We start from the raw sequence: 139,537 nt of genomic DNA, 5'->3' as shown, positions 1-139,537 counted from the left end.
CTGCTGTGCCAGCTCAGCTGGTCATTAGTTGGTACCACTGAGGCCAGGTTGCCCTGTGGGGCTGTGCTCTGCATTTAACGTGCCAGGCTGGTGCAGATGTGCTGCCACAACCATGTGTGGGCTCAGCCCAGGCCTCGCCATGGTCAAGCACCTGCATCCCTGCCTGTTTGCTCGGCAGGGGCTTGGCTCCATCTGATGCTGTCCTTTCTGCAGCACTGCCTGCCCCGGGGCAGCAGGAGCTGCGGAGACCCATGCGGGCAGCAGGTCTGGGCCAGGATGGTGCTGGTGCTGTCCTGCCCGTGCCAGGCCCGAGGGGCTTGAGCTGCCCCTGTGGGGCCTGGTGTGTTGGGGGGGTCTCTGGGGCAAGTGCGGTGAGGGTAGGAGTCGGGTAACTATTGCCAATGGGATGAGGTCTGTCGCCGAGTGCGGTTGTCTGTTTAATGTCCGCGCGTCGCTCTGGCCATGCCAAGCACGTAGCTGCTCTTCTGGGCTGGGGCTGGCTGCCATCAGCCCCTGCGGCCCCGCCACGGCAGAGCCCCAAGCCCAGCGTGAGGGATGGGGGCTGCGTGCCTCCCATCGGCCGCCCGAGCTGGGGACGGAGAGGAGCTGTGAGAGAAAGAGGAGCTGAACAGGAGCCCTTGGCCTTGTCCATGCTGTTGGGGCTGCAGCCCTGCCCTCCTCCATGGGATGAGCTGTGGTTCAGCCAGGCTTTTGCCCCCTGTTCACTTGCTTCCAGGCCCAGCATGGCAACGGCAACCCCTGAGGGGTTTCTACCAGTGGCTGTGTCTGGTACTGCACAGCTCAGGCCTGGCATGTGGGCGAATGAGCTCCAGGATTTCCATGTCCTGGGAGGTGGAGATCCTGCCTCTTGCAGGACCTGGAAGCCCCTTTTTCTCTACTAGATGCAGGCTAAAAGTCAAGTGGAAGATGGGTGCTGACTCTTGCAGGAACAGCACATGTTCGCTACATGCTTTGCCCTGTCTCTGCAGCTGAAGGCTGGCATGGGCCCAGGCACAGCGGGCCGTAACCCACCCGGGGCATGGGTCCCATGCTCTCCAAGGGCATCATGACCCAGGGGCCAGAGAGAAGCACTTACGTCACACGGTTATTCCTGGGTCCTGCACCATGGCGCTCAGCTCCTGTTGGGAAAGGAGGTGGGACAAGCACATCAGGCATCATTCAGTGCTCCCACAGGAGCAGGGCAAGTTGCAGATGGGGAGGCTGCTGCCCAGATTGGAGGCTCTGTTGGCCACAGCAGTGACCTAGAAGGCAGGCTGATGCAAGCTGGCCAAAGCCCCAGGAGCCAACTACTGCCCAGGAGCCAACCACTGCCCAGCCGCAATTGCTCTGCCCTTCCAAGTCACCTTCTAGCAGAGCATCCTGCGGGACCTGCTGAGCAGCAGCTAACAGCTCTTGACATAGCCCTGGCTGGGAGGTAAGGGACTGGGGAGCAGCCGAGCAGCGCCAGGGCTTGGTGGCAAACATCTCAACAAGGCCTCACCACCACGTGCCCTGAAGCACAATACAAAGCTATGGGAAAGGCTTTGCAAAGCCTAGGGGAGCAGCCCCAGCCTCCCACAGACCCAGGATCAGGCATTTGATGTCCCTTGGGCTATGTGCTCCCCACTGGAGCTCTTCCCAGCCCACTTTGCACGTCATCCCACAGCTACAGGGCTGAGGGAACTAATTCCTATTGCCTCCTGTACATTCCTAACTTTGCTCAAAAGCAAACCAAACCACAGGATTTGATACAAGAGCCTAGCACTGTCCTGACACCACAGAGGGGACAGATTAAGGGCAAAAAAAAAAACAAAAAAAAAAACTCCACATCCCCAGGCTTGCCTTGCAAAAGCCTCTCCTTGTGCAGATCAGAGGGACCATGGCCATCATCCAAAGCTTGGTGACCCATAGCAGGGAGAGCAGCCTGTTGCTGCCTCTCCAGGCCTCTCTGGAGAAGGGTTGGAGCCTACCGGCTTTGTACTGCATGGCTGCCTTGGGGTATCGAAATTCATGCCCACCCTCCTTCTTCCTTCAAGCGCAATCCAAGCCCAGCAGACCACCAGCCCTGCCTATGGCTCTTTAACACCTCTCTCCTGTTCCTCAGCACCACAGGTTGCTGTCAGCTGGGGCAGACTGCAACCCTGTGTGCACTGTACAAGTCTTGGGTTTGCTGCTTTCCAGGATCCCCCTGCTACATCCTCCAGCTGAGCAGCACCTACGAGCAAAACATGTCCCACCGCTGCGCCATGCTGCTGAGGCCACAGACATGAGCAGAGCTGCATCAGTGGTGAGATTCCTCTGCCTTCAGCACCCAAGCTGGGCAGGGGTGAGTGCTGTTGGGACCACTGAGGGGAAGCCCGGGGGTGATTGCTGTCAGAAAGGGATGGGAGGAAGCCCAGCCCCTAAGAGCTCAATGCCAGCAGAGAAGGGAGGGTGTGAGGCACACCGCATGTTCTCCCCTGAGAAACAGCAGAAACCTCTAGCCAAAAGGAGTCCAAACCCCCCCCCCAGCCCAGGCATCAGGAAGTAAAGGGAGAAATGGTAAATGCAGCAGGTTCCTCTTTTCTTTCTTAGTCTATGTATAAATAGGGGCCTTTCCTCTTGCCTCTCCCACGCCTCAGCTCATGGTCCCACCATGACTCTGTCCCACTCTGTATCATCTCCATGCCAGGGACTGCTGGCACATGCAGTACCTGGTCTGTAGGGCTCAGCAAACCGCACAGTGCCAGCCCTGGGGAAGTCCCTGGCTCTGAAACATGCTGTGGTTTTTAATCAGACCATTTGCTTCCTTTTTCCTCTGAGCAAGTTGTCGTGCAAGCCCTGGTGCTCGTTTTGTCACCTCTCTCCAAGACAGCCCAGTGGGGGCTAGCTCTTGGGGCTGCTCAATATGGCCAGCTCTGGCAGGGAGCGGGTCCGCACACCGGACTCCACCCAACCTCCATCCAAAAAACCAAAGGCCAAGCAGGAAAGACACTGCTTCCTGAAGGCAGTGCACAAAGCAGATTCCTCTTGCAGGTTGTGATATCCAAGGCCAGGTGACCTGCGTGCTCATGAGAGCTGTCCTGGAGCTCTCTAGCACCCACAGAAAGGCAATCGTTTGGGAAGGCCCAGAGCAGCACTGCTTCAGGCCTGCCCGTGGATGGAGATACCTGGTGCTGGCATTCATGTGTGCTGGGAACCCACCAGCTCTGGCCAGAGTGGGCTGTTCTCCTCTCTGAGCATGGCCAGCACTGGACTCCTCCAGGTGGTGGAAGAACAACTAGAAAACCGCCAGGTTGCTTGCACAGTTTCCTAGACTTTAAGGCAAGAAAGGATCCTAGAGACACCTTTCTCGTCCTGTACATTGCTGGCCATGTTAAGCCAGAGAACTTCAGCACAGCAAAAGCTTCAAGGCCACTAAGCTGCATGTGGAGGCAGAGAACCACCAGCCAAAGGGGCAAGGAAAAGTGATTTCAACGGACATGCCTAAAAGCAAGAGACTCTCAGGTCTCCTCCACACAGATCAGGCTGGAAAAATTTCTTCTGTCTTTCAAAACAGCTTTGACCTGAGCAGACAGCAAGACCTGTGTGAAGGCCTAAAATGGGCTGTGCTGGAACAGGACAGGAGTTCAGCAAGGTCTCATCTCACTACAAGCACTGAAAGCAACAGTGGCTTTGCCCCAACACAGCATCATGCTTAAGAGCTGTCCATAAGGGAAAACATATCTCTTGCCCGAGGGTCTGGGAGCAGCAGGTCTGCCCCTGGGTCTCTACTTCATCTCCCAAGCAAGTCAGTGATCTGCCTTTTTTCTGGAGTGAGGATACTGGCAGGGTGGAAACTGTAATGGTGACAGTGGCCACCCTCAACTGGGGTGGACTGAATTGTGAGTCCCTCCAGAAGAAACCATGTCTCTTTAGACCCATCTTGTGCCCTGATAAGCCGTATGAGCATTACGGAGAGTGCACATAAAACAAAGACTTTCCTGGGGAAAATAAAGGACAGACTACTTAAGGCAGGGGCCTTGCACAGCCCTTGAGATATCCCCTAGGTACCCACTACTAAGCACAGAAGGAGCTATCACCTCCCTGCTGCCCTGAACACTGGGAAAGAGCCCACAGCCTCTGCCAGCCTGAGGAGTCTTGCAGATAAAAGGCCCGTCTGTCTAGAAGGATATAATCATTCTTTTGCCACTGCCTGAGACATCAAAAAAGGGGAAGAGAAAATGCAATTGAGAATAAAAGGAAGTAGAAATGGGGGGAGGCAGAACAGAAAGGCTGGGCAAAACAGAACAGGTCCCAAACTGCAGACATGCAGACCCTGAGCCATCAGCTCCAATGTAAGCCTTGGCTTGTCTGTTCCTGCTGTACAGGTCACACCACTGGGCTCGGGCTGGTTCATCTGTTTGGCAGTACCAAACACACCAAGACTTGGTGATGCTGTGCCATAAACTTTCAAGCCCCTCCAACCCAGAGGACTCCACAAGGACAAGGAAGAGTAGCAACCTACCTGCTGCCCCATGTCCTCTGCTCCAGGCTGCTTCCTGCTGGTGTAGTTGCTTCCCAACTCATCAGCTTGTGATCCTTCTTGTAGAATCAGGCTCCCGTGAATATCTGACACTTCGTCTGCTGACCCCAGTCCAGCCCCCTCCTGGTAGATGCTGGCTCTCTGCCCTCCTTCCTCCACAGGCTCTCCTGGGGTGCTGGCACTTGACCCTCCCAGTGCCTGATGGGCCACATGCTTCCTTTGGCAACTAGCGCTCCCAAGAGCAGTGTCAACATCCTGCAGTGAGCCTGCCTTCCCAGGCCCCTTGCCATCCGGTCTATTGTTGCGAGTATCTGATTTGGCTGGTGTGTTTGGAGCTGGGGCATTTGAGTAACTTTGCTCCGTGCCTTTGCTGCTCTGTGCACCCTTCTGGATGGCTCCGTTCTTCAGGCCATCCATGGGGACAGTCCCATTGCGAGCACTCTCCTGATGCAGCTGTTCATTGCTGTGCTCTAACTCCTCTGTGCTTGGCTCCTTGCTGCCATCAGGCAGGGGAGCATCCTGTTGGTCATGGAAAGTGGATTTCTTCCCAATGTGTGTGACACGAAACCTAGAAGGGGGGGCGGTCAGGTAAAAATCTCTTCTCTCCTCTCTCCCACCAATATTTCCAGCTGGCCCGTTCATCCAACCTCCGATTCCCTCTCTTTAACATGGACCAATGCTGATCTTGAACCTTTGGGACCCATTGTACATCACTGACCATACCTTTCCAGGGTCTGGTAATTTCCTCTGCTATGTTATCAGCCACCTTTTCAACGTGTTGACTGTGACTGCTAATCCACATCTTTCTTTTTATAAGCACATGTGAATTTTTCAAGTATATGTGAATGCTGCCACTGTACTCCAAACCCCTTTTGCTCCTACACTTCACAGGCCATTGGCCTTCGAGCCCCTTCAGGCTGAACCAGCTTCAGCCCTCCCCTGACCACCAGCTTTGGCTCTGCTCTCCCATCCCAGAGTCCTGTTCCCATTGACCTGAACCCATTTTGCTTTCATTTTGGCACAGCCTCTGAAGAAAGCACAACAAATAGGAAGTGATGCAAAGAGAAGGATGCAAAGTCTAGTTCAGACACTGGCTGGTGCAGGCCCCAACAGTCTAAGTCCCCCTAGCAATGAAACGGGTCACATCTCTTGGAAACACTCTGAGATGCAGCTTGGCCAAATAGGACCATGTACAGAAACTCAGCTGTAAATTCAGCAGGTGAAAAGCAAATCAGCTGAGCCTGGGAAGGAAGGAAGGGATGGTCATGTGGAACCACATGGACATTATGTCCAGTGACTGGCTGCTGTAAGTAGAAAAAGAACCAGAGTTTTCAACAGTCTGTACAGGCTGAGTAAAGCCAGGCAGGGCCAGGGTTTTGGCAGGACACATTGCATTTAGGTAGAGACACCAAAAGCCAGGAGAAGTCGTTTAGCTAAAATCTGCCAGAGCACATCTTGTGCACATTCCCTTGGAGTGACAGGTGGTATCTAAGAGGTTCACCAAGGCTCTGTGATGTACCACTAAACCAGCCTGTGTCCTGAGCTCAGAGCTCAGGAATAGAAAGGAGAGCTACTGCAGAAGTTGGTCTGGCACCCACAAAGGATGCATTTATAATCTGCGGTGATCGCAATATTGCATTTGGGAAGAAGAGAGAAGTTAGAGAATTACCATAACTTTGGGAGCTGGGAGGGGTATGTGTAGGCAACATGAGTGCAGTCTAAATTGCAAGTGAGCTTGTTGTGACTAACCATGATTATTCTTCATAAGCAATGCAAGCCACTGCTGGATCAGCACACAGGAAATCTCTTCTATGGTGAGCTAGTGTCCACCAGCCAGAGAATACTGATCCCCCAGCAGAAAATTCATCCTGATGCAATGTCTGATTCATTCAGCAACTGGTTCTAGCTGCACTTGAGTCACACATGGAGAAGCTACAGAAGGCACTGGCTCTGCTGAGGTTGAGCTGTGATTCAGTGTCTGGGCAAAATACTATTTCAGCAGCAATTTTTAAGCACTGCTGGGGTTGAGAGAACAAGACTCAAATGTTAAGTGAATGGTAATATGACTGATGAAGAAGGAAGCTGAGAAGAAGGCTCAAGAAAGAACAGATCCCTGAGGAGATGCTAGAGATTACTGAGTAAAGGAGATCACCACCAGACAGCACTGGGCTGCATAAACAAACCCAGAAGTGGAACAAAGAAAGAGGAACAAATGGATAAGCCAGCAAGTAGAGGATGGCAACAAGGAATGTGACTTCAGGAAGATGTTCAGGTTACTTGGTCACTGGAAGAAGTTCTTAAACCCTCAAAGCTGGAATCACTACCTCAAAAATAGGGGAGCACCAGAGGAAGAGCAGGTCCTAAGCAGATGGCCAGAATACTGGATGGCCAAAACCATGAAATAATGTTGCCAAGGTAAACAATACTGACTCCTCAGCACTACAGTCAGAACTGCTGCTCATAATTAAAAAGGTCAAAGAGAGAACTGCTCCAGCTCTGGATGATGTACCCACAGGATCGCTTGGGTCAGGCCAAGCAGCAGCAAATATGACCTTTTAGGCAATAGCACTGTGATTTGAGAAGATCAAAGAATGTTCCCGTCTCAAAGGGAGACTGGGAAGAGGTACAAATGACAGGATCATTTTTTGGTAATGCCTTTGAGCAATGCCAGCCTGAAAGATCCGGGAAAGGATTCAAAGGAGCAGGGAGGATTCAGGCTGGAAGGGGCACGTGACATAAAGTAACAGACCTCAGGATCACGATGAGAAAGGCAGGAGAGTTTTGGTTATCTGCCTAGTCAGTATCACTAAGGCTTTTGATACAATAGGACATGACACACTGTGGCTGAGGAAGCTCAGGATAAGATCTCCATCAGATGCAGATGGCTTCATGGATAAGCTATGTAACTAACAGAGCGGGCAGCATAGCAGCAGGAACAGTCCTGGAGCAGTCTGCAGACAGGAATGGTGTGAGATAAGGGAAGACTCCTCTGATGTGGCTGTTCAATAGCATTGTAGAGATGGCAAAGACAAAAGCATTGGAAAGTTACAGGGAAAGCCCTAAGATAGTAAATTATTCAATAATTTGTAAATTATCCAATAATTAGAGGCTACAAAAGATATAACCCTAATTACCTTAGAATTATAGAATAATTTAGGTTGGAAAGGCCCTCAGGAGGTCTCCAGTCCAAGCCTTTGCTCAAAGCTGGGTCAGTTTCAAAACTCAGTCAGGTTGCTCAGAGTCTTCTTCAGTTTGGTTTTAGAACTCTCCAAGGATGGAGATCTCTCCTCTCCTCTGGGCCTTGTCCCAGGGCTGCACCACTCTCAGGGTGAAATCCTTAATATCCTATCTGGATTTCTCTTGTTTCAACTTGCGATCATTAACTCTTGTCCTTGCACTGTGCATCTCTGAGAAAGACTCGGAAATTTCCTCGAACCCTTCAAGTAGTTGTAGAGAGAAATTACACACTCCCTTAGTCTTCTCTTCTCCACAGTAAACAAACCCCATTCCCTCAGCAGCTCCTCATATGTCACGTACTCCAGCACCCTGACTATTCTGGTGGCCCTCCACTGAGTTCACTCCTTTCCACATGAGGTTTCTTCAGCTATGAGCTAGAGACTACCAGCTGGGGACCAGACCCAGTCACTAAGCTGCATGTAATAGGCAAGGGGACTGGACTCTCTACTATATCCAAGACAGAAGTGAAAGCTCAAAACAGAGAGGTATAAGACCTGAGGATTGCAACAAAAGAGGTTCGTTAAAGGAGCTCTTGTATGTAGGATCAGTCATGAATCAAGACAGTTCATGTGATCAGAGTATTCATAGGAAATTAGGCACATCAAGGGCACTCCCAGAAAATTTATCAAAGATCAGAAAGAACATGTGGCCAGCTTGGAAGCAGGAATCAGAATTTGGAGGTAATTTTGTACCTCATGGTCGCAAAGGCCCCATAGGAGCAAGACGTCATAGAACAGAGATTCAGCAAGCAGAAGCATTCAAAATATAACCTCAGAGAAACATAATAACTGTCCTCTGGAGAAGGCTGACGTGACACGGGATCTTTACACGGAAAACAAGTGAAAATTAAGATGTGAGAGAAGATGTGTTTAGGAAAGGAGGCTGTCTTCTCCAGGCACTCAGACGTGACTGAAAGGAGATTGAGAAGAGCATGGATGAAGGACACAGTAGCAGAGGGAACTGGGCATCAGCCAGGGAATGAGATTAACCATGAATAAGCAAGTGTGCAGAGATGTGGCTTACCAACCACGAAACCTTAAACCGAGGACAGCTGACAACAGTGAGCAAAGAGGCAGAAGCTGTCAGTCTCCAGGAAAGTGCAATTTCAGCTGGAGTTCAGCATGGGGAGGTCCTGCAGGTCTCCTCCCTTTAACAGGTTCCCATAAAGCTCCCAATTCACCTCTCTTCTGACTCCTAGAACTCCTAGTTCTGATGGTGGAAACACCTACAACCCCCAAAAGTTTGCTCTGCCCAGTCTGGCTCAATATTACTATGAAAAGACTGTCTCTCTGGACTACAATATGCAGCTTCATCAAAACTTAGCTGAATGAAGACCCTCTGCATGCACTGAGCACAGCAGAGTTGTGTCCTGTCTGGGTGGCCATCAGGAATCAGCAGTTCCTTGTCACTCTACCATGATCACCATGGCAGTGGGGAGCTGACACCCGGCACACCTTGCTAAAGGACGTTGTGCACTCTAAATGTTTATGCTGGGGAAAGAGGCAACCTGGGCAAGATTGTGGAAGAAAAATGTGTTCAAGGCTACTAACTACACAAAGGCCACAGATAGCTCAAAAAGTCCCTTGAGCTGAGAACAGTTGGAGATCGGGAGAGTATCTGTGGAAAGTATCAGATATGTTCTCCTATTCTTACATTCCTCCCATAGCATCCATTTACAGCCATCATTAGAGGCAGAGTCCCGGAGGACTATAGCCACACTTTTCTTCTGATGGTGGTGGCTGGTAATCTGCACATCGCACCTGCTGTCACCTCCTCTCCCTCCTAACAAGACCCCTGAAGCCTGGGGTCACTGCCCTTGCCTGGCAAGAAGAGCTCTACTCGCATGTGGCTGGGGCAGCAGGCTTTGAACAGATGTGTATTTGAGGCCCAGCACTGAGTCAGCAGGACAACCCAGGCCCAAGTCACCTTCTTTGGGAAAAGGGGGGAGAAGAAGGGGGTGTCATTAGTGCAAGGCACTGGCACAGCATGGCCTACTTCATTTCTGCACTGACTCAGTGGCAGGAGCTGTACTGCAGACATTTTGAGGGGCAGGAGGCACCTGGACCCTCAGGACTCTCAATTGCTAAGCTACTGTGACACCTAAACGGGAAAAAGCAAGAAGGTACCTGGTGTGGGCACGTGGGAAAAGGGAAAGAAATAGGGGGCAGGGAAGACTCTCTGTTACACTTGCTCAGCCAGAGCAGATGAGTGATGTCTGGCAAGGCTCATTTAAGTACCTGCCCACTGAGAAGACAGTGGTCTCTCCAGGATGCATCCTGCCTTTGCCATCCTTGGACCTCCCTTGCCGATGCAGTGGGGGCTTCTTCCTCTTGCTGCAGTGGATGCAGGGGGCCTGCGTGGAGCCCAGGTGCACCGTATGGTGATGTGGTGGTCCCCCATCTTGGCTGTTACGGTGGGGACAAAGGCTGCAATGGGAAAAGGACATGGCAGGTCATGTCACCTGGAGGAGTCTTCCTTACCTTGGTGCAGCCTCAGTGCAGCCAGCCCTGAGAAGCAGCAGCTCTGGAGGGGACCTCCTGTTAGGACAGGGGTGAGGGATGTTACAACTGACATGTAGTAAAGCATAGCAAACCCCGTGGACCGGGGGATTATGACTGCTTGTTAGGAAGATGCTCTGTAACAAACGATTGAGATGGAAAGGGGCTGGCTGAAGAGTCTCAAGACCAAGGTGGTACCAAAGACTGCTTCTCCTTCATTCTGCAAGTGACACAGCCTGGTTTACGCTTCCCTCACCTGGGTACTGGCACTGGGACATCCCCTTCATTGTCCCCCAGCATCTCCTTGAGGGCCTCCGCATTTGCTGAAGAGAGAGGAAAAAGGGAATGTGTCAGCCAAAGCAGTCAGCTGCCAGGAAGTCTCCAAGCCAGCCCTAGAAAATGCTCACCTTCATTTTGGATGATGCATCTTACAATCTTCTCCACAGTGTCCTCGTTCAGCTCCTCCTCTTCATCTGAAAGGAGAAAACATGGCACTGAGGGCTGGGATTCACTACCTCACCACCTCCCCCCACAGAACAACTATGAGTACCCTGGGTGTACAGATGGAGAGGTCAGAGAAGCCCTGCTTTCCCAATTGTTCCCAGGAAGCATCTGAGGTACACCAGAGCTCTGACCCTGGAAAAGAAATGGCTAAAAGGACAACTATGTGCACATGGAGCAGGGGGCTATATTTTTCCTCCACCACTGCAGCTAGGGAACATCAAATGAAATGAATAGGTAGCAGGTTTGAAACAAGTAGAAAGAGGTGGTTCTTCATGGGCACAGAAAAGCTGTGGAATTCCTTGCTGCAGGATGTTGTGGATGTTAAAAGTTTACCTGTGTCCAAGGGTAAGTGGGATATGTTTGTGGAAGAGAAATGCACTGGGGGCTGTTAAATACATGGAAACCATCTCTGACAGAGGAAGTCACAGAGCTACATAGTGATAGAGAATTAAAAGAGTATTCTGGGGAAATATCAGTAAATGTCTGCTCTGTTCTTGTATCCCTGGACACCTGCTTTTGGACACTGTTGGAGACAGGAGACTTGGCTGGATGGACCTTCAGTTCAGCTTGTGAGGCTGGACATATATTCTCATAAGTAGGCCAGAGCTCAGGTCTGGCAGAACACCTCCCTGGAGAGCACAATTCTGGGGCTGCCACTGCACTTCTTGATGTCCCCAGAGACATTTCCCCAGGCTGTGGAGTCTCCAGTGGGCAAAGCCAATTCTGGAAAGTTTGAATATTGTCTCTGTGTAATGCCAAGTCATTAAATCTGGAGAACTGTACCAAACTCTGCCTGGAAGCTCCTCACTGCTTCTACAAAGACTCTGAGAGAGCCACGTTTCCCTCCTACGCACAGTAAGTCCCAGTGTGAGGTGCTAACCCTCCTAAGCCCTGCTGATGGGACAGAGGTGTCAGTGGAGTTTTGTAACACCATTTGGCCATTTTTAGTTAAGTAAACAGCCTGAGAAATGTATCTTCCCCATTTCAGCAGAGACTAAAGAAATCAGCAAATGACAGACCTTGCTAGGACCAAGCCGTGGCTTGCACTCATGCTCAGTGCTGCCCTGAGTTCCAAACTGCATTCCCAGGGAGCCACTTACGGTGGCCTCAGGTAAACAAAAACCCTTTGGAAGTCCCTTTCCAGCATGGGGCACAGATCCCTAGAAAACAACCCTCTTCCTCCCAGAGAGTCTCTGGGTCTGCATGAAACACAACAGAACTAGAAGAGCACATGATTGATAACAAACACCCAAGAGCCTATTACTGGACCTCATAACACAAAAGGGACAGAGGGACAGCTTGTACCTTGGCTGGGGCATTTTTGCTCTGAGGGCACATGGGTAATAACTCAGATGCTAGAAATTCATCAGAGATTCTGGTTCTTACTCAGAATTATCACTTTACGATAATGCCACTCCAGGAACTGCCACATGCTGACTTCCCACCCTCCCTGACACTACCAGCCTTCATGAGCCTGCTACCACCGCAAAGTCAACAAGTCAGAGGGCTCTCTGGGCCCTACACTCCTGAGCATTGCCTCTCTGCCAACATAAGAATGGCCCTAGAGGGCTGGGCTGAAGGTCGGACTGCCCACCAAGAACTTCTTTTAACAGTGGCCAAACATCAAGGCCTAGAGAGTAAGAACAAGGCAAATATACAATGATGCTGACCCCAGTACTCTCCTAGGAGGTGGACCAGCATAAAACTGGTGCTAGAGGCTGAGCATGGTCTAAGGGGCTCTCTCCCTTTTGAGGCTGGGGTATGGCTAACAAAAGCCTGTCCCATCCTTCTATCTCGTTAGCTCTTGTATGTCATGGCATGTCACAGCTTGGCCATGAAAGAGACCCAAGTCCCAGGGCAAAAACAATGGTGGTGGGAATGGCAGCCAAAAAATGAAATGGGATGAAGTGGTAAAATTGCTATGGCTGGCATTCATGCAGCATTTGGTGTGAGTGGGTCGCAGATACCCTGTGGAAATCAGATGCAGAAGCCCCTAACACCATGTGAAGTCCCATTCTCCCAAGCTGGGGCCAAGTCCACGCAGCTGGGACAGGGCACGGTGCTCAGGCAGCATTTTCACTCTTCCCACCCCACTGGCTGCATGCAACCTTCATGCTCATGCAGGGAATGTAGTGCTGCTCTCACCATTTCATTCCTTTCCCAACCCACTAGTACATGATGGGTAACTCTTCCCTCCTCCAGATCACTTCCGAGAACCATATTTAAGGAGCACCACAGCACCAGAGCCCCCCCTGCCCCGCCGAGTCCTCATCTCCCAGTACTCACTGGCCTGCAGCTCTGTCAGCACATCTTTGTTATCTGGGTCGAGCTCATCACGGAAAGTCCGGCACCGATAGCCCTTCTTCTTCAGGACATGGCAGATCAGGAAACCGACCAGCCCCATGATGAAGAAGACCAGGACAAGGAGGAAGACCATAGACAGGCTGTGCTGGGGGTCTGACTCCCCATCATCGGTGCTGTTCTGGTCTGACATGCGGATCTAGGAGAAGGGGGAGGGCAGCTCAGAGACCCTGGTACTCACCCCCCCGCCAGTCTCCCTGCTCTCATCCTCCTGGCCCCCTGCCCTCCCCCTGCCATTGGCACAGCCCTGGCCCCAGGCCCTCACTTGGAAAGAGCCTGCTCCCAGCTAGGGATGAGCTGGCAAGGGCTCATCTCCTGCTCCACAAGGGCTGGCCTGGCAGGGAGCCCTGCCAGCCCCCGCACACTCAGGGGCAGCACGGAGGAGAAGGCAGGCTGGACACGGCGCAGCGCAGTTTCCCAAGGACACCTCCACCCCACACACACACGGCAAGAGGCATCCCAAGGGCAGCAGCAGCAGCCATGCAGGCCTGCCCAGCCACCCGGCCCTGAGCTGCTCCATGTCTCTCTCCGCTGCAGGCTCCTTTCCAAGGGCACAGGTCCCCCAGCTTCCCCCCAGCTCTGCAGCGCTCAGCATCACCGCCTCGCCCTTGTTGGAGGATGAACGCCCGCAGCCAGCGCTCTCACGGCACTGCACCAGCCCGCTCCCCCCGCATCCCTCACTACTCACAGCCGCCACGGAGGGCCTCAGCCGGCAAAGGCAAAGGCAGGGTGGGCAGGGAGCCACAGCAGCCGGGCTTGCGAAGGGCTGAGCCAGCCGGCTGCTCCCGCATTGTCTGCCTTCCCCCGGGCGCCCCGCAGAACCGAGCTCCCTCCCTCTGCCGCTGCCTGCCCTGCTGGGTCTCTGCGTGGATCTCAAGGGCCTCCCCGGCTCCCCGCCCCGGGCATGTCCTGGGAGCTCCGGGGGCTGGCCGCCTGCTCGCTGGCTCCGCTCCTCGGCGCAGGCAGGGTCTCTCCGGCCGTCCCTGGTTACTGCTACACGGGCACCGCTGTGCTGGAGAGCAACGCACACTGCCGCTGTGGCGGGTACCTTGAGCCTCCGGCGCTCTGCAGAGCTCTCCTCTTCACCTTCACCTGTCTCCTAGCAACCCAGCATCCTTGCTGCAGGGTACCACTTTGAGCATCCTTCTGCTGTCCCAGCTCCTGGCCTCTTCTCTTCCTCAGGAAGGAGCAAACGAGCCACGCTGCTCTGCCTTCCTAGGCAGCCTACTGCTGTCTGCTAGCAGAAGCATCTGCCTGTCCTGATCCGAGAATATCTCTCTGAAAGTGCTTCAGTGGATGAAGGTGCAGAGAGAAGCTCAGGGAAATGCCAGCAGCTGCAGCAAGGGCTAAACAACAGTGTCGCTCAGTGAAGATGTGCTGGCAAACCGCTCACTGTCCCAGGGCAGATAACATTGCCAGAATGCAAGTCGGCCCTGACTCCCCCGGTACGTTCCTTTCCAAAGCATTTGTCGATTTTTAGAGCAAGAACAGTGGTGAGGGGAGGCAAAGGGGTGGAAATGGGTCTCAGCAAGAACAGGACTGTTCCTGCATTGGTGTGTGCAAGGCACAGTGGGGCATGCAGGAGGAGAGGCGTGCATTTATCTGCACTAACAGGTTCATGATCATGGCACCAAAGAGTCAGGGAGATCATGGAAAAGGAGCCTCAAAAGATCACACAGCCCAACACCCTGCTCAGAGGCAGGTAAGCCAACTTTCTCTCTCTCATGCCTGAAAAAAGTTTGTCTAAACCACTCTTCAAAACCTCCATCAGTGGTAGTCCCAATACCTTCTTTTCCATCTTTTCCACATCATCTTCACTTTGAGAGACTTCACCAAAATCTCCTTTGCTACTGCACATTAAGCCTGCTTCTCTTGGTCCTACCTACAGTGGCCAGTCATCCACCCAGACCTCAAAAAGTATATGCAACCCTTGAAATACTTGGTGACATCATATCTCCCATCACATCTTTACTGAACTATCTATATAAACATTCATATGTGGGAATTGCCCCACTAAGTCCGTGTGATGCCCAATTAATTCTTAAGTCTTACCACGTATCAAGATTCTATGTTTATTCCCCTCCTTCTTGCCTGAGCTCAAAGGCAGCTAAGTTGCTCAGCATACCCATATCCCATGCAGGTACCTGTGCATATGATATAAAAACGTGTACGGACACAAGTGTTCAAACATCTCATCAGTTGTCAGACTGGACACAGTAGCGGCCTCACAAACTAGCTGCACCCCAACCACAGCACAGACTGCTGCGGTGTAGCTGCTTTGTTGTCATTGCCTGGGCTCTCTTCAGCTGGGCTTCATGCCAGAGCTGCGTGTGGAGACCACCCCACAGGGCTGGCCCCACTCCTTACTCTTTTTGGCAGGGTGCTAGCCCTCACTCCCCTGCCCTGCTTCCAAAAGTGACCCTCTGCCACCATTCACTGCTGCAATGGGAGGCCAAATTCAGAGGATCATTGAAGGTGAACTGTTCCTGCCCTTGGATCCTTAGGGATCCCACAGACAGCAGCCCCCTCACCGTGGCGTTTGATATGGGTAAGAAGCTATCGGGAACACAACCAAAGCCAGGAGGGCAGAAATAACACAAGTGCTGAACCTCCTACATCCCTACGTCCCAAAGCCCCTCACAGCTGAACTGGCCCATGTGGGTGGAAACACAGGTGAGCAAAGGGAAGTGTTGGCATATATCTGTGTTTATCTACTGCTGAGGCAACGACAACCCTTCCAGGCTTTCAGACTAGATGCTCCTTGTAGCCAGATATGTGATGATGAGAGCCCTCATTCCTATCCAAAAGCGGCCAGGGGATTCATGGTAGTAACACTCAGGAGCCCAGGACTCTCCTTCAACCCCATGACTTCACCAGGTTACAGCGCATCATATGTGCCATTCTTCTGTCTGTTATCCTGGCAGGAAGACAGGCTGTAGCCATAAAATAGTCCTAATATGAAAAGAAAAGACCGCGGGCAGTGGGAGACTTTTTTGGCCTGTTCCTGCCACGTGTTGCTGGTGACACAGGATAGGAGAAGTCTCCTGACCCCAGTCTGTTGAGCTGCCACAGACTACAACATCATGTGAGTCTCTGCTGATCAAGATCTTAAAAGCATGCAGTCCTTGCCATTGCATCTTTGAAGAGACAGTGGGCCAGAGACCTTGCAGTTCTGACTTTCTCCTAAGTCCCAGGGTAACGTAGTCATGGTGAGCTTTTTTCTCATTTGTTCTCATGCCCACGCTGTCCTTTAGAATAAATCATTCTTTTTCCTCTCTGGTGTTTCCGCCCACCCAATGTATTTCTGCATGGCAATCCTATCCCCTTTCAGCCTTCAGTTTTGCCAGGCTAAACAAGCCCAGTTCTTTTAACCTCTTCCCCCAAGAAAAGATTTCCATTTTCCCACTGTCTCAGCTATCTAAGCATTTCCAGAACCAAGGAGGCGCATGATGGGGAGAAGGAGGAAGGCACAGCAGCCTGTCCTAGGACAAATCCTGGCCCTGCATGGGGTGAAGGAGGTTGAACCAGGACAAGGAATGAGCTCCTTAGCTCCATTATCCCAGTTGATTGCCTTCCTCCTCTTCCTCCTGAGACAGGCACCTATCTCTCAGCGCACAGAACAAGCCCCCTCTGGACCCCTCATGCAGGGAACTCCATCCTGTTTCCACTACGCCAGGCCTCAGAGTCCTTCAGCCTGGGGCTGCTTATTCTTTGTGCCACTGCTGAATCTCATTAATATCCTTATGGCCAGGCCAAAGAGGAGCCTTGTCCTATGCAGCCCTTCCTGGACCTTAGAGGTGAAAGCTGTAATAGCAAAAAAAAAAAAAAAAAAAAAGGCAGTGGCTCTTCTCTGCCCTGAGACTGACCAGCATGGTACAGCTTGAACTCATGCAGCTCAGCTCTCCTTCCAAAGTAGTGTAGCCTTGTCCATCCTGTCCATTGGGAACAGTCCCGGGATGGGGCTAACCCCCAAACTACGCCAGGGAGGTACTAACAACGGTATGAGCTGGATGATTACAGGATGCCTCTTGGAGCAGGTCTGGCCCTGTTTAGTTCCCCCTGTACACGTAGCCAGAAACCAGGCTGCAGAGAAGGGGCCGGTTGGTCCCAGAGGCACTGGGCACTCTGCACCCATCGGGGGTGATGAGGAGGGTCTTGAGCCACACTGGCTGCAGAGCATTGTACTGGGCACTTGGGAATAGAGAGCAGCACAAATCATGAAGGAAAGACTCGGTGCCACCGGTCGCAGCATGTCTGTAGTCTGCTTTAGCTTGGATTTGTGTCCTTTCTCTCCCTACTCCTTCCCCCCTACCCCTGCAACAGCCTCAGCTCCTTCCACACATCCTGTGTGACCCCAGTAGCCAAGGCAGAGCATAAGCTGAGACAGTGCTGGAGCCAACAGCAATTCAGCAACAGCTCCGGGGCAGGCAGCTGCCTGTTTGCTGCCTGCCTGCCTGCTGCACTCACCTCCGAGATCCCCCTGCCTTTCCTCCCCAGGTCACTCACGGGGGCTGTCCTGGCAGATGCACATACAAATCCTGGAGGAACCTCAGGATCTTTGAGGCTTCTGTCCCTCTTGTGAAACTGCCCAGAAGCAATTTCAAATGTAAAATTTCAAGCTATCAGGTTTAAAAGTTACTGTGGAGGGAGGGAGGGAGGGAGATGGAGCAACCGAGCACCCAGCAGACAGAGAGCACGATCCACATGCATCGTCCCCTCGGGTGAACAGCTCCCCAGAGAGTCACTGCTCCATCGCTTCACACAGCAAACCATCCCGCAAGCTGCAGTCCCAATTTATTGCCATATTACTGCTTTTCTGCTCTTTCACCGTGACTTCTCCACAGTGACTATAATACACGTCATACCACAAACAATGCTAATGCACCCATTTTGTGGATCATCTGTTTTGGCTGTATTGATTGTCCACGTGGCAGTTAACAAAACAGGGCAGATTTCTAGGCTCTGAAGCTCCTGCAGACATGCTCCTTTTGGGGTCTCTACCATGATGCTCAGCATGGAAATTGTCATTATTTCTGTGCAAATTCTATACCTAAATTGCATCTCCTCAAACATTACTCTGAATCTTAAAACCATTTAAGACTCTCAAATGTGCCCAGCAAGTTAATGGCCTTTAAAACGCAATGTATTTTAGCTATTTGAGCACAAAGAGTATCTAAAAATATCCTTCTCCTATGATTTCTTTGCAGTGCTCCAATACCTGTCAAAATGCCCTGAACAGTTACCGATTTTCAGAAAGTGAATTCAGCTAGCAAAGTCTTTGTGCAAGCAAAATGGGCTCAAGAAAGGAATGCATTTCTTACCTATTTGCTCCTTTCCCATAGCCAGGCGGGTCTGCGGCTCAGCCGTGCCGTTCGCATAGCTCTACGAACCCGTGGGGATGTTATCTGGTCGCTGCACCTTTCTGATCTGCAAACAGCCCGTCATGCTGAGTGATCAGCCATCGGTGAGACGTCAGCTGGAGTGGAAACCCAGGCGGGGAGCACAGCGCCGCTGACTTGAATCAGTTGTTGTTACATCCTTGTTGCTTAGATCTGGCCCATTAAAGTCCATTTATTTGACCTGGGGGTACGCTAGGCTCCCGGGCCCCGAAACGCACACTGTGTCTGGTGCGTGCCAGTACCACCTGCACGAGGCCTGCTGTCACACGCAGCCCCAAGCGGCACAGGGGAAAGAGCAGGTCCCGAGCCAAAGAGAGCCCCCGGGGGTGAAACACTGCAAGAAGCAAATCAATAGTGCTAACCGTTGTCACAGATGGAGCACAGCTCCCAGCTCATGTAGGATGCTTTTAAATCTCTCCTCCCCGCCATGGGCAGGCTGGTTTTTGGCTTTCTCCTCCAGGATCCCACCTGGCTCTCACCTGCTTGGGCCCACAGCTCTGCAGCATCCTTTTGCACAGACCCTCTGTTTCCACAGGTGCTGTTTGGGGTGGATTCGCAGCTACAAGAACCATCCGCAGGCTCAGAGCAAGGAAGGCACCACTCTGTGCCGGGCTGGAAGGTGCTCAGCTTTGTGACCGAGCTGGCCTGCAGCAAAGAGCGTCCCGGCCTCAGAGCAGGGTTTGCAAGCCATGCTCTGCGGGGTCAGGCCAGAGACTCTCAGCACTCCCCCAACACCTACTGCTTTCCTGGAGCAGCCCCTTGGTGATCAAATAAATTGGAAACCACTGTGCCAAAGAAAAACACTGCCAAAGGACACGAGCCAGGAGGAGCAGCAGCACAGCAAGGGAGACAGTGTTCACGCAGTGAGTGGCAGACAATGACGGAAGTATGATTTAATAATCCCATGATATAACTGCATACTGAAAAAATTCCTTCCCTGTTGGTGACTGTCTTAGCACCCAAAATGCCAAGCTGTCGCCCCATTCCCTTGCCTCCCCTCTATCCCCATCCCACACACTCAGGACTATGCACTTGTGAAACTCCTGTTACTACAAGCCAAACGACTTCCCTTCTGCACATTTATTACCCAGTTTAAACATCTTTTTGCTGAGAAGCTGGGGAATCTCCTGGTGCAACTCTCTAGCTCTCTCTATCCTGAATCTGCTCCTCTTAGCGTGCTCAGAGGGACCCCCAATTTTGGGGCTGCCCATTTGCCCTGCTCCTCTCCAATACCCTACAGAAGCTGCCGTGACCTATTTTACTGCAGGTGTCCTCGACCATCTTGTCTCAAAGGCAGCGTCCTCTGTCTCCAACCTCCTGCCAGTGGGGTCCACAAGGGCAGATCTTGCACAGGAAACCTGCAGGACCAATTCCCTGCTGAGCTCAACTCTTCTGCTCTCAGTGAGGTCGAACTTGACCTAGAAAAGCAGTTTCTGTTGCTGGGTTCATGGGAGCATGTTTTGTTTGTCATGTCTGTGGTTTAGCTGCAAAAATAAAGCTGTTGCAAAATTCCTGGCTAGTCTTTCCTCTACTTTACGTCTCCCAGGCTCTTCCTGCCAGTTGTGTTTTCTTGTGTCTTCCTTTCCAGCGAAGTTAGCCCTGGAAAAATGGGATTGCCTCATAAGAAATTCAACACAGAGAAGCATCAGAAACCGTTGAAGCAAAGCGAGGATTACATTGCAAGGCCCGGCACCCCGCCTGCAGCGCAGGGTTACGGATGCAGGGACAGCGACCGTCCACAAACCACCCGCGCCGTCTGAAGCTGCTCCCCAACGAGAGGCCGCCCTTTTCCTCCTGATTTCTCCCTCGAGATGGTCCTCTCCCCCAGTCCTTTTCCACGGTCCCTGCGGAAGGACGGTCCCTTCCCGTAGCCCCTGCTGCCTCAGCTTCCGCGGCCGGCCCGGCCTCGGGAGCCGCAGGGAGGTTTCCCTTCGCCGGCACCACGGCAGGCCGATTTCGCGCTCTGGCTGACTCGTTCTGCGACCCGCTGGGAACCACCGCGTGTCGCTGGCCTCTTCTTTCCAGCGACAAAACAGGTTTTGCCACCCGCCTCACCCGCAGCAGGGGTCCGTGCACCCTGCCTGCCCCCCGGCGCAGCCGGAGGGTTCCCCCCCCCCCGTCCCTGATCGCTGCTTTTTTAAACACTCCAGGTTTCCGGCAGCTTTTGTTCTCCGCCGGCCCTGCCTGCCCCGAGCTGCCTCCCGCCCCCGGCGCCGCCAGCCGCGCCGAGCGTTTCTGAACGCTGCCAGAGGCCGGGAGGACCCGTTTCCTAGGGCACCTCCCGGGTCGGGGGGGGACGCCCGAGGCTGCCTTGGCCACGTTCCCACCGGCGCCCGGGGCCGGAACGGGGGCCGAGCCCGGCCAGCGGAGCAGCCCCGGCACAGGGGCGCCGGGGACAGCGGGGGGGGGATGGGGGAGCAGCTGGGGGGGGGGGGATAACCGGAGGCCGCCGGGGGGGGCGGGCAGCGGAGCTCCCCGGTGACCGGCACCGCCGGGCCGAGCGCTCACGACTGCGCCTCCGCACACCGCTCCCCGCCCCCTCGGCCGCCGCGGGGCCCGGCGAGGCCCCGCCCCCCGGCGCAGCCCCGCCTCTCGGCCCCGCCCTCAGGCCCCGCCCCGGCGCGGCGGCTCTCGCGAGCGGCGGCGGGGCGAGCTCGGGCCGCGGCCGGTCGCGGCACGATGACGTCAGTGTGTGCGCGCGGCGGCGGCGGTCCCGGCTCTCCGCCATGGCGAAGACCGTGGCCTATTTCTACGACCCGGACGTGGGCAACTTCCACTACGGTGAGGGCAGGGCTGGGCGCGGAGCCGCCGCCGGGGCCGGGGCGGGCGCCGGTGGGCCCTGAGGAGAGGGGAAGGGCCCGGCGGGAGGGGCCGGGGCGGCTCGGGGCTGGTGCACCCCCCCACACACACGCCCCGCTCCCGCCTTGGGGGGACCGGTACCGCCTTCCTGGATAGGGGTCGGTACAGCACTCCCCGCCCAGGCACACCGCGGTCAGCGGGCCGGTACAACACCCCCCTGCCCCCACGCCATGGGCGTTCTAGTCCAAGGGCCGGTACAACGGGCCTGGTCAGGGGCTGGTACAGGCCCCCCCCCCCCCATCCCAGTCAGGGGACCGGTACACTCCCCTCATCCCACTCAGGGGTCTGCTACAGCCCTCCCCCCAGACGCGTCCCAGGCAGGGCACCAGTACTGCCCCCGCCATCACAGTCAGGGGGCCAGTGCACCTCTGCCTTCCCCAAGCCCGGCTTATGGGGTTTTAGGACCCCCTCCCTCTTCCAGATCCTGTCTTGGAGGACCAGTTCTCCCTGTGCTTCTCCCCATTCTAGCCTGGGGAGCTGGTATACCCCCACACTGATCCCTGCTCAGAGAGCCAATGCCCATCCTTCTCCCCACCCTTCCCCAGGCCCAGCACAGAGAGGTGGCTGAGGGGGCTGGATCCCCCCATCCCAGGTCTGTGCCACCCTGGTAGAGGGGTGGCTCAAGGGGGCTCAGATCCGTGATTCCCCATGTTGTTTCCCTTCCAGGAGCAGGGCACCCCATGAAGCCGCATCGCCTGGCACTGACTCACAGCCTGGTCCTGCACTATGGGCTCTACAAGAAGATGATCGTAAGCATCACTTCTCTTGGGGCAGCAAGGCTCTGGCAGGGCATGGGGGAGCCTCACCCCAACTCCTGGAGAAACGCGGCTATGGGAGGCACTTGTGGCCAGACAGCAGTTGGAGGGAGCTATTTACCCCTGGGCAGACAGGAAAGGTGTTGGAGATCCATGCTCTATCCTGATTTTCAGGGCTTATTTTTACCGCTAACTCCAAATAGTGGCCTCTATTTTAAGGCTTGGGCTGTGTTAGTAAGTTCCCCAGAGCTTTCTCAGGTTGCTGCTTCTTGTTCAGCACCATTTGTAGCACAGCAGGTAATAGAGTTATTACAGACAAGGCTCTACGCGGTCTTGGGCATTTTCACTAACATGAGCTCCCAGTATACCACCCCGAGCTGATCCGAAATATAAGGGAAAGAGGTCATCATTGGCTGTTGGCAGCATTTTCAAACTTGTGCTTGCAGTACCGTACCTGGAGCTAAAGCTGTGATAGTGGGAAATGTGTGAAATTTCAGTGTCTGTAGCTGCTTCTAGGAAGGACCCAGAGACTACTGTGAGGTTATATGTGATCATAGAGAAGTAAAGCTGAAAAGAAAACCCGAGCAGTTAGCTAATTCATCTTGATGCCATAAGGCAGGATTCACAAATCCTGTCTCATCCTTGCTAAATGTTTGTCCAGCCTGGTCTTCAAAGTCTTTGTTGCCCAACCACCTCACATGATCTAGTTCAGTTCTTTCCTCTCATTACTATTGGAAAGATTTTCTTTTGCTGAAGTCTAACTTGTGTAAACCTGATAGAATACAATTAGCATGTAGCGATAATCAAAAAGCAAACTTGATTCTCTTTATCTTTCAAGAAAGGAACTAATTTTGCAACAGTAGAATATGGCTACAAATCTGTGGTACCCCTATTTTGAAATATGTTATTTCACTTGGGGCAGGCGGGATTGAACCAGCCCCTTTCCCTCAAATCCTTATTTGTTTTGTGTCCATTCTCATAGCATAGTGCAAAAAAAAATCTCAACAGTATAGGGTGTGTAGTTTAATTTCTAATGGTACAATATCAAGGAGGAATGTTAAAACTCATACATCTACGTGTTACTTTTGAGATGGTTTTTGCACATTTTGACGTGCAGAATATGCCATCTCCAGCTGCTGAATGTTTCGGAGCAACTTGTTTTTGTCCCTTTAGCTTGTTCTGGTTTTCAGTATTGAGAGATTGCTTTTGAATTGTTTCAGACCATTGAACAATTTAATTCCTGTGCTGACTGGCATGGTTCCAGGTCATGATATCTGATTCAGAGGCCAGGTTTAACTGCTAGCTATTGTCTCCCATAGCCCATAATCTATTTGATGTGCCTTGAGGAAAGGCCGTGACCCAGAATGTTGTTCTAAATGTTGATCTCTACAATATGGCTCCAGGCACTTCTGGTTTTTATATATGTGTATATATATGTGTAAATGGATACATATCTATATATGGGTATATATATAAAATTACATGTTTTATATAACATATTTGATATATATATATATATATATATAAAAATTGGTTGTGATTATATAAATAAATAAAGCACTTTACAAAACAGAAACTTCCACCGTTATTCATGTTTCTGAACTTGATGACCTAGGAAGTTACTTTGATGCACGTGTTCTTAAAACTGATTGTAGGAAATGTGACTGCAAGTTACTGGTAAGCAGGTAACTGCAAGACTTGTTTTGAGGTTCTATAGGTGAAAGCATGATCAACTTCTCAGTGACGTGTTTTCACATTTGCAGCATGTTTTAGGGATAAGTCATGAGCTGTTGTAAAAACACAGTGATTGTACAAAGCTGTCAGACAGAAATGTGCAAATATCAGGCTCTTTCCAGCTAGAGCAGGCGCTTCTCCAGACTTTAGATAGCTTCCTGTGTTCCCTCCTGCCCAGCATTAAGTTAAGCAAAACTATAACCAGTTCCACTGAACTATCAAAAACCTGACCAGTATTTAGTTGTCGTGATAACAGAAAAAGCCCATACTTAAAGAACACCTGTCAAGCACTTGAAATTCAGGCAACACTGGGATCAGAATTGTGTTACTGTGAGTGCCAGAGAACAGGATTAAACCGGTGGTGCTAGTTCTGGCATATCCTAACTCTTGCGTATTTACAGTATCTTCTCCAGTTTCTGGGGAGGACAAGATGCAAAATTCTTGTGAGTGTGATAGCAATGTGCTTTTCCTGCATTTTTTTAGGACAAAGTGTCAGCAGCCAAACCTGTACAGGTGGAGAAGAGGGAGAAGCTAGATCTCAGCTGCTTTGTACCTGCTGTCTGTGCGAGCAATTTTGTGTTGTGTCTTGTGCTGTACAGGTGCCTGGCATTTGTCACGGGCTCGCGTTGAAGCTCTTTGGTGGCTAGTGCATCTCCTTAGGTGATGAGACTTGGGGATTGAGTGATAGTGGATAGAAAATGAGTTGTCCTAAAACTAGAGCACAATGCCAATTTTTAAAAGAAGATGAACTGTCCTGCTAGGATGCACCAGTGGAATTGTTGCTTGATGGAATATGTAAAATAGATTTGATATACTTAAACATTTAAAAAGTTCCCTGGTGGTACTAATTCTTGTATGTTGGTATTTGGTAGAATCAAATCCTTTTGATTTTCAGCTGTCATGCTAAAAGCTTGTGCAGGTGGAGTAACCTGTAGCAGCTGAATGTTCAGCCATCTATAGGGACTGGTCTTATGAGGGAATGATTTTCTATGTGTCTGTTGGCAGGAGAAATAAGAAAGGATGGGGAAGTTGGTCCCTACTTCACATGCTAATAGAAAGTAGCACGTTCTGTAGTTGAGTTTTCCCCCATCTGTCTTGGTTTCAGACCCTTTCCTATCTGCTCTGCCTCTTCGCTGTGGGATTCCCAGTCTTTGTCACCCAACTTGGCATGCCTGCTTTCCCTTCTTTTGAGTTTCTTGCCCCCCTATCCTGCCTCAGAGGGGCCTAGTCTTCTTTCTCCTCCCAGCCTCTGAGGCTTTTTCTCCATGTCTGCTGATTCTTTCCTTTTTCTCTTCTCAGATGCATCTCTGCTTTTTAATCAAACTGCTTTCTGCTCTGTGCTGCCTGGGTACTGACAGTTGAGACCCTTGAGACGTCAAGAAAAAGTTGCCCTATTCCTAACTCCTCTTGCTGGCATCTTAGAATTACCTGCTGTAGGAAGCACAGGGGAGATCCAGCTGGAGTGTACTCAGGGCACACAGAATCTTTGGAGAATTTAGCTTCCAAATTTTTACTGTAAACGTGTGAACTTCTATGAATAACTTCTCAAGACTTGGGATTTTTCCTACAGAAACAGCAAAAAGCATATTCTGATGTGACACTTCTAAATGTCAAATCCATGCCTGAATGAGGCAGTAGGCAGAGCTATACACTTTGCCCTATTTTTAGCCTTGAAGCTAGCTGGGTTTGGGGGTATTTTTAGTTACATTTTCCATAAAATGTCATCATGAGGCAGAAAACCACACAGGAAACTTCATCTTGAACAGTCAGTGACTGGCAAAGTTACAAGCAAATAAAACCAAGAGATTATTGGTCAACTGTGACTATAAAAGGTCCTACTGACTTTATGTTAGGGTTACATCATTATCTGCCCTTTCTGCCTTCTCCATATAAAAGACTGCTGTTCTGTCAAGGTAACCGAAGTTATCTCTTTTGACATCTTTCCCAGCTTGTCTGCAGCTGTGATGTGTGGGCATGTGGTGATCCACTCTTTAAGGCTCAGTGTTGCTGAAAGAGAGGGAGTCGTACTGCTGCCTATCTGCTCTGTTCTGCTGCTGCGTGTTCCCACCGCCTTCCTTGTGCTGCATCTGGAAGCTGTTGGATCGCTTTGTGAGCTGATGCAACTCAATAACTCAGCAAAACCGGAAAAATTCTGCTGAATTAGCAAAATGAAACAGCCTGTAGAGGGGGTTGAGTGCCAGAGCCTGCTTAGGAAAGTGGGTGGGGTTGTGTGGCTGGGAGCAGGGTGAAGGGGAAAAGGTGGAAGGAGTCAGGTTTCCCCTTCTACTAGCAGCCCAGTCAGTCTTGAAGCTTTGGGTCTTTTTTTTTCTCCTTTCTGTTTTGAATCCCCAGTCACTACTTCTCATTATCCAAGAGAGCCTCTTAATATCCTGTGAGATTTATTTCTTCTCCATGAGGATTCTTTAGTATTGTTTTGGTCTTGTTTGATTTAATCAGTCCTCTGGACTCCCAGGAGGTGTCTATCCAGAATCTTCATGGGGAATAGGTCTTGCCTTCCCTCTTAGCAGCTGCTAAGTGGAAGCTAATGGGTCATCCTTGTGAGTCATCTCATCTTCCTTGTTTGAGTTGTGGCAGTGTCCTGCAAGAAACACTGAAGCCAGCACATGCATGTGGAAAACACCGTTCCATATCCTGGTCAATATACAGTTACACAGGAAAGGACACTGTTTATTAGGGTATGTTGTGTCTCTAAAAGTATCCTCTCCTGGGTCTGAGTAGTACTTATGATAAATGACTTAGTACTGAGGGGAGCATCCAAAATATGGCAAGCGAGAATGCTCCTCTGAAAACTTGCACGACTAACACTTGCAGAAAGAGATTACCTGAATAGAGGAAAGTATAGTAGCCTCTGCATACCTCCTCTAGAAAATCTGCAGGACTTATCTGGTGGACTTCACAATGAATTTTCAAATATTTGACTTCAGTCTTTGTTTTTCAAAATGGCGAGTCTTTTTTCTTTACAAATTATGAAATAAATGACGTTTGAGAATAAAACTACCATATTCTCAGTGAAGGATATTTGTACTGCTCCCAGATTATGGGCTTTTAGTTATATTTTGCAGCTATGTGAACTTACAAGGAGGAGTTTATCAGTCTGCCTGCACTTATGCTGCTGTACGATACTAATACAGGTCTCTACAGGATCATGTTTAGCCTAGGAAACAGTTATGCTGCTAGAAGCTGCCCTGACATATTTTCCCTCTGGAGACAAGCTCATGTTTTTTCACGTTTTATCATATTCCACTTTTGCCATGGAGGGCGTGCTTTAATTGAGACAAACTGGGAAACACAAAAATTACCTTATGCTGATTTCAATGGAGCTTTAATTTCCCCATGTTGGATAGGTGGTGTTAATTTTTAACTTACGGTATATTAAGATACTCGCTCTTAAGTGCCAAATTGGCAATTATGTGTTGTCATGAGAACCTTAATTTGAATCCATCCAGATCCCTGACCATTTTTAGACCACTTTCAAAGGGAAATAAAGCTTATGCAACTGTTCCATCTGTCCACGAGCCCTCTCTAAATAACTGTTGAACCTATCAGCCCCTTATGGACAAATCTGGCAGAGGGACAGAAACCTTCACTATATCAAGGTATTACAAATTCTGTGAAAGCTGGTGACTGATGAGGCAATAGTGTCCCCCAGTGAAGGAAAAACTGCAGCCTGAACTCAGCTATTCTCTTCTACTGGCTTGCCAGTTGGCCAGCCAAGAGTGTGTATGTATACACATACATGGAAGAGAACTGAGATACTGTTGTGGTAGGTGAGCCTGGGATTTGTGTGTAGGATGTGGGGTATTTTGTAGTGGGGGGAAAGGAGAGATCGGAGACTATATGGCGAGAGCTGTAGTTATTGTGGGAGATGGGGATGTGGTTAAGAGACAAATCAGTAGGAAAATGGGCTTCATGAAGCAACTTGTTGGGTTTAAATGAACATGTATGTCAGGGAGCCAAACATGTATTGGAATATTTTTGGATATACCTCATGCAGGTCATTTGTCAATTAGTTTGAGATTTCTTTTAGCCAAAGGAAATGCAATTTGGGATAGGAAATAAGTCTTGTCTTTCTCTCTTGAAGGTTTTCAAACCGTATCAGGCATCCCAGCATGACATGTGCCGATTCCACTCTGAGGATTACATAGACTTCTTGCAGAGAGTGAGTCCCAACAACATGCAGGGATTCACCAAAAGCCTCAATGCCTTCAATGTGGGCGATGACTGGTGAGTCTTCTGTGCCTCCCGTGAACCCAGAGTCATAAAGGCCAATATGATCCTGAATTGCTTATATCTGGAGAGCTCTCCTAGAATGTACTTTTTTTGTTTCTCTCTCTCTCTCTCTCTCTCTCTTTTTTTTTTAACCACAATGAGGTACATATCCCTCCTGATCATATCAGATTACTGGAACCTCCTTGCTTCCTTCCTCTTCTCTCTTTAACTCTTTGCAGTCCTTGTTTTTAGATCTATATTTAGACTGTAAGCTTGTTGGATTAGAGATTGTATCTCTAGTTGTTCTTGCAGAGCCTCCAATTCTTGAACATGCTAACTACTTTTTAAAATAATTGCCTGTCATTTTAGCTATCTCAACGTGTGCATGTTAAATCTGAGGCAGCTTTGAGAGCCTGATTTTCAGGTAGAACTAAGGAAGTATTCATGCATCTGTAGAAAACCACATGAGATCTTGTTGAGAATATTCAGTTCCAGTCTTTAATCTTCATGAGAATTGACAACATGAAAGAAATGTGTGGAAGGGCTCCCTGTGCAACTAAAGAAGTGTAGAGTATGCCTTGTCTAGTTGAGGAAAATGAGGGCTGTCAGAGAGTAAGATTGTTCTTATGTGTTCTTTGGAGGAAAAATCTGTAAGTACTGTGACAGCAGAAGTTATTTTAGCTAGAGAAGAGTGTTATTCCAAGAAGATATTAGTACAGCTTGTTTTAGGCATTTAGTCTGGGAATCAGAAGACTGTTCCATATCCTCACTGCTGTGCTGATCAGAAATCGCTGTTTTATCAGAGGTGAGAAAAAAACCCAACCTTTAAGCCATTACTTGCCTCTGAACGGAGTTTCTGATGTAATGCTGAAAGTCAGGGACCCAGGGGTTCCACATCCTGTGTGTCTGTACTCTCCCAGAGATCGTGATGCCTCGACTAGCTCTTTGTGGTGGGATGGACCATGCCTTGATGCTGTCTTAAGAGCAGCATGCATCTCTGGCTGCAGTATACTGCACTGTGTGCTGGGAAATGGAGGGGGCAGGATCTTCCAAATACAGCCAGTGGGAAGATGGTGTGGGAGCAGACTAGTCCTTCCTTCTCCTCAGTGCAGTTTCTCACTCCATGCCTTAGCTTTGTGCATGTCAGCAGAGCTGTGGGACAGACTTTAGTGTACATTTTGAGCAGGACAGCCTTTTCAGGACTAACTTGGAAGCTTTGATAATCATTATCAAATCCACTGAGTTTTCCATTGTGTTTGCAGCCAGATTGCTACCTGTTGGTACTCAGTGTGTTATAAGGAGGGTCAGAATGATCCCAAATTAACTTTTTCACAGAGAATGAGTTTTGATCTTGCTCAGGAAATGTCCCTGGACCATTTTATTCTCAGCCTTGCTCTATTCGCAGCTTTGCTCTGGAGAGATGTGAAGGAAGTTCTGTATTTGAACTATTGTTTCTTTTTCAGCCCAGTGTTTCCAGGCCTCTTTGAATTTTGCTCTCGCTATACTGGGGCCTCCCTGCAGGGAGCAACACAGCTGAATAACAAGGTGACTGAGCTGATGTGCTTATCTTTTGAAACATATATAGAAGCTAATTGGTTATTAATTTAAGGACAGCCTCCTGGGTGTGTTTTTTTTACAACAACATAGTAAGTACTGCTGTGTTACTGTGTAAATACTTAGCCCTGCAGGATTTGGCCATTCCTGTACCATCAAAGGCAACCATTTGGTAGATGTTTAATCCAGTGACAGGCCGTAAGAGTGCTGCTAGATCTTTACTGTGGAAATGCACTAAACAAGACTGCCCAGACAGTCTTAAGAAGTGAGTCTCCTGAGAAGAAGGAAAACAAACTCCAGAGGTTTGAGAGTATTTTAGAGGGACAACACTTCTGAACAAAGTCTAATAAGTGTAAAGACAAGTGTGGGAGCAAACTGTACATGCTAGGTGCTTTGTCTAGTACTGTCTGGAGGGGGAACAGTGGTGGTGGGAGATGGTCTTTCCTGTCCTACGGAGGAATGTAGAGTACATGACTAATCCAGCATGGACATGATGTAGCAAACTTTGCTAGCTGGACTAGAGAGCAAGGTGGAGCTTCAGAATGGCCTGCACAGGTGTAGGAAAGGGCAGAAAGGTGTTTTTGGGCCACAGTGCTGGGCAACTTGAAGTCCCTGCTGACTGGAGATGTGAGTAGAAGGTGGTTGTTACCATGTTGTCATCTTAAACTAATTTATCTTTCCTTTCTTAGATCTGTGATATTGCAATAAACTGGGCTGGGGGCCTGCATCATGCGAAAAAGTTTGAGGTAATGAGACAAATCTGAGTACTCCTGTCTTTTTGAGGACCATGCTCTGTGTTGATCCTATTCTAATGCTATTCGGTTTTCTTTGTATTGCAGGCTTCTGGGTTTTGCTACGTTAATGACATAGTTATCGGCATCCTGGAGCTGCTTAAGTAAGAACATGGGGCAAGTGCAGAACTGTCCTGGCCAGCATGTGGTTTTCTTCTGGTGCTTCTCTGATATCCTGTCTCTGTTCTCTCTCTCTACTTTGGTTGGTTGATGTCTTTGCCCTTCCGGAGTCTCAGAAGGTCAAGAACTTGAGTCTTTCAGCCTGATCTCTTCTTTAGGCACAAGCTTGGGGGCTTAAGAATTAGAATATCTGCTTCCAGTTTTGTTATATGGTGCTTTAGTGACATGGGAAAGTTCTTAAATTCTGTTTCTCCATATCTATCTGTGAAATATCCATTTTGGAGGACTCATGAATCTCAGCATTTTTGCCAGGGTGAGCCTTTTGTAGGTAAATGCAAAGTGTGGCTCACTGGAGATAAAACAGAGTTAAATAACTCTCACATTCTTCTTGATTTGCTTGACTGGCTTAAGAACAGGACTTGGGCAACACATGGATGATCAAAGGACATCTGTTTTGGGTAGAAAAGAGTCAGAGTAAAGAGTCAGGCTTTTTGTTTGTTTTTTGGTTTTTTGTTTTTTTTTTTTTTTTTAGAAAATGGAAAAGAAAATCAGATTGGGAAGAAGAGTTACAGAAATACCTTCTGTTTCTTAGATTAATCTTTGATTTTTGTCCTCTTGAGTGCACTGCTCATCCGTGTATCTCAGACATCATGTTGTGGAATTAGAAAAGATTTGGGGGTTGGCCAGAAAATAGTTACATGACTGGTGGCAAGCTTACTAGCTAACAAGTGACATTTATGGAACCTACAGGGATTTCTTGTATCTCTTTCCTCTATGCTAGTTTCTCCTACTTTGTTTGGAACCTCAGCTCTTCACTATTGTATCTCTGATCACCCATTTTTCAGTCTCACATGCTAGGGTCTCGCATGCCAGAGGCTTCAAATACAGCCTGATTATCCCTCAAGGAAGATTATAATATGTCCTTACTCCTTTGTTCCCTCTTTTTGGGAACCATTTCCACGGGCGGTGGCTGCATACTTGAGTCCCTGAGTTTGCTTCTCACCGTGGGGATACTGTGGTCCCTCTGCTCTTAGAAGGTCCCTTTCTCCCTTTACCAGCATGCAAAGGCTGTGTGTGCATCCCCTTTTTCCTCCTTGCCATTGTTTGTCTTTGGGGTGAATCATCGAGGTTGCCTTAAATGGTTTTGATTTTGGTGTTGTCTGACTTTTCAGGTCCCTTCCAAATCTCCTTGGGTTTTAGACATGTGCCAGATCCCCTGCTCTTTGGGTTGATCAGATGCCATATTTCCTCTTAAAAGGTTGCAAAAGTTCTGCCAGCTGAGTGGGCAGCTCCACAGTTGGCAGGCAGGACGTGACCTAGGGGCAGCTCCACAGTTGGCAGGCAGGACGTGACCTAGGGCTGCGTCTCCAGTGCTTGACAGTACTGAGTGCTGTCATGTGCATTGACAACATTAGCTTTCACTGTTAAACCAATGCATTTATTGATAATGATCTCCCCTCATTCACCCTGTGTTTCTGTGACCCAGCAGGGTTTCCCTCCAGTAAATTTTGTGCCCCAAATGCCCATTTGGATGGGACAGCTGAGCCAAAGGAGCCTGGTTGAGTCCGGTTACCTCTCTTTCCCTTTCTGCCTAAACATCCATTCTGACTTGCATTGTGCTCAGTGCTTCCCTCATCCATGTCTTTGTTGATCAGCTTCTCACCATCCTCCCAGCATTGCCTCGGGGCTGATTCCCTACCTGAGAGAGTGACAACTCTGCCCTGATTTCTGCAGCCACTGGGATTTGCATCCGCGCCTCCTGTTCCCTGTTGGAACAAGGCAGCTCTTCAGAATCCAACTTGTTTTCTTTGGAGCTTGCTGGCTGGGACATAGTACTGCCAGTATTCTGGCACATGGAGGGAAATAAGTGTTCTTACCTCTTTTGCTAGCTTACTATTCATTTCCTGCTGGAGTTCTTAAAGATTAATCAACTGGCAAGTTACTTGAAAATAACTTTCTAATCCCAATGTGGCTAAAATAGTTTGTCTTTATCACGTACTTTCCAGTATATTTCTGGCCCCATCTGAAAGCCTTCTATGCTAATATCTCCTTCCAGGAACATCAAAGAAATTGTTTGAGTGGTGGGTGCATTTGTACAGGCAGTATATGCAAATGTAACACATATCTAAAGCTATTTGATATGCCTAGAGTGGGACAGGTGGGTTCTTGTGGCAAGTGGGTTTGCATGTAGACTTCATTGGTGGTTTGAAGAGTGCTGGATGATAGTGAAGCATGTGGGTATTGGTGTGGTTGGGTGCAGAGCAGACCGTGCAATCCTGCTTTTCCTCCTGTTTCTGGCAGATACCACCCACGTGTTCTGTATATTGATATTGATATTCATCATGGAGATGGTGTCCAGGAGGCTTTCTACTTGACAGACCGTGTCATGACAGTGTCATTTCACAAATATGGGAACTATTTCTTTCCTGGTACAGGTATGTAGTTTCCTTTGTAATGTCAACCTAGCCTCCTTTCAGAATCCTTTGAAAGCATTGCCACAGTATAGAAGTGTAAAATCGAGATTACAGCTGCAAGAAAAAATGATGAAAGAAAGCACAGGGAGAAGCAACTAGAGAGGAACAGTACTGTAGCCATTTGTAAGAAAGAGGGATCGTAGTTAGCTTAGCACAGATGTTTACCTGGACCAGGTCTGCTCTGTCCACATTGCTGAAGTTTCAGAGCTATCGTGACTTTGCTGTCTTTCTGTGGCCAGGTGACATGTATGAAGTTGGTGCAGAGAGTGGTCGTTATTACTGTCTGAATGTGCCTCTACGAGATGGCATTGATGACCAAAGTAAGTAGGTGTTCCTCACCTTCTCCCTTTGCCCAATTGTTTGCTGGTTCCTTCTGCTCCAGAGCCATGACAAATCTATCCTTCTCTCTAAAGGTTACAAACATCTCTTCCAGCCAGTCATTAACCAGGTGGTTGACTACTATCAGCCCACCTGCATAGTACTGCAGGTAAGAAAGCAAGCCTCTGCACATGTACGTCCCTTTCAGATGCTGTAGGTTGGAGGGGTGCGCTGTTGATTGGGTGACCCTCTGTTCCCAGGGAATAGGGTCAGTGCATCCTAGCTGAGCTGCTGTCTGTAGCTCTCTGGTGAATTAGGATTGCAAAGGGGTGTAGGGATGCTGATATGTGTCTGGAAAGTGATGCCTCTGTAGCCAAAATTCATCTGTTCTATTTCTGTTCCCTAGTGTGGTGCTGATTCTCTGGGTTGTGACCGTTTGGGTTGCTTTAACCTCAGTATACGAGGACACGGGTAAGTACAGCAGCGTTGGGGGCAGAGCAGTCGAAGGACCCTCCTTTATTCTGAAGGGTTGCAGAGGCCCCTCTGCTATGTGACTTGAGCTTTGACCTGGGCATTCCAGCAGCACCAACAGTTTTTCTAATTCTTGTGACAGGAGGGGCTCTCGGGACAGGGCTGCATACGAGGTGCTGCAGAGCAGTGGTTCCCAGACTGGCAGGGATTTCAGGCTCCCTGGGTGGGAGTCCTGAACACTGGGTGTATCACCAGCAGTGGTTGAATGCTGGTGGTGGCTCGTCGCAGAAATGACCACATTTCTGACACATGAATGTGTGCTGCAGTTAACAGCTCTGATATTTCTGTTTTGAATTTCTAGGGAATGTGTGGAGTATGTAAAGAGCTTCAACATCCCCTTGCTGGTACTGGGAGGAGGTGGCTACACAGTCCGCAATGTGGCACGATGCTGGTGAGTCTTTTCCATGCTTTTTGAAGGTCGCCAATACAGCAGTTACTGTGGATTTTGTGTCTGGATCTGCCATGTAGCTTTCTCTGGACTGAGCCCATGTTATTCTGTGTTTTCAGGACTTATGAAACATCACTGCTTGTAGATGAGGCAATCAGTGAAGAGCTCCCATACAGTGGTAGGTTGAAGTGGCCTTGGTTTCTTCATAAGTTTAGCTAAGGTGCCTGTTGTACCAGCTGAAAAATTAACATTTCTACTGTGCATTGACCAAAGATAAGATCAGGGCCAAAGTGACATCACTTTCTGATCTTAGACGTGGCCTTGGTCTCCTTCTAGCTCACGCTTGTAGGTTTTGCTGGACAGAAAAATCCTAACTGAGTCATGTGTTATGTAATTTGGATCATTTCCTATTCAGTGACCTGGGCATTACTTTTGCTCTCTTTATTGTTTCATATAATCCTTGCGATTACAGAGCTGTATATCACGGTGCTTTTTAGGGTCTGGTCACAGCTAAAGCAGTGGGAGAGTAACCTCTGCTTCCCTGCAGAGCAGTGTGACTGGTTCCCTTGCTCCTGTGCTTTAACTTTCTTCCTCATTCCATCACAGAGTACTTTGAATACTTTGCTCCAGACTTCACCCTTCATCCTGATGTCAGTACAAGGATTGAGAATCAGAACTCCAGGCAGGTGAGTGCTTGCAGCTTTACCCTGCTGTCCTGCTGTGTATTCCCCAAACCCTGTGGTTGATGCTGTATCCTGCAAAACCAGGCAGAGCCCAGGCAAAGAATTCTTATAGAGGCAGAGAGCTGAGGAAGTACAGGCAGAGCCTTCCCTCTGGGATGGCAGAAAGTCCTTCTGAGAGAAAGGGTTCTTCGCGTTTGGGAACTGTTGAGTTCTCTTACTGTTTTCTATGTGCTTGAGCCTTAGAGATTGTATTAACTCTCTCACCTCCTCTGCCCTTTGTACAAATGGTGTTTGTCATGGCAACCACTTAGATGATGCAGGCAGGTAATAGTGCTAACAGTTGTGGCTCAGTGCAGACTGTCAGATCTGATTGTGGTGATCTCCCTCTGTTTTTTTCCAAGTAGTACTTGGATCAGATCAGGCAGACAATATTTGAGAATCTGAAAATGCTGAACCACGCTCCCAGTGTGCAGATCCATGATGTCCCTTCTGACTTGCTCAGCTACGATCGCACAGATGAACCTGATCCAGAGGAAAGAGGCTCTGAGGAAAACTACAGCAGGTACCTGCCCTATTGTTCTGGAGAAATGGGCTCCTCTTGTTCCTGCTGGGCTTGCATCTGCTGGGCTGGGCAGATGATACACTAAAGACCATCTGTTTCCTGGAACAGGAATACTAAGTCACTTCTGAGTCCCTGGTTTTATCCAGGGAGCCGTTCTCTGCAAATGCGTGGTCTCCGTACAAAATGGGTCACAGGGTGCTTGGGTGCAGTGCATCTTTTGGCCTTCTGCATGTGACCTAGGCATGCTTTTCTGTCCCCAAGGGGTGCAGGACAGGGGTCCCCCCACTCACGGTGATTGTCTTTCCCCCAGGCCTGAAGCTGCCAACGAGTTCTATGATGGTGACCACGATAACGACAAAGAAAGCGACGTTGAGATCTGAGAGTTCTGATGTGGGACTTTGGACCATGGGGGGGTCCCACACTGGACATTGGTGCTTGGTGCAGTGAACTGGGGCACATGTGAGCTGGCTCGCCCTCCCTCCATATTTGACTGCATGTGGTGACAGCAGAAACAGCACCACTGCGTGCTTCTGCTACCTGGAGAGGCAGAGAGCAGTGAAATGTGGTCTTTACTGTCTGCCATGTGTGAGGGTTCCACCTGTCACCACTCTGGGAAATGGAAATCCAAGTAGCGCTCAAATCTGTGCTGTAGACTCTGGCTGGCAGCCGTTCAACTACCTTCAGAGCCTGATCTGCACTGGTTCAGTCAGCTCCTTTAACTCCAGTGCAGGCTTCTGCCAGAAAGGTGGGAGCTGGAGCACTTGTGCCTAGAATCTCTGCCTCTCTTCAGCAACAACACCTGATACATCCTGGTTTCCCCAGCCCTCTACTCAGGTACCCAATCAATTATCCTCTGAAGCCTGCACTGAGGGTTGCTTCCTGATAACCTTTCTAACCACCTGATGCTCCACAGCTCAAGGAGAACCATTCAAGAAGACAAGGCCAGTTCCGGGCTGGGGGCTGGGGGTGTGACTGGAGCAGGGAGCAGCTTGATGGAGCAGGGTAGAAGAATGTATGCAGAGTATAGTCTTGTTCGTTCTCCCGAAACTTAGTTTTGCATTCACAAACAAGTACTGCAACACTTGCCAACTTGGACCTAATTCCCCTGTTTTTCATCATTCTTCAAGAGGCTAAAATCACTGTGGAACACAGGTTTGGTTGCCAAGGTCAGTACATATTGTGTCTTGCACCTTTAATGTAGCTTCCAGCCATGTTTTCCAAGTTCATACATGCCCCTTTTATGTGTTTGAAAAAGATTTGGGCTGCTCACTTGGAGTGAAAAGCATTCCTTCTTGACTGCGCCCAAGAGACATCACTCTGCTCAGGGGTGAGGGAAGCTGTTTCCTGTAACTCCTCTCCTCTTATCCTCACACAGCAAAGAGATTTCTCTTGGCCATCCCTGAAATCTCGAACATTGCTGCTCCTTCTCCTGAGTCATCACCTGGCATCTGTCATGGTTTGGAGAGAGCTGTTAGGGGTGATGGGAGGGGTTTAGCCTCTTACTCTCTGTACTGTTCTGTTTGTTTACTGATGTCTTTAAACATTAAATCAAGAGGCAGTATTTTTCTTACCTGACCTGTTGTTTGTCTGTTTAATGCTCCTGCCCTTTTGGCTCCTGTCCTGTCGAGGACAGAACACATGTATCATAGGGTAGTGTCCTGTGCTGTCTGACCTATGAAGGCTCCTGTTTGCCAGATGAATGGAGAGCATTCAGCTCCTCTAAGTGTATGCCAGCGAGTTTTCTGCTTCAGTGCACAATGAGGGGAGAGTCTCAAATTCTTGTACAAAAGGACAGGTCCTGTGGGCTGGTAGACACTCCTGCTTATCCCTCTGATTCTAGTAAAAGCTTTGCAGGAAGCTACGAAGCTGGTTTAAGCAACCTTTCCAACAATAGTTTTCTGTGTCATGGTTTCTTTGAGTTGCAGCCTGCATAAGAATCTGCCCTTTGCATTCTCACTTTCCTAAAGCCAGTGTTAGTGACTGTTTCTCTTTGTTCCTAGAACCGTCACTGTCTGCCTCTTCATTCCTCCTCCCTAGGCCCATGACATTTGTCATTTATCAAATAAGCTCTCAGGAGCCTGCATGGATTGACGTTCCTCTTACGTTCAGTATGGTAGCCTCTGCCAATAAAGCTGCTGTGGAAAAACAGGAGAGGTAAAAGGAAAAGATGATTCAGGAAGTATTTAACAGAAGGTATGTAACTTGGGATGTGAGGGCTAGAGGGAGACACTGACTGACTTGACCAGGTCTGTTGGATGTGTTCACAGGCTACGCCTATTCCTGCTAGGCTGTTTACACAACTGCCAGCCCAAGGCCTCAGAATTATGGGGAGGAGGTAAAACTTGGCCACAAGTGAGCCACAGCTCACTTAGCTACAGTGTAAAACAGGCAATAATTCACTGTTACTCCTACTGTGTGCCTAGAAAAATAGGCTTTTTGCATCCAGGATTCACATTTGTTTCCACCCTACTTGACCCGTGTCCTAGGGCAAACAACTTGTGCACATCATTGCCTGAGATGTCCCTGCTGTGTGCTATTTTTGCCCTTGCTTCTCCAAAAGATTATAGTAGAATTAGACTAGCTACGGAGGACGCTGAGGCTGATCAAAGGTATAGCACAGCTTCTGTATGAGGAATGACTCAGTGGAGAAGGATTCATTAGCTGGGAAGAGAGAGCTGAGTTGGAAAAGGATCCATAAGTTCTGTAAAGTCACAAGTGTCAGAGAAAATCTCTCCTAATACAAGAATTAGGGAAGTATCAAATGAAGCTAGCAAGAGGCGAGTTCAAAAGAACGAGGTTGCTTTGCACGCACCTGGGTGAGCAGTGCAACTTGCCATGAGGTACTGTGAATACTGAAAGCTTCTGTGGATTCAAAAAGGGACTAGAAAAGAAAAGCATCAGGTTGTTAATTGCAAAGACACTTCTAGGTGCAAATTTTTGGAGACTGGATGTATATTCTGTAGAAGTATTGCTGTGTGCTTGCCCTATGGCTTGGTCAGCCATATTTGTGTTCCTTATGTTCTTTAGCTGAGATGCTGTACTTTGCAAATCAGAAGACTCAAAATGCTGGTACAATGGCCAGACTTTTGAAAAACAAAGACTTGAGTCTGAGCAGGAAATAACCTTTTTTTTTTTTCGCCTCCAGTTCCTGTTTCATCTGATACCATCAGAGAGCTAGCTTATTTCATCTGGTGGTGTCATCAGTTGTATCAAAGCTGATTTACAGGAACCCAGCCTCTCACTTCTGGTAGGGGTCAATATTTGCTTTTTCCAAAGAAGAGGGAATTCCTCGCTTTGTAGCTCCATCTCTTACTGGTAAAGATTGCAAATTTTGCAAAAACCCCACAGCCAGTTCTTAGTCAAAATTACCTGTCCTGTTTGCATTGAGGTACCTCCATTACTTTTAAGAAGCAATGAATTCTGGGAGGTTCAGTTGCATTGCTCTTCCTCCTGCACTTTGATTTCCACTTCTCTTTCTATCCCATAATAAACCATCTGACAGCCTTTTCAGGCTCCAGTCCTTCCACAGCAGAGAAATGTAAGTGCTTTCTTTCCTCCTTGTGATACAGTATGCATCACTCGTGCAGTCTGTGCTGTTCAAACTTTCCGTCTTCAGAATCCTTGTCTGTCCTGGGTTTTGAAATACGGCTGCAAAGTCAGAAGCCTGTCTTTATCTGCATTTCTGATGTGTTTTCTTGGAAATGGCTGGGAAACAGTCAGTCTGTAGTCAGTCTTTCCCCCTGCAATGGAGCTGTCAAAAACAAGAAACCGAACTAAAATTGCCATCTGATACTGCAAGACTACTCAAGCTGCATTAGACCAAAGGTTTGTGTAAACGAGTGTCTTGTCTCTGGCATCACACAATTAGATGCCTAGTGAAGTGGATAGGAACAAGGCAAATATTGAAATCCACAGTAGTAATATACTCCTGATAATGTGGCAAACTTGCACATCTTGAATGCGGGGTCATGGTATGTATCTCGTGCAAAATTGACTGGTAGGCTGCTTTATAAAATACAGAATGGTCTGGTAACAACTGAAATTAAATTAAGCCAAATTTAATTATCTTTAGTGAGAACAAACACTTGCACAAATACATAAAACAGCTGCAATTTATAATGTACACAGTGAGTGTCAACTGACTGCATTTAGTTGCCATTATTGACAGGCAACAGAGATCACAGAAAGGTGAAAAAAAATTCTGTAACAAAGTTCTTAGTATTTTTGTCCTCTCTTGTTGTATGGTCTTTCCTATATTTTAGCAGAAAAAAATCTCCCTTTGTGTTTTTGAATTTGGTTGTTGAAGATAGAGATATGGATGATGTGAATGTCTCTGTGATTGAGGCGGAAGCCCTTGATCTGGGAAGCTTCCTAATGATGACAGAGTTGTGGATCTCTCTCACAGTCCCCCCAGAGCTTGACCCACCTTGGCCAAGGATGATGTGTTGTCACAGGCCAGCCTCATGCTTTCTTCAGATTTTGCAAACTGCTGTTGTCCCAGAGGAACATAGCTTTGATCTGCACTGATAAACTACAATGTTGACTTCTCATATAGCCTGAACCTGGCTCACTGATTGCTTTGGAAATTAAGACCAAAAGCCTTAAATGGCTCTTACAAAAATGACTGGGAGCCAACAGAGTGACTGGAGCAGGTGCTTAAGAGCAGCTGAAAAGAGAGGGAAGACAAGGTGGCCATGTCCTGTACTAGCAGCTGCCCCTTGGACACAGTGAATGATGTAACTTAACCTAGAGGCCACAAACGCATCACTAGCTCCCCATTTGGAAGCAAGGCGAGTTAGTGAAGCTCCATAAGTGAACTGGCAGCAAAAGAAGGGTGCTTAGTCATTAGCAGCATATAGTGACTGTGAGACTGGAGCCTGGAGCATGGGCGCACCTCCGTGACTAGGAGCAGCTTGGCTTCAGTTCCAGAGGGTGCCTTAGCTGTCCCTTCAAAACATTTTCTGGCCAATGTCAGAGTGGTCTTGCACAGTGTGAATCTGGGAAAATGGGCATTTGGCATTAGAAGTGTCCTCCCTCCTTTCAGAGAGGAGACAGGACTGTGTTTTGTTGAGCATGTTCTGTGATTTCACGGGCAAATGGAACAGAAGCAAACAAGCATTTTCTCGTCATTAAAAGGAGAAAACTCAGGGCCTATCTGATGAATGCATTTTTGAATAGCTGCTTGTTTCAGGCTTGCATACTGTGCATCAAATATTAGCTATGACATAAGCAGGAAAGATGCTTGTTGATAAACTGAATTATCAGAATTATGCCCACACAGGTGCAGCTATGCTGCCCTACAGAGTGACTTGCAAACCTTTTGGTAGGAACAGGATGTAATGCTGGTTGCTAAATAAAGGTGCGACTGATTTTGCTACTGTATTGTACCTCAGTTCTATTTAACAGAAACTTAGATGAAAGGGTCAGAAGGATTCATTTGGATTCGAAGAGTGAATATATTCAGAGATGTTCCTGTCCTTGGTGAGTAACTCTGCTCTATGTCTATTTTAGTATTTGCACAGATCATGTTGCAGGAGAGAAAGGCTAGCTAGAAATGAATGCATGTTGTTGTTACTCCAAGGATGTGATCAAGCTCCCACTGCAGTAGTAATGTTTTAGAAAAAAATCATGCATAATCTAGGTGGTGGTGGACAGCGAGGCTTCTCCAACAGTGCTTGTACACTCGAGTCTAACCCCTCCTGTTAGGGACCTGTCCTCTGACTCCTCGGGGCTGGACACACAGCATGGCTAGTTTGGGTACCCAGAACAAGAAGCTATTTTTGCCATGTAGGGATAGGGGCTAAGGGCTGAAGGAATCCAACTTGAAACAAAAGCATCCTTTCTATCCGGAGTCTGGCACCCTTTGAATTATCCTGTGCCTGCTTGTTTGAAGAAGAAACAACCTGAGGCCCAGATGGATGAAGGGTGGAAATTCCCTAGCAAGCCTGCAGGAGGTGGTGGAAAAAGGCTGGGAGAAATACTCTGCTATGTTGGCAGGAAAACAATAAAGAAAAAGCCCAAAGGCCTTTGCTTGCTGAAGCAGAACTTGGATCACTGGCACTGCTGCCTTTGGAGAAGGGTTGCATCGTGAAGCACATTGCACCCTCAGAAGGATCTGCAGAGCGCTCGAGTGGGATGTTTCGGGCACACTCGGGTAGCACCCGTGTGGATGAACTGGGGTCCGGTTATCCTAGCCCTGCCTCTTACTGTCTGCGGTCCCACGTAAGGGGAAGTGGCCACTGCTGTGTGCGGCGGGGCCAACTCCGCTCTGAGTGAGTCCAGTGGTGCCTGAAGTGTGGTGCTGCGGGCCAGCGACGGAGAAGGCTGCCACGTCAACCTTGTTCTTAGGCAAGCAGGTGCTGCGAAATAATTTGGCTTGCAAAGAAACCTGGTTTGGCAGTACTTGCTGCTTAGATGCTTACCTGTTAGTTAATTTGGCCCAAATGCAACAGAAGCTGCTGAATTGCTGTAGCATCTATCTGAAAATAAGGCTGGAAAAAATTTGGCAGGTCTCCTGCATGCAAGCGCATTTACCGAAGGAAGGGATAAGGAAGCGCTTCAGGAGAGGATCCTCTGCAGCGTGCCGCCATGGATGTGTCACGCAGCGCCGAGGAAACCACGCTGCTTCTCAGTCTAACTCAACAGATTATTTTTCAAGCATACTGGATTCTAATTATGTTTTCAGAGAGGGGGTATCGGTGACCCCTGGCTCGCTGCTGTACCTGGAGTTACTTAGAAGAGCGGGAGCTCTTGGGCAGAGGCATGCTTCAGCCTTCACCTCAGTCAGGGACGTGTTTCTGCTCCACGCAGGACTGCTTATACTGAGGCTGATGCAGATGGAGCTAGTGTTGATTAATTCCTAAGGACACAGGTGTGGGGTTTTTCTGGCGCCTTAGTCATAGCAAAACTGCCCGATGATAAAACAGTGGCAATCTCCTCCCGGGAGCCGAAATTGGCCCCAGAGGATTAAATGAAAGGGCTGAAACAGCAGCGTGCGGCGCAAGGGAAGCATCCCGCGAGCCGGGGCCTCGCATCCCCGTTGACAGCAGGGCCGGGGCGGCAGCAGAGCAGGGTGAGGCGCCGGGGCTGGCTCCGAGCAGAGCCGCCCGGGCGCCGGGCTCCCCCTGCCCCGCGGCCCTCGGGGCTCTTCCGTCCCCTTCCCGGCTGCGCCGGAGCCCGCTGGCCCCGCTGCCCTCGCCCCCGAGGGCGCCTCGCTTCGGGGCAACGCGGTTAACGCGGCGGCAGTGGCGGCCTGGCGGGAGCCCCCGCGCCGGTCGCCGCCAGAGGCCGCGCGGCGGCCGGAAGTGGGTGGTAGCGGCGGGGCCGGAAGCGGAAGCGGCGCCTCATGAATATTCATGTGGCTAATGAGATGCTGCATGCGGGATGAGGCGGGCGGGGCGGGGCCGGGCGCGGCCGGGGCCGTTGGGCAGCGCGGGCTCGGCGGCCTGAGGAGCCGGCGGCGGTGGCGGCGCCATGGAGGGCGGCGGGGGCTCGGCCCGCGGCGGCCGCGACAAGAAGCGCGGCAAGGCCCTGGCGGCCGAGGAGGCGGCGGTGACGGCGGCGGCGGGGCCTGGCGACCCCAGCAAGTCCAAGAAATTCGTGAGTGGTGGTGGGGCGGGACGGGACGGGGCGGCGGCGCCGCCCGCACCTGCCGCAGGTGCCGGGCCCAGGCGGCCGCGGTGAGCCCGGGGCGGCGCGGCCGCAGGCGGGGGCCGGGGCTTCCCTCCCGCCGCGAGGAAACCCCTGGGAACCCAGCGGGCGCCCGCCGGCGGGCGGCAACTTCGCGGTGGCAGCCCGCCCGCCGGCGGGGAGCCGCCGCTCCGCTCTTTCTCCTCTCTTTTCCCCCAAGAAAGGGGAAGGAGGGACGCCCGCCCCCCCCCGCTGCAGCCCGGGCGGGGAGGCTCAGCCCCGCCGCGGGCAGCGTGCTGCTCCCGGCGCCGGGGGTGCCGGCCGCTGCGGGAAGGTGCTGGCGGCCGCGGTGGGGCAGCCCGCGCCTCGGGCGCTCCGCTCGCCGGCGCCGCGGCGGCTTTGGCGCTTGGGCCGTTCAGCGGGCGCCGTGCCGCGGCTGGCCCCGCCGGCGCGGGCCGTCTCCGGGCGCGGTCCCGAGGGCCCCGCGCGGCGGCCTGACGCGCGCTGCGCCCGCGGCCGCCTCGCAGGGCGCTGCCGGGGCCGCGCTCGTGTGCCCGGGAAGTTGTGCCGCAGGTACGTGCGGCCGAGTCAGTAACCGGCCGTGCTGACTGCGTGCAGCCGCTTTGAACACGTTATCGGGATTTACCTGGAACTGGAGGCAACCAGGGATTTTCACTGGTGGTGAAGCTTTTTGGGGGGGTTGGGGGGGGGCACCTGTACTGGTGCTCTGTAAACAGCCGGCAGTCTCGGCACGGAGATGCAGATAAGTGCATCCCTGTCCGTCTCTGCTGGCTTACGACTGCCGGATGACTTGTGGAGTGTTTGAACTCTCCTTTCCTTCCATACCGGTTCATGGACTGCTGCTTCTTCTCGGTAGCTCTTGCCGAACTTAATAGTGGTGTAGCAAAATATCTGCTATAACAATTAAAGGTGCAAATGTCGTAATCTCATTGTTCAGAGTTTGAAACAATACCGAGTTGCGCCCAGCCCCAGCAGGGGTGTCTGCGTGGGTCCCCCCACCTTTCCCGTTGGCATAGCACCGGACCCCCAGTTAGGGACTTTCCTGGATATGTGCTTATGCACTGACACATTTGCATGCTATAGCTTGCTGAAAGGAATCACGTTCTCAATGGGCAAGTAGAAAGTTTTGGTCTAAAAACTGAGATTAGCCTTGTTTTGTGTTTGTACTTTCTTTTTTTAAACATAAGTTCATTGTCATAGATACAGCTAATCAAACGTGTTGTTGATAGGTAACTATGTCCATCCTTTTACCTTAAATTTGACACTTTTTTGCTATCCATAAGGATGTATTGTGGCCATACAGTTTATTTATTAGATTATGCAGCAGGGATCTATTTTTGTTCCTTTATTATTACTCTATGCATAAAAAATGACGTTTAATATTTTCTGCTATTTACAATGGTTTGAGTTTGGTAGTTCTAATCTGATTATACAGTCTCATAGCTGTGTTTTAGATGGTCTTAACTAAAACAACCAAAAATATACTGATTATGCTGGTTGGAAATACGTTTTTCGTGAATGTGTTAAGCAAGGAGGTACGAATTGGAATTAGGCGACAGGTGGATTCTTGTCTGCTCACTACAGGCCAAACTTTCAAAGTTAGTAGGCACATGAAGAGACCAAGAGATGACTACTGGGATTTTGACAAGTCTAAACACCTTTGAAAACCTGGCCTTACTGCTTTCGGTTTCAGAACAGAGAGAGTTCAGTTTCCGTAGTAAGCTTTTTATTTGTAAAAATTTCAGAAGACAAACTTCAGTTTGTTGACTCTGGTCCAAATTCAGAAGCTAATCTTTTATATCTGCTGGCTAAGCAGAAATCCAGAGTGATTAATGCACAAGATTTTTCCATGTGCTGGGAAACAGAGTACCTCTAGCTAGGAAATGCAACAATAGCAACACTTGCTCCGAGACTGAAAATAGCATAAGCACCTAATACGGTAGATGATGTTGTGACATATTTATGAAGCTTGCTTTAGCCTTATAACTGAGCTATTCCTTCATCTTCACCTCTCGCCTACTGCACGGTTTTGCATATGAATTCAGTCTTCTCTGAAGTAACATTTTGGCTACTGATAGCTATAAATGTGATGCAGTCAATTGTCATTGTTTTCTTATTTGCAAACTTAGGCTCTCTAACTTGATCTGTGCGCTTAGAGCATCACCTCTCTTTATTAGATTGCAGCATACAGTTTGCTGCTGCTGCTTCTCTTGGAGTTGCCAGTGCATCCAGGCTTTTAAGCAAGTCTTGCTGCTGCCTTCCCAACATCCAAACCCCGACCCACCCTTCCTGTCCCAGTGACTAACATACTTGTGCACTCCCTGGTCATTTCCCAATTTCTGCATTGCAGCAGCCTCCTCCTTCGTTCTTCTGTTACTTCATTCTGTCCAAAATACAACTCTTGTGTTTGTCCCTCGTCATAAGGAAACAACAGAAATCATAAAAAGTCCATCTATGCTATTTGTTCACATCAGTTACAGCTTTCTAAACAACAGTTATTGAAAAATACCTGGGTGATGTTAGAAAGCAGTGAAAATCATTCTCTTCAGAACTCCAATATAAACTTGCCAATTTTTTTTCTTCACCTTACCTTCGGGATCCTGTTCAGTTCTGCCTTGTCTTGCAGCTGTTCTTGTTCCTTGTTGGAACCTATTTCATTTAGCTAGGAAGACTAATTTCTTCTTCCTTTTCTCTGTTTTTCTTCCTCTGAGGGAGACTGATTTCCTCCTCCCTTTCTCTGGTTTTCTTCCTCGGAATCTGTTTTCTGTAACTGCTGTTCATGGAAACACTTCTTAATACTGTTATTACATGCTTCAGCCTTTTCATTAGGTCTCTGTAGTCATGCTTTTTAAAGCAATTTGAAAGGTTTGATGCCTGGTTTATGTCACTATTTACATCCTTTCTGATACACTTAAGAGAAAGGGGCTGCTATAAATACGCAGCTGTAGCTCAGATGCAGAGGAGACCCATGTCTGCAAGGAAGATGTTTGCAAACTCCTGCGCTGCAAGTGCCCGCGAAGTGCGGAGCTGTCAGGTCTCACAGCAGAGCGTGAGGAGAAGCCTTGTCCCAGAGCACCCGTCTCCCCACCGCAGTATCAGGCTCCTGTTTGTTTTCAGTGTAGCCGGGTGCTTTCCGCCTCTGCGATGTGCCTTGCACGTGGATCCTGGAGCCGGAGGAACCTTGCAGTGCTGTGCTGCAGCTTGGGCTGTGCTCTCTGACGGGGCCCTCTGACAGCACATTTCCACGCGGCAGCCGTGTGCCCGAGACCCTCTCTTGTCATGCATGTGGTCGTGCATTGGTCATACTACCTGCTGCTTGGAGTTTCTTTTCTAGCTTTCAAATAAGCTGAGAGGTCTCAAAGTTCCTTATTAGCACGCTAGATGAAACTAGCTGAAAAAGTCTCAGGCGTTTTGTTTCGTATTATAGGGAGGAAGTGTGGTAGGGTAGAGCTATATATCTCTGCTAGATCTTTCAAGGCAAAGTCCTGTTGTGTTTCTAGATTTAAGAAGCGTTAACTCTGAAATCTTGTTCTGCTTATTTTCTTTTTTACTAAACTATTGCTGATTAATATGAAAAGTTTCTTGTTCTCTTGATTTCTGTTTTTCATTTGACCTACTGCAACTCTTGTAGTTTATGCAGATACCTGGGGCTTAATAAAATGTAGTGCTGCTTTCTCTTCTTAAAAAAAAAACGAAAAAACCTAAGGTATATCCTCCTGTTATGTCATATATGGGAAACTGTCTTTATATAAACTAGATTTGTTTTGTTATTTGTGGATGAATGCTAAAGTCTGCTAAGCTGAGCATTCATAGGTTGAAGTGAGAATGAAAGCTGTCTGACTGTAAATGTGCATCTTCAAAAGACTCAAAAAATAAAATGTGTAGTTGTTTGGTTGACCCATTTATCCCATGATCCTGAATGATGTCCTCGCCTCTTCACATGTCAAAAGCCAGAATAGGATCTGTTTGTCACTTATCCTGTGATCCTGAATGATGTCCCCACCTGTTTACGCGTCAAAAGCCCGAATAGGATCTGTTTGCCTAACGTATTGTAACACCTGCCTGATTTATTATTTGAAAATCTGTTACTTATGAATTAATAAAAATCAAAATGATGTTGACAGTGTATGTAATAAATGAAGTAACTTGAATATCAAAATACACAAGCATAGTCTCTGCTGAGCTGTTAGGTATATCTTATTTTTACGTTTTGTTCAGTGGAAGCTTCTAGTTTGGCCTCAAGGCTTTTCAGGAGCTTTCCTTTCACGTGAAAGTATGGAGCAGAGTGTCAAAGTTTGAGGCTAGCTCAATGTGGACTAAACAGGATCTTGATTATAGGTTTGTGGTTTGTTTATGCCTGTTGTAGTCCTTTGATTATCCTGTAGGTGTTCAGCTTTTGGAGTTTATGAGCTTGTTTTGCAGCTGATGATTTTTCAGGCAATGCTGGCTATTAAACCCTTGTCCCTCTTCAAGGAGGGAAAAAGTGTAAAGCTCTAATCTCCTCCTTTAGCCTGTTAATTAGTGAGAAAACTACAAGCCATCAGGCTCCAATCAAATAATTTAAGAGCTCTTTTTCTCCTAGTTGAGAAGACAAGTTTGGGCTTGGGCACAGGAGTCCTTCCCAGGAGAGACCTGATGTTTCAGCTGCTCTGTGCTGGGCCTTTCTGTTGTGGCCGCACCAAAATGCAGCTTGCCTGCCCTGGGCAGAGCACCCTTGCCAAAGCCCTGTCCGAGGGACATCGCCTGGCAAACGCTTCGTCTGCTGAGGTTGTGACGCGGTTGCGATGTGAGCGTAGGAATCTGTCTCTTGCGGTAGTTTTCTCCTTGCTCTACTGATTTTTTTGTCTTTGACCCCCACCCCAAAGGGCCCAGACTAGGGAACCGGTGGTACGTGTAGGCTTCATTGATACAGTGACTGTTACTGATTCCAGCGTGTGTAACCGAGATCATAAAATCTCTCTTCCAATTCCAGAAACTGTTGGATTGGGCGGTGGTTAATAATTAAAGAGTAAATTTTCCTAACAGCACAGAGAAACTAATTATGCTGCCTTGTTTTTCCTCACGCTCAGAAACCTTTGTGAAGTGACCCGTGACTGCTGCCTCGGGCAGTATTTTTCCTGTTTCCCCTCGCTGCAGCCTGATGCGGGTAGGAAGGCAGGTTTCCCACTCTGATTTTCTATTTTTGCGTTTGGAATGTGAAAAACAAACTCGGGCGCTTGCAGCCAGAAGAACAGCCCTGTTAGATTGTGTCGGTGATAGGGGAAGATATGTTTTAAACATGCGTTTGGCTGATATGTGTTAAAAATGCACCTTTTCCTAGTGTAGGCCTATGACTAACGTCTGTGCCGAGTGCAACTCCTTCCCTCCCTGCTGCACGTAAGAGTGGAGAGGGGGATGGTATGCAAAAGTTGTGCGAGAGTTCAAGTATAGCAGCAATGGTGTTGCCACGAGGAGGACTTTGGTCCCCTCTTTTCAGTCTGCCCGGCAGCCCTTGTTCTTCTTAACAATCCTTCCCTTTCCCCTGTCATTCAGCGATGTGATGGTGTTTGTGAGCTTGCTTGTCTCTTTAATTCAGCTTGGTCTTAACATGAAACCTTTTGTTCCTCATTAGTGCCTCTGGGGTTTGGGAGGGTTTTTTTTGTTTGTTTGCTTTTCACTTCCTGTGCTCTGTTTAAAAAGCCTGTTGTAGCTCTTTGGATTTCTGTCATTGAATTTCATGGACCAAACTAAGTGTCTGACTAACAGCATCCACTGCCTTTGACACCAGTCACTCACCACTTCTGTATCTGTGGAATTTGGCCTCAGAGTTAAGATGGATGGATGAGTTGTTTCCGGGATAAGTGAAAAGAGCAAAATTTAAGAATCCATGCCCTTAAAAGCAGGTGTGATGGTACTGCTACATCCATATGTTGCCTTGAGAAATATTTGCAGAAGAGCCAGGCAGAGGAGGGATGAAGTCTCTGCAAAGCAGTTAACCTTGGTATCTTTGCAGAACTCTGACCATCAGTTATCGGTGGTGCAAGTGAAGTTGGTGTGCTATAGCTTGCAATTGATAATCCCATCAAAATAGGATAGAAACAGGCCATCTCATATAGGTTACTCAATATGGACCTTGAGTGCTCACTGTTTGAGTTTGAATCGGGAGCTAAGAAGTGAAAAGCATGTCATGTAAAAGGCGATGAGATGTTCCAGGACTGTATGGGAATCAAATGTCCTGAAACCATTCAGTATCAGAAGTACATGCATCAAGTTTAATGGTTAGTCGTTGGGTGTCATTACCCTGCCATGTTCAGACTCCACTCTGAGATGGAAGTTGCTATCTCTTTGCTGTGGGGTGACTTGCATGCTGGGCGGGTTTTTTTGACTGTTGGAGACTTGCTAGGGTTTGTTCCGTTAGTTTTAGCACCATATTTCGTTTGCTTCCTGTGCTTGAAACCACAAGAAGTGGCAAGTGTCTGTTTTAGTCAGATATGTCCTATGGGGGGGAAGCAGCAGTTGCCTCACTCTTCCCGGGTTGAGAGTCTTTCTTTGCAAGAAGAGTAATTGGGTTCTGGAAAAGGTACCAGATGAGATGGGATGTAACCAGAGATAGACAGGAAAATAAGGGTCTGTATGAGACCAACGGTGATGTCTTGGGGCAATTCTGAAGCAAAATCCAGTGTCCCTCAACTCTCCGCTTCAAAGCGTTTAAGAGGTAGAGCTACTGATGTGACTGAATCACAGCAGGTGTAGTGTTTAGAAGAGTGGCTGCGTATGGAGTTACATCGGTAACCGGAGCAACTTCCCTGCTGCAGAGGTCATTTTTCTGTTCCTGTTCTGGCGCTTGGTCTGGTTCACAGCTTAGGTGCTCTCATAATAGAAACAATAACATACCTGTGAACTTACTCATACCGATAAACTGTTGAAGTGCCGGTGGAACATGTTCGGGGGTTTTCTTTTCATAGTTAGTAGTGGTTTTTGCTCATTTGTATTTGATAACCTTTGAAACTCCTCCTTACTCTATCTTGGAAAGGAATGGAAAATTTTCCCTCTTCTCTTATTCAGCAGATCCAACCTCTGCTTTCTGTTTCCTTACTGACTTGGGTTGGTATCTGCAGCTGCTGTTGCTTCCTCCTGTGCGTCCATCCCCAGTTTTGGGCCATGATGCTGTGAAACTGGCAGGACTGATCATTTTACAGCTGTCCGCAGCACTTGGAGCTGTGAAGCTGAGAACTGTGGTGATTTCATATTTGTGCAAGTGCTGTATCCCGATAGGGGCAATGGAGCTGCTTGAATGAGGACTTAAGGAGAGGGATAGCGTAGTAGTGATGAGCACAAATTGTTGCCACTTTTGGCTAAGGGGTCAGCAAGACTCTTTGGATGGAGGAGTAGGAAGTGGCTGTCTGTCTTCTGCTGGCAGGGGCTTCCCGCTTAATCTGAACTTGCTGGAAGCCCAGGATTTACCCTCCTCCTGCTAATGAAGGCTGTAGTGCGAGGTAGAACTGGACCTTCCTCCCCCCTTCCAGGAGGAATCTGGGTCTTGCTGCACTCTCGCCCAGCACCCTCCATTACAAAGCACCTTCATCTGAGCCAGAACTCAGCTGAGATGCAAGAGCTGAGCTGCTAGGTGAGGACCTGGGGTGGAAGGGTGAGGTCTGGTCAGTCTGAAGCACCTCTGCTCCCTGCAGAGTGAGCGTGCAGAGATTATATGAATGTACCTCCGTGTAGGGAGGAAAGGAGAAGGATGAGACAAACATATCTAAAGGGTCTCTGCTAGACTGTGGAGAATATTAGGACAGGTCGAGACAGAAGTTAATAATGCAAGTGATACCAGAATTATATGGAAGTAGTTGTCTTGCATGTGTTTTAAATTGCAGTGATACTGTAATAGGTGTATTGCCTATTGCTACAGTGCAACATCTGTTTAAATTCATTTGATGGCTTTTCACTTTTACAAGGGTTAGTCTTCAGACTTCTAAAAACTGAAATCTTAGTATTATAATGATTTAATTTTTTTGTGAACATCAAGAAAAAAATTCTTCTCCCCTGGCTTTGAACTAGCTGCTTTTAAAAGGCCCTAGGGTTAGTGTTTGTCTTTTCAGCCTGTTTTCCATTACCCATTCTGTTTACCCTCCAGTCCCCAGCCTCACATTCCTTCCTCCAGGACTGTCCTTTGCTTCTTTCCTGGAATTTCTCCCTCAAACATGTAGTGTCCTTTTTGGGAATTATCTACACGTTCTTTGTTCGGGGGGCTCAGTGGACTTAGGTACTTTGTTACTGTTGGTTGATGGATGAAGAATGGGGGGGAGGAGGAAAAAAAGTCATGGGCCATATGCGCTTTAAGGCAGAACACAGAAGAGTAAGCAGAAATTCCTATTTTGAGTTATTCCAGAAAAGGTCTTGGCAGAAAACCTGCTTTATGAGATGTTTTTAAAATAGCTAGAAAATGTAGTTTACGTTACTAAACGGAACAGTACTGAAATTTTTCTCGTTAGCTATAGTTTAAAGATGGAGACGGTTCGTCTAAGTGCACTCATACTGGCAGTAATCTGGATTTGTCTACCATGACTAGTGATGACTGAGCTTGTGAGTGTGTGCCCTCAAAGCGCCTTGTGATGTGGAAGGCATTGAGAAAAGGCAAAGTCATGGAGTGGACCGGCTCTGTGCTTGCGTAAGTTCAGTCCTACTGACTATTTTTTCTTTTTTTCCCTTCTCCGTTTCTCCACCCCTCTGCTGCGTGTCACTTTTGTAAGCTGGGTGCGCCTCCTTCCTACCCAAGCACGATGTGTGCTGGCACCGGGGCGGTCTCCACAGTCGCAGGTCTACTGCTTGCCCCCTCTTTGGCAGGAAAGGGCAGTGCCAGCTGCTCACATGCATGGCGCGAAAGGATAGCGTTATTGTGTTCCCATAGTAACAGGTAAACAGCATTCCTTAGTCACTGGGACAATTTTTCTGTTTTAACAGACCAACACCCAGGTGAAAGGCTTTCCAGTGGGTGGAACAGAAATGAGGGTAGGTTTTCAGTTTAGGCTGGAGAGGCAAGGGGCTGTTGTTCTTCCAAAAATGGAAAGTTTTCCTGCTGCGTAGCTACAACTATGTGTACATGCTGTCACAGACATCTGTTGCTTGAAGGTCTCTATGTTTCTTTTACAGTCACTTGTAGAAATTCTGTCCCCAAAGTGCTCAGGAAGAGTGAACTCTGGTACCTTGAGATGCCACCCCAGAAATGTTTTGGTAATGAAAAAAATGATATCTACCTCTGGTCCAGATAAATACAAGCCATCTCTGTGAGCAATGTTCAGGGGACCTGCGAGAAGCCCTGCTGTACTGCCTGCTGCATAGTATTTCTTTCTTTCTTTTTTTTTTTCTTCTCTCTTAGTAGCTAATCCATCTGACAGGTACAGTATGGAGCAGTACTCTTTTAGAGAGTGGTACAATATGTCTGAAGAACTTGCCCGAACGAAGCAGCAAAGTAGCTCAGCTGTCCTCAGAGCAAGGTAACAGAGACGGAGATCTGGCTCTTGGAAGGGTCTGCATACGTTGGTACCTGGCAGGCTCTCCAGCGTGCTGCTTTCTGAATGTGACCTTTGGGCTATTCAATACCAGCGTCAGGGCTTATAATTTTGGCTTGGGTAATTCTAGTACTGACGCTGTCAGCATGCGTTGCTCCAATGCTGATGATCTCAGAATTGCCTCTGGCACCAGCAGACTTGGAACCAAAATGCATGGTGCATAAGGGTAGTGCCTGGCTGCTGTGTTGTTTGGCTGTATGTGCTTCCCTGACCTTACAGACGGATGTCACTTGCCCCTTGAGCAGTAACTGTCTTCCCAGACGTCTGTGTGCCTTGTCTCTTCTCCATCCTCTCAGAGGATTTGCACACATCATGCCCTAGGATGCTTGCCAAATCAGCTCCCCTGGTGTGCTTCAGGTCTTGGTAGGGATGACTACTCATGTTCTCCCCGTTGCTTCGTTCTTCATCATGTGGAGGCTTCAAGACTCACATTACTTACTAGAAATGAGATGCCAGGATGGCTGTCCTATCTGATGTTCTTTCCTAGTCTGCTAATAGATTTTAATTCTAGTTTTCACTATGATGACACTTGGCCAAAGTCTCCGTCATGTCAGATTGCTTTCTTTTCCAGTCCCCTCTCCAGTGTCTTTGAGTAACCTGAGAGAAGCTATTGCAACAGAGGGTGCAATTACCACTCTCATCAAAAACAAAACAAAACCCCCACACCTCTCTCATTGTCTTCTCTTGCTTTTGATTATCCAGAAAAAGGAAGATGTCATTTAATAGCTGGCTTAAAGTTATTCATTGAGTCAAGTTTAGAATCTTGATGCTTCAGTAACTCCTATCCCTAGTGCTCAGGTCTGGTTTGTAACTGTCCATCTGCATGAAGGACATCTGTAGGATTTCTACCCAGGAGCTAGATGTTTAGAAAAGACTGTGGACTGCTGTCAGCCCTCAGTCTAGTAAAATGTCTTCGTAGTAGGTAGTGTATGTTTAAGGGGAATATAATTCACATGCATCTTAAATATACACGTTTTGCCCTTGTTGCTGGTTTGCCTGGGGGAGGTTTATAACCTTCTCAGCAGGTTAGAAACAGTATGTTCTGCTGTGCTTTACCAGTTTGAAATAATATATAACCAGCAATGCCTTCCCTTAGCGCCCTCACGGAACAAGAACCTACCGGAGTATTTCTGGATGCTGCAGTAGCAAGAGCATGCTCATCTTAGGCAGCTTCAAAGTAATGGGTAATTGTAAAGAGGTTGCAAAGCCAATTGTCTAGTAACTGTGCATGTGTGTGTGTGTGTGTGTGTCTGTCTAAATCCATATGACTTTCCACACTTATTCAGCATGGCAAAACTCATTGTGGACAAAGATTGGTGCAGAAGCAAGTATTAAAGCTGGCCAGCCAGTGTATCCAAAGAAATCAAAAATTGCCTTTAAATGGAGTTGTGTGTCTTTAAATATCAAGGTGTATTGCTTTTTCTGTTCTTGGTCTCAGAACAGTATACTGAGAGGTATTTGCCATCTGGGTGAGGGAGACTCATCTAAGAGCCATCATCAGTATTTGTGGTCTTTTGTGAAGACTTGGAAACATCACAACAATAAAATTATCCTGAGTACTTAACTCTGCTCCTTGGTTTTTCATTAATGTTTGGTATTTGCTTAATTTGCCTTTATAATGTTTTGTAAATGCTTTCCATTCACAGCTCTGAGTGCGCCCCTTTTCTTTTTTAATGGCATGTGAACTCTGTGTGTGTTTCTTCTTCGAAAACCCATAAATAGCTTTGGGGTTTATCTTGAGAGCAGAGAAAATGGGAGACTCATTCTCTTCTCTAGTCTAAAGTGACAGAGGAAACACTTCAATGTCCTTTTGGTAAGGATAAAAGTCTTAACTTGCTTTAACATTTTTGTTTTTGTGTTCTTTAGCAATATCTAGTTAAACAATTGGTTACTTCAGCAAAAAGAGGAGGAAATAGCTTCCGAAGACTATGCATGCATTTGAAAGAACTAACCTGGGTACATAGAAAACTGTTCTGTGAAAAGCCATTTTTTTGTGTCAGTATTGGGCACCACATCTGACTTCTAGCCCTTCCTCGGTGGGCAGGGTAGTGTTTTGTCCGTGGCATTGTCCAAACTGCTTTTTAAACAGAGCAATTTATTCATTTGCAACTTTTAATGTTTTGCTTGACAGGCAGCTTCTCACAGTTCGCGTGTCATCTGGTGGTTTCCAACAAGATGCATCAGATGATTGCGGATTTTGTTGTCACTGCCACGTCTGCTCTTTGCATCTTAAGAAAGTAGCAGTGAAGTGGGGCATTCCTGCATTTATTTCTGGCATTTGATCTGTGATGCTGGTTCCAGATTGCTATCAGTTGCAAGATGTAAGGCAAAAGGCCTCCTTAAATGCTGCATGTGTAATTTCAGAGGCTGTCTACATAGAAAGATTTCAAAATTAGACTTTTTGTTATCATTTTGAGGTCTCATAGAAAAATAGGGTTTTTCCTTTTTTCTTTTCTTTTTTTTTCTCCTTCAGGACTATGCCACTGGAATAACCTTTAGGAGATTGTGATCTTTCCCTTGGCTCTTGGAAAAAGGGGTGATGAAATACCTGGGAATCTTGTGCATGTTTATAGTGCTCACTAGGACTGTTGGTTTTTGTGTGGCTTCTAGCCAGAGGTCGAGTGTTTGTTGAGATAAGTATTTGCTAAGATTTGTGGACGACTGCTGTCAGAAAACAGACTGGTTCTGTCTCGCTGGTGTCCTTGCGTTGTGGTCCCAGACTTAGCTTTTTTGCTGCTTAGTATCAAAGTGGTTTCAGACAGCGTGTGGATTCTTTGTCACTTCTGAGGAGGAGGACTATGATATTTTGTGTATTTTAGGAGAGAGATCGAGTAATGTCTGGGGTGGGAATGTAGAAAGGTTTGTAAGCAATCGTAGATGTTAGCTTTAAAATATTTTGTACAGGCATTCAGGCCAGAGTTTAAAAAGCCATTTGAGCGCAGGAAATTCCCCAAGATGAATTACAGCATTTAATTTTGATAGAAATATCTGCTCCTTTCATTAAAATAAGGAAGTGTGAGTGATTTGGCTGCATTTCCTGAATCTCCAGGTACATTGCTTTGCTGGTGCATCTGTAGCAGCAACTGATTGTAGTTTCGTGAAGGCCTTTGCCTGGCATCTGCTTAGCGAACGCTCCTGCTCGAAGGAGCAGTTCCTCCCTCTGCTTGCTCGTTCCAATACACGTGCTGCGCTGTTTAGTGAGGCTGGGAAAGTAACCCAGCTTAAAACTCACCTGGCAAAAGAAATGGTTAGTTTTAGTAGTTAGCGTTAAAATTAACTTGCATATGTGAACTAATGTAGTTCACTGCGCAACCACAGAAATGCTCGCGCCAGCACAGTGGGAGGTAGGAACAGGAGCAAGCAGCCCTGGGTGGGGGGTGGTGGAAGAGGCCAGGCAGGCTTGTGATACTGGAAGGTGTGAAACCTCAGTGGGAAAGCGATGAGCTGGTTCAGAGAGTTGATCCAGTTGAAAGGAGAGAGGAGAGGGTGGGCACAGGCAGCTGAGGATGGGAGGAGGGTAGGCCTGTGGCAGTCCCGACTAGGGGCCCTGTAAGCTTCTGCGAAGCCACCTGGTGAATCCTACCTGCCATGACAGCACAGGCAGGATTCCCTTGGTTGCTCTCAGCAGCAAACAAAGCAACAGGAATCAAAGTCAATTTGCTATGTGCAAAAGCAAGGAGGTAGCTCTGGAATTGTTTGCATCAAAGACCTGTAAATAACAATTTTGAAAATCCTTTTGAATTTTCAGGAGAGCTGCGAGATTAGGAGGAAAGGCCAGGAGGTAGGAAAGTATGTGCTTACTCAGCTGTCAAAGAAAGAGACAGAAAATAAATATCGAAGTAAGTGTCAACACAGCTATTCTGAGTTAAGGCTGTTCAAAGGCTGACCTGAACTTCTTGCTACAGTATCAGGCCTATCTATGCCTTGCAGGTGAAGCTTGAATGCAAGCTTTTGCAGCAGCCTCTGGTCAGTCCTAGTGACCTTCCCTGCACCCCCCTCCCCAGCTTTGTGCACAGGAGTTGCCTCCCACTGCTACAATAGTCATCTGTTTAGGTAAATGCTGCACACTTTCGCACAGATGCTGAACTGAGTAGAAGCAGTAATGGCAATGCAGAAGGGCAGCATGATACTTGGATTGTACTGTGACACACAAACATGTAGATCGTTTTTGTTGCTCTGTCAGAGGAGTTTCCAAGGCTTGATATCTAGTGTGGAACTATGGAGATCCTCCAGTTTTTCAGGTCTGGCTAAATGTTTGCACTGCTCTGTGTGGCCAGCTGAGTCTTGAGGAGTTTTGGTGTGCACTCACTAAATAGTTTGTAGGCAGTGAGCTCTCTGGGGCTTGGCAGACAGGGAGAGGAGCACAGTTGAAGATGCAACTTCCTGGACCTCAGCAGCAGTAGCTGTGCTAGATCAGTGCAAGGGTATGCAGTGTACAGTTGCTGCAGAACCTGGGCTTTCAAGCCTTAGATGTAAAGCCTGTGGAAAAAGAGGGGCGGGGGCGAGGAAGGGTCTTTCAAGACTGTGCTTTTGATCAGTTTTCTTCCCTGGGCTCTGGAGCTTCGTAGGCAGAATACTCCCCCTGAAACTCCTCCTTCTCAGAGGTCTGCTGTGCGCTGTCCCTCCTGCTCTTTAAACGCTGCTGAATATGATTGCTTTTCTCTCCTGCCTGTGTTTCTAACAAGGCACAGTACTATAGGGAAAGAGCTATGTCTGGTGGTAATAGCTGAGTAGGAGGACACAGAGCAGGCACTGCTGGGAAGGATTTGTCTTGCAAGGTCCAAATGCTGCCCACACTGAAGTAGGAGGCACTGAAATATGATTGGGAGAGGGGAAAGGGAAAAAAGGAGAGGTGGGAGATAATAGTTGAAAATTAAATCCTGGATTTTTTATCATGCTGCAGTAGTAGTTGCATCTGGATTCTCTCTCTTCCAGTGTTAAATGTGCCTTTCTAATGATCATCTGTTTCAAAGCTCTGGCCTATCTTTCAAGTAAGATAAGCTGCAGCACCAGAGTCTCTCCTAGCATTGCTGAGCAGGGCTAACGGAAAACCCGTTCTGCATCCTTGAATTGCTGGTGCTTCTTCCTCTGTGGTCCTAGTAGTATTGAGTGAGCTCCTATGGGGCTCCTGCCTCACAAGTTAGGCATAGCAGTAGCATGGGAGAAACCTTCCCAACCCGTGTGTTTTCACGAGTGCCAGATGCAAAGAAGGGTCAGGTAGGCAAAGGTGGAGCCACAGTAGTGGTAGGATGTGGAGAAAGGGCAGCCTGTGTTTGTCTTGGAGGGTGGCGTAGAAAGTGTTTGACTGTTCAGAGTATAGCGTCTGGGCTGGAGTGTGGATTTCATATTTCCCTTTTCAGTTCCCCTCATCTCTGTAGTCTCTTGTCTGCTCTATGTGCATCTACTTGAAGAGGTGAGGGCTTTTAAGGGAGTTGCTTCTCCTGCAGGTGCAGCCAGAACTGTCACCAGTCTTGGGACTATTTCTTGTGCTCTGGATGGCAGTGTCCCTTGGCATCCTAGTTTTGCTCTTAAAGTGAGATCTGCTTGTTCCTACTGGCTTGGAAGTCGTTTGCTCAAAGTGAGCTGCTTAATATCTTTTCTTGGGGTGCCTACGTGCGTTGTGGGCTAATGCTTTCCTATGGGAAGAAGAAATCTCCCTTGAATGGCACTCTGTTCACTAATTGGATAATTCTCCAAGACCTGGGAGTGAGTGGTGTTTCTCACTTTCATGTCCTTGGCTGCCCTTTCACGGGCAGCCATGGGATAAGGCGGCTGCTGTTACCAGGTTTGCAGCCCTATGAGCTTGGGGATTGAAGCCGCGTGAGCTGTTTCCACAGGTCATGGTGGTTTTGGGATTCTTGTGTTAGACTCTGCGAGTGTGTGACAAGTGAGATAGTTCTGATCTACTTGAATGCTCTTTGCACCTATGCAAAGCATCTAGCATTTTGGGTTTTCCTTATTGCTCCAACTACTGAAAGCTGAGTGGGTTTTTTGTTTGCTATTTAAATTAGGGTATAATATGCCTCTGTTCTGGAGAGGAGGCTGAGTAAAAGAGCATAAAGCTGAGATAGGTCTAGAAAAGCGGAAGGGAGATGAGTGGAAGACTATTATGGCCTCAAATGGGTTTGGATTTCAGTCTGCTCTGAGATTTTTTTTGTACCATCGTGTAAACTTACTTTTAAATATTGGTTGGTAATAGTGAATGGAGAGGGGAGGGAAAAAAATGAGGGAGAGAGAAGGGCTCACAGAGGATTTGCAACACCCCATGCTGCATTAATCCATTCAGTAAGAGGGCCCTCCTGCTCTTCCCAGAGTATTAACATACTGCTCCTCTGGAGTCAAAAGGGATGACTCAGGAGGAGGACTTGTCAATGACACAGCTGTAACTTACTGTTCTTCACTTTATAATTTCCCTTGAACCACTGATCCTGAAAACCAGGAATACAACCCTTCTCTTAAGAATATACTTCAGACATATGAGTGCACAGGGAAGCAATGCAAACAGTGGGTAGTGAGAACAGGCGTATGTCACAGCCCATAGAAAGAGAACTTTTTATTCCTACCTTCTGATGGTGGGATGCAGTGGGCTTTAAAATCTTGTGGAAGGGTGTTTCAGGGAGGATGAGACACAGGGAGCTGCTCATCTGTCTTCCCAGAGATGAGACATCAGGCTGCCACAATTGGGCTTCTACTGTGTGGGAAAAATCTACTTTTCATCCTAATTAGTTAGGACAAATTCATTTTAATACATACTATCTTCATTTGCCAATGGAAAATCAAAGTAGGCTGGTCCCCACATGGAACTATTCCAGACAATTTTGTAATAGCACACTAATTTTATCACCAAGACTTTTCCTTATTTAGCGTTTTGGTTCAAACTTCATATCTTGTTTCCTGAAGTTTAATATCCATTCCAAGTCTGTGTTGCCATAATTACAGTTTGAAGAATACCCAGTGTTCTTGCAAGTGGTTGCAGAAATCATTGGAGTGATTGGATGTTAAGCTTTATGGTTCAGGGCTTTTCTGGGTGGAGTAGAGGGGGGAGAAATGACAATTTCTGTCCCAGGAAAAAATTTAAAAACGGTACCTTCTGAAGTTAAAAATTTTCACGGAACGTAAATTTGTTTGCAAATAGTTTGATGTTCCTGAAATTGAAGTACTTTACTTCTGGTGGTTTTTTTTTTCTCCCCAGTTTTGGCTTTTTTCAACAAAGCGTTGGATCACTGCAACATTAGAGCACGTCTTTGACGGGTTTGCTGCTTTCTCACACCTTTCCCTCCCGACTCCAGGCTCTGCTTTTGTCTCCGTTACCATCTCTGCGAGTAGCCATGCAGCGCTATCAGAGGGGAAACTGGGCTGCTTTGCATATAACACAGTCCTCTAGTAAGCCTGACCCACAGCCAGGATATGAGACAAAACTATAATTTTTAAAAGGAATCTCAGGTGATTTGGGGAAAAAAAATCCATTTTTTCATGGAATTTGATATGAAATCTTTCAAGCTGTTTCAGAAAAGGCAATATTTTGATTTGAATTGAAGCTACAGTGTCAAGCATTTCTTACTGATGGAAACCTAATGAGTTTCTGTAAGATTTAAAACTTTCCTGTGAAAAACTTAAAATCTCTATCTGAAAAACCATGTTAGCTGGCAATCTGCTGAGGCGCTATGCAAATATACCCTCTTAGCATGGTTTATGATATAGTTCTTCATCAACTAGTTGAGAATTATAATCTCTTTCGAAGAATAATTGAGCAGATGCCTAGGTGATAAGCATAAATGACACTTCAGAAATATGATAGCAAATAACATTGTCCCGGCCATATTATTTTGGAGATGGACCTGTTTGCAATGAGATGCAATTTGAAATACTAGATGCTTTGCTTCAGAGTAAGAATAGACACCTGGCACATCTTGGAAGCAGTGGCAAATTTTCTTTATTCCTTCATATCTAGGCCTGCAGTTGAATTCCTACCTTAGGTGTGACAATTTTTATAGCTGCAACAGATTGAAAACAAGATTCTTCTGGAATTGGAGTGAGAGCTGTAACTGATCTAGCAGAGAAGCCTGTCTTTTCCCCAGTGGACAGCAGGGTCATGGCCTTTGCCAGCTCTGGAGTTACCACTGGAAATAAACGCTTATTCTGTTTAAATTTTGAGGAACGGACAGCCTGCCTCCGTTCGGATCCTGAGCGGAACAGCTCGTCTTTGTAGACTAGCAGCAGTTGGGTAAATCTGGCTTTGCCTCCTGTTCAGTCTGTGCACCGTGCTTCCTTTGATGCCGTTGGGCCATTCCTGTATTTTCAATAACAGTATGTCTTAGCTCATTCCAACTTTCTGAGTAGGACTGTACTTAGATGATGTGCGGGAAGAAAGCTTTTTGGAGTAAATCGTGGTGTGTGTTAAAGAACCCATCCCACGTGGTACGCTAGTTGTCCTTGGGTAAAACATGCCTAGCTGGCAAGGATCCAGCCGGCTGCAAGACATGAAATCCAAGTGAAGAGTGTCCTCTTGAAGCCAGGGAGTTTCCTTGCGCGGCCAATCTGAGCGCCTTTGTGTCGTGCTCGCCGTATTGAGAGTGCAGCACGCACCTTCCACCACCTGGCTACTTGCTTGATGGCAGAAGCTCTTCAAAGAAGAAAGCTTACCTGATGTAATGGCTGCAAGGTCGACTCTTCCCCATCTTCTCTTTTTCCTTGGAGCCTAGGATTTTGACTTTACATTTCTCAAAGTAGTGGAAAATGTCATATTACCCCTACTTTTACAGCCTCGCCTTAAGTGTTTGGATTTGTAAGGATTGAAGTGCTTCAAGGGCCCTGCCCGTGAGAATTTTACTGGCCAAGTTTCTCTTTAGTTCCTCTTAAAGGCAGAAATATAGAGGGGTCAGCTGAAGAAGAACTTGGCTATAGAGAAGTATTAGCGCTTTTTTTTTTTTTTTTTAATCTTTCAGAGGCCCCTGCAAAACTCAAGTTGAACTGGTATCATTCTTTTTTTAAGTGCTCAAGTTGTTCTGCTTGTCACTGGTATTTCCCCTGGGGGAGGAGGGTTACGTGGAGCTGGTAGCTCGTAACTGGCACGAGCGGTTCTGTATCCTCGTGTCCAAAGAGACAGATCCCATACACCAGCCTCTGAAGTCCGCCCAAGTGTTAATCTATTCTGTTTTTGTTAAATTCCCTTCATTCCCACCTCCTGACCCCTCAATCCCTGTGCTTGGCCATGAGTCAGCAGTGAAAACTCAAGATTTTTTTAAAGAATGAAAATAACTACATGAGTTTTACTTCCTCATAAATGACTTCTGAGAGGGTTTCTCCGCTTTCATGTGTGGCCTTCAGGTGGCCAGATCTGCAGTATGGGCCTCGGTTCACATTTTGGGTTGTTAGGCAGGTGCAGGGTTTCTTCCCTTGCTTTGGATGGGATATAGTGGGTTTCAGCCACTTTGTTTTAATCTCTCAGCTGCTGTGCCTCCTGCCAGCCAGCCGTGCCCGGGAGCATACGCGTGCAGGCCCAGTGCTCTCGCTCCTGCAGAGAGGGAGGGATATGCAAAGCAGAAATAAATCGGCCTACAGAGGGGAAGGGAAGGCTGGAGGGCAACAGGCAGGTGAGTCAGGATGGTAAAATGACAAGTGACAGCTTAGAATGCAGCGGGGTATTCCCTGGCCAAACTCCTGCATTTTCCTGATATTCGACGTTTTTGCAAAATACCGTAAGTGGAGCCCACAGAGGCCAGCCAAGGTGAAGGTGTAGTGGATGGCTCTTGGTTAGTTTTCGGCTAGCCATAGACCTCTTCAAGTTGCTTACGTTTGGTTTATGTATTCAAGGCTATTTTATTAAAATAAGAACTGAAATTCTGGCTTGTGTTTCCCCAATAAAAAAAATTCTATAGTTGCAGGATTTTGGAGTATTTCAGGTCCCAGAGATAACAGCAGATTGCCACATTAGGGAGTTTTTGTCTTGATTCTCTCATGCAATCTTAAGATACCCTCCTACATCTTAAGATTTCCAAGTTATTTTTAAATGCCCTGTGGGCCATGTGATGCATTGGGTTGCCAGTTAAAGGACTGCCGTTCGTGCGCTCTGTGTGCTGTTAGACACCGTAGCCTGTCTCCAGGGCTCCTGCTCTGCGTGCTCGCTGTTGTATTTATGTTGTACTTGTTCTGTGTCCTGTACCAGAGGCAGATATGTGGCTTGCTGGTCCTGTAATGTGGATGCTTTCTGCCCTCTGCTGGAATTTCGTTCATATGAAAAACTGAAAGTTTTAGTAGTAGCGGGAACTGGCAGGATGCATCCTGCAAGCAGAGTGACTAGGGGACCTGAATGCCGGGTCTCGCGATTTGGGCACGGTCGTGATTGTGGAAGTGCACAAAGTCGAGTTTGTGTTACTGAGGAGCTGCCTCCCAAAGTACGTTGTATGATACGTTCTTTTTATTCAGCCCTGCTGAGCAGAAAGCCCCATAAACTGGGGAATTTAACTTTTAGCAGTTTGCATCTCTGGTGGAGGAGGGTCCGGGCATAACTGGGTGATGGTTCAATCTGTACTTCGACCTTCTGCGGAAGGGGAAGACAGCATTGCATTTTGAAAGCCACAGTACCCTCCTTGCTGCAGGGCCCGCACAATGGTGGGATTGTCCACTTTTTCCAGAGCTTGTCAATATGTGACATTAGACAGAGTTTTAGTGTGGGACAAAACTTCCTGCCCTGAGGAGAGAGGGAAGAGGTACTTAATCCATCACTCTAATTGCTGTGAGCTGCCCTGGTGCTCTGAAATGTTTATGTTGGAGGAACTTGCACCAGATATAGCATACAGGATGTAAAAACTCAGCACTTCTGACTTTTGCTCAGACTAAAAGAAAAGGAAAACCTGGGTGATCACTACATGCTTCCTTCCCCCACTTGTCCTCTTTTGTGTCTGAAACGTTTTGTCACTGATTTGTTTTTCCCCTTTCTCCTTCCCTTGTCTCGCAGACTTTGAAGCGGCTCATGGCAGATGAAGTAAGGATGGTGTTTCTTTCTGCATGTGTTTGCTTCTGCTTGTTGTAACCTCTCTGTGCTGGCTGTTTCCGCGGCAGCGGATGACACGTCATACGCAGTGTCTGTTTGCTCATGGCAGATTCTATTCTAGTGCTTTACTCCTAAGGGCATTCCGCCCACGATGGCGTGTACCTGTTGCATGCAAGTTAGTCCTTTTGAAAGGAATTTGGGTGTTTTTGTTTGCTTGTTTGGGGGGCTTCTCTAGTTTTGCTTCTTGGGTATAGGCTGTAACGCGCCCTTCTATCTCTTTCCTTCGAAGCGTCTACTTAACTGGCAGTCTTAACACTAGCATGAATCAGAAGTTTGTTTGGCGCTATGAATATGTTTGGATCTGGCCAGGATTTGGCCTTTTCCAAAGGAGATACTGAATTTACATCCTCTCTAATCTAAAGTTTCAAAAGCTTCCTTACTAATATCCATTTGGTGTATTTAGTATACAGGCTGAGGTCTCTTAAACTGTCAAGTTCAGCTTTCTTCACTGCTGTGTATGTCTGGGTTAACCAGCTGTAGGAGTGCAGGCAGGATGCCTGGTGTAACTTTTGGGATAGCATGTAGGCCATGAATGACTGCTGTTTGTTTGGGTTTTTTTTTGTTTTGTTTTTTTTTGGCTTTGTTTCTCACACCAGTTGGAGCGATTCACCAGCATGAGGATGAAGAAGGAAAAGGAAAAGCCCAATGCGGCTCATAGGAATTCTTCTGCCTATGTGGATGTCTCTGCTTCAGGACAAACACTCCAGGAGATACCAGATGAAGATGTGCTGTCACTCTTTGAGCAGATGCTGGTAAGCTAGTGTCATGTTTTCTCTCTCCTTGTCTTACTATTACCTGCTTTCTGTGGCAACTGCTCTTTAGCAAGCACAGGAATGGAAATGATTTCTGAAGTCTTCCATTGGCTTGCTTTACCTGTCCTACTTTCATATACCTCCTCTTTGAAGAGAGTCTGCTCTTACTATTTGGCAGCTGTTTCTCAGATCAGAATGAGGTGTTCAGTGTTGGCTTGTTGTGGACACTTTTCGTTTCTCGCTCTCCAGGCTAGATCCTTCAATCTGCACTTGAGAAAAGTAAAATTACCTCAAGAGGCTGAAAGCAGGTTTTGATTAGAGCCACATCTCTAATTTCTTTCCTAGTGAGTTTTAGTCTTCTAATTGCTGAGACTAAAATCAATTGAATATCGGATAAATTTAAAGGAAGTCTTATTTAACCACTGAAGACATCAGATAGTGTGATGCTGCCTGCTGGGCCTTGTAAGGGATCATGTTTTGTGTGAGCACCGTACAGCAGTAGCCTTGCTTCTTGCTTCTTACCTTTTAAATGAGCCAGGAGCAGCTTTGCAGACCTCAATTTAATAACTGCTGAAGTTTACCACTTTACATACACCATCTTCAGTCACAAGTTAAGAGCTTCCTATTCACCTCGAATCCCATAGGACTTGGGGGCTGTCCTCTGCCTTTCTGGAAGGTCAGGTGTCCTACTGAAAGGAGGTAATCTTTGCTCTCCTCTGAGCACTGATATCCACTTTGGGGAAGTAGATGAAAGTGGCTCTTGTCCCTCTATCACAATGTCACCTTTTCTGGGGGAGATTAGAAGGGAAGTGCAGGCTCTCTTTGCTGCTGACGTGCACACTCATTTTACCTTGGCAAAAGTGAAAGACTTCTGCCACAGTTTGGTAATAGACTGTGTTCTAAATGGTAAATGACGCTTTGCTTGCTGAATGCTGTTCCAAGAGTAAGGGCATTTGAAAACTTGCATGTTTTTCTTCAATAGCTGGATATGAACTTAAATGAGGAGAAACAGCAGCCACTGAGGGAGAAAGACATTATGATCAAGAGGGAGATGGTATCCCAGTATCTGCACACATCTAAAGCTGTGAGTATTTCCCTCCCTCGATGCTGTGCTGGAGTCATCGGGGGAGCCGCTATAGGCTCAGCAGTGGCTCCAACACAAAAACTTCAGCCTGGCTTTTAAATAAAAATTTCAGAAGTTTCTTAAGTTAAAACAAGACATAAAACACTATCCCTCGAATAAGTCAAAAGAAATGTATCTAGACAATCAGCATAAAATCTTAGTGTCTCTAGGCTATAACTCCACAATTATTTATTTAGTTGTCCTTGGAGGAAGTTTTCAGTGAAGTGGTTGGTCCTGCAGTAATTAAGCCACTGTTAAATTGTAATAAAAATTCAGCTGTCATGTGTTCTTCATCATTTGGCCAACTTCCATAACTGGATTTACTGGAACAGAGGGAACCAAAGTATTCTGTAGCTAGTAATGGCATCTTTTCTTTTAATACAACTTTTAAAAAGTTCCTGCAAGTACTCCTTTTTTTAAAAACATAGTTGTTATTCATAACGCATCAAGGTTTTCTTAATAATTTTGTATCGATATCTCTTGATATGTTAAAGCTTCTTTGCAAGCGAAAAAATTAGTGGAGAGCTGGTACATCGTATTTCAAGAGGTGTCATATTCTGAAAAATAAAAGTTTTGTGAGATGACCCTATTGAGAAATACTGAAGGGATTGGAGAGTACAGCTTTGCTAAAGGCTCTTTCAAAAGTTGAAACATTGCATTATGTTCTTTTGATTTTCCCCTCACTACCCTCCTTGGCAAAGGTGAGAGGAAGCAAACTCAAACTCACTGAATTTAGGATCTTCAAGTGTCTTTTTTTTTTTTTTTTTTTTTTTTTTTTTTTTTGAAACTCAGATTTTGGAAAATGTAAAAACGTTTACATAAAAAGTAGTGCTTATTAAAAGGAAAAAAAACGCAGAACATTGACAGGCCCACATTTTCATGTTTTATGTAGGGTGAGGTCATCTGCAGTTTGCATACATAAACATCTTATGCTATAAGCCAGAACTGAGCCCTGACTGCTTCCAGATCCTTTCAAAACTTTGGCCAGGGATCATTTTAGATGGAGGGGAGAGGGAAAGATACCTTAAAGCAAGATTTCTGGTGAAATTTCCAAATAACTTCTGAGGTTTGGGACTTGAGCTATGTAGGCGTGTTCTCTCTGAAATTCACTTGATGTGTTTGTTTGGTTGTTTTTTCTGATAGTCTGAGTAGTCTGTACTGAGATATTGCGTTCAAGAGCTAAGTGTTTATATGCTACTGGGTGAAAATCCTGCTTTCTTGCCCCTCTCCACTTATCTCTAAGTGTTTTCCATTCCTCTACTCCCTCGCTACCTCATCTTTCTTCCTCTATGCTGTCTTAATGAGTGCCAGCTCCTAAAGCCCTTTTTCTCTACTCTTGGGTTTGGCAGACACTTGCTGCCCTTGGTTTAATCTCGGTTCCTGCAAGTGCTTTTTCTCCTACTCCTGCTGCTTCTGTCAACCCACCACCTGTGGGCATTTGTTTTTTAATGTAAGGTGGTGGCATCCACACCTCATCCCTCCTGTAGTTCTGGATGTTGACTTGCTATTTTGAGATCCCATCATTTTTTTTCTTCCAGAAGACTTCTGGAAGGTACCAAGATTCTCGATTTCAATGTGATGCTCCGTTCATTAAGAAAATGCACCTTTTTCTTCCCACCTCTGTCTTTTGTGGCATAAGCACTTAAACCAAGCCAGCTGACTTCTCAGTTCCTGAAGGCTGGACTGGGAAATTGAAGATTCAGCATATGAGTTTTGACTCCTCCACTTTAATGTCCATGTGGAAGAGAGGCAGGGCCCACGGAAATAAAGGTTCTAGTCAGTGGCCAAGTCTTATGCAGTCTTATTTTCTGCCCACCTCCATCTGTGAGAGAGTTTCTAACTTGCGTTAGTGGCAGGAGGTGACACACGTGAAATTAGTGATTGTTTCCCATAGTGCAAAGCTGATCCAATCAGAGCTTTCAACTTAGGCAGGTATGAGGGTAGATGCTGTCAAGACTGGGTAAGGTGAGGGTTAGGAGGTAGGACTTGCAGGTATGTGCCCCTGTAAAAGGAAGAGCTCTTTGCATTATTATTGGAGCAAAATATTACATGTAGCAGAACAGTAAATTCTGAAAGTATGATTGTACCGCATTGTGCAGTAGGTAGGAAGAGGGTTGTCTAAAAATGCTAGACTCAAATCCATGACTAAAGGAATACTGACAGCCTCGTGACTGTGGTATTATTTCTGTGAAGACTTGGCTCCTGATTTCCCAACTCTCTAAAATGACCGCAGGTAGCTTTTTTGGATCTCAGTAGCATGCTGCCTTCTCCCTGGGTCATGTTGCTGGTTGTTCTGGGCTAAGCTTGAGCAAAGGCACTTTTATCAGTTAACTCTCCAATTAGAATCCTGTAGGGGGAGGAAACAGTGGCTTAAATGGCAAAGCTGATTCTAGACCTTGATTTGTTTGTGGAGTAAAGGAGTATGAAAAAAAACTGCTTGATGTGGCACATTCCAGCTATCTCGGCATATTAGCAATGCTATTTAATATGTCTTTTTTTAAACCCAACACAAACAGCTGCAGCTGGCCCCAGTGTCTACATCAGTAACAAGGTTCAAAGGGGTTCTGGAGGAATCCGGGGGGCAGCTTCTAGTTAATGATCTACAGCATGACAAATGCCCAAGCAAGCAGTCCTCTAGTTCTTGTCCTTATTCCAGAATCATGGAAAGGTTCCTGGTCACCTTTTTGGATCCTGGGAGACTCTCTTTACAAAACTCCCTAATATCTTCTCCCAGTGCTCACTGCCTCGGAAGGGAAGAGCACTGTGAGCGCACTGCCTATAGGCTCCTACTATGTGAATCCTACCCTTTCTGAGCTCTTTCTCACAAGGGCCTCTTGCTGTTCTTGGGGTTGGACAAATCTGGCTGGGCTGGTTCTTCAGTTTTACTTGAGTCCTCTGCGCAAGCTCCTATTCTGGCAGTATTCCCTCATCTCTCTCCAGGTAACTCTCATGTTACCAGGTCTCTCTGTTCTTTTTCATTGCTCTTTTTCCTGAATAGAGCCTCCTATCGTGTGCCAGTGCGAAGGCAATTATAAAATTGGGGTATGATACATTAAATCATTGGGCATCTGGCCCTCTTGAGAGGGTGCGGCACAGTAAAGTTTGTCAGGAGTTGTCAGAGAAGAGTTTGTGTTTCAGCTGTGGAATTAATCGTCATTGCCTGAAGTGACCAGGTAAGTTCACACACTTTACACAGAGACCAAATGGAATCTTGTCCTTGGAGTTCTGCTCAAGTAGCCCATGAGGAAAATTTCTCCATCTCCACACTGAGCCAATAGCATCAGAGTTTTCTGGCTTTCGAAAAGCCCATTTGTACCTGTCATGAGTAATTCACAGTACCTATTACCTGAGATGTATGGCTTTGGACTGTCATACATATACACACACATATGCATAAAGATATGTATGCATATCAGTGTGTACGTACGCACACTTGCTGTGAAAGTGCAGATATTGATGTTGTGAGCTTCTAACAATAGGTCAGGTTGAAAATAGTGGCTGTTAATCTGTTAAGTGACTTCAGAAAATGCTATGAGCATTGTTAGTAATGATGTACTAATACGCCAGCTTTCCTTCCTTTTAAGCAAAGGCTACTATTGCTACATGTTCATGAAGGAGAATAGGTCTACCTGCCAGGGAGTTGGGTGATAGTGTTTGGAATAGGGGAGATTTTTCAGTTACTGGCTAAAAGTGAGGGTTTGTCTGGGAGTTTTGCTTTAAATATGACTCTCGTATTATGGGTGTTAGTCATAGCTTTTGAGTCCTGTTCAGTAGCCATTTGTGCCAGGTATTATCTGGGGTAGACAGACGATTTTCTTTTTGACTGTTCCAGAACATATACCTTTTCCTCGAGTGTGAAATTGGGCTCAGTGTGTCATTAGTTCAGGACCTTCTGGGCTCAGTTTTTCTGGTACAGAACTGGTGTTGAGACAGGCTCACGTAGCGCAGCGACTGCCTTCGCTATAAAGCAGGCAGAGGTTGTTAACAAAAGTAAATGACTTCCTTTCTAATTCAAGATACTTATCATAGTTGGGAAGGACTGTCCTGTTAGAAACTTATTGCAAGAATGTAAAGATGGACAAGTACTAGTTTCTTCTCTTGACATGGAAATGTTGACATGTTCCTTGTTATTATGAAGAGAAACCTGTGTAAAGGAAAGAGCCTTAAACGGTGTATAAGAGCTTGAATGATTTCAGCGTATGTGATATATCAGGACTTGTAGCCATGTTAGTTCAAGGTAAAGATTTTAGGGAAATCCCTTGACTTTAGACTTTCTGCCAGAAGCTATAGATTGGCCAAATTCATAGCTTCTTGGCATAATGTAAGATCAGTTTCTTTGAATATACAGTGAAGTGCTAGCCCTTTTCTAGCAACAAGAACAGTGTAATCCTTTCCATATGTAGTTTAAGCACCTCATATGGTTAAATGTAAAGTGTAGGAAGAGGAGAATGGGTCTTTTGGACAGAGTTGTACTTCACTGACAGTAAGGATCTGCTAGTTTGAAGCTGTTGAACAGCATGATATCAGTACAGCCATGTGGAAGGCAAAAGAGAACTTCCTGTAAAACAATGACATACTATGGATAAATAAAAGAGCGGATCCATGTATAAATCCACATGCAGCTCCCGTAAGGAACCTCTTGGAGCACTGCCTGCCTTCCAAACCTCAGAATGGTTACTGATTGAAACATGTGCAAGTTGTCTGTTTTATAGACAATTCCCATTAAAATTCCTGCTTAAAACTGTGTTGCTGTGCCTTGGTGCTCCAGCTGCAGTTAGCCAACTTAATGAGCTTTCTTTCTTCCCCGTGCAGGGCATGAACCAGAAGGAGAGCTCAAAGTCAGCCATGATGTATATCCAGGAACTGAAATTAAATCTCAGGGATGCGCAGCTGCTCAACTGTCTGGAGTCTTTGCGAGTGTCGCTGAATAACAACCCTGTCAGGTAAGGTTGGGAAGGCAGGCTGGGGGTGGAACCCTGGAGAAAACTGGAGTTACCAGTGGAAAGGTTGGGTGCTTTCATGCTGGGAGCTGCACTGTGACTGAGTGAGAAGAGGTGGGGGGTAATGCCACACTGCTCGTACTTCTGTATTTCTCTCTCTCTCTCTTTGGAGGAATGTGTGTGTGCTCATTATTTTTTATGTTCCTGACAGCTGGGTGCAGAACTTTGGTGCTGAAGGCCTCACCTGCCTGCTGGATATTCTGAAAGGGCTTCATGAGGAAAAAGAAGAAGCACCAGGGTGAGGAGCTGATTGCATGGAAATTATTTCAGAGTGTAATAGTTTACAGAAAGCCACAAGGCTAGTTGCTGCTCTGGGCTCTTCCTGGCTCTCCTAACACAGCCCCACAGATGTGAGGCTCTGAGCCCGTCTCTTACAGAGCAGGTGCAAGGACTGTAGTGCCTGTTTGTCCCCTCCCTCCCCCCCCCCCCCCCAACACTTGCTCTACACCTCTATTAAAGATGGAGCATATGCCCTTCTTTCTCTGTAGGGTTTATCCCACGTTGCATAGTGATCAGGTAGCCACCTGAGACTGAATTGTGGCTTATTTTAGATACAGGAAAAAAACACTGTAGAAAACAAATTTGTAGGTGGGTTATCATCAGACTGTGGAAAAGCACAGGTCTGAACTAGATTCTATCTTAAAGCTGAGGCTGACCAAGCTACTCCAGACCTCCAAGCAGGTATCCCATGTTCTTCCACCCCTCAGCTTCTCTGAATCAGTTATTGCTTCTCTCAGGAGAGCATGTTCTCCTGTATCTTCCCATAGTTCTTCTGTTCTGTGTATGCATATGGACCTTCTTTCATGCTGACTTGGTTTTGTGGTTTCAGTCAGAGGTGAAATCAAATGCAGTGCAATTGGCATTGTCCCTTGGCCACCTCTTGACAAATACAGAATTACTTCAAGTATTTTTCATCTTCCAGTCTCTGTATTGCTGGGTTTGAATTTAATGAGTAGAATTATACAGAAAATACTGCAACAACAGACCAACATGCCATACTTGTAGTTTATCACATGGCTCCTCAGAACTGGTTACTCCTGGGATCAGGCCAAGAAATATAGTGCCTGGAGAACTGATTTCAGACCTGTGCTTTTCCACAGTCTGATCATAATCCATATCTGCTCCATGTGATTGTTCTCTCTGTGTTTGTCAAGATGGCCATCCTTGTCCCCTGTGTAAGGAAAAGTGATGAGGACTATGTCAGGGATGCACACCACAGCACTGTGGTTAAACCAAGGGAGACTGTTCACTGATGAACACGCACATTTTTTCATATGCAAGATCATTATTGTGTCTGCATGCAGCTTGGTTATTGAGGGGTGGAAGAAATACCATTTTAGTGTGGTAAGGCCAGAGAGGAAGGGAAAAGGAAAGAGCATGAGGGAAGGTTGGTCATGTGAAGATGAGGCAGTGGTTTGTTTGGGGATTTGAGAAATATCTATTCTGGGATGGAGAGGGAGACATGTATATGCGTGAGAGTGGTGTTTGGGATTGAGCCGAGGGATTCTTGTGAGTAGGGGGAGGCAATAGATGGCAATGTAAATATTAGATATATCAGAACTCAGTCTGGTGGTTTCCTGCGTAAACAGCCTTTTCTACTGCCTTTTGAAGATAAGGTCCAATTAAGGTGGACTCTCAGTGTAGTAGTGGGTGGCAAAGGCCTCATGCTAGCCATATCTAAGAGCTCTGGCGGAGAGGCAGGGGATGTGTCTTGTTCCGTAAGTCTGTGTTTGTCAGCTGGCTGATTTTTCTTCCTTGCAGTTCATATGACACACGGAGCAGACATGAGATCATCCGATGTCTGAAGGCCTTTATGAACAACAAGGTGAGTGCCCTTCCCAGTGTCCAGAGGTAACTGTGCACAGCCACAACTTCCTCCCTCTGTTGTCTGTCCTGTCATCTCAGGGCAGTTGCCCACATTCCCTAAAATGGACACCGAAAATGGTAGTGAAATTTCTTGCTCTTTACTCGTCATATTGCTTGTTTTGTTTTTTCCCTACTGTGTTTTCTGGTACTGTTGCCTCAATCCTATACTTAGCCTGGGATGTCCAAAATACTTTGTGTCTATTTGTTCAGGCCCATGGGACTCCAACTGCAGTACCCTCTGTCCTGGCTTGTTCTGCTCATCTCTGATTATATCTGTTTGTCTATGAGGGCTTGACACACACCAGTATTTCTTCTTCCTTGTCCCTTGTATTCCTCTGCATCTTTTTGTCTTACTCCTGTGCAGTGGACACCTGTTTTCCTTTAGTTATAATTGAGCTAGGGTACTTCCTTCTCCCTGTACGTGTTCTTCCCCGCTCTCCTTGAGTAAACTAAGAGTCTTTGTTTCCTCCCAAGTCTACATATTCCTTCTGCAGCTCTTGGAATGTTAAGGTCCACTGACAGCTTTTCTCTTGCTGGCAGTGTGTGCTTTGAGGTGTATCACTCCCTTTCTTGTCATTCCTCTGTCACCTGTCAGAAACAAGGATAACGCATGTTTGGACAAACTTTTGAAGCGAGTGTTTTATTTTCCTTCCTCATAGCATTCTGAATCATGAAGCATTCCCACTTCACTCCTCTATAGGGCTGTCTCAGTCTCAGACATTAATTCCAACTTTCTTTTCTCCTTAGTTTGGAATCAAAACAATGCTGGATACGGATGAGGGGATCCTGCTGCTTGTGAGAGCTGTTGACCCAAAAGTCCCTTCCATGATGATAGATGCTGTGAAGCTTCTGTCTGCCCTCTGTATCCTGCCTCAGCCTGAAGGCATGTACGTGGTAGTAGATATCCTGCCTTTTGCTGCTTGTGAGCTTTTGACTGTTACTTGCAACTTTGTGGAGTCTCCCTTCTCACTCTTGATCTTCTCTTCATTTTACAATTGCCGTGCACATGCATGCTCCTGTCCTGGCCTAAGGGGTAGCTGCTGATTTTCTCTCATCGCAGGTATGAGCGAGTTCTGGAGGCACTGACTGAAAGAGCGGAAATGGATGAGGTGGAACGATTCAAACCTCTGCTGGATGGCCTGAAGAGTGGCACTTCAGTGGCACTGAAGGTACCTAATTCCCTAAGATTTGGTGGGTGCTGCACTTTGAATCTAACACAGCAGCTGGAGAGCTTGCAGCAAGATGAGTTTGGGATGGATGAAATAACCTTTTGGCTTAACTTTTTTGTACTGCAGCTTTTTGTGTGGTCTTCTGGTTCCTTTGAAGTTCTGAAACACTGAGTTCCAATCCTTGCTCAGGAATTTTCTCTCACTCTTTTTTTTTTTTCCTCCTCTTTAGGTGGCCTGTATGCAGCTGATCAATGCCATGATCAGCCCTGCTGATGAGCTTGACTTCAGAGTTCACATTCGTAGTGAGCTGATGCGTTCTGGATTGCAACATATCCTTAAGGTAAGGAGCAGCCCTCTTTCCTGTTTCTCCCCTTGAATATGATGGTCTCATTAAAAACACTCAGAAATGCTATGTTTCTAGCAGACACAAAGTGAAGTTGATGTAATGAGACATGCTGTATTGCAGCCCTTTCAGTGACTTTCTAGCTTCCTGCGTTGGAAGGGACATTCCGCTCTGAGCATAGATTTTGTTTGTTTGTTTAATAGTGGTAGTGCTTTTTCCTGTGAACCCGATAATGATCTCTTCTTGCGAATAAGCAGTTTGTTCTCCCTTGGGGGTCCGTTCCTTTGGGTGTCTGCTGGCCTCAGCTATGTGATTATGTGCTTTTCCTGGGGCCTTTTTCAAACCTTTGGGAATATTATCAATAAACCTGGTCCAGACCATGTTATTTTGAGCTTTACTGTAACCTCTGAACCACTGCCATCTTCAAGCAATGCACTTCCAAGGTATTAGCACGGGACTTGTGGGATGCTTTTTTAATACTGTAAAACCATCAGTTTTCACTGGATGCTTCTGAGTATGCTTATGTCATTGGCAGGAGCTGCGTACGCTGGAGAATGAAGAGCTGAAAGTGCAACTGAGTATATTTGAAGAACATGGTGAGGAAGACTCTGAGGACCTCAGGAGCCGTCTAGATGACGTTCGCATTGAAATGGAATATCCTTTTACTATTTGCTGGGCTGAGGATGAGCTTGGGGAAGCTAACATTCCTAGGAGGTTTCTAAGCTCACATCTAAGTGGAAATATGACTAGAGCTGCAATCTCTACCAGACTAGAAAACGTGTGGATATCCAAACCCCTTACGCCACCAGGCAGGCATGGGATTGTGTGTGAGTTCAGAAAGAAATCTCCATATAGCCCTTTCTTTGTGGAGGGGTGGATGTGTGCTGATTAGGTTTGGGGGTTTTTAAAACCCACCCACCTAGTCCAAGTCAGGAAGTAGATGAACCCAGATAACTTGCTGTCATCAGACTGCAGTTGTTATTAGAGCTTCTGAAAAGTTTTGTATTCTGGGATTTCTGACTCGCTGTCTAAAAAATAAAGGAATCTGGCTAGTAGTACACACTAGAAGAGAGGTCAGTCTGCAGCTGAGTGCTTGGAGCCTGTGAGCAACAGGAGGCAGAACTGGCCCCAGTGCTTTGACAGTCTGTGGACCACAGCTTGTTTGGTGCGTCTGTATTTAGGTCTGGCCTTTTTGACAAGCTATGGTTTGCCTTCTGGGCAGCACATAATACAGGTTACGTGCCTGTGCAATGTATAGTGAGCTTTTGGAGATGGCCACCAGAGGGCATGTGAAACAACTGCTGCTTTGCAGGAATATAATTTTAGAGTGTTTTCTTCAGTCCATTTTCGTGTGTAAATCTAGGGAGAGCAATGATCTCGCTACTGGACCCTTTCCCCTGTACAGAGAGATGTAATCACAGGGTCATATCATGCAAGTCTATTGCAGCACCCACACCTTGCTGCCGCAGCTTGCAATTTGCAGCATAGTTTTAGTTTGATTAGGAGGGTGACCAGACAGCACGTGTCTTTTGGAACTGATGGCTCATCAGAAAGTACAATGGGAATTTTGGGGGGGTTGTTCTGTTTTGTTTTACAAGGAAGTGAGAGATTTTGAGGAAAAGGCATCTGGGAGAAAGTCTGGTTGCCTGCAGGTCTGTGCTGCTCTATTTGACCTGTGGTTCAAGAGCTAAGGGTGGCCCCCTTCAAAGTATTTTGGTGAAAGTGTGCATGTGCAGTGTTGCTTGGCAGTGATACTGCAGTCAGTTTACTGCTGTCCTTACCTAAAACTATTCTTAAAAAAAACACCCAAAACAAAACGAATTAAAAAAAGTCATGTTTCTTCATGAAACATGTTTCTTCATGTGCCTTTGTCCACAAATAGTGGGAAAGAGAAAATTTTGAAATTCTCTAGTCTCCACAGCAAACTCTTTTATTTTCTTTTTTGTTGTTGTTGTTAAAATGACTTTGTTCTGTGCAGTTGTGAGGGAGAATTGTATGACTAAATTTCTAGGGGAAAGAGAGAAAATAGGAGTATTATGCAGAAAATCCAAAGGGAGATCATCATGTGAAATTGGGTGGTACACAGGCAGATGGACCTCTTACTGTCCCATGAGAGGGAAATGAGTGACCTGCTAGCAACCTCTCTTATCCATCATTGTGGGAGGTAGAAACCCACTGAAAGAAGAGAAGAGTGAAAAGTGTTGTGTGCACCTCTTTCACTCATCTCTCCAGCAACATTTCTTAGGAGGGAAGTGTAAATAGCTGTAAGAGCAGTGCCCAGAAAAGCTTCTTTGACCAAGAGAGGGGTGAGAGAGTAGGCAGATTGCCTAAATGTCTTCCCAGAAACCCACTCTTTCCTTAATCCATTCTTCACTGATTTCAATGAAGTATTCCAGATTCTCCTCAACACGGTGAAGGATTCCAAAGCAGAACCATTTTTCCTCTCCATCTTGCAGCACCTTTTACTAATCCGCAATGATTATGAAGCCAGGTAAGGAGGGAAGTTTTACCCTGGGTTCTTATGAGATGAATGTTTGCCTGTGGTCCCCATCACACTGCTTTTGTACTGGAGGGAGCAATGAATTAAGGTTGCATAGGTAATAGAAAAAAGTTCTCTTAGCTTCCATCGGCCTCAAATACCGAATAAAGCAGACAAAAACCACAAGTTAATTCCTAATGAAAGGTCTTAAGGAAAATTAGCACACGTATGGAAAAAAATCAGACAAAAGTACAAAATGAAGCCCAGGTACCAAAAACTAACAAGAACAAGAAATCATTTCATAAATTTCTTATTTTTAAGGAACCCAGTATTAATGTTAGTCTGCTATTTGAGATAGAATGTTGTTATTCTAATAAGCCTCGTGTATTTAATACCATTGTGTTTCAGCCTTCACTAAATAAAAAACATAACTGTACTTTGTTTAACAAAATGAACCGTAATAAGAAAAACAGAAAATTTCATAGCAAAATATGGGAAAAAATAAACTAGAAGATTACAGAGCGTCTCAAAGTTAGCTGTTTTCAGATTAGGTGTGCCTAAAAATACTAGGGCCACTATGTTTAGAGAACAGACCGAATTTGCCTTGCATTTATTAGTGGCCATTCTGAAGAGGTCATAGAAATTCCAGAAGACTTGAGTAGAGCAAACATTTTCATTTCGGATAAATGATTTTTTTGACCTGTTAAAACTGAGAAACTCTTCTGAGAGAACACAGTGCAAAACTGAAGAGTATACTAGGATGTTTGCCGTGGTCATTGAAAGTTTAAAGTTACTTTTGTCCTTTGAGGCCATTTTGCAACCATGCAGTACAGCTGCAAGAAAGGCTTGATTTCCAAATGTGCTGTAATAGTCAGCCTGGTAGTAGGAGATGGGAGTATATGCCAAAGGTGCGAAAAACTGTTGAAAAGGACTTGGACAGATGTTTAACTTTGTCCTCCTAGAACCATTCTTCCATTGACAATAAATGAGTTAAATTGTGTTTGGACCTTGATATCCACTGACTTGCTTGTCAGCATTTGTTTTTTGTTTTCTTTCTTTTTTAATACTATGGTAAAATTTTTGTTTAAAGACATCAGATTGGTTAATTTGTCGGCATCCCCATGTTTTCTGCATCTATATACATACTGCCTCTTATGTCTGCCACTATACCTAAAATATGCCAAGGATATAATCTTGCAAATTTTAGTGTGGATAAGTTCTTCTAAATGTAGTTTATTTGTATGCCTCCTTGGGAATGGTTGTAGAGTTCACAACTTGTGTTAGTCAGATATTGTTGTAGGTTTTTTTGTATTTATAATTTATGCTCTCAGTTTTAACAGAACTTGAATTTCAGAAGAGGAAAATTACTCTGTCTAACTTTAAGAGAAAAAACATTAGATAGAAGAGAATAAAATAAGGCAAATAACAAAAAGAAAAACAAGGCATAAAGATGAAAGATATATTTTTTGGAAGAATAACTAAAATAATTGCCTTCTTCATTAGGTCACTAGTGACTGTGAAGCCCTCTGGAAGTTGTTTCCTGAATTAATTCAGGAGAAATTGTTCCTGCTAAAATGGAGGCAAAGCTTGCTACCAGCAGGAGGGCTTAGCCAGTTGCTGGCTGTATGAACAGGGAAGGAGCCTGGTATTGCAGGGTCTCAGGATAAAAGGGTAGTTTAGAGGTGAAAGTGCTAACAGCCAGTGGCAGTGAAGGTGCTAGGCAAGAAGCTGAAGGTTGAATAGTATGGAGTATATTCACAGTTCATCTAGTATACCGGTGGGAAGTTTGTCTTGATGCTTTGTTGGTTGTAGTGCAGATTCTGGGACGTAACAGACTGTCACCTAAAAAGCAAACTTACTTTTTTTTTTTTTTTTTTTTTTTTTTTTTTTTTTTTTTTTTAAATAGCAACATAGGGGATCAGACCATGTATCCGATCTCTTGGTCTGCCCAAATATCTAGCCTAGTATCCTGTCTGTGATGGTGATCTAAAGCCGGTGCCCAGGGAAGCATGTAAGAAAGGGATAAGCATATATAGTACTTCCCAAGAGTACTCTCCTAGCCTCCACTCGCATGCTTGTTGGAGACTCTTTGAATCACGTACGGTTTCAATGTACTTAATAACCCCAAGTGAATTTGTTTTCCATAAATTTGTCTGGTCACCTCTTGAAGCTGTAAAAACCCTGAGCATTTGTAAGATCCAAAGCAAAGAGTTTAGTAGCCCAATCTGCCCCTTCTGTAAGGAGCTATCTCCTCTTGTTTTGCACCTGACTCCTGATATAGCCTGATCGCCTCCAGTCTCGTTTGAATAAGCAGTGAACAACAGAATCCTACCCATCCTTTCCCTACTCATGTGACTTTTATCATTTTATAAATCTGTTGTTTCTCCCTGTTCACTGTCTCTCTCTTCAAAAAAGCTTGTTTGTCCCGCATGTAGAAGCCTTTCCACATTTTTATCGCCTGTGTGGCCGTTCTCAGAAATCTTGAAAAGTTATTACTGGGTGTGTTTATAGAAACTCAACAGCACAGTGTTATGAGATCACCTTTCCTTATTTGGACTACTTGCATACCATCTATTTTGTGAAGTGATATTAATGTTTTGTTGCCTTGTCTTCTCCTAATGCAGACCTCAGTATTATAAGCTGATTGATGAATGTGTCTCCCAGATAATCCTGTACAAGAATGGTGCCGATCCTGACTTTAAATGCAGGCATCTTGACATAAACATTGAGGGGTTAATAGGTAAGTCCTTTAGCTGATAATAGCTCTGTTGAAACTAGCCCAATTAGATCATGCTCTAGAACAAACCTTATTACTGAGTCCCTGTATTCATTTGAGCTGTTCTCCACCAGATCTTCCTGCTTCTCTCTGTATTTTGTCTTCTAGCTGAGCTGTGTTCTGTTGTTAGTCCTCCCCCTTCCCCCTCCGAATCCTTGGGACAGGGACCTAGGCTGTCCCTCACTACTTCATTTGGGCACGTCTTCCATCACATGGGGCACACAGCCATTCCACTAATATCAAATTCAGAATGCTGCTGTGTTTGGGCAGGGAGCACTGCCAATGATATTACATGCTTTTTGGTGAGAGCAACTTCCAGAAGAAACCAATCATCTTACCTGTGATAGTAAAAAGAAGGGTATGTCCATCTTCAGGTACAGGTTCCGTAGTGGTGATGTGGTAATGGGGAGGCAGGGTTTCTCCATCAAGGGCAGAGCTCAACCCTGAAACGAATGGTGTGGGGAATCAGCAGGGGCACTGTAAGGCTTATGTGAGGTGCTGGAGAAGGAAAAGGGGAGTTTCTATACAATGGTGTTGTTTCTTCTTAATCGTATTTCCTTTCTTTTTATTTTTAGATAACTTGGTTGATCAAACCAAGGTGGAGAAAAGCGAGGCCAAAGCAGTGGAACTGGAGAAAAAGGTTTTTGGCTGATGGTGTGGCCTGGGTGGCAGATATGTTGGCAGGGATCAGAATAACGCCCTCTCTACCTGTTGCTGGACTAGCAGTTCTGCCAGCTACTTTTCCCTAATTAATTACCACTGTACACATTGTGCTTGACCTTTTTGACAGCAGAAAAGCATATGTTTACATCTTAATTTTAAAAATTTTGCATCTGTCACAGTAAGGGAAAATGTTTGAGCTGTGCTGTGGGGCATGGGGCTCCCATACCCTTCAAACTTACAGCTGATCTGATAGTCACTTGTAGTTTCTGTCTGTTCATATCTAATAAATTTCTAATAATTGAAGCTGCGATGGGATAGAATACAAAAGGTCAGTTCTTGTCACCACCATGCAAGCAGCTGCCTTCAGACTGTGCCAAAATTGTAATGAATTCTTCTCAGCAAGAAAGGTGTTTCTGCATGTACTTCAGTGTGAATATATTCCACTTGGATACTTGGGGTCTGTCGCTACCAGACTGGAGATCAAAGACACACAGTTTTTTTGCCTGTTGGATTAGGCAGATGCATGAATCTTCATCTCTGGTTGTGTGATTGGAGTATTGCACGAGGGCAATGTTACCAAAGTTTTGAAAGGTTTTTAGAAAAAGAAAGGAAGCCTCCCCTCTGTCCCTGTCCCCCTCCCCCCCCACACACACACTGTTACCCTTCATTGCCCATCCTTGCTCAGCCCAAATGTTCATTGTCTCTGCAGCTGGACTCAGAGCTGACTGCACGGCAAGAGCTACAAGTTGAAATGAAGAAGATGGAAAGTGACTTTGAGCAAAAACTCCTTGATGTGTGTGGTGAGAAGCAGATACTGGACACAGAGAAACAGCAAATCACTGCAGAGAAGCAGGAGCTAGAAAGCAAAGTCTCACATCTGAGTGAGGAGGTAAATCTCAAGCTGAGACATGGGCTGATGAGTTGGGCATGGGTTACAGCAACTCAGGGATAAAGTCTTCCTTGAAGAGTTCTGTTTGCCTCTGGGTGGAGGTGACATTAGAAGAAGGAGAAATAATGATGAGAGACCCCAGTGGTTAGAGATTATTTGGGGAGTGCTTTCAGGACACATTCTCAGCCACTTTTGCTTAAACAGGTAGAGGCAGGAGAAAGATGAAGAGACTTGATCTGTACTGATGCTGCTCATAACTGCTCACTACTTACCTTTTCTCCTTACGGTGGTTATAGATCCAAGGCAAGCAGAGTCAGTCCACAGGTTACTACTTTGGGCCTGGCCCAAAGGTCTTTTTTTGAGTAGGCATTCTTTGAGTTGGTTTTCTCCCTATTCTTCTGCTCTAGATAGCTGTGGTGTTTTGTTTTGCTCCAAATAGAGATGTCTGAATTGTAGATCTAGCTTGAATAGAATCATCTGTCTTGATTCTTTTTCCCTGCACGTTGCCCAGCATTCCACTCACATGCTTCTGCCAGCTTAATGTCATCCAGATCCCTACAGAAGTGACCTGGCGTATATGGGACTGACCCTGAAGTGACTTTGCTTTTCCATAGACAAGTAGTTGCTAAGCGTATTCTCAGAGGTGCTTCTTTTGTATAATCAAAGAAAGTGTGAGAGACTTGTTCCTTAAAGACCCATGCTCTCAGCGCCTCTGTGAGTAGGAGAAAGCAGAAATTTTGCAGTCTGTTTTTATTCAGAATGCCCTGTGTGAGCTTGCATCCCCAATTCAAGCAGTCTCCTATTATGGCACCACAGTGGCTGTGCTTTGTCTGAAGCCCAGGCAGTCTGTGTATACTTGGTTTTGCTCTCTGGAGAACCAAGATTGAATAAATAAATTTTTGCATCTTAATGCAGACATTTCTGCCTGCTGAGTCCCTTGTGTGATAGAACAGAAAATGCACGCTATTTTTTTTTCCAAACGTATTGACTTGCTTACCTAAGAGAAAAAGAATATAGAGCAAGATAAAGCCATTTTCAGTTGTTTATACAAAATGGTCTTGCAATCGAAATCCTGTTGAAATCTCTTTCAGACAACATATTTTTGTAAATACCTCTTCTTATGGAGGAGAAGAAGAAAAACCCCTCTATTATCACTCTGGCTGTTTACCATTGACAGGATTTGGAAGTGAACAGACAGCTGAGGGAGAGAAACATTAAACTTTTCCTGTACTTGTTGAGCTGCTTGAGATAGGCAAATTGGTTGTGGTAGCTACTGTTCTGCTGCACCTACTTCCTGCCATCTGGCAGGATTGAGCTGACCTGTGGAAGTGACTTCTGGTTGGTTACTGTGGTCAAGAGGCTTCATTTCATCTGGCTTGTACTGTCCAATGCCAGAATCGGCTCAAAAGCTGAGAGAACAGGCGGGGAGATGGTGAGAAGGGGCTGTGCAACACAAGAGAAGGCCTATTTGGTTCTCTGACATCCCACAGCAAGGACTTGCAAGGTTCTGGTGGGCTGGACACACCATCACCAGCACATGGACTCTGGGTGTCCTGAAAATTCCTGAAGGCAGTTTCTTTGAAGCAAAGCAGGGCTCGTTCACTTCGATGAGACCTTGGGGAAGAAAGAATTTCCAATTAGAAAAGGTTTGAGAAGGTTTTCTCATTCATTTGTCCACAAATGTAGCCCAGCTTTTGTACTGACTTTAATAATTTTAATTTCTGATACTTTGCTTTCCAGTTCATAAATCAGGGCCTCAATACAGTTACTGAGTCTTGTCTATAACCCTTTTTATTGATATGACATAGTCTTTCTTCCCTTTTTAGACTTATTGATGGCAGGATTGGCAGATGGTGCAAACAGAGAATCAGGATTTCTTTATATGACCTACACTGTCTCTAGCACCCTTGTTGATATTCATGGACATAAATTGCTGGGACATCTTACGTGTTCATCAGCTTCCTAACAATGGAGACCCACCTAATAAATCACAACAGGCTTTGCCTCTGAGGCCTGTTTCAACCGTTGACTTTTTTTCTTTTTTTTGACTCTACCTCAGTATTATGCTTCCTGCTGTAGCTGGCTAGCTGGATTGCTTCTGAGGCCACAGTGCTGTGGGAATGCATCCTTTCCTGTAGCAGCTCATGGAAGGAGGACTCAAAGTCCCCATCTCTAAGTGTTCATATGAAGAAGATAAAAGATAACCTACTGTGCTGCTGTATGCTCTAGCTTTTCACTGACAATGGAATTTGGTAGCATCTTGTGAGGGGAAGAGTAGGGCGTTGAGATAGGCCCAATCATTTGGGAAATATTTAAGCATGGTACCCTGTTTGCTCTACATGGCTGGTAATGGCATGTTGTTTCTACTTTTCTATAGATTGCTAAGTTGGAAAAAGAGCTCGAAGACACCAAGAGAGAAATGGCTTCATTCTCTTCTTCCTTGCTTCTTCCTTCAGTTCCAGGCCATACAGGGAACCTCCAGCTGCCACCTTCACTCCCAGGCACTGTTTCTGGCAGCATCCCACCACCTCCTCCACTACCTAGTGCAACTGAGGTGGCCCCAATGCCTCCCCCACCCCCTCCATTGCCAGGCTCTGCTTCTGGGGGCATCCCACCGCCCCCTCCTCTCCCAGGTGTGGTTTCTGGGGGCATCCCACCGCCCCCTCCGCTTCCGGGCTCTGCTTCTGGGGGCATCCCACCGCCCCCTCCTCTCCCAGGTGCGGTTTCTGGGGGCATCCCACCACCCCCTCCACTGCCAGGCTCTGCTTCTGGGGGCATCCCACCGCCCCCTCCTCTCCCAGGTGTGGTTTCTGGGGGCATCCCACCACCCCCTCCACTGCCAGGCTCTGCTTCTGGGGGCATCCCACTGCCCCCTCCTCTCCCAGGTGTGGTTTCTGGGGGCATCCCACCACCCCCTCCACTGCCAGGCTCTGCTTCTGGGGGCATCCCACCGCCCCCTCCTCTCCCAGGTGTGGTTTCTGGGGGCATCCCACCGCCCCCTCCACTGCCAGGCTCTGCTTCTGGGGGCATCCCACCGCCCCCTCCACTTCCAGGCGTTGGTGGGGGCATCCCTCCCCCACCTCCTCCTCCAGGCTGTCCTGGGATCCCACCACCCCCACCAGGAATGGGTGCCCCTCCTCCCCTTCCCCCTGGCTTTGGTGGCTGGGGGGTGCCTGCAGCTCCAGTTCTTCCATATGGATTAGCTCCAAAGAAGGCTTACAAGCCAGATGTACAGCTGCGGAGGCCAAATTGGTCCAAGGTAAGACCTACATTTTTTAGGCCCTCCTACACCTTGTTCTTTCACCCAAACAGGCTCCTTTTTCCTTTTGTTGCACCTCACAACATCATACCATGTTGTCCTGATTGAGTGGTTTCATGCCACTGTGTTCTGTACTCTGCAGACAGAGGTGGTCTCATCTTTGTGTGCAGAGAGAGTAGAGTACACAGACTAGAAGTGCTTGGTGGCCGAAGGGGCACGTAACTGGGTCAGGCTCCCTTTGCAGCATGGCAGTGTCCCTTCCCACAGCTTGTGATGCAAAGGAACAGACTGTTTTCTACTTAGTCTGCAGCCATGGATTAATGGACTCTGTTTCATTTCATTTAATTTCACTGGTGTTCATTGAATATTTTCTGCCCTCTGCCTTGTGCTTTGAAGGCAGCTCCATGGTAACAATTTAATAATCACAACCTTTTTGAAATATGCAAGCAGCAGATAATTACCCTGCTTGATAAAGTACGGACTACTTTTGTCATTTAAATTACATTTCCCCCCTGCTCTTTCTTCCTTTTAACGGGGATGAAGCTAATGAATGTGGATGTGAACAGAATTGCTGTTCTAGCAGCTTTGGCAGTCAGGCAGCAATAGGCTCACAAGGGCTCTGTGGGCAACAGTTTCTGGTAGAGAAATAGCTTTTAGCCTAAGGTATATGTATCTGCATGCACACAGCTTGTTGTCACAAAGATACTCCAGGTAATGGCTTATTTGCTTATTAGGCTGATCCTTTGCTTTGGTAGTTTGAATTCAAATTCTGCTATCTCAGAACTGCAGTCATGTGGATGATGCTGCTGCTCAGCAGTCTGACTCCAGATGAGCTTGCTGAAGGCCAAGCAGGGTGAACTGACAGAGCTGCAATACTTGGAGTGCCATTTGCATTAGACCCATATGAAAGTTATTCATCAGTCTATCAGCAACAAACTTGTCAATATTCAATGTGTTCAGCATTTCTACATTGAGAATGAAGTACTTCTGGTTTTATTGTCATGCTATTACTGTGCTAGTCTTCAAGGCAGTCATAAATACTGTCAGGAGCAAGGTTTTCAAAAAGTGGTGGTGACGGAGTTGTCAGAACTGCTTCTGGTCTTGTTCTGCCTCCAAATTCCAGGTTCCACGTTCAAAAGGCGGTGGTTCCTCTGAGCTTAAAAGTCATCGATTTAAGATACCAAACAACTGAGATGTGAGGGAGGGAAGAAATACCCAGTCCGCATATCCACTCTAAACTCATATGTTCATTAACATGATGTTAATTCTTTGTGGAGGGTATTGGGCAGGAGTAATTTGCAATGAAAATGAAGTCTGGATGAAAGCTGTCAAGAATGTCTGAGGGGATGGTGAAAGAGGATGGCACATGAAAAACAACAGAGAGTCAGATTATTAATGGTGATTGTTTCCAGCTCTAATTTAGTGTTTAAAGAGAAGGAAAATGTGTGCTCAAAGCATTTGTGAAGATAATGAGAAGACAGTGGTTAGGAAGGTTTTTTTTGTTTTTGTTTTTTTTTTTAACCAAAGAGAAACACATTTAAGTCAGGAGATAATTGCTGTGAAGAATTTTTGAAGTTTAGAAAGGGAAGGTGGTTCATAAAGAGCTTATGGAGAAACATGGTAAAAATTGGCTATTGCCAGAGTTATCAGCTGAGAAGAGTTTATTATATAAGTGAGAAGAGGATGCCTGTCTTTGCAAGAAAAGTGAATTCAGACTTAGCTATGATTTGTTTATAGCCAAAACTCTGTCTCTTGCCCATTAGCTTGAAGAGGCAGAAAGAGGCAAAGGTAGATTTGGAGGCATTGGTGTAAACGCCTGAAAAATCTCTGAGAGATTTCATGGAAAATAGGGTAGTGGAGGGCTGAAGCAAGTCACAGACCTTGGGCACTAATGAAAATAGAATGGCGATGAGAAGGACCATCTGAATGATACTGAAGCTGTGAGCTGGGACAAACAAAACTGCAGGGAAGGAGTACTGTTTTAAAGGCTTCTGCGGTTCACGCTTTGTCTTTCTTGCAGATCGTGGCTGAAGACCTCTCTCAGGATTGTTTTTGGACAAAGGCAAAAGAAGATCGGTTTGAGAACGATGATCTCTTTGCCAAGCTGACACTCACCTTTTCTGCCCAAACAAAGTGTGAGTGCCAAGCTCGGTGTCATTGTAAGAAGGATCAAGGTAGTGCTTAAAGGGTTGTTGCCTGCAGAGGGAATTTACAGGTGCTAGGTATGCCCATCCTGTTGAGAGAGGGAAAATAGATGTGGGTGTGTCTCTGAGTAGTTCAGCACCTTGAGAAAGAATTTTCTGCATGGTGACTGTGGATCTGAAACACCACAAGTCTGGAGGAGAGGGGGAAGAAAGCTTACAATCAGAGAGTCTTCAGATGAACTAACTCTTTTTTCTCTTTTTTCCCCCACCCCATCCACCGTACATCTCTGCGTTCTCTGTGGATTCATCTCACATCACCTATAGCCTCCAAGGGTGAGTAGTATCTGCAGTATCTGAGGTGGTTTTGGAAAATCTAGCCTCTGAAATGCAATTCAGTGGGAATGTGGGTTGCTGCCTTCCAGTGAGGGACACCCAGGCAGTGGTGAGTAGGCTTAGAGAAGGATCTCTCAGCAGGAATGTGCTGTCTTGGTCTCTATGGCTGTACTAGTAATAGGAATGGACTCTAAGGATTGCTTTACCTCTCAAGAGGATAGAGTTTCAGCTGTGTTGTCAGGTTACTGCGTCAGCTCCAGCTGCCTTCTTCCTCTCTGTACCTTTACTTGGAAGTGTTTGAGAACATGACCTGCAGATCTTGCTCACCAGGCAACCAGGTCCTCTAGTGGTGATGCCCTCGTGGTAAGTGGCTGTGACAGGCTTTTCCCCGCCTCATTGTGAAGGTTCTTACAGTGTAGAGGGTGCATTGTTCGCCTGTCCGCATACAAATTCTCAGCTGTTGTCCTCTGAATGTTACCTCTTCGCCAAAAATCCTGGTGACTTGGGTCTGCTTAGGTATGGAAAGAAAGAAACTTATATGTAAAACAGGTTCCCTGAACAAGAAGGTGGAGCCTTATTTGTCTGTCAGTCTGTGTGTTCCCCACCAGGCCTTCCTGACAGCACTTGGGATGCGAAGTCCTTGTCAGAACAGTCTCAGTAGCAAGGATGAGAGGTCTGTACGCGTGTCAGGGCAGAGTGGGTTTGAAGTGCTAATCATGCTGCAGACTGCTATTGCAGCCTGGCTGATACATTTCTGTCCTCATTCAGTTTTATTTAGATGTGTTCACCTGACCTTTAATGAGTGAAACTAATATCTGTGGCTTCGAACCTGCCATCCCTATCTCCTCCCATAGCAGCAGAACTAGCGTATTTGTAGATAGTAGAATTTTTTCCTCTTTAGCTAATCTGATGGGGCTGCTTTGCACTTTAAGCTGATGGGGCTGCCTTGCACTTTAACGTCTTCTGGCAGCTTTCAGAAGTGACTCAGATGTGCCTAACAGGAACATCCCGCAGTGCAGCAGCACGGCCCTGTCTGACCTTTCAGTGCTTGTGAAGGACCTGACTGGGCTCAGGGTTCCTCTTACTTATAGAGTGCCACTTTGGCCTCCAACCCAGCAGCTGCCTGAGCAGAGGGCAGGCCCCTGCCCTGAGCATCTTGCAGCCGCTCCTTTGGAAAACTGCTGGGCAGCTGTGATCCCACAATGGTGAAACTCTTGCACTGATTGCAGCACTGGATTGCCCAGTCCCTCTCAGTATGCACACGCTTGTAGCAGATGCATGTGGTATATACCTCCCAAAAAATGAGATTTGACCACTCTTTCTTTAAGCAACAGAGCCAGAATTCATCCCAGCTTGGCAAATGGCACACCATCCTTTGTCATCCTCCTGCATGCTGTTTTTTGGATGATTGTGAGGGGAGCAGTGCTTGTTTCCCCCCTTTCCCTCTATCCATTGACACAGAGTATGCTCTCATCCCTGTGTTGCCCTGAGTGATATTGGCTCTTTCTGTTCCCTGCCTCTGAGAGCAGAACATCAACATTAGCCTCTTACTGGCTGACAGACTGCTTTCTCATTTCTAGGACCCTCAGGGAACATGTGCAGGGGAAAGGATTAGGAGAGTTTGGATTTTAACATGAATTTTCTCAGCTGTGTGCACAGATTACTAATCCACTGACCCAGAGTTCTGCATGCTGCATATGTTCATTCCAGTTTTATCAGACATGTGGGTGTGTTTTTAACATTGATTTGACAGAACATTGGACGCCTTTTTACTGTCCCCTTCTCTGTTCTTGTTAAGAATAAGTTCTTCCACTTCAGCATCTTAATTTATTCCAGTTCTTGCTGAATGAGTCCATTGTGTTAGGTGAGGTCATGAGTGATGCTGAGTGAGACAGAAGGTCCATCCAGCACAGTATTTGATCTCCCAGTTCTAGATTTTCTCTTGTCAGGGCTCCATTTGCTCTTTGTAGGGACTTTGAATCTCTTCCTGGAGGGAGGCTGGGCCTGGTCTGTATCTATAGCCAGCACCCCATCTTCTATCTCCAGGCCCTCCAGAAACAATGCAGGATGTCTGAACTGCAGCTTGCTGGTGTGTGTTTTCCTCCACCACCTTTGAAGGCTTTGGACTGGAAGTTCTTCATGGTTGACCTGAGATGAGTCTCCTGTGTAGGCTGGCAGTAGTAAGCTGCTTTAGTAAGCTGGCCTTACTAAGATCTTGTTAAGGCATGGAAGCCCTTCAGGATGATGAGGTTCCATACAGCCACAAGCGAAGAGAGGAATCTCCCAGCTAAGCTGTTGCCACACTGTGCCCATATCTGTGTGTGGTTGACAGATGTTCCCTTGATTGTTCTGGCCAATCCTCAAGATTGGACTGTGGGCAGGCTGCAGCCTTTTTGGTGCATGACAGTAGCCCACCTTCTTCATCCTCATCATCTTCTCTGGGAGAAGAGGGCTACCTAAATACTGCACTCCCTCTGTATCTTGAACAAGTTCTGCAATAAAATTAGGCAAAACTCTCTGGTCCTTACATCAGAGCAAAATGAAGGGGTTCACTGTAAATTTTTCAAAGAATTTGAGTGTGGCTCTTGCAAGCCAGTAACTGACATCCAGGAGAGCTTTGCCCTTGTGGTATCGAGCAGTTTGTCAGACCTACTCTGAGCATCTGTGATTTGGGGAAGGGAGACAGGCAGTTTGTGAGTCAAGGCAGTTTCGGCCCAGCTGTGTGCAATGTTTGTTGTGGTGATAGAAAGGGCGTGGTGACAAAATCCAAGAACAGGACCCAAAAGTAGCAAAGCAGAACAGTTTTAGCCTTTCTCAGTAGTTTGTGCAGTAGCTGAAGATGGTCCAGACTGTGCTATTTGCAGACAATTATTTGCAGAGAAAATGGGTGTGAAAGGCAAGGTCCCTGCTGAGTAGTGTTGTGCAAAGATTTCTGCTCTCTCCTCAAAGAACAGGAAGTGGGATGAAGTGATACCCTTTCTTTTTTGCCTCTAAATTCCTCCCCTTTAGGCTATGGAGTTTGTCCCCTGAACCAACCAAGCAGAGATACATGGGGTTGGTAAATTTAGTCAGCTGTGCATGGAAGAGTGTCTGTGTCTCGCTTTCTAGCTTCAGTAAGTTGATGTAAAGGCTGCAGCATCTTGATATCAGGCATGAAAGTTCCCTGAAGAGACACTTTCACAGGTAGTATCTGCTCTGGCAAGACAGCCTTTAATTTTTAACTGGCTTCTAATTAAAACCACTGAGTTGCACTTAGTTGTGTCTGATGGGATTGGCTGTGCACGGAGCTCTGCTCTGCAAAGACAAGCTGCACTTGGCCATCTTCTTTCCCATTGTTCTTGCCTGCAAAATAATGGACTTCTGTTCCTTCTGCTTGTTACAGTTGGAAGGTTTTCCCTAAAGACTAAGCTTCCCCACCCTGCCTTTAATCTGAAAGGTTAAGAACCACCTTTTCCCTGCATGAGAGATCAGTGATTCTACCTCCCCGATCTCTTTTTTTTACTTTTTTTTTTTTTTTTTTTTGTATTTTTGCTTTCAATAAGTCAATAAGATGGCTAGTGATGGTTTATCTATTTAAATGTGGATTCTCCTGGATTTTAACATCCCTTTCAGAAAAGCGAACAGCCTGGCAGGAAGAGTGAGGGCAGAAGGTTGTGCCCAGAGTTCGTCTGCCCCCTGAAGCTCCTCAGCTGTTCCCAGGATGTTATGGAGTGTGGCGGTGCACTGTTAATCTCATAGCTGACTGAGCTGCATTTGGAGTTTGAATACTGTGATTTGAACTCCCCTATCCCTTCTCCTCTTCCCTCCTCCACAAATTCTGCTTTGACTACCTGTCCCAAGAAGTGTGTTAAGAGTAGGCTGCTTGACAAAGTCTATACAGCACCATGTACAGTGAATTACTCTCTTCTCGCTAACTGTCTTTCCTCTCCTCCCCTCCCTTCCACATTACCAGGTGGATGCTGGGGCTCTCTTCTCCCATATGAGTGCACTCTGTAAAGGCTGTCTCTCTGTTAAATGTTTATGGATCTAAAAGCAAATAGAGTACGTGGCACTCTTATCTCCATAGCAAGATAGGCTCTGCTCCTCAGAGACTCCCAGCCTGTGAAAATTTCACAATTTTGGAGTGCGAGTCTGGTTGTGATGGATGCACATCTGGGAGCTATGACCCAAGCAGACTGCTGGGCAATGTCCCAGGACAACCAGGAGTCTCCTTTTGGGCTTTTGCTATTTCCCTACCTCTACACATGAGGAAGATCAGCAGAATCCAAAAGGCCACTGTGTACTATACGCACTGCCTGGGGAGAGGGAGCGCTCCTGTCAGAGGGTGCTCTCTGCCCTTTACTCCTTCAGGAGCTCCAGGCCCTATCCTTCAGAAGGACCCTGTCTTGAGAGCAGGGTTTGTGACTGTGTTACATCCCAACACTTAAGGTTAGCCCTGTGACTGTGCAAAATAGAGGAAATAGGAGGATTCAAAAGGTGGTTAACACAGACATTCCCCTCCATTACGTTCCTCGAAAGGTAGAAGTGGGGGAAAAGGTTTGCACTGATGCCTTTTCGCTTACCCCCCCCCCCCCCCAAAATGATCTCTCAGTCATGGAAATAGGTTTGCTCTGAGTTCCAGTAAATAATGTGCTTTCCCTCTCACCCTGCAAATAGATGCAAAGTTATGTGAGGGATTTTGGCAGGGAATTTTGTGAGTGCCCGTCTGGATCAGCATAGCTGAGAGTTATTCAGCCAGTTTACATTTGGACTATGCTTCTCAGAGGCCAGAGGTATTTATGTGCCTGTGACCTTTGTCTCTCTTTATTGCAGAGCACAGCCTTCTCAAAATTTTCATCAGCAAGCCCTTGGGTTATCCATATCCCAATATGCTTCTCCTGAAGTCTAGCTTGTCCACAGTTCCTTATACTGAACTCATTTCTCAACCTTTGGAGGCTGAGGCATGCGAGCGAACCATGCTGTTTGCCAAGGGGTCACATTTTCCCAGAGGAGGTTTGTGTTTGACTCGCAACCTTTTGCTGTTCCTTCTCAAGGAAGGTGGGAAGAGAAAACCCTTTGGACTTCACCTGAAAGCTGAAGACCCTCCTTAAGGAAAGACAGGGTTTACAGAGCAGGGGCTTACAGGTTGCAGAGTTTATCCTCTGCTTATAAGGAATTTTGGCTGTTCCCATCGTGCAAGGGAGTGCTTGTCTACTGCTGCAGTAGCAGCAGTCACCCATCTCCCAGAGCTGGTAACTGAAAACACATGTAAACACGGTGCGTCTCTATGAAAACCTGCCAAAAAAGTGATGTGATTGGGGAGTGCTGACGCCTGCTTTTCATACTGCAGGAGCCACACCTCATGCTCCGGTGCTTGCAGTGTGGAGGAGCATCTTGCAGTGAACAGAGGAAAGGGGGACTCAGTCTTCTGCTCAGATCGCAATGTTGGCACAGTCTGATCTGGGGTGCTATGCTCTGGCCATGAGCCCTTCTGGAAAGAATTCACTTCTGGTGGGGATGGAATTGGTCAGCACACTTGTCAGGTTAAGTTAGATACCTGTAACCACAAACCCTCTCTGTGAAGTGAGACTTTTTGTTCTTGCCAGGCCGTGTGGATGTGATGCTGTGCTTTCTGTAGCTCTCATGAGATTTCAGTAGTAGTGGCATTCCTGCTGACTCTTCTCGAGTATGACAGAACTGCTTCAAAGAGGACTGGAGATTGCCTTCTCTGTGCAAAGCTGTTTAGCTACTTTGCTAGTAAGGCTGAGAGCAGTGTGAGATCATGGACACGGCAAACTGCAAAGTGGCCCTGTGTCCTCTAGGAGCTAGCTATGGTGCATTTGGTTCTGTCGATATTCTTCTTGCATAATCACTTTTCCAGTATTTCATTTTTTTAGAATCATCTTAATTGCTTTTGTGTTCTCAGGCAACCTTCTTTGTTCAGTGATCACTCCTGCCTTCCTTGGAGTTAGGGATATATCGCATAGTCCAGTTGTGCTTTACCTATGGTGGACAGAGTTCCCAGGACACTTAAGAGTCTGTGTGAGGTGCAGGCAATGGCTCGGTGGGGAGACCAATTTAAAGACATTTTCCAGGAGATCTCAGTAAGCCCCAAACTCTGGATCCATATGGAAATGCTCAGTTTTCAGGACCATTTGGGGGAAGTATACACTTCTTGCATCTTTCCTTAGGTAAGTATTCCTGTACTGCTTCCCTGTGCATGTCCTAGCCCTAGCAGAATCGGAGGATGGAAACTGTGTGTCATAGACTTGGGATCACTTCAGCTCTACAAGGCCAGGGCATGTGGCTGTGAAACTTGAGTCCATGCAGGCAGTGTTAGTGCTGTGGCTGGCTCTGTCTGCAGGAAAAAGTCTGTTTGGACATCGCAGTTTCCTTTGTTTCCATATTTGTTTCATTACTTAATGCAGCCCCCAGCTGTAGTTTGTATTATTTCAGCTACTAAAAATCTTTGTGTTTTGTGCTGCTTTTCTCTCAGGAGGCCTGTGTGTCTGCTTCTCTATCACTTTTGGAAACAGAAGTGCTTATGCTTTTACTCTGCCTTAGTTTTCTTTTTTTTCTTCTTTTTCCTTCTCCTACCCCTTGAGGCTCAAGGATTGGTCTAGTGCTGCTGGGAAAAATCATTACTTTTGTCCCAGGCTCTGGTCATATTCAGACCAGCTTGTCCAGGTATGAAAGTCACAGTGAGAGGTGCTCTCCCAGATTTCCCCACTTTCACAGCTGATCTAATTCTCTCCTGAAGAGCTGTCCTTCAGCGATGCAGCTCCCCAGAAATGTCAGCCTCCACTTGGTGCTTTCCCTGGAAAGCCTTTAGGCAGCAGTAAGAGGCTCTTGTCAGGGCTGTTGAAACTTGCCTGTTTTCTGTGTTTCACAAGGAGCATAAACACTTCACTGCCAGGAGGGCTATTAAATTCAAATGAAACTGGGGGCAATCCACACACACTGAATCCTTGTCCTGGTGATCCCTAGGCATTCCTCACCACCTGCCCGCCCATGGGGGAAAACCTCACCCTCCTTTCTCCATCCCAAAATTTGCCCGTGGTGGAGGGCAGGCAGGTCAGAAACTTTCTGATCCCTGTTCTCACTACCTGTTGTCTGCACTGGAAGCAAAAGTTCCCGGGACCCTGGGGGTGGAGGGCAGAATGGTCAAGACAATACCACACAGGAATGGTAGACCTTTGGTTAATGTGATGACTCACATTGCCCTAGTTGATATTATAAGCTACAGAAGTCTTATTGTCCATTTTCTGCTAGAAAAATAAGATCCTTAAACACCTAGTTGACCTTTGCATCCTATAAAAGCAGAGAGGTGTAGGTTGGTCCCAGGAATCTAGAAACTTTAAAAAACAAAAGTGGCAGAAAGGAGCTCAGCTAGATTTTCAGAACAGAGGATTTAGCAGTCCACTCATGTTTGATCTGGGAGATCCTTCTCCCAGAAGGCATATTGCATTTCTCTGATGAAGCAACTCTCTTAAGAACAAATTGTCCTGCAAAAAGCATCTTAAAATGAGACACTTGAACAGGGCAGTGACCTCTGAGCCTTCTTCATGCTCTAAGCTCTCAGCAAAAATGGATGATAACTGGCTTGATAAAACACGATTGTTGGGATACTGAGTACTCAGAAGTTGAGAAACACCAAGGGAAGGGTAACCATGCTGTCTCTACTGACCTCTACACAGTCAGCTGTTGTCACCAGGAGAGTTATCCGGATCGAGGACTTAACTGAGCTACAGGCTCAGAGGCAGCTTGCATCCAGCAGAACTTGTAAGCTCTGGCTTACTGTTGGCCTAGCTCTCCAGATGGCTCTGCACCCTGCTCCTTTGAGATTTACTATATTAATCAACATGTTAAGTAATACTTAACATACTGAACTCAGTACAGGGTTTAGAAGGGCTTATCAGCACAGCTTCAGTGCTGCATCGATCCCTGGAGTCAGGTCACATCAGCACTGGGCCAAAGCACCTAATGCTCTATCAGACTGACTTCAAGGATTCATGTGATACTGAAGCCGGTGATAAACATCCTGCAGCCTGGAGGGAAGGTGTTGGAGATGCACTTGAGCGACAGTGCAGACCTGCAATCAGTCTTGCAAGGCAAGTGCTGAGAGCTAATACATCCCCTTAGACAAGAGGGGACAGACACCCAGGCATATATGCATTACCTCCCTATCACACCTGTGTTGTGTGTGTTCTTCCATCATCTAGGGAGTCCAAAACCTGACTTTTTTTTTTGTTTCACTGTTTATTCACAGATCAGACATCAATACTGTATTTTAGATTTGCTATGGGATGGCTCAGTAACATGTCCAATTCCTTCCAGTAAATAGTTTTGTTTCTGCAGCCTCCTAGGAGTTGCATTTTTAATACGTGGCGTGTTGACCTCTAGGTGCTGCTGGTTTTACCCAGGTGCTACTATAACTACTCATCTTGGCCCTGCAGGGTTAGACCTTCAGATGCTCAATACTTTGATCACTTGCCATGCTCCCAAGAGTTACGTTCTCTGGGTCCTCCACACGTGACAGCCTCATGACAGATAGCTTATGAGCTCCATGCAGCTTCCTCTGGACAGGATGTGCCCGGATGGCACTCAGATAGTGCAGAGTTGATAAGGGAGACGGCATCTGTGCTTGGAAGGCCAAAGGCGTGGGGCACAGTAACCTATTGAGAGGATCCAGCAGTGGCTGTGTAAGAGCCCTAGGGCTAGAGTAGCATCTCTGTTACTCTCCTGTGCTCTCCCTGCTAGAGCACAGCCACCTGCATGCTGATGCTTTTGCCTATCTGACAGTCCCTGGAACTAGCAGCCGTGCAAGGGGGAGGGGGAGCTAGTTACTTAAACAAAGCTATTACAAAATCAGCCCCCATATGTAGGAAACAGATTTTGGGGGCCAAAATTTTTGGTGCTGTGAACCAGGCAGAGCCCACTTAGATAGCAGTGCACACCTGGGGAGTTCTGTGAGACTCCTTTTCGCTTAGTGGGGGGGGGGGGGGGGGGGGGAGGGAAGTAAGATGAGGAGCAATGAGAACATACAGATGTGAATTACTTTCTTTGCCAGGGTAGAAAGTGGGAAGGGATAGCTGACCATGCCTGACAAATCATTGCACTCTCCTCTCTTAGATGAGCTACATCCAGAAAGTAATTAGTGAAGAAATAGATTTGTTGCACACAGTGTGGACCCCCACCGATAACAGCAGTCTCATATACCCTGCCACAGATTAAAATGCTTCATGCTATATCCACTGGATGGCATTCACTCCTGTGCCCAGGAGGTCCTCTTCCATTTCCAGCAGGTAGCATCAGGTTTTTTTTCTTAGTTTGGATGCTACAGAGAGGCATGTGTGCCAGGTAGGCTTTACTGTTGAGGAAGAGGGTAGTTCAATTGTAATTGTTAATCAGTTGTTGACTTTTTTAATTGTTTTTTAGAAAACTCCTATCATTTCACACTATGTTGTTCACCCTCTATATGCTTCCTTAGGCCTTTATCTGCTGGACTTTGTACAGAGTTTTTATATCTTAACTCATGCCAGAGAAGTTGTCTGCAGGGTTACCACTCAGGCACCAAAATCATCTGGTTTGGACTTTGTTGTGACCTGGTTGCCCAGCACAAGAGATTTGACACTGTTCTTTTGCAGCTGAGTATGTTCTGTGTAGTCCAAAAAGATCTCACAGATAACAAAATCTTCATGAGCAGTGTTATTTCGTGGTAGCTGCAGCTGAAATGACACTAAATCTTACAGTGAAAACAAAAACAAACTTCAAATTCCGAGACTGTTGTGAGGACAGAACGTCTGCTTTGAGGGATGTTCATTTTTTTCCCCTTTATCTGACTCTTTCCAGCATTCTTGCTGCCTTGTGTCATACCTCCCTGTCCCTGAAGCCAAGGCTTTGGAGTCCATCTCTTGCAAGAACGCCTATGAGAGCAAATCTCAAGTGTACCTTCTGGGAGCCATGTCAGAGTATTTGGCAGAGCTCTCTTCAGGAAAGAAGCACAGGCTGGGTGGGGACTGAGCCTCCAGTTTCTGTTCCTGGCTTTGCCTCCTGGCCCCTTCTGGGACCCTGAGCAAACCACTTCAAGTGTCCCATTTCCAGTGCTGGAGTCTTCTCATCTTTGCTGCGGGAAAGCTTTCCCCTTCTACTTAAGCACTTTTTTCTTTTGCATTGCGCTGTTAGTGATGTTAGCTGAGAGCTGCTCAGCACGGTCCTTTGTGCTTGGTAGTTTCTCTGTGGTCTTCAAACTGTCTGGTCTCCCTTGGGATTCAGGCTGATGCCCTTCATTGCTTAGTCCTGCTTTGTGTATGTAGGAGAGATCATCAGTGTTTTGTGCGGTCTGTGCTGTTCTTGTTTTCTAAAAATGCAGAGCAGGGCATTTCTTAATGTATAAGCAGTGCAGGTTTGCAGCACTGAGTCGCTATATTTGTTTTTTTACTCCCAGCACTGGTACCTGCATGTTCATCAGGGATGTCTGTCCTTCCACAGGTGAGCATCATGAGGTCTGAGACAGGCCACAGCAGAGAGCAGGCTGTTTCGGTTGGCAGCAGGTGGTGCTTGTGGTCTGGATGCGGCCTGCTTCCTAATGCTTGCTCCTGTGAATTCCTTACTTCCCCAGCACATCTCTCTCTGTCTCAGCCTCTGTGGATCTTTTTTTTTTTTTTTTTTTTTTTTTTTTTCCCTCAAAACCTGTAGGATCAAATCCTGAGCACTGCAAATGTACTGCAAGGCCTGAGCACATCAGTTCACCTCTATTCTTCCACATGTGTGAGCAGGTCTGGCAGTGACTGGAGGGGCTTGGGAAGCTGCCTCTCCTGCAGCCTTCAGGTAGCGTGTTGTGCCATGTGGGGCTGCCTGGGGTTGTGCAGGGTGGCATTTAGCACCTCTTAAACCGTTGCAGCACAAGCTAGGGACAGTTCTCCACTTTGCTTTGCTATGCAGACACAGATGCAAAACATCACATGCTGTCTCTGTTTTCTTTGCCACTTGGCATTGATAGGAATGGGTGCCTAGTTTCCAGGGTTCTTTATTATTCTGGAATTCATACAATATTTGGTACAGAGGAGAACCTGAAACTTCCCAGATAGGAATGGCATCTGCATGTATTTATGGAAACAAGCCTGTGTTTTTTCATCTTTCCTTTACTGGGCCTATGCTCCATCTCTTGCCAGAGCCCTTAGCCTGGCTGTAACCAAGCCTGTGAGCATTTATGAAGTCCCCACAGGACAGGGTTGTGTGGGGTTATTTCCCATGCAGTGCGGCAATCTCATTGAAATGCTGATTTCAGTGTCTGCTTTGGTCCCAAAGACTGAAGGAGCACATAACTTAGCAGCCATCACAAGCTCCCATAGGCTGTTCCTGCCTGTTAAAATCTCTCTTAGGTTCCTAGCACAGCTTTAATTAATTGGGCTCACAGTTAGCTGCAGGCCATGCACTCTGCTCTGATCTGATGAGTCCCACTGCAGCTGAGCAATTCAGAGGTGGAGGTGGCCTGGAAAGTTAATGAAGTGGGCTTGTGTTTCCTGGAGTGGGAGCTGTGCCAGGCCTTGTGCTGGCCCCCTTCTCACCCCCAAAATACAGCAAGCCAGGGTTAATTAACCTTGCTGTTGCTCTTTCTGGTCCTCAGGCTGTTAAGCAGGAAATACAGTATAAGCTGGGAGCATCTACATGTGTGAAACTTGAGGTGGGAAAATCTTGATCACTTTGGGACTGTACCCCGTCATTTGTTTTTGTAATTAATAGAATTGGCTTACTAGGACTCCTGTCCTGTCTTTTGCTGTATTGGAATGGGTCCTTTGTATCTCCATCTGCCTTAGTTTCCCTCTTCTTAATTATCCAGAGCAAAGGGTACAACCTTGCTGAATGAAGTTAGCATGACTGAATAGGGAGAGGAGAAAGCTTGGCCCTGTGCGAAGGACTACAGATGGAATTAGGGGATGAGGAGAGATGTCTTCTGAAATGTAGGGAGCATTTCTGTATCAAATTCTGCTGCTGAGGCCCTGTGTTGTAAAACTGTCTGCTGGTCTGCCCTGACCTTGCATCTTAATAGTACCTAATGTTTCAGAGGAATTAGGCTATTTAGGTCAGGCAATGTAAAGGTGTTTTTTAGCACTGTCATACCTTCAGAAACAGACCTAGGAACGCTGTTGATGATTTGTTTCCGGCACAGCTATCAGGACCGCTTTGGATGCTTTTCCTTGCTTGCTTTCACCCGCAGAGGGCACCCAGCCTGTCAGTCTGAGCAGGAGAGGCTGCTAAGCCTGCACACACTGATATTGTAGGAACTGAGTTTGCTTTATGCTGCCTGGCTTCACTGCCCACATGTTGTTTTCCATAAAACATATCGCCCTGTTTCTCCATCCCTTGGCAGAATGAGGGGACCTGCTGGATTGCCTGCTCTCTCTTCTAGGCACTAACACACCGTGGACTTGTGGGCAAATCTCGGGATTGAGATCTGGCATAGATGTAGTGCCGTTGCATTCTCCCTTTCTTGATTTTTTTGAAGGGACTGAGAGTTTGGGGAGCGGAAAGGTGTTTTAAGGTCATCTCCCTGCTCTTTGTGCAGTGTGAAGGGACAATTTTACAGGTAGCAGGCCCACCAGACGGTCACCTTCTCTCAGTGGTAGGTGCGGGACTGTTATGTGTTCACTAAGGTTTTCCTGTTCTCTGCCCTGCTTCTGTTGCAGATAGGGTTTTCTCTGTTTTTCTGAAGGACGAGCTTGTGTTCAGCCTGGCTGTTTTTTCTTTTTAATTGCCCCTCCCCAGCCAAGACGACTACTCTTTAAAACTATTTCATCTCCTTCCTTTAAACCTCTGGGTTTTGCCTTTGTAAGCAGGTATGATGGAACATATTCTGTTTCCTCCTTCAGGTTTGGGCATGTAACAGGGATGTGTAGTAGGAGCAGAAGCTCTCCTTGGAAAATTTCTCAGCGGATGAGTGGCTATGGGACGAGCAAGGACTGTGCATCCCCTGGCCTGTGGGTGTTCTGAGAACAGATAGGCAGGTAGGGAGCAGTGGCATATTTTGGTTATCTTTCACTGTAAAACCTCCCATGAGTAGTAAGGCTGGCCTGCCAGAAACTGAAGTTTCTAGACATGTCAAGTTAAGTGTGTTCTCTCTCAGCTCTGCAGCATCTGCAGTTACAGAAACAAAGGCAGTCATTTGGTGCTTTGCCCCAAAACCAACTGTGACTGTTCTGTCTCCTGAAAGGTATATCCCAGGACCTGCCTCTGTGATTGCACTAGCTGCAGGCAGAGTAAGTTTTCACCTTAGGACCATCTCACGCTGTGTTTTCATCAGCAGCACCTTGTTCTGGTGCTGTGCAGTGTCCCTGAACTTCTAGTTACAGCATCTGCTGGCGTGGCAAGCATCTGCTTCGTGTTTCCCGTCTCCTTTTCATCTCTGAGTTGAAGTCTGGTTTTCTGACTGTTCATAATTTCAGCCTTTGAGTTAAATTTCATACTTTGAGATGTCTTTAGGACTTGGCAGCCAGGCAAAGACTTTCGTAAGGTGACACAAGTAATCTGTATGAAGGATGTACAGGTGTTTGCTGAAGATCTGTGTTGCTGTATTCTCTACTGGTATTTGGGACAGGCAGGGTGGCAGTCCGTGTTTCTGCACCAGAATAAAGTGGTGCTTGCCCTGATGGCCAGTGTTAATTAAATTTTAGACATTTTAATATCTTAGTCTCTCGGCAACTCAGGTCGCAGTGCAGATCTCCTTTTAGACACCAGGTGGCACATGGATCTCTTGTTTTTGCATTGAAGCTTTACGGCACCGCTGCAAACTGCTGCAAAGTGTTTACTGCAGCAATTCAGGGACTGTCAGCAAATTTCAAGCCCTGACTGGATTTTTTATGGAGAGCACAGTCCTGTCAATGCTACCTGTGAGAAATCCTGTGGTGCTAATGCTATGCAGCACCTGCAGAGCCTGTCAGAGGCAACTTTCTAGTGGTACTCTTACCAGGCTGCAAAGGGGCAGAGTTTGCTCACTGTTGCACGATTGTGCCTTTCCTGTGTGAGTTTCTACACTGGGCCAGCAAAAACTCTGCCACCAAGCCTGTGGCCAGCTGGGCTATCTGTGCTGTGGTCAGGGTGGCACTACTCGTACTCCACACCGACTTTAGTGCCTGACCAACCCTGTTGCCCAGACATTCCTTCCATTTTGTTTTTGTCTCGCATTTTATGTGATTCTACATCTTCCAGCCACGTAGAGCTAAACTGTGCACCAGGGCAATACTTGCCGTGGCTGTGCTGATAACGCAGTGCAGCCTGGGTGTTTCAGTCTCAGGTGTGCAGCTCCAAATAATACACTGAAGACCACACAGTCATTCTCTGTGTTAGGTTGTTCTAGATGTTAAATGGCGTATGGATAAAGTTCCTTGCAGGCTTATCTGGGCTTTTTTGGTGGTGGTGTTTTTGTTTTATTTTGTTTTTTCCTGGTAGGTGTAATCTAGAGAGGCAGGAGGTAGCGATATCAAAATATCTAGACCCTCACTAGAAATCAGTGGCCTATTAGCTCCAGAAGGCCTGATCCACAGAGGGTATTTAACTCCTAACACATGTGTAAGTATAAGATACTATTGCAGTTGTTGGGAATTTAAACACCTAGCTGCAGGGAGGTTGGGGGGTGTCAGAGCTCTGAATACTTTGCATGGACCTGAACCAAAATCCCTCTCCTGAAAGTGCTGCCCAGTGCTTCAGACTAGCTAGCAAAACATTTTTTGCTGGTTAGCTGGGCCCTCTAAGTGCTCACAAATACCTTTGAAGCTTTCCACACGCTCTTCATGTGTCTTCAGATCTATGAAACACTGGAGTCATCGCTTCCTCCAGCTCACAAACCTTTTACTGCAGGCTTCCCTGACACAGATACCTCATCTAACAGCTACCTTCTTTCCTCTTCCTTTTTCAGCACAGTGTCAACTGCTTGATCATGTCTGCATTTTGGGAGGCAAAGGCTTTCACTAGCATTTATATTTTTCTCTAGCAGCTGTATGTTTTGTGTCATTGTTGGCTAAAAAGTGGCAGTGAATACAAACAGAAATTTGGCTTCTCTATTGCTCAGGAATATTTTTAGGCAAAATGGAGATGTCTGTTCACAAGCCTAGGAATTAGTAAATTGCAGTTCAAAACTTTTTGCTGAAGAGAATAAATGTGGAGGAGTGTGTGTACTCATCAGGTGTCCTTACAGCATCACAGGGTAATTTAGGTTGGAAGGATGTTCTGGAGGTCTCAGGTCCAGCCATCCTACTCAGAGCAAGGCTGGCTTCAAAGTTTGCTGAGGTTGCTCAGAGCCTTGTACAGTCAAATTTTGAGTCTCTTCAAGGTTTGAAATTTTACCATCTGTCTGGATTTAACCAGACTCCCTGTTTCAATGCTTAACTACCTTGTTGTGAAAAGTATTCTCTTTCTATCCAGTCAGGATTTTCCTTGTTGGGACTGGTGACTGTTACCTCTTAACCTTTTCCCTGCTCTTGCTGCGATGTTGTCTAGTTTCTCTTGAAGCAGGATTGGACAGTGCATGCTAAAAGCATCAGGGTACGTTGTGACAGGGCTTTGGGTGCTGTTGCTGCTGGAAACCTGAATATTTGCTTTTCTCAGGAGACAGACTGTACAGAGGGCTTTCTTCCTAGGTCTTCTACGTGTTTAATTTCTGCGAGTACACGGGGTGCCTGCTCCCTGTGAAGTACCCTGGGAAAGGATTGGAGCCTGTGCCCTGGAGTTACTGTTCCTAGAAAGGTATCTCACTCATCACAAGTTTGCAACCCAGAGCTACAAGTATACAAATGCATTCCAGCCCAGCCAGCACTCTGTACGTTACCTCTGCTTCCTACCTGCATGTACCAAAGTCCAGAGAGAACAATCACAACCAGCTCAGAATTTATTGCTTGTCTTAGTACCGCCGTGAATTTTAGCAGTTAGTGTTTTTGTCTCATAGCGAGCGGCATGTTGTCAGTATGTCTTGGACTGACCTTTTCTTGCACTTTTAGAATAAGCAGCACCAAAATAGTGCTATTCCATGGGCATTGCTTGCCCAGTTCAGATGTGCCACAAAGTACTGGTAAGCAATGCTTTTTCTGCCCTTACAGCACCATCCACGGGGCACCTAGCTTTCAGGCTGTGGTTTTGGCTGCGGCAGACTTTCTGGTGCCAGCGTTTTGCCAGGCGGAGGTGGAGTTTCTGACAGTAAGAGGGGAGAGGATGCACAGAAAAGTAAGCAGGAGTGAGATAGGGTTGTGACCCAGGGGTGCCTTGCTAGGAATCAGGGACCACTCTTTCCCTGCTGATGCTAGTGTTACAAGTGTCTCGGCCCTGCAGAGCTTGGCTGGCAGTGCTCAGTTTTGTGGGTGCTGAGGGTGACAAGGGAGCTCGGCTCTGGGGTACTTCTGCCTGTCCAGCAAAGCCAGCTACTTCCATCAGGCCGGTGCTGTTGTAAAACAACTCTTGCTGTGTTACTAGCAGGGGTGCAGGTATGTGATGCTCGGTCAGAGGTGCTGGTACCCAGGACCACGTTGGTAGTGGCCGCAAGCTTTCGTCCCTGACGATAGCACTGTGCTCTCAGTGTCCGGCAGTGATTTTTGCAGTTTGAACTTTGAGAAGCCACTGGGTGAACCCCAGGTTAGGGCCACGGGTGCCCTAGGGTTTTCTGGCCTCACGTACATCTTGGGACTTATCCAGCCTGGGAAACGGGGGGGTTTCTCTGAGAATGCGTGTGATCCCCTTGCTCTGTGCTAATGTTTTCAAGTCCCTTGCAGTGCTGCTCGCAGCCGCCAGATGTGCGCAGTTGAGCCGTTTTGGCCTGGTTCCTGGTGATGAGGTCAGAGCACCGGGATTGGGAGAAGAGCTCAGCTGATTTCCTGGCGAGGCTCTGACGCAGCGCTGCACCCTCCCCTGCCTCCCCCTGCATCCCCCCCCCCGGCTCCCCCCGCATCCCCCGCACTGGCCTCCTTCTGCAGACAAAGGGGAGAAATGCCGGCTGCGCACGTCTCTTGTCTGCGCTGTGTCCCCCCCGCCTCCCTCCCCTCCCCTCCCCGGGCTGAACCTGGAAGGAGCAGCTTGGCTCATGTTTCAAGGAGCCTTTGTCCTGCCAGGCAGCCTCGTTCAGGAGGTTCGTCCCTCTTTTCATTGTGTGACAAGATCTTAATTGGGGGGTGGGGGGGGGTCTCCATCTGCTGCTGGGGTGGACCGGGGCGGAGGTGTGACACGGGAGAAATCACCTGCCTGTGCACACAAAGGCACCAACTGCACCCCAGCCAGCTCCCCCAGCCTTTGGGGTACTTAGTTGTTACGCTGTTTAAGAGCAGAAGGGGAGATTAGCAGCCTTTTGTGCCATTGAAAGAAATGGAGATCTCTGAAACATTGTGCAAGCCCTTTTCTAGCTCTCCACCAGTGAACTGTTTCTGTTCTTTTATGGGGCCCCTACGTTTTTCCAATGCACCCCGTTCCTGTCCTTTGCTCTCAGCGCCTATTGCTATTGTGCTTGTGTATCTCCTCTTTTTTTTTTTTTTTTTTTTTTCCCCTCAGCTTTCCCCCTTCCCTGCTGGGATTACGGATGTAGCTAGCTGCACAGCGATGCCAGCGTACCCCAGCCCTGCACTCCCCCAGAGTTTCGCCAGTCTTTGTCACTCCTGCCCTGTGGAGCCATCTTGCCAGGCTGGGGTCCTCCCTGATGCGTGGCATGTACTTTCCCAGCACTCCCGTACTGAGTCACCTAGGGCGTGCTGGGAATACACCAGTGTTTAGTAGCTACAAAGCTATGTTGCACAGTTATTCAGTCCCCCGTTGCTCAGAGGCTGAGAAATTCTGGCACTTTTACCTATTGACACCCTTTCCTATGCAGCAATGCTGCAAAAATAGGAGCTAGTCAGCACCCTGATTTTGCTGATGCTGTCTTGTCGGCCAGTTCTGGTATGCAGGGCGTTCTGCTGTCCTGGTGCTGGGCTCATATCTTGTCTCTTGGCAAGTAGGGGATGTGCCCATAACTTCTGCAGCTAGTACAGTCAGCAAAATGACAGCAAGATCGAAACTACCTGTGTTCCCTGTCCTGGATGCCCTGCATTGCGTTTGCACCCAGGCATGCTCCTGCTGCAAAAGCACCATTGCAAAGCTCAGGCTTCATGTCAGCCTGCCTGTGGTTCACAAAACGGACTGTTCTCTCTCAGAAAAGAGCCTTGGAGTGAGCTTTTGTGGTGGCACAGTTCTTTTGGGGATCAGGACTGTTATATAACCGGTGTGGTTTTCAGTATGCGGCTTTGTGGCATGGGAGCGCTGGTGCTCCCAGAACTTGGGCTTGCAAGGCCCTGTCCCTGCACACAGGGCATATGATGTTACGGTGTTTAAACGTGCGCTGCGTACTCTGCTCCAAGCAGGCCCAGTAATGCTGAGAGCCCTGCTACTGACTGAATTTAATTCGTTGGTATTATGATTTTAGCTGCAGTCACTGCACTTATGTGTTTTCTCTCTGTATTTTCCTTTTCCTCTCTTTTTAAAACCCTTTGCTTTTCTTCCTCATCCTTCTGAGTGTGTTTACTCCAGCTGCCACAAAGGATTTGGGATCATGGATCTATTTTTTTCCCTGTCATAACTAAATGCATGCCTTTGGCCTTTTGTTAAACTAATCCAGAGAAAGCCTCCCATAAGATTCACGTGTGAATCTTAAGCTGCAGATTCAGCTAGATTTGGCCGTAGGCTGATTTACTCCCAGCTTAAAAGCCGGAGGATCAAGGAATGTCTTCCAGGGTGTACTTATTCTGGTTTTCCACATGTCCTTTGGGTCCTAAATCTTACAATAGCCAGTATCTGGTCATCTCTGTTTTGATCTGTAGCAGTTCTCACGCAGTGTCTATATTGAATCCGTCCTCCTGTGCTTGGGTCTGGGTGCCGGCCACCCCTCATCCCCCTTGAGAAGGGGTATTGCCACCAGAAGTAACACCCAGCTGCTAGCACAGACCCTAAACTGATTCCTAGTGCAGATGTTAACGCAGATGAGACTTGCTGCTTTTCCCAAATCTGCAAAAATCTGTAAGTACGGAGGGCAGCAGCAGCAGTCATTGGAAGTTGTACATGTGAAACATGGTAGATTTTAGGCAAAATAAATGAAGTGTTAGCCTTGCCCTCAGGATTGTGCCTGTAACACAGTGTGGAAAATGGAATTAAAAGAGGGGGGAGTGAGAGGCAACCAGGAAAGCTCAGGAAGAGACAAGGCTGCTAAAGTGTTTGAAGCAAATGGTTTGGCTGCAATGACAAGTTAAATGACCCACTAAGGGCTGGCTGGGGGCTTTTCTTCTGCCTGTGCTGTGCACAGTACCTAGGTGTGGGGCTGGGTGCTGCTCCCCTCGCTTGGCGGCCTCTCCGGCAGCAGATGGTGCTCTTGCACCGCTGTGCGAATCCTTGCTGTTCCTCAGCCATTTTAGGCAAAGTGTTTTCCTTCCTTGCAGTCTCCATTTTATGTTTATGACGCAGAAAATAAAAAGGTTGGCAAGGGAGGAGTCCGGGGGGAGGAGGGGGAGCGAGACAAGCCAAGGCAAAGCTGTTGCTGGAGCTCTGCGGCAGCGGCTCTCTCCTCCCTGAGCCTGGGTGTGGGGCCGGGGAGAGGCAGCGAGTGCCAGCGTGGGGGCAGAGCGGTGGGGGGATGCCAGAACTGGGGGTCTGCAACCCCTCTGCTGCCCGCCGAGCTGGTGTTTCAGATGAGCTGTTGCACCAGGGTCGTCCCCCCTCCACCCCCAAGGTCTGCTATTACCCTCCCTTGCTGTTGTGGGATGCTTTAGCTGCAACATGGCTCTTTTGCCCTCGCTTCTGTATGAGGCCGGGCAGGTCAGGTGGGGATTATCCCTCAAAACTGCATGAACTGCATGGAAGCTGGATGCAGCTAAGCCTTCATTGTACAGCTGCCCTTGTCCAAGCTGTGCTGATGAATGGGACTTTCCTGTTCTCATTGTTCAGGATACAAAGCTCTATTGCCTTGTTTTCCTTCCTGCCTGGGCAAGTTGGGGGTGGATCATTGCCCCAGGTGCATTACTGGTAGATCCTGGCAGTGGCACCTTTCCCAGCTGTGTGGAGACCTCCAGGAGAGCTGCCAGCATATGACATTTGAGTAATTGTTATTAATGTCTCTATTTGTAGTAACAACTCTTATCTTGCTCCTCACTGCATCCTTCTTGTGATGCAGTGGAGCGCTTGGATATTTATCAGTCCAGGATCTGAAGTGAGCCGGCAAACCAGACTGCTGGAGGCTTCATGCTGCTTTTTGTAAAGCAAAAGTTTCTGTGCTGATACCCCCCACCTCAACTTCAGAATAGCTTCTTACCTCCCCAAATTTCCCTCTTTGATCCTGCCCCCGGAAGACTGCATGCTGTCTGACATGCTAGTGGCCTTGCGTTTGTCCTGACGTCTGGTGTCCTGCTCCTGTTGCAGTCCCCGGTACCCCTCTGAGAAGGGGGGATGTGCCGTCCTCGAACAGGCATGCCAGACAGCAGCGTAACGCTGCCAGGACTCGGGAACAGGCTTTCCCATGTCTCAGGATTCAGTGTAGCTTTTTCCTTGTTAGTTGTATTCTGCACAAAAAGCATTTTGATCTGGGTCATGGCACTGCGTAGCTCTATGTTCTTTTCTGTACTGCTGATTCTTATCTGTGTGCTGTCTTCATCAGGGTTAGCTGGGTTTTTCTGGGCATCACGGTTCTCTTTCCTGGGAGCTGGATAGTTGTATTACTCCCATGGAGGGTTTTTTGTTGTGTGTGGTGGGGGGGGGTTGGTTTTTTGTTTGTTTTTTGTTTGTTTGTTTTTTTTAGTGTTTCTGTTTTCTCTCCAGTTTGAGTCTCAGGCTGCGGAGTGCCTGGGCTGCTAAGGGAGGCTTGTGAATTCAGAAGAATGGGAAGTGAGGGAGTTCATGGTGAACTTGGATTTGTCACTGACAAAATATGCTGTTTCAGATCTCTGTAACCAACCTACTAGTAATAAGATATCAGTCAGGCTGGAGACTTTCCAGAAGGATGGGTAAAAACACGCTTATATTTCAAGGAGGCTGAGGGCAGACGTCTCTTAGTGTAAGTGCTGTAGGGCTGCTCAGAGCTTTCACAGCTTCAAGCTTAGTGATGAACTTCACTGAATCAACCAAAAAAAGATGCTGCGGGCTCAGCGATGGACTTGTTTGTAGCTAATCACAGGCATATCTTGCAGTGTATGGGCTGCTTCCCTGTAGCTGTCCATTTGCAGACTCTTGCTCTGTTACAAGCACAGCAAATCTTTCCCTTCCATGAAAGGTGGTTGACAAGAAATAGTTTTATGAGCCTTTGTAGGGCTTCTGTGCCTTTCTTTTTTCTTTCTTTTTTTTTTTCCTCCAGACTTAAGAGTGTAGTTTAGGGGTTTGTTTTCTTTTTGTAGCATCTGTTGTTTCAATACCTAACTTTTAGAGGTATGCGTGCATGGATTGTACCTGGTTTAAATGTATCTGACTAACTTGAAACTAGCTAACGCTGAAGCTGCTAGCTCCAAAACCTGCCTGAGGTATGGATTAAAAGCTTTGCAACTTGGTCCAAGTTCACCTGGGATCTCAAACAAAACAAATTACTGAGGAGACTGACTTGTTTAAAGTTGGTTTAGATTGGTCCGCACAAGTAGCTTGTCTCTGAGTGATGGAGAGATGAGGGATGTATCTGCAAGACTGCTCAATTCCACCTCAGTGCATTTTCATAGAAATTTGTTCCTTCCTCATACGATAGGTGAGACCCTTCTACTTACCGAGTCCTAGACCCAGTTTATTCTTAAGTTCTTAAATCTCCAGCAACTGCCCTTCTGTTGCTTTCTTAGAAATATGATTTCACAGCTTAATGGAGCTTTTTGTTTTGCCTTTTTTAGCCATGTGTTCTGTGCCTTTTTTTCTTCCCACAGTCCTTCACAAGGATGCTTCTCAGGAAGATAATGAATATCTTTGTCCTAAGAACAATTGTGGTTTCTGGGGATAACTATATGAGTGTCTTTTCCTTTAAATATCCCTGGGCAGCAGTGCCCTTTGCCTGTGATCATGTGCATGCCCACATATATGAAAATAGGTCAGTGAATCTGTGCCTGCAGCAGCCGTACTGTCTGCGCGCTAGCCTGGGGTGTCAGCACATGTCTGAGGGCGGAGGCATGGAGGAGCGGCGCAGCCATAGGTTAGCTCTGAGCGGGAGATGCTTGTCCTCCCCTGCCTTGTTACTGGGCAGCGTGCTCCCTGGGGGACTCAAGAGCAGGGTGAGGTGCTGAGGGTGCTGCAGGCTCCAGTCGTCCCTGTGCCCAGGGTATCGAAGGGGGAGCACCCTGCAGAACGCATCGGGGTTGTGTTTCCATGCTGTTCCTCCTCATTTGCAGACCTGGGGTGCAATAGGAAGGATTGTCTTGGCTTTTCAACAGCCCGTATCCGAAAGGGGCCTGGAGCCATGCTGCAGCTGCAGGGCAGTGTAGCGGAGCTGTTAAGTCCCTTTTTCCATGGTCTCACCTGCCAGCTTGTGTCCCTGCTGGCCTCAGTGTGGTAGCTACGTGGCTCATGAGGTCGCCATGGGACAAGGGAGGATCAACTGCTCCTTCCAACCTGTGAGGTCACTTACGGCCAATGAAGCAGTGAGTGTTTAGGCCTTTAAGCAGCATGATGCCTTAGTCATCCCTCTCCTGGTACGGAAGCTGGCAGAGGGTGTTGTAGGACAAGGTCCAAACCCTTTCAGTGTTCCTAATGTGCAAGTTGCAGGAATGCCCATTCCAGGAGAGTTGGTTGAACTATTCGTGCTCCCAGAGAAGGGAGCATCTGTGACAGTCTCAGAGACAAGTGTAACACAGAGGAGAGGATCGGTAACAGGCTGCAAGAAGGTCCAGGGACTGTGGTGACACTGGGCATTTGCTATGCCTCCTTTCCTATGCAGGACACCACAGATTCCATGCATTCAGTGTCTTGCACTGAGTTCTGATGTAGAGGTGGATGTTGTCACCTTGGCCTGAAGTCTTTGCTGCTGTCCTTAGCAAGATTATTTCTTTTTTTGTGGGAGAGTAAAGACTGCATCCATGTCTGCGACAAGGCCAAGGAGGAGCAGCACTCTGAGCTTTCTCTACCCCTTTGTAAACATTTGCTATAGAGACTAGCCAGAGCTTTGTCATTGATTACTAGGGCAGTTCTGTTCAGACATTACATGAAGAAAAGCTTCTGCGCGTTCAGCTCTTTGCAGCTTACCTATGTTATTTGTACTCACAGCAAAGAAAGACCAGGAGGGTGGAGAAGAGAAAAAGATGACTCAAAAGAAAAAAGTGAAGGAGCTGAAAGTGTTGGATTCGAAGACTGCCCAGAACCTCTGTGAGTATGACAAAATAAGGGACTGTTTGCTTTTAAGCACTTGGCAGGATATTGTCCCTGAAGATTGACCTGTTCTTCTCTTTGGGTCCTGGCAGCCATTTTTCTGGGATCTTTCCGCATGCCTTATGAAGAGATCAAGACTGTGGTCCTGGAGGTGAATGAGGCTGTGCTGACTGAGTCCATGGTTCAGGTGAGAGTGTGGACTGGGCAGGGGAGAGATTTTTGTGGGCAGTTGTTTCCTAACTTCTACTGCACTGCAATTTGGGAGAGAGTGGCCTTGTTCACTACAGAGCTCTATTAAATTTTTATCCCCTTCCCTTCTTGTGCAGGAGGGGTGTAGAGTGTAAGGAAGCTATTTTTACTCTGTCATTTGGACTTCTCCGTTGGTTGCATGTGTTGGGTGCTGGTTGAGGCAGCCCTGTGCCACGGAGGTATGCATTTCTCTTGTAGAACTTGATTAAGCAGATGCCGGAGCCAGAGCAGCTGAAGATGCTTGCAGAGCTGAAGGATGAATACAATGACCTGGCAGAGTCTGAGCAGTTTGGGGTTGTGGTGAGTGCCTTTTCCTCTACTCAGGCAAAGAAAGATCAATCAGCACCTTTCTCTAACTGAAAAATTGCATTTTTCACTGTTTTGTTCCCTGTGTGATGTCCCACTCCACCTTTGCGCTCCTTGTACTGTCTCTGAATTTCCTCTGTCTAGTGTTGCACAAAGGATCATCAAACAGGCTAACGTGCACACAGACCTATTTCCAGAAAAGGGAAAGGGAAGACTCTCCCCAGGAGCCAGCCAGGAGGAGAAACTGAGAGTCTCCTCAAATGAGTGTTCTTTGTCCCCCAAGTACCTTTCTCATGGTAACTATTGGTTTCTTCAGGCCCTGCTAAGTCTCCCCATTAGGGAGGCTCATTCATTAGGCTAATAGTGTTGATTGGAGCAGGCTTTGATCAGGTGCAGCTGTTGCAGTGCTAATTGGCCGTTAAGCTTTGTGTTGTCCATCATCAGGTTTTGTTTATTGGTTGTTTAAGTGCCATTGTCTCCAATTGTTATATACTGAGCACTGTGTTCCCTAGTATAAGGTTACAGACTAAAGCTACAAAGCGAGGGGTGGAAAAGGAAGGACAATTCACCCATCAGTGGCAATTGCTTCCCACTGCAAAACCCAACACATTAGACCTAACGACCTTTTCACAGTGCAGCAGTTCAAGGCCCTGAGGATCAGAGCACTGCCCTAGAGCCTGGGGGTGGAGGTTGCAGGGCTGTAAGTGAAAAGCAGACTGCGGGGGAGTGGGAGGATACAAAGGAGAGGCTTCAGATTTGCAAATGGGAAGAACTTAGCATTACACAGGTGAAGGCACTATGCAACTTAAGGGCATTCAAGATAAATAACAATTAGAAAGTCTGTTCCACCTAGTCTCTCTGCTACACATCGTGTCTTTCAGGTAGGGCCTTTGTTTCTGTAGTCCTTTTGTTTTCTTTCCTTTTTGCTTGTTGATAATGCCTTTTAGCATCCTTACAACCAACCAGAGGTGAATTTAAGTACCGTGCTTAATTTGTCAAAAAGGTTGTAAGGTATTTAAGCTGCTTGGATAGAAGTTTTTGGGCTGCTTTGTCAGGACCAACTTACCTAGGTTTTCAAATACATTACCTAGGTTTTCAAATAGGCTAACTCTCCCTGTGGAACTGGTAGCTTTTATGAAAATGGTGTAAAAGGTCCTGGTATCTGTGTTGTAGAAAATCTATTCTCCCAGTTCTTGTTCCTTGTGTACAAACTTCATGAAGTGTATGGTTACTTGGGTTCCATTTTTTTTGTTTGTTTTTAAAGGCAAGAAAAAAATGATTAACTTCCTCAAACATCTTGAGAGAGTCTCAAATACAGTCTTCTTGAGACAGAACTTCAGGCTGTTCACATCTGAGAAACTTCATGCTTGAAATGTAAAAGGATCTGGTGGCCTGTAAAACTCCAACAGAATTAGTCTGTTTCTACAGCCACATTTAATTCCAACGAATAAAACTTTGGTCAAGTAATGTCAGAAGGAAACTCAGAACAGGATTAAAAAAAAAAAAAAAAAAAACTTCCTTCGGTGCAAGAAGGTTTCACATTATCAGATCTAAAAAGCCTCCTTTAACAGAACAATTAAGTTTTCACAATCCAATTTTACCTTGCTTGCTGTAGAATATAAGGCAGCAAGGGAGAAAGATGGAAAACAGGAAGGCCAGAGCCACATATCTGATGAATTCTGTAAAGTTCTCTAAGAGTTGAGACTGACTTCAGTTGAGAGTGCTGCTCATCAGAAACAGCAGAGTAGAAAATAAACCTGACCTTGTTACTAATTCTGGAACCTTTATGAACCCTGAGAAGTGCAGGAAAGATGAAATACCTCAGCAATGTCCTGTTTCCATAATATTTTTTTCACTTCATTGATCAAAATAGGATTTCTATGGTTAAGATGCACTTAATGCTTAGAATGACTTTCTCCACAAAGGATGATGATTCTGCCATCATTTAGCCCTTGCTGATGCTCTTTTTGGAAGTCTCTTGTCCCTCTACCCAGCTGTCAGTGGTCTAATGTCTGGAGTCTGAACACAGTCCCCTTCCCCAGGCTCACGAGCAACTTTTAAGCCTATTCCTGGCCATGATAACAAGTTTGCTCTGGGATTGCTTCCTTTCCAGAGAGCTTGCCCAAGGCAGGGTTTCATGATCTGAATGTGAAACTTCTCTGGGGGCAGAACCCAACTGTTTAGAAAATTGTTTGCATTGCTGTAACAAATTGAGAAGCAGTACAAGTAACAGGCGGTTCTTGTTCAGTAACTGTACTCAGTCATGTGGCAGTTGGGAGTTAAAAGCAGAAGGCCTTGCCTAACAAGCTGTGGCTGCTTCAGAGACATGCCTGCACTGCTGAAGGATCCTGTGGCACGCATGTGCTTCATGGTAGTCCCTTGAGACTAGATCAGTCAATGCTTATCTTGAGAAGCATCTCTTCATCTCTCTTTAAACAAATACTTCCACGTTATTCTCCTGCTGATTTCTGTGCTTGTAGCTACGTTGGACTTTGACTCAGGTCAGCATGAAACAAGTGCTTGATATGTCTGAAGTCCATGGGACTGTAGGCATCACTTTAATGTTTTCTGGATTTGATCTTTCAAGTGGGAATTGGCAATGGCGATTTTGTGCAAAGAAAAAGGCTGCTGACTGCCACTCTTAGTGCGTATGTGCATCCTGTGCTACTCACCTGCCTCCTCCGCCCCTTTGACTTAATTTTTTTGCTTCGTAGAGTGGGTCTGAGTTACGATATGGTGTGTGGGCTCAATCTTTTCAGTTAAAACCAGGTACCTAATGTGTGACTGGGCATGAGTCTCTGAACGGTGATTGCTCTGGGGTATCTTTGGGACTTTGGAGGTATGACACCCGCTCCTAGAGAGTGGGTCCATATAGAGCTATAACTGGTGGTGAGTAACCATCTGTTCTTATCCCCTTCTTTCTCAGACCACCTCAGTTCTCCCTCCCCTTATGTGTGAACACTTTTCCTTTCCCGTTCCCTTCTCAGATTAGCTCAGTTTCTCGTCTCCGACCCCGTCTCAATGCCATCCTCTTCAAGCTGCAGTTCGATGAGCAGGTAGAGAACATCAAACCTGAAATCGTCTCAGTGACAGCAGCCTGCGAGGAGGTGCGCAAGAGTGAGAGTTTCTCCGGCCTGCTGGAGTTTATCCTGCTGGTGGGCAATTTCATGAATGCAGGCTCTAGGAATGCTGGTGCCTTTGGCTTCAACATCGGCTTTCTCTGCAAGGTGAGTGCTTTTCCATGGGCAGCTCAGGGAACTGGTTCGTACCCTCTGTGTTTATTTCCTAGCCGCCCGCACATGGGGCTGGAAATAACTGCTGGCTAATCTTTAAATGCTTTCTGTAAAGTCATGCTCTTGTGACAAGGGTTTTTTTCTTTGGTTTTTTTTTTTTTTTTTTTTTTTTTTTTTTTATTACCAGCTCCGAGACACAAAGTCCTCAGATCAGAAGTTAACACTGCTGCACTTTGTGGCTGAACAGTGTGAACAGTCCTACCCCAAACTGCTGACGTTTCCTGATGAGCTCATCCATGTGGAAAAGGCCAGTCGAGGTACTGCAGTAGGGCGGGTGGCCTGTGGCTGGGTGCACAGGGAGCCCTTGCATTTCTTTTTTAGGAGAGCGGAAGATGGATGTTTGGCATTACTGGGGACAGGGGTTTAGATCTAGGCATTTCTGAACAAAGATAGTTGAGGTTTGTTTATATGTCTATGGATGCTAGATGGAAGGTGGCTGCAAAGTCTGAGGCTGCTTCCCAAAGATGCATTATTTTTGTTGTTATGGTAGAAGCCTTTTTCCTATTAAATAATTGCTGTGGCTCTGCCTTACTGTGCAGAGTAGTGAGGGAAGCCTCAATGAAATAAACAGATATGATGGCTGGAAGGAAGGATATCCATTGTTTTGTCTTGTGATAAAGAGTCGGTTATGCTGAGTCAGTATCCAGGGAGGAAGGAAATCGAGTCTCAACAGCAGGATGCAGGCTGCAGATGCATCCAACCCTGAGAGAGGATGAAAGCTCTCTGCAGCGTGCCTGACTGCTGCTGCCCCCTACCACCACCACCCACCTAGGACTGTGATTTTTGGCTTACTTGTCACTGTTTCCCTGGTTTTGATCTAATATTTCCCTTCAGCTATTAGCATCCTTCTAACATATAATGACGTTGCTGGTATAACACTGTGTCATTTCTCTTGTCTCAGCGCTGCTGAGCCAACCCTGATATGCTGCAGTAGAGGTAGACAGGTAGCTTCACGATGTCTCTGCAGATACCCAGTCTTGGGGCTTTGTCAGTCTTTAAACAGCTTTAAGTCAAAAAGAAGTTCCTTTTTACATTTTAGGGACTGGAGATTGTTAAAGCATGGAGGGCTTCCCTGTCATGTTGCCCCTACCAAAATACTGCAGAAAAGGAGAGTAGAGAACAATGGTGCTGGCTGGTATAACTTGGTTTGTAACTCGTACCAGAGATTTCTCCTTTGACTGGGGGCAGAAAGGGCCATATTTCCTCAAAGATCTGCTGTTCAGGTTTTTGGAGCACCGAGATGTTGTTTTGCAGCAGTTAATCATCAATGTATGAGTGTGATTTGTCTGAGCCTAAATTGGGATGAGCCACACTTCTGCCAGATGTCAAACATATTTTCAGGGGCACATGTGCAGTCCTGATAGCAGTTGCAGGATAGAAACCATGCTCCTGGTTCAAACAAATATTTTGGGGAATGTCCTTCTCTATTTTTGTATGTCTCTTCTGGGGTCTTTTTCAGTGTCTGCTGAGAACTTGCAGAAAAATTTGGACATGATGAAGAAACAGATTTCGGATGTGGAACGTGATATTGAGAATTTTCCGGCTGCTACAGATGAAAAGGACAAATTTGTGGAAAAAATGACAATATCCTTTTGCTTGTAGGAAGAAAGATGTTCCAACATGGGTGTGAACTATGGTGGAAGGGATTCATAAGGCTCCGCAAAGTCTGGAGAGGGAGAGAGCAGGAGGACCTGTTATATGGAAGAAGGCCTTTCTGTCATGGTGCATAAGGAGTGTTACTCTGTAGCTTTGGAGGATCTTATGTTTGCCCCAGGGATGCTATCTGCCATCAGCAGAGGATCTCTGTCATTCTGGATCTCTGTGGCAGCTTTGGGCAAAGGGAGTGTCGCTGCATTCAGTTGTGTTCTAAAAGTGAGCTGGCTGATGCGTTCCTGGCATTCCTGAACCAAATCAAGGTTGATGGGCAGGCTGGGAGTTCTTGCAGAGGGGCTCTGCTGAGTTGCATGGGGGTCAGGGTGCAGCTGCACTGCTGCCAGCTCTACTGTGGTGCGGTGGGGGGATTGTACCATGAAATCTGGCTTTTTTAAGAGGCGCTTGCAGGAGTGTGTTTTGGAATTGTAATTCAGGCTGTGAGGTGGAGTATAAGAGCAATGCTGCTTGCTTGGGAGCTGCATGTTCCTACTTTTTCCTTTGACATAAGAAGCTGAAGCCTGACCCAAACACTGAACAGATTAGGCTGGGTTCATCTCAGCATCACGGTCTGGTGGAGTATATCTGATCTGATGCTCACTCTGATGCTTTCTGCCTAGCAGCTGGCTTATGTTCCTTGACTTCTGGATTTCACAGCTTTATTAAGGATGCCAAGGAGCAGTACGACAAGCTGCGAATGATGCATTCAAACATGGAGAACCTGTTTAAGGAGCTGGGCCAGTACTTTCTATTTGACCCCAAGAAAACATCTGTTGAGGACTTTTTCATGGATCTGAACAACTTCAGAAATATGTTTCTGGTGAGCAAGATGCCCTTTCTTCCTCTTACCCTTGGCTGTTTCCTTCATTGCCCGGATCTACCACACTCTTCTTCTTCCAAAGAGGAATGTTAACTGCCTTTGTGTGTTTTTCCCACACCCCCTCCATCATAGAGCCCCTAAGCATCTGTTTCTCCTGTTTGCAGCAAGCCGTCAAGGAGAATCAGAAGCGGCGTGAAACAGAAGAGAAGATGCGCCGAGCGAAGTTGGCGAAGGAGAAGGCTGAGAAGGAACGACTGGAGAAGCAGCAGAAGAGAGAACAGCTGATAGACATGAATGCAGGTATGAGATGCAATTGGGTTTTGGGGACAGCAGAGGTTTTGGACTCGATTCACAGCCCTACTAACAATGTGTGCAGAGAACTACAATTGAAAAGAAATGTTCTGGAGTTGGATTCTGAGAGATGGAGGTTTGGGGGATATCCTGTCAGTAAGAAATTAAGTAATATTGCTCAGGTGAAGTTCTGTGCTTGAGAACAGTAGCTTGGGAATTTGCACGAGAGCTTTAAATGTGGGGGTTAGGCAAGTCGCAATAAACCCATCTCCAGAGATGTGCAAAGCCTACTAGGGTACAGAGAACCTGGCTGAACTTGAGAGCCTTTTTGAGGGACTTCTCATCTAAATAAAATGCAGAAATTTGCATTACACACCAAAAGTAATAGGACAAAACAGGCAAGAATTCAGTGCTATGGTCCTGTGCTCTCTCCCCCTCCCCCCCCTTTTTTTTTTTTTTTTTGAGAGGCCTGATGCATGTTAGTGTGAGCGCTCCCGTCTCCCCACTTTCCGAACAGATTTACTGAACGCTGTTCTACTAATGCAGAAGTCTGGCACTAGACTTGTCTATTCCAACCACATATGTTTCAGATTTCTTTGCAAATTTATTTTTAAAAGGAAGGGGGGAGAAGGTCATAAACAATCACATGAGCTCTCCCAGAGCTGTTTCATGAGCCTGGAAGTACTTAGTTGAGATGCAGCTTTGTGGGATAGCCTTGTGAGTTAGCCTGAGTTACAGACTCGGATTCCCCTTTCCCCATCCCTTCAATGTCCTAACTTCTGAGTGGGTCAGTCTACACAGCAGTAGATACTCCTACACTACAGTTTTACAACTTCCTGGGAATAGAGCAGACCTGACATCCCTTCTGGCATTGCTGATGAATGGAAAGATCATGTTTTGATGTTAGGGTTGTCCATACTATTCATTTTCCTTCATAGCTCCCGAATACACTAAGCAACGGCATGGGTATAAATATACCCCTGTCATTTCAAAGTAAATCAGCCATTTCTGTGACCTTTTGCAATATTAACTGATTCATGAAGATGTTAATGAAGTCCCTTGACGCATAGCTAAGACACATGCAGTCCTGAAAGTCCACCCTGGAGAAGCACATGAGGGACAAGCAGCCCATCTTAGATTCATTTGCAATGTGGCTAGAATTATTTCAAAGGCCACTGCAAAGCTCTGTATTTTGATTCTTGGCCCAAAACGTAGCTTTGCTTGCTAAGTGCTCTGCTGTCCCCCCAGCACAGGCTTCCTTGCTTACAGTCTGTTCCCTTCTACCAGATGCATTCTTCTGTTACAACATATGGACTCAATTACTGTCCCTCTCCATTGATTTCCTGTGTCTTTGGATTTCCTGACTGCATCCCCTCCTCCTGAACTCCTGCAGCGAAATGCCTCACAAGCTCACATTCCTCCCTGCCTCCCACTGCTTTGCCTCCTTTAGCAAGGTGGTCCTGACCCAGAACATGAACAGATAAAGCTGCAGACCTACACTGTCATCATAGCTGAGTTCATGGACCTTAAAGGCTTGGCTTGCAACAGAAAAACTTGCCAGCCCACTAAATGCATGTTTGGTGACTAGCAGGGTTGTGTTCTGACTCCTTCTCTTTACAGAGGTCCCCACCCTGTCTCAGCATCATTCCTAGATCACTGTCTTGTTTGCAGCCAACTGTTTCATTTGCAAAACTCAGGCTTTCTTTCCATTCCCTCTGAGCCTCTGCATTTTGAAAGAATGCATTGAGAAATGTCAAACTGCTCTGGGTTTCTCCTGGATGCTGTTTGGCTTCTTTCCTGACAGTCTACTCTTGCAGGCCTCCCCAGAGAAGGTGTGTGCCCATAGTTTCTGCCTTTTAGAGCATTTGGGGAGGAGGGGGGAGAGAGTAGTGTGTTCTCCATTAGTTGTTCTCTCAGGTCCTGCCTGCTGCTCCGGGTGACGCCCAGGCACTGCAGCATCTGAGAGCTTGAAATCTTAAGAAATCTGAGCTCATTTAAGAGGTGGCAGGAGATGGAAACAGTTAAAACATGCAAACGTACGAGTTAATGATTTCCATCCCCTCACTGGCATGTTACAGTTTTCGGAAGGGGGTCTGGCCGGCAGCTGTGCCAGCAACCACAATTGTAGCTCAAAAAGAGTATTTTTCATTCTGTATCTGCTTTCAGCCATGGCCCCTTTGGGTTCCCCCGATTCCCACAGATGCCAGTTTCCAGGTCTCCTGCTGCTGCTCGTCCCTGTGACTGTTTTTTCCTCTCATCCCCAGCAGTGGAGTTAGATGATGGGGGGCAAAGAAGGCACTGTTCACTCTCTTTTTGCTTTCTTCCCAGTCCTCTGGCACAGGAGAGACTTTCTCCCAGGATCCAAGTGACTCAGCAGCATTCACAAATAGAACAAAAAGCTGTAGTTTCTATGCGTCTGAAGCTGAGAGCAGGGCAGCAACTAGCTCATACAGGGTTTCATACGGAGATGATTCAATAAATATCTGTGGCTGAGCAATCCTGCAGTCAGCTTCATATGCAGAGACGCCCATGTGTTCATTGTATATCCAGGTCCTCGCATCTAAAAATGCTAAGCACCAGTAACAGGAATATGGAAATGGGTTATTCCTGTAGCTGTTCTTAGACCTTCCCCTTGAGAGATAGTGCCTGTTCTCTACCAGCCCACTTCGCCCATGATCAGTAGCATCTCTCTAATATCTTCTCATTGTTAGCCCCTTGTTTGTTCAGGAATCAGCGTCCTTTGTGTGATACAAGACTGAACTCGTCACTGCTTTTCTTACCTACAGCCAGAATGGATCTCTTGGGTTCTGGCATCAGGAACATCACCTTAAAGGATTTGTGCAGCACCTCTCTAGCTTCCTACCCTCAGCTGCTGAGAAGTTTTAGGAGGTGGCAAACTAAGAACAGAGCCACTAGGAGTGCCTTATTGCCCAAATGCAGAGTCTGGCACTGTGGACAGAACTGAGTTCATGCTGGCGGAAGCCTTTTCCTATTGCAGGGTGTCACAGAAACATGGAGAGGAAAAGATGTAATTTCTGAATCAAATAAATCATCATAAGGGATGTTTAGATTTCCGTGGGCACTTAAAATCTGAAGAGCAAGTATTTAGGCTTCATTTTCTAAAGTTGGGCAGGGACCCTGGACCATCAGCTCCCCAGCATCCTTCCTCTATCTGCCAGGCCTCCTGTTGTCTGGCTTGGGCTGAGTTCAGTTTGAAGTCCCCTTTGGACTGCTGTCCTGCCTCATCCTCAGAGACCCTGTGCAGCAGTCTAGTCTCTCCTCTTAGGCCTCCACTGGCATAAGCAGACTGATAGGTGTTGGAAACTAGAAGGCACCACCTGTGATAGATGCTGATGGCCTACTGCTGTCACTGTATTCTGCCCATCCAAACTTTGCAAGAGTCCCTGGTGTGAATTTGGACTGGATTGCTCCAAGAGGCACGTCTCTGTCAGCCTTAGGTGACAGTCACAGTGATCAATGTTGTGTCTATCCTATGTTTCCCCCCACCACCACGGCCTGGTGACTTGTGGAGTATGTGCCTGTACCCTGCTGCCTAGACACTTGGAGGAGCATTGCAAACTCCCTTCTGTAGCTCACAGGCCAGGTCTGGTAGCCAGGTTTCGTGCCCCTAGGTTTTCCCCTTAGCGTGCTAGCGCTGTTCCACCTCTTGCTGCCCTCTCAGCCAGGCCTGGCTGCGTTTCCGGGGTGCTGGGTGCTGCTGGCCTGCTGCCCCCGCAGGGGAAGTGTCGCTCGGCACGGCGGGGCGGCTCTGCCAGCAGGTGGCAGCCTGCACAGGCTGCACGGGCAGGCGCTGGCAGATGTTTAATGGGATTTTATAGCTCTGGGTTTCATTGGGAGCCGTTGTTATGGAAACGGAGCTTTGCAGAGCGCTCATGCCTTCGGAATTAACCGCTTCAGCGCCTCGCTGATCAGCAGGACAAGCAAAGGGAGGATGCGCAGGAATCTTTCCGCTCTTGTTACTACCTGCTCTGACGCAGGGTAGCAGGAAAAGCCAAGAGGCTCCTCTTAAAGGCATGCCACAAGCTATGTGCACCTGGAGCAAGAGGGGTTACAGAGCTAGCACTCTCATCTTCTTTCCAGAGCGGCAGCAGGAATGTCCTGCTGTGTTTAGGACTGGATTTTTAGTGGCCTTTTAAAAACTGCTACTTTGCTGTACCAGCACAAGGCTATGTCTAAGAGGGATGCAGGGGGGGTTCTGTCGTCTGCCTAGGAGCCCTGGCCCTCTTGTCTGCAAGCTTTGGATGCTCCCGCACGAACAATAGCGGATGGAAGGGGAGGACCAGTACAGGTCTCCAAGGTTCCCGGCTGGGGTAAAGGTGCTGTGCTGGTGCCTTCTTTCCAGCATATCTCATTCTGTCTGAGATAACTTAAAAGTACATGGCTCAGATGCCTGCTCCAGATGTGCCTGGCTGGGCAGGAGAGGGCACTGGAGATTTGCTGCCCCTGATGCCCTGCGGAGTCACTGCTGATGCGGTGGCAGCGCATGTGCCACTGCTGGCACATGGGCTCCCAGCACAGTGACATCCTTGTTGCTAGGGAAAGAGCATAGCTGAGGCCAAGCTAATCTCCTTAGTGGCCGGAGTACCAACAAGAGAGTGAAAGGGAGATCACAGGGCAGTGGCTGGCATTAACAACCTGGGACTCCAATTGGAAAGGACCGAAAAGACAACTGAGCCAAGCAGAGAGGGAGAATGCTCGAGGGGAGGTTAATGGAAGAGTATGAGGGGCCTCAGTCAGCAGCAAAATAACCCAACAGCTGGGATCTCTGAGGGAAAGAAAAGCTTCAGAGAACTTGCCAAAAATTCTGCCTGAGCTGTCCCCATTTCCTTCTCCTTGGAGAGGAAGGTGTTGCTAGGCAGTCTGAATCCTAATCTGTTCCCTCCCCTGGGAGATTGACTCCTTCCACCCTGTATGGTACCCACAGGGCATGAAAGCATGAAAGTGTATATGGAGGGAGGAGAAAACTGAGTTTTGCCCCATACTTGTCAGCACAGAGGAACAGGATGTGGAATACTTACTGTCCCTTCTGCTGTTACAGGGGAGAAGTAGAGATACTGTTCTCCTTAGAAAAAGGAGTGCGAGGCTGTTGCTCAGTAAATTTGAGCTCCATGAGGGAGCCCAGATGCTGGAGTTTGCTCCCTTTTTCTACCACATGGATTTCACTGGATATCCTCTTTTCTTTGCAGAGGGTGATGAGACAGGAGTGATGGACAGTCTGCTGGAGGCCTTGCAGTCTGGAGCTGCGTTCCGCAGGAAGAGGGGACCACGCCAGGGTAGGTATTGCTCACGGTGGCATGGTAACTCAGCTGCTTCAGGAAGGAAACTCAGAATTCTGTGTGAGAGACGTTCCAGGCATTTCAAGGCCAACGAGGGAAGCAGGGAAAAAACAACAGAATGTACCCTATTATTTGGAGTTTGTTCCTACCTGGTGGTGATAAGCTGTCAAGTAAACCCATGGCATGGTTCAGATATCCAGCTAGTGTTGCTGCAGTTGCTCACCATTTACGTGTTACATCCTTTTAATCCGTTTTCAAAACAGTTCTCTGCACTACTCTGTTAGTGCTGGCTTGCACAGCACCTCTCACTGTGTACTCTCATGTGCTGTCTGCTCTTCTCCTGCACGGTGATGTGGACCAGGACTCCAGAGTTTCCTTTCCAGGCTGATTAGATAGAATTGTACCTTTTACATGTACAAGTGTGGTCAAGACAGGACTGTTGCATTCCTGCCAGGAATACTTGCAAAGAGATAGAGTTGAAGCAGTGGTAAGACACATGGAGGTACATCCAGCTGCAAGAAGCTGCATGAAGAGTTGGAGAGAAGGTGCTTGTGTCGTACTATGGGCAGAAAGAATAGAGATCAAGAGGGTCCTGAAAAGGGAGACAACTTGGAAGCAGGTTCAGAAATGACTGGGTTTAAGGAGAATGTTATGAAAGAGACAGCTACAGTTATCTCGGCTTTGAGTGTAGGCTGGTGAAAGTGTTCCGTGTGTGTAGAATTTTGGGCCTGAGGTAGCCAGAATGGAAAAGAAACTACAAATGTGTAGTAGAAAAAGAAAAAGGAAAAAAAAAAAAAACAGGATGCAAACAAACTGGGAGCGAGGACATGGGGTGTTGGATCTGTGCTTCTGAAGTGGCCACAAGCTGATGACCAGGTGTAGGAGAGTGTGGGATGGAGATTTTTTGATCTAACGCTTTGGAAAATGAAAAGCAGAGCTCTGTGGGAAGTAGAGATGTAAAAGAGACAAAGCTACAACTTTTCTTCCTCAAATATAGGAGGACGGTCAGGAGAAGCATTGAGAGAAATCTGCAATTCAATTTTAGCAGCCTACAGTGACAGTGGGATGTTTCTGCAAGTGAAAGAGGGGCAAAGGAGCAAGGATTTAAATTAACAGGGTGTTCTGCAACATGACAGGGAGCAAAGGTGACTGAACCTTTCAGTAAGGGAGAATTGAGTTGCTGTAAAGGATCAGATAAGTGTTTCGAGTTTCACAAGTTTGACAAAGGTCCCAGGCAAAACAGATCTGATGGCAGAGCAACATACAGCACAGAGTGGGGAGGAAAACCACACTTTGAGAGAGAAGAGAGCAGATATCCCAGGACCCTAAGTGTAGTAAAGAAGGGGTGAGAGCAGAACTGATAGACGACTTTGTTTCTTGTTTTATCAGTTGTTAGGTAAGGGCAAACACTGAGAGAGGAGAAAACAGTAAGCAGTTGGCAGTCTTGTCTGCTTTGAGAGAGAGGGAGGAGCAGAAATTAGAGATGAAGTGCTTTTGAAAATAGTTGCTTAAAATCAAGATGGGCTAGACAAGGATGCTTAAGCTTTGTAAGCAAGACTCCTTTGGACTCTGGGGAGCTGTTTCAGAATAGGGAATAGCAAAATGGCAGCTATCAACTTTGGGGCTTTAGGAAGGTTTCAACCAGGGTTGAGGAACTGGGTCAAGATGGAAAGTCCAGTGGTCTCAAAACCCTTGAGAGAAAGCAAGGATGGTGTCTCTGAAGAATAAGCCAACACAGAGCCTTGCAGAGCAGTAGGGAGGATATTCATGGGCAGAAAAAGGAAAGAGAGAGGGCTCTGCCCACACTACCAATAGGTGATACAGATTAAATTTTGATAGCAGTACATATCCTAATGCCACCCAATAATGTGTTACTTCTGGACAAGAGTTTGTAAGACTTCAGATGTCAATGTTTGTGGCAGGGATCTTTGTCTTTACTACTTCTTTGATGCTCATTCAGGGCATGAGAGGAGGAGTGAAGGGGCAGGTCTTGGCCTCTCCCCATCGTAGAGAGTTAACATAAAGTAGCTCTGGATGTGTTAGGATCTCCTCCACTGCCTCCCAGCACAGCTTCCTCCCACAACCACTGACTCTGAGCCTGGTGCTCAGCTCCAGCACTTGCTAGCAAGGCGCTGGGAAGGGGGAGCTGCCTTTGCATTTTAGCCACAGCAGGACCTAAGGCTAATACGTGATTAGCATAATCTTGCAGTCAAGACAGGCTTATGTATCATCTTGGTGTGTGCGTGGCAGAAGTTAGTTGTTGCTGTTCCGAGTGCAAGGCATCTGTGGTACCCCACCAGCGATGGGACTGTGGCTGTGACTGGGTGTGAGGGCAATGCAAAACCTGTATTACTGGAGTGCACAGCATCATGTATTCCTGTATTCCCATACCCCTTCTTAGCTGTTTCTTGATAGTGTGTCCCGTGGCCTTCCCCTCTCATGACTTGGTTTGCTCCAGTGTCCCTCCCCCCTACCCCAAGTCAGCCCTGTTTTCTCCAAACACAGGCTACTGGCAGGAAACTCCCAGCATGTAATCAGAAGCCTGCGGTGACATAAGCCATCTTCACAGCAGTTTCAGATTCAGCTTCCCTTTGAGGGGGAGGATTTCCCTTTCCACACCTGTAAAAACAAGGGGCCATTACTCACTGCCTACAGGATGCCAGGTACTGCACTGTCAGAGAGGCTGGTGACTAGGGATCACCTGTGGTTCAGGCAACTGTGTTTTGTTCCTGGGCGAAACCGAGGAGAGAAGGAGACCTTGTGCCTATTTGAGCAAATGGGGCTTTGGAGTGACCTGCTGCTCTAACGGGAGTCTTCAGTCTCACTGTCAGTGTTGGCACCAGACGCCTCTATGCTGTTAACCTAGCTACAAGGGGCGGGAGAGCTCCCTTTACACTATGTCACATAGGTAGAAGTGGGGTGGGTTTCAGACGCAACAAGCCTGAAGCTTGCATATATCACCGAGAGATTTCCTTTAGCTGCTCTCCAGATTTTTCTGTCTTCTGCTGTCTTTTGAAAAGGCAATTTTTGTACAGTCCTTCGGACTGCAGCGTGTGGTCCCAGTTTTGGCATTGCCATGTAGTGCTCCGAGGGCACGTGTTTGTGGAGGATCTTGCTGGAGAAGGTGCTTCTCCCCTGAGTTAGGACTTACACAGATGCTGCATTTCTGATTCTTTATCCCTGCCCATCTCCAGTGTGAAGCTTTGCGGTCCTCAAGAGCACTGCTTCAGCTTTCCCAGCGGGACATCACTCTTCCCCATTGCTGTGTTGCCAGTTGTCAGGGCGCTTCTCCAGCCCCCGTCACTCCTCAGTCTGCCTTGTCACAGCTGCTGAGGAACACAGAAGCTCTATGTGTAGATCGTGTCAGCTCTGATCTTTGACTCCTGTTCCTCCATAGGCAGCTGTGCCTATTCAATCACTAGCAGTTTCATCGCTAGACTGTAAAGGAATGGGAAAAGCCGCCAAGCCTCTGGGAACTCTGCTTAATAGCTTAAAGGACTCATTGTGGGGGAGGAGGTCAGCAAAAGGGGATTGTTCCAGCTAGCTCATTAAGAAAGGAGTGCAGACCACGAGAGTCACAGGATGTGCACACAGTAGCTCAGTGTCCTCCTTCAGTCTAGCTGTGCAATTGTCCTATAGTCATGGTTTCAGCCTGATGATTCAGAATTGGTTTCTGGTTTAAGTGACTCAACTGGTCTCCTTTTTTTGTAGCCTCAACGTCACGCACATGCCATCTGCTCTCCACAACAAAGCAAAGTGAACACAGAAAATCAATCGTGAATCCACCCCTCCCACCCCTAGCTCACTGCTGGCCCAGGCATCCAAAGCATGGTGGCCCAACATGAATGGGAGCAATGGCGTATCTATATCTTAGCTGGGTGCAAGGGGGTCTCCCTTTCCTCAAACAAGATAAAACTAGAGTGTACAGAGCAGGCAAGTTACCTCCCAGTCCCCATTGCTCAGTTTGTTGCCTGATTTGTAGTAGAGAATAAAACTCATTCTTAATATGGGTGTTGCACCACTGGCAAAGACTGTAACCTGTTCTGCTCCCCTGGCTCGTTCTGGGGTTAGCAATCACACCATGGCAAAAATCTGTATTTCTAGTAGAAGGCAGCAATCTCCAAATCTTCCCAGATGTTTTGTCAGTCCTCTGCAGAGCCCCTGCACTTTTGAATTGGATTTACTGGAAGTGACCGAAGAATGCATCTTTGGACATGGGCTTGCTCGTCCTGTTATCCATCAGCTCTGCCATAAGTGATCATTGCTCAAAAAAACATTAATTTAGTCCAGTAGCTCCAGTGTGTTGTCCTACTGCTGCTGAAGATGGCTTGGGGGTCCGGTCGATAAAGCCCACCTGAATTTCCAAAGGGCATTCAACTTGGGTGTCTCACCAAAGTCTCCTAAAGAAGTTAAGTTCCCGTGGGACGAGAGGGAGGACCTTACGTGATGTTAGCCAGTTACGTAACAGGCTACAAGACAGGAAATAAAGGAGTAAACAGTCAATTTTCATCTGTGAGAAGGTCACTAGCGGAATCATATGGGAATCTGTGCTATTGAAGATATTCATAAATGGACTAGAAGAGAGCGAATAGTAGTAATAACAATAAGAAATGTCTGTGATGATGTCAGCTGAGTGCTTTGTAGTAGTCAAAACCCAAAAGCCCAGTTTGAGATCTAGGAATGCCTGGCAAGAGGAAAAGGAGAGGAGCAGCAATCATGGCATGGTATAACAATGTTATTTTGTTTTAAATCTCTTATGACTGCATCTTGGATATTGCATGCAGTTCTGGTACCCCAGCCTCAGGAAGGACACGGTGAGTTAGAAAAGGTGCAGAGAGAGGCAGCAAGGATGATTGGGTAAACCTGATGCTCTTCAATCCAGAAAAGGGGGAGGGGACTCAGGGCATGAGTAGGTTTATGAAATTATAAACTGGAAATGTTTGTGTCTCTTCTGCAAGAACTCGGAGGCATAACTGAAGCTAGGAGGAGCAAGCGTAAATGAAAAGATACAATTTCATACAACACTTCAGCATGCTGCGGATGCTTAAAATTTACATGGGTTAAAAAAGCAACTGAGTATATTTATGGAAGAAAAAGGTGGGAGGACGTGAGAGAATTCACTGGTAGAGAAAGATGAGAGAACATCAGTGGGGGATGTGAGGGAATATTTATGAGACCTGCAAGGAGGAGCGGATATGAAAGGATTGGTCTCTAAGAGAACTTGCTGGTTTTGTATCCTGTATTGGGGGAAGGGATTTGGTCTGGGAGTGAGCCAGGCTGCAGGAGCAGAGTGGCTGCCTGGAGGAGTGAGAGCTTTTTGGTTTGTGCTGGAGCCTGGGAGAAGAATAGGCTCTGCCCACGAGAGAGGAGGTGGCTGTGGGCAAACGAGGGGTCAGGGGTATGTGCAAGCAAGACTGAGCTCTATACAGGCTTTTGCAGTGAGAGGGACCTGCTGAATCAGAGAGAGGCTGCCTGGGAGAGGAGGATTAGCCAAAGGAGAGGGAGGAAGGTGACATCAAGTGCATTGAGTACAGGTCCCTGCTTTCTCTGAGATCCTTCTTGCAACAATATGGTCTAGCTGGCAGTTGGTGGGACAGCTTTCAGTCACCATCCTTTCTGCTGTAGCCCCAAACACAAAAGCCCAACAGCTATGAATGCTTCCTGTGTTGTCCGCACAAACCAAATGCTTAGTCCACAGTCGCTACTGTGTCAAGGTGGGAGAGCAGAGCTCGGACTGCCCAGGCCACACCTGCATGCAACCTAAGCAGCAGCTACCTCCCCCGAGAAGCGTGAGAGTGGCTGCCCTTTCAGCAGCACCTGCAAGGGCTGTCTGAAACCTGTCACCAGGAGTCAGCGCTGAGAAATTCCTGCCCTGCAAAGGGGACATTTTGGGCAAACCTGGAAAGGGAGACAATAAGGTGTCTGGGTTTTGGAGGCTGCCTGTCCCTTTTTGATCTTTGTACGTCACGCTTGCTGCGTACAAAACAACTGCTATTGTATCGGTCTCTTGGGCACAGCCCACATTTCTCTCTGGTTTTTTGCTCCGAGTGAGAGGAAGATCCATAAGTGATCTATCACTACCTGCTGCACAGCTGCTGGAAGGCTGCAGGTATAGAGCTTGGCCCAGCAAGACATGGACCTAGCAGCTCTTTTCTCAGGGCCAGGAGCCCTGTATACGGTGGGAAGGCACCAGTACTGTTCTGGTTCCCTTGCCCTGGTTTGGAGGTATGTTCTAGCAGGCTCTGAAAGCAATCTGACTGCTGACTCTCTTATTTCCTCTGCTAGACTCTCTCCTGTCCCTCTGTGAGGTGGAGGAGGATACGCCTGAGCGGGTAACACATGGGCATGTTGTTCTTCCCTCCCCCACTCGTGTGTCTGTAACCCCTTGTGTGCTGCAGGCAGGGAGGGTTAGAAGAGGAGACTGAGACAGGCTTGCAGCCTGAGGCTGCAAGTCCAGCGATACCTCCAGAGCGGACTAAAAAAAGGGCCGTTTTCGATGGTAACTTTGGAAGCATTTTTATCTCTTCCTGGTTCTTCCTTTTACTTTTCTGTAAAAACTTGCGGGCTTTTCCAGATCTAATGCATGACCCAGCCTGGCTGCCTGCTTGGGAGCCAAAGGCTGGCTCATGCTGCTGGGCTGTGGGACTCCATGCTCTCAGGATCCGGCCAGAGCAGGCCTTTTCTTGCTGTCTCTCTCCTCATCCCCCTCCCTCCCTGCTGGTGTGTGCCCTGTTTCTGACTCAGTGCTGCAGTGATCCGTCAGGCAGGGAGTGCAGCCAGCTGACGCTGTCCTACCCTCTCTGCTTCAGTTACTCACTCTCTACCCCCCAGGGTAGGTACTCTCCATGCCGGGGCACAATCTTGGGCCTTGGGGACATCAGGTGGGGGAAGGGAGCTCTGTGTGTGTGCGCCCTTACAGTCGGTTGCAGGATTGGAGGATTGCGGTGGGGGTGAGCCCTTCAGCTCTGAGAGACAAGCAGTGGACTGAAGGACTTGCCTGAAGTTGCAGATTAGCAGCAGGTTTTGGGTATGGGCAGGGCATGCAAAAAGAAACTTTCTGGACCTAATTAGCTCTTGGGCAAGGATTTAACTGGAAATGGAGTATATACTGAATTTTTGTCTGGATTCAGGTAAAAGATGGGAGGCAATCTGGGCTGCAAGCAGAGATTACAGAGAGCAGTGAGTCATGGAGCAGAGTGGCTTCGGATGGGAGGGAGAGAGTGATGAGGGTAAATTGCAGAAAGGGACCACAAATGTTAGACTGGAGGAACATGGACAAAAGAAGTAGTGCTAGCACTATGCCAGAAAAAAGCTCAGAGGTGCTGCCAGGGGCAGGCTGGTGGAAGGTTCTTGGTAGTCCTTAGGATTTGGCTGCTGTCTGTGGCTGTGTAGGAGAAATCTTCCTGTGCGTGAGAGGAGAGATCTAAGAAATCTCTGAAAATAGTTCTTGAGAACTAGGGGTTGGAAGCAGGGCAGGAAGAGGCATGCATGGCAAGGAGAGGTGTGGGGGGGATTGTTTCAGGGGTGCTCCAAGGCATGGAGGAAAGAGGGGTGCCAAGGGTGATCTGAAAGAGGAGATGGGTTAGTGGTAGTTATTTCGGGAGTCTCTGAAAGGCCTTTAAATCCTGTACAGGAGCTCCCCAGTTCCTGCTGTGTTCGCCTATTGCATGTCTCCTCTGCATGGTCTTGCATGCCTGCTCTTTGTGTTCAGAAGCCTGCTCCCAAAGACTGCATGACAAATTGCACATGAGAAAGGGCTGAAAGGTTTTTCAGTCCTGAAGGAGTTAATTTCTCTTGTCTGCAATCTCTGGGCAGTAATTCAGCTGCTGCTTTGTATTCCTGAGAGCATCCCCTCCCTTCTTCCTTCTCCTCTCAAATGCAAAGATACTCCTTCCTGGACATTCAAGCCGAGGAGTTTGTGCATGAACCACAATTGGAGCTTGTGCACACCGCAGTCGTGCGTGGCCTGCCTGTGTGTGCCACAGCGTGAATGTGCCAGTATCTGCCTACACATACCCCACAGCAGCTGGTTGGAGTGAGCAGAAAGCATCTGTGCACACATTTCACATGCTGCTCACATGGCTGTGCAGTCCAGGTGTTGTGCATGTGTATATGTGTTGGTAGCGTGTTGCAGCTCGCCAAGTTTGTACGGTGTGGCTGATGTCTTTGCCTTGTCAAAAGTACTGTGGCCCATTTCTGCTGAGTGCCTCAAAGCCCACAGATGCTCTTAGTAGGGCACAACTGCTGTTTTAATTTCAGGCTATTGGCTTGGCTCAGCCTCAAATGTATAGCGTCATGAACTGTATAAGCTCAGGCTTTAAGCTGTAAAGACATCTTAAGGGTTATGTGCTGTCTGGTCCATGTCACTGGGACACCAAAGCTCAGCTGCATCTGGAAGGTAGTGTTGTTCTTAGATGGATAAGACCGTAAGACCAAGTACAGAACATGGAAGGACATGGGAGGATTTGGAGGGCTATAATCCTCTCCTGACCCAACCCAGGAAGAACCTGGCAAACAGTATTCTCCATTAGACCATTGCTTTCCTCTCCCGTGGGTGGCACATGGACCTCTTACAGAGGTGGTACCGCCTCCCTAGATGCGAGGTGTGAAATTCTGTTTGTGCCACGATGCTGCTAGTCAGGGAGCTCTGACTGCTGTAGTCACAATGAATGCAGAAGGAGTCTTGAACCTCAAGCTGCAATGCCACACTTGAGATTGGAAACCTCCCTTTCCTGCCAGCAGGCTGCCAGTTTTAAGGAGTTTGTGTCCCAGGAACAAGGGGACCACAAGGACACAACCTTACAAGCAGGTGGGTCCTACACCATGCTTACCCGATGCTGTGGATGCGGAGCAGATCTCTCCCATCTGGTGTTCCTGACCCCTCTGCCTGCCTTGCTAGTGTGTTCGTGATGCTCTCTCCAGCACTGTTGCCATGCTGTCTGGGGCTGCCAGATGTTTTTTCTACACTTGTAGACTACCTACAAACCTCACACAAACATTATGCTCCATGTCTTCCTCCAAGAAACTTTTCCACACACCGTAAATCTTAAGTGGGGAGATGTTTCCAGCAATTCCTCTTGCCTTTGTTTAATCCCACCATATAGGTCCTGGCTGCCCCAAACTAAGCTTCCGCAGGCCTACCTCGTGATGCTTAGATCCTTTGAATGACGTGTTTTGCAGCTCTGGCCACCATGGTGGTGGCTTCGTGATCCCTAGTGTCTTGAGTGTTGGCCAAGTGGTTCTGCGGCTTTCCTCCAATCCACCTGGCCACTGCCCTGGAGGAAAATTATCTGTATCAGAGCTAGCCTTGAGGTGTTTCTCTCCCCTGTTTCTAACAATTTTTTCTTTTGCAGCAAAAAGAAAAACTGGCTGTGCTGTCACCTCTCTGCTAGCTTCAGAGTTGATGAAGGATGATGCCTTGAGTTCAGTACCAGCTAAGATGTTCAAGAACACTGAGAAAACAACAGATGGAGGGGTCCATGAGGAAACCATGGAGATGAATAGCCGCTCGAGCTAGACTTTGGGCCCTGCACTAGGGCTGAAACCTGCAGGACTGAAAAAGTTTTACAGAGGAAGCAAAATACACTGGGTCACTCTGGAATCTGTGCATGGGCCTGAGGGTTAATTTAATTTCCGTCTTGCTCCTGGGCTGCTTGTGCCAGCTTTGAGCCTTTTGTTGTTGTTCTAGATCTCCTCTCCAGCCTTCGGTCTGCTTCTGTAGAGAATTGAGGGGCAAAATGCTTTAGCTCGGCGCAGAGGGGAGGGACTTCATCTGCAGCCCTCCTTTTCTCAGCAGGAGCGTGGTAGAGCCGACTGGGCAGAAAGAGGCATGGACAGAGAGGGTAGAGCCACAGCCCCACCTACACATATCTCCATGTTGGGGTGCCAAAGCAGGGACATTGTAAGCTGCCTTAACCCCAACTTTTTTAGTCTCTGTTACTTTGGGACGTGCTGATGAGCCAGACCAGCCAAAGCCCTGTTGCTCCAGGTGACTCTCCTCTAGCAGTACTAGAGGCTCCTAGCCTGTTCCTTCATCACCTCTCTGCAGGAGGGAACCCTGTAGGTCAATTTAGCTGGACTTCTGCTTCTCCAAATGCTGTTGTGTTATTGTACCAGCACCTTCTGTGCCCTCATCCCGCTGTCCGCTGGGAAAGGAAGTGATTCCTGAGCTGCCGGAGGTGGGAAGCTGCGCCTTTGTTTCCCTCAGGACCCGTTGCTTCCCTGCTTTCTCTCTGCTTGCTGTATTTATTACTAGCGTCCTTTAGCTGAGCCCTCCCTGCTGCTGGAAAGAACACAGTGATGTGTGTGCCCAAAGGGAAGGGAAAGGATCCTGCTGCTGATGGCTGGGGCGAGTGGGGAGGAAGTCGCTTCTACTCCAGTAGCTGCCTCTGCATGTCTTGAAGCCAAGAGGACTAAGGTGAAGTGCGTTAGTCTGCGTTACTCTGTGCCCTGAGGTCAGGAACTCTTCACGCTCAGTGTCATGTGCCTAAGCACTGGCCGCAACCCCCAGAGACATCTGCTCGGGACAAGCCGGGGTTGCAGTTCTTAGCAGCGTACAATCTTCACAGGATGCCACGTCAGGAAAACACCGCCTGTCATCTTCTGTGGCAAACCCCTTGTGTGGCTGTAGCCCAGGGTCTGGGAGCTACACCCTGGGGCCCAGACCCGTTGAGGCTGCTTGCTTCAGCTGTTGCGTTGTGCCATGCCAGACTCCCGCTCACCCTGCCCCGGTGATGAGGGCGGGAGCCTCATTCTACAAAATCACTTTGCAAATGTATCTATTTTTGTATCAGATTTTGTTTTAAAAGGAAAATTTGAATGTAAGATGAACATATCTGAAACATTTGCATGTTCCTTGGAGTCCCCTCCCTGAGCTCGGTACCCTGTGCCAGCCAGACGAGCACTGCACTGTCCTGACCCTCCCTGGGTGCGGAGGGGACCTGCCTACCTGCTTGAAGCCCCCAGCCCCAAGATCGGAAGAGCTGCTGTGTTTGTTCCAGCTGAGCCTCTCCATCCTTCAGTAAGGTAGCTCAGACACTGCCTCTACTTACCTCTCCCCTTGCGGGACTGTTACCATTTCGTATGTGCTGCCAAGCAACTCTGATGTGAGCAGCTAAGGGTATTCCCATAAAAAGCCAGCTGCTTGGGTTTGGAAAGCAAGGTGCAGAGCGGTGCTGGACACCAGAGGTATTTAGGAGGACAGTCCCCTCAGCAGGACCCTGGGTCCATACTATGGGGTGCTGGCTGTTGGTGCAATAGTGTGTGGTGGGAATGGCTCTGCCCCAGCTTGTGGCATCCAGACACTGAGTTTTGTTGTTGTTTTAACTTAATGCATTTGTAATGTTGAAGTGATGGAGTGGTTTGTAAAAGCCCAGTGTAGTCTGGGCCTGGCACACAGCTTTGCTGCTATTGCCCCCATGAACTTCTGTACCCACAAGCGTATGGATGGGGGCTTGGCACATGCATACAGTGTCATAGGCCACAAGCTGTATGTGCACACGGCAGCATGGGGACACGGCCTGCCTGCAGTGAAACCAGGAGCAGAAAGTGCCAGTCCCTTGGGCAGGTGGAGGCAGTCTATGCCCTTGCATAAGGCTGCCTTCTCCTAGTGTTACAGTGATGCTTCTGCGTTTGAAAATTAGCAAATTAGGCATTTGCTGTGCCTCACCTGGGGATTCCTGCCTGCAGGCACTGCTCAGCTCTTCCTGGGAGGAAACAGGCTGATCACATCTAAAGTAGGAGTTGGGTATAAGGAGGTAAGAAAAGGAAAGGGGGTAGGTGGGAATCCTTTCAGAGAGAAAACAATTTGGCACCCTCAGATTTGGGAGAGCACATGGGAAGGGATTATCCAGCCAAGGCAGTGTGTTGGGGTCTCGGGGACTCTTGTGATAGCTGATGTTGCCCAAGACGGGACTGGTCATTTCCTGCAAGCGCGCGTGCCCTGCAGGGGTGCTGGTGGGAGAGCTGGCCCCCCAGTCCCTCCCACCCTGCCAAAGGTGTCACGCTGAGGCTTTGCAGCTTTTATTTCTAATCTACTTCTGTTGTGTTCAGTAATAAGAAAATTCCATTTTCATAGTGTTTTGGGTGTTCCTGGGACTTGTGATCACATCTGATTATTGGCTGGAAATGTTAATAAAAAAATTGGAACTGCGCAGGGTTCTCAGCTTCCCGTTTCCTTTGAACATCACAGTCTGTCTGGGAGAGGGGCTCGGGAGGCAGATACTGCATCCCCTGCCCTTTCAGCCTGAATATGAGGAAAGAAGTAGAGGGGCCAGTGGAGGAGAGGGGCCAGGTTGTCCCTGCGGCTGCACACGTCCGCTCCCCTTGCTGGCATGTGGCATGGCTGCTGCTCTGCTTGCGGCAGCATATGCACTCAGCAGGGCTCTTTGTGCAGGGCATGATTTCCAATAGCTGTTTCAAATGCACTTTGTGTCTATTATCTCTGTGCCATCCGAGGTGCTAGGCTCTTGCATGGAAGCCGGTGGTGCATGAACTGGAGAGAACAAGAAAAATAGCTGGTGAACCACTTGCGCTGCAGAGTAGGCCCTTGGGAAGAGGTAGATACTCGCCTGTGTGTCAGAGACTTGTTTTTGAACGCGAAAAACCTTGATTGTGGAGGGGAGAGAGATTGCTTCTGTTCAGCCCTGAGCGGGTAAGGCAGGATGGTGCTGACGCTGCGTTGGCAGGGGTGGAGGGGCTCCCCCCACTCAAAGCTGGGTCAATCAAGAGGCTGCTAGAAGCAAGGCTTCACTGCCTTCCCCTGGCTTCTGCTAGCTGCTGCCTACCTGGGAAGGGATGAGAGAGTTGGAAAGGGCGGGTAGGACAATTTGTGCGTTGGCCCCTTTGCTTTCTAGGAGCTCGGGGCATAGCAGGGCTCCTTGTGATGCCGGGAGCCAAGTGTCAGCCTCACAGCAGGGCAGTGCAGCAGGCTCTGCTGGATTGGTGACTTTGTATTAGGGAGGAGTTGCCTTTGCATGGCCAGATGCCAGCGGCTGGATCTGGTGCCCCCAGGAAGCTGCAGAATGAGAAACAAATGGGGATATGTGAGCTGCACCCAGGCCAGTCTGGAGCCTTGCCTGAGAGCTTTTATTTTCCGGTGGACTTGTAAGGATTTCCTTAATAAAGCCTTTTTTTTTTTTTTTTTTTTTTTTTTTTTTTTTTAATGGCTTTGCAGCTGTGGGCAAGCACTGCTCTGGTAGCACCATGATACATGACAGTTTCTTTATATGTACAAAATATGGAGAAATAAACATTATTTTGGGTACAAAAATAGCTGTGGTCTTGACCTTTCTCTGCTTCTGTATCACATCTCTGTTCGTTCTTGGTGCAGCGACAAACCTGGATTGGAGCCTGTGGTGCTGAGCCACAGGGACCTTGTCTGAGCTGGGGCTCCTCCATGGAGGTAGGCTGCTGGGCAACTGGAGTAGTGGTGTTGCAGCTTGCATGTGGAGGCTGCAAATGTTGTCCCTTGCACCGAGAAACCACCTTGGCAAGGTTGTTCTGGACTCTGAGAGCCCAGGTATGGAGCGGCCATCCTGTGGTGGGGGACAGAGGCTTCCTACCTGCCTGAATGTCCCTCTGGCTGAAAGCCAGGCAGGCTGGGAAGCTGGCGAGGACAGGAGACATGATCGCTGTCCAAATATTTGCCTTGATGTTTGGGCTAAGGTATATAACCAGTGCAAGTAAAACCATGGGCATAGCCCTGGTGATACAGCCTGAGCCTTTCTTGCCCCCAAAGGTACGTGTGCCAGTGTGGCAGGTTTGTGACACCCTGTGTCCATCCCGGTGCAAGACATTTTGTCCCTTCCCAAGGAGGGGTCCTGCCCTCGCTCTCCCAAGCACTGCACCAGGCATGCATGGAGAGGCGCCTGGGCAACAGATGCACCCACTGGCTCCCTCTGAGCTGGAGCTGGGGGAGTTTGGAGGCTGACCCAGCAGGAAACCCGCTGAGCTGTTGTAACTACCTGCTGTTCTGTTGGGCTGGGGTGTTTTGGTTTTGTTTTTTTTTTCCAGAGAGCCTTTCAGAAGTGCAAATGCATTGCCACATGTTGCTGTCCCAGGATTGTCGGCAGAGGAAGAGCTTGTCCTTGTGACCGGTTCTGTATGTGGGGCAAGGAGCAGCAAGCGAAAAGCCGTGTCCTTTGTGCAGAGAGAACCACACCCCAGCTGTATTCCTCATCTGTGGGGTTAAGTGCATGTTTCAGCAGCTGTTTCAGTGCTGAAGTATCCCTGGCATCTAACAGTACTTTAGTGCTATGGGCTCCTCAAGATCCCCTCTCCATCCTGCCTGCTCTGGTGGTGCCACGGCCAGGGCAGCCTCTGCTCCCCTTCCTGCTGGAGCAGGAGCAGAGCATCTGAGTAGGGTGGAGGAGGAGGAGAGAGCCAGAGAGATTAGACCATTTGGGGAACAAGCGAGCTGTAGAAGGATCCCAAAGCCCCACAACCCCCCTTTCATCCAAACAGCTTAACTGTGGTTGGAGGAGACTGGAGCTGGGTGCTGCTTGGATGTGAGCAGGATTAAACTCTCCTCCCTGAGCAGCCCCCCTGCTTGGCCACTGCAGCTTCAGGCTCCTCTTATGGTGCAAGGGAATGAAATAAGCTCCTGAAGCAGAGCTGAAAAGTCCTGGGTTTAGGAAGATGATGGGAGGCTGTGCTGCTTGCATGTCCCTGGTGTCCTCTGGAGCTGGGACTGCAGGGAGCTGCCACCAGCAGCATCTCCTTTTGATCCCAGGTCTTCCTTGGTGTCTTCCCTGTTCTCCTGGCAGGCACAGGCTTGGCAGGACATGCCTGTTCCTTGCAGCCCATCAGCTGGGCTTGCAGCCCCAAACTCTTTGGTACTGCTTTTTCCTTGGGCCCCTTTCTGGGTTAGACCATCCCCATTCCTGCAGTGAGAGGCAAGAGCCATAGTGTGTGGGAGCACGGCTAGGCCAAGGGCTGCTGTCAGGTTGGCCACTGCTTACTCCACTCGGGTTTCTGGAGCTGGTTCCCATGGGCATGGAGGAATGGAGCTGCCAGGATAATTTTAAAACAAGGACAGAGACTTCATTATTGCCCTAGTTTGTCTAAGTCCTATAAAAAAGTGGGGTAGCATATCTGATTACCTTGTCAAGGACAAGTTCCTAATTGAAGAGCGTGAGGCCCTGTTCACACTAATGGCACTGGGACCAGGGTGTACCAGGGTGCCCATCGCCTACCTGGCTGCAGTCCCAGCAGCTCGGCTTAAAAGAGCCTGTGTTATCCTGCTAAAATGGAAAAAAAACCAGCTGTGATAAATAGCTCTTAAAATAGAGCTGAGCTGCCAGAGGGGACCCAGGTGTGCCCATCCAGCTGTGCTGGCTGCCCACCAGCCCAGCTGCTGTGGGATGGGACTTCACAGGAGCAGAGGTGAGACACTGACCAGCATGCTGGACTGGAGCTGCTGCACAGAGATGGGGCTGGGATGAGGGAGGATAAATCAGCTCTGAAGCCAGTGTGGGATGGCAGCGACCACCCAGCCTGATGCTGGCATCCGGCTGTCTGGCGGCTCAGCTTGGAGCAGCTGGTGAACGTGGCAGCCCTCTCAGTGCCTCTGTCCCTGTTGGTTAAGCAGAGATGGTCAAAGCTCAGCCTTGGGACAGAGGCAAACAGGAGCCCTAGGGATGATGGCAAAGGAGCATCTCCACCAAGCTGTGGCTGGGAGAGCAGAGGGTGTCTGGGGGCTCCCCAGTTGGTGAGGCTCTGCCTGCGCTGCAGCTCCTACAGCCAAACCACCAGCTGTAGTCTTGCTAGCTGGGGGTCAGGGCACCATCAGAGCTGGGAGCAGGCCAAACCCTGAGGAGATCCCAATCTAGAGTTCTCCTTCACCTCCCAGGTCTCGGTGGGAGATGCTGCTCCCAGGCCCCGGCAGGAGGTGCCACGGGCAGGGTGGAGGTGTTCGCTCCCTGCCTGCTCTCCAAGCCCCTCCGAAGGATTTCCCCATACCTCCTCCACTGGGGTACCCGGTGGGCTGCATGACAGGGCTCTGCTCCTCCCTGCCAGGCTCAGGGCGCTCAGGGTGGGCACGAAGGAAAGCCTGGCTGAGGGCTCCCTGGGGCTCAGGAGAGTCCAGAGCACTGGAGGTATTTTTAAATTTGTGGCTGACACTCCATGGGGAGTGGGGACATTCCATGTGCTCATGGGGATGCCTGGGCCTTGCTGGGGAGAGCTGCCGCGGGGTGCTGCGGGGACAGGGAAGCATCTGGGCTCTGCCAGCAAAGTTTATGCCAGCTTGGGCTTATGCTCCTGGCTTTGTAGGGCTTGCCACCATCTCCCATGGCTGTGGGGCCAGGCACGTCCACACCACCAGGGTGAGCGGGACCCTGCCAAGCAGGACACCCCCTGGGCAGCCCCACTGCAGAGTGCCCCACAAGCCTGGGGGATCGGGCTGTTTGCACCCTTGGGTGGGTGTGTGTGGGGGGGTGATTTCTATCTTCTGATGAAGCAGGGCAGCCTCCAGCATCGGGTTGTGCTGCGGTTAGAGGGAGCCAGAGTCCGGCACGGCGAGGAAGCCAGCCCGGACCCCCAGCCCCCCCTGCACCGTCTGGCGCCCAGAAGCCCCTTCCCCCCCTCCAGCCCCCTGCACAAAGCAGCCTTGTCTGCCTCTTCCTCCTCCTCTCCTCCCCATCTGGCCGCTCTCCCTTGCTGGTGCCCACCCTGTCCCATCCTCTCTCCCTCTGGAGAACAAGGATCCCTCCATCTCCTCTCTCTGTTTTGGAGGGGGGGAGATTTTTCAAGCTGGCTCCATCCCTGCCAGGGCTCAGTGCTGCATCACGAGGCTGGGGGGGGGGGAGTCCAAGCCCCCCTCATCCCCCACCCCCTTACGGCCCCTCCTGCCATGTGTTTGTCAGATGTGGGATTTTGGCAGTGATGGAGGGGATGTAAGGGCCTGCAGCCCCTCCCTCCCAGCCCTCGCACCAGTCTCTGTTTTGGGGAGCTGCCATGCCACTGTTGCCTGCACCCCCGCCGCGGGGTGGGCAATCGGCGTCACCCCCCGCAGTCCTCCAGGCAGGGTGGCGGGTGGCTCTGGAGATGGGGCAGAGCATGAAGCCGAATTTGCCTCCGGCTGCCGGGTGCTGCCGGGCTTTGCCAGCTGCTTTCCCTTCCCAGGGCACGGGAGGGGGCCGGCTCCTCCGTTCCTGACCCCATCTGCGCTTGCGGCGCTGTGTTGTTTGGGGGGGGCACCCGGGAGGGGGCCAACCCGCCCCCCAACGGAGCAAAGCTGGCGGGCGAATGCCCCGGTGCCGCCAGCAGCACGGAGGAAGAGGGCAGCGCAGCCGTGCGAGGGGCGGGGGCTGGCAGGCAGGCTTCACCGACGAGGGGCTAGAGAGCGGCCCTGCGGCTGGCCGGGGCTCGCCACGGGGGCAGCATGGCCCTGGGCTCGGCAGTGCCCTGCCTCACACCCGAGTGACCGCTCAGGCTCCTCGGGGCTGAAGCAGGGCTCAGGTGCGTCCCAGCCCTGTGAGCTCAGCAGGGAGAGGGAGACCTGGACTACGGCCATGTATGCTGTGGGAGGGTAATTTTGGCCACTTTATTTATTTATTTATTTGTTTGCTTTCTTGGGGTTTCCCGAAGCACTAGCTCTGCGCTGACTCCCTGCGGGGACGGATGGCTCCATGCCCACCCTTCCCGAGCCCTGCCACGGTCCTGAGAGCTGCCCCAGGCCGGGGAGATCCACAAGGGAGCGATTTAGGATTTCTGTTTGACTTAAGGCCGTGGTTATGGAGAAGCACAGAGCTGTGAACAGGCTTTGTGCGAGGCCAC

The 139,537-nt window shown here is 47.7% G+C and overlaps 3 protein-coding genes across 5 annotated transcripts in view; 2 read left to right on the top strand and 1 right to left on the bottom strand.

The window, feature by feature from the left end:
- The window catches only part of RELL2 (RELT like 2), a 20,808-nt gene extending 335 nt beyond the window's left edge, over window positions 1-20,473 (bottom strand). Inside the window, exons 1-8 of one of the 3 annotated variants that reach the window (XM_064520791.1) lie at window positions 13,793-14,144; window positions 13,030-13,243; window positions 10,647-10,712; window positions 10,496-10,562; window positions 9,979-10,167; window positions 4,487-5,072; window positions 1,097-1,139; window positions 1-606 (exon numbers count right to left, since the gene is read on the bottom strand). The exon at window positions 1-606 is cut by the window's left edge and continues 335 nt beyond it. In XM_064520791.1, coding sequence (XP_064376861.1) covers window positions 1,098-1,139; window positions 4,487-5,072; window positions 9,979-10,167; window positions 10,496-10,562; window positions 10,647-10,712; window positions 13,030-13,237 — 1,158 coding nt within the window. In that variant the 5' untranslated portion in view covers window positions 13,238-13,243; window positions 13,793-14,144 and the 3' untranslated portion in view covers window positions 1-606; window position 1,097. The other 2 variants (XM_026097737.2, XM_064520792.1) reach the window with 2 other exon arrangements.
- A 648-nt stretch (window positions 20,474-21,121) lies between these two features.
- On the top strand, window positions 21,122-37,077 carry HDAC3 (histone deacetylase 3). The gene is made up of 15 exons (XM_026097732.2): window positions 21,122-21,284; window positions 22,029-22,111; window positions 27,954-28,096; window positions 29,545-29,626; window positions 30,325-30,381; window positions 30,475-30,530; window positions 32,848-32,981; window positions 33,260-33,340; window positions 33,434-33,507; window positions 33,745-33,809; window positions 34,171-34,260; window positions 34,377-34,435; window positions 34,864-34,943; window positions 35,345-35,502; window positions 35,813-37,077. Exons 1-15 carry the CDS (start codon window positions 21,230-21,232, stop codon window positions 35,880-35,882), a joined length of 1,287 nt encoding a protein of 428 aa, XP_025953517.1. The 5' UTR covers window positions 21,122-21,229; the 3' UTR covers window positions 35,883-37,077.
- Window positions 37,078-42,858: 5,781 nt separating this feature from the next.
- Window positions 42,859-133,911, top strand: DIAPH1 (diaphanous related formin 1). Its single transcript, XM_064520785.1, has 28 exons — window positions 42,859-43,101; window positions 63,661-63,687; window positions 64,353-64,508; window positions 65,491-65,592; window positions 70,444-70,574; window positions 70,783-70,869; window positions 72,393-72,456; window positions 73,245-73,384; window positions 73,558-73,666; window positions 73,896-74,006; window positions 74,545-74,663; window positions 76,384-76,500; window positions 79,113-79,228; window positions 79,840-79,904; window positions 80,637-80,816; window positions 83,194-84,075; window positions 86,096-86,210; window positions 86,544-86,552; window positions 109,752-109,850; window positions 109,946-110,040; window positions 110,301-110,402; window positions 113,396-113,635; window positions 113,829-113,958; window positions 115,161-115,286; window positions 116,008-116,171; window positions 116,336-116,471; window positions 121,670-121,756; window positions 131,113-133,911. The coding sequence occupies exons 1-28, from the start codon at window positions 42,976-42,978 to the stop codon at window positions 131,274-131,276; spliced, it is 3,999 nt and encodes a 1,332-aa protein (XP_064376855.1). The 5' UTR covers window positions 42,859-42,975; the 3' UTR covers window positions 131,277-133,911.
- The last annotated feature ends 5,626 nt before the right edge of the window (window positions 133,912-139,537 follow it).

Source organism: Dromaius novaehollandiae, chromosome 15 (assembly GCF_036370855.1).
Source record: "Dromaius novaehollandiae isolate bDroNov1 chromosome 15, bDroNov1.hap1, whole genome shotgun sequence".
Taxonomy (NCBI): domain Eukaryota; kingdom Metazoa; phylum Chordata; class Aves; order Casuariiformes; family Dromaiidae; genus Dromaius; species Dromaius novaehollandiae.
This window is presented reverse-complemented; position numbering and strand designations above follow the sequence as displayed.

Bases quoted from the DNA above. Each gene is read 5' to 3' on its own strand.
- HDAC3 (XM_026097732.2), top strand. From the start codon at position 21,230: ATGGCGAAGACCGTGGCCTATTTCTACGACCCGGACGTGGGCAACTTC. The intron at 33,508-33,744 runs GTAAGAAAGCAA...TCTGTTCCCTAG, and splicing joins CCACCTGCATAGTACTGCAG to TGTGGTGCTGATTCTCTGGG. The intron at 34,261-34,376 runs GTGAGTCTTTTC...CTGTGTTTTCAG, and splicing joins CGCAATGTGGCACGATGCTG to GACTTATGAAACATCACTGC.
- DIAPH1 (XM_064520785.1), top strand. From the start codon at position 42,976: ATGGAGGGCGGCGGGGGCTCGGCCCGCGGCGGCCGCGACAAGAAGCGC. The intron at 70,575-70,782 runs GTAAGGTTGGGA...TGTTCCTGACAG, and splicing joins CTGAATAACAACCCTGTCAG to CTGGGTGCAGAACTTTGGTG. The intron at 116,172-116,335 runs GTGAGCAAGATG...TCCTGTTTGCAG, and splicing joins ACTTCAGAAATATGTTTCTG to CAAGCCGTCAAGGAGAATCA.